General features: G+C 40.3%; 1 protein-coding gene across 2 annotated transcripts; it reads right to left on the reverse strand.

Moving 5' to 3' along the window:
• Positions 1 to 8478: 8478 nt before the first annotated feature.
• On the reverse strand, positions 8479 to 100429 carry efna5b (ephrin-A5b; the record flags this gene model as incomplete). Of its 2 annotated transcripts, XM_083904448.1 has the most annotated exons (5): positions 8479 to 8615; positions 11340 to 11420; positions 11841 to 11906; positions 25965 to 26257; positions 100305 to 100429. In XM_083904448.1, the coding sequence occupies 5 exons, from the start codon at positions 100427 to 100429 to the stop codon at positions 8491 to 8493; spliced, it is 690 nt and encodes a 229-aa protein (XP_083760574.1). The 2 variants fall into 2 exon arrangements, with proteins under 2 accessions (XP_083760574.1, XP_083760575.1); XM_083904449.1 differs by lacking the exon at positions 11340 to 11420 and having other exon boundaries at positions 8491 to 8615.
• Positions 100430 to 144179: the final 43750 nt, after the last annotated feature.

Consider the following 144179-nt stretch of genomic DNA (forward strand, 5'->3'; position numbering starts at 1 on the left):
TCCACCTTAAAAAAAAAGTAAAACTTATGGTTAACTTGACAGCAGTTAGCATTATTTGAAAAAAGTGATAATTTTCAGGCTCTAGCAGGCACATTGCCATCATATATAACATGTATCCACTGGACAGATAAATCCTCTGAGGCTTGAAGTTTATGTAGAACTCTGTGCTGCACTGTGGAGCCAAGAATAGAACTTTTCGCGGACTTCCGGTTTTCGGATTTGCCGTGTGAATTCTCGCGTGTTTTACGGACAAAGCGGAGCTCCGCGAGACAACAATTCCAGAAATTTAGCGCATTGGGACGTCCCAGTGAGCCTGGAAGTCAACATTGCGTGTTTTATCTCCTGTACTTAGACTGAGGAGGACCACAAAAACATGACTGAGTTGTTTTTTTCACACTTTGGTGACCGACAGGGCCTTCAGAGTCCCAAATATAAGCATAAAAATTATTAAAAAGTTGGGACCTTTTAGTTTTGTTTATACTCTTGTAACTTTTTAGGCCACGTCTTTTTTCCTCCCCTCACAGTTTGCTGTGAAATTAGCTGTCACGTCAAATAAGGAAATCTTCATTTGAGCATGTGTGAATCTTTAGTGCAACACATTAGACGTGGTGTGAAACACCGTGTGAAAAAAAAAAACCCTGCTGTTTTAATAGCTCTGCGTAGCATCCGACTGCCTCCGCACAACACTGACAACAATCTATCCGTTTCCCATTTATCAGAATAATCGTTTTTTCTTGAATTATCACACACCTTCTAACACTCCCCGCACTTCAATCTCTTTTCTCATCTGCCTTGAAGTTGCTACTTTGCAGTGGCAACACATCTTCCCATAATCCTCCTCTGGATTGGCTGCAGCCCCCTCATCTCTCAGCCCTGAAGGTCAACATGTGAGAGGCACCGGTAAAAGAAAAAAGACACAGTGGTTACCTCCACCTGAGAGGACGCTGACCTCTCTTGAATTGTGCGGCAGAGGAAACCTTAGTCGTCTGTGGCTGACAATTGTGAATACACCTGAAGCAAAGCATGTTTATAACCCATCACAGACCATTTCCTTGAATGTCTTTTTTAACAAAAGCATCTCATTTTACTGTTTCCAGGATGTTACTGTGGGACCTTTAAGGGGTTTAAGTTTATTTGAACAATTTGCTTAATGGAAAAAATACAATCTGCGACTGATTCACACACACTGAGAAATCAGGAAACTGGGAGTTTGTTTTCTCCGAGGTACTGACTCTGAAAGTCCTATGAATGCAACAAAGACGTTTTATTTTGACGAGTATTGATCAAACACAGCTGAGTGGAAAAATGCGCTTCATCTGCTATGACAGAGATGGTGTGTGTTTCTAATAAATGTGTTTTTTTGCATTTTCTTTCCTCCGTGCTGATGGCTTTGTTCGGAGATATTTTATTTTTTTAAATTTGTTTTCATTTCCTCTCTGTAGTTTTTTCTTTCTATTTGTCTAACGTATTCTTGAAACATCATTCAGAATACATCCTGACCTTGAGTACAATTCCAACTTCCTAATTCAGTAACACCGTGACATTCCACACTGTGACTAAGACTCTAAAATGTATTCAGCTTATCAGTTATTTCTGGCACAGACAGCCACATCCAACTCCTCTCAATAAATATGGGGTTGACTAAGTTGATATGCCTCAAAGGCGTTTTAAATATTCCCTCCAAAAAGATCTATTCATAAAGCGGGGGGGCAACGTAATTGGGTGATTTATGACCTTTTCACACCACTGGAGCGATTAACGGACGACATCATTCAGAGCTGTCAATCATGCTGATTGTTCGCATGGAAACGGAACACCATGCAGCCAATAACGATGCCAGCTGACTAGAGAGCGGTGACTTTTCACTAAAGTGGCCTTTTCAAGAATATCACTCGCGCTGTTGTCGTGTTATGACGCCGCTGCTTCTATCGTAAAAAAGCCATGTAACGGCGTTTGAATCAAAGGCGCATGCAGGTAAATCTGTTCACATTCATGCATTCATCTTAAGAACGACATGGTTTTAGCTGAACGCCATCTCGTCCCCCCGTGCCCTCATCACCGCTGGTCGCAGACCTTGACTCCGCGTCGATCGTTTAATAGCACACCTGGGACACATTGTCACATAAAGCTACCATTACCCCAGATTTAATGATCAGGCACAGTGATTTGTCTTTATTGGTCCTCGCAGACGCGCACGCACCTGCATCTTCAGAGTCTTCCTTTTGGTCGGATCACCACGAGGAACAACTTGACACTAATTGGCTCATCATGTTAAGTGTGTTCATGCATAAAGCATCGCTTTTTCTGATGCTTTAAAAAAAAAAAAAAAAAAAGCACCAGCTTTTTGGAAAAGGATGAGATTGGAAGGGTTTTCATTTTGGATGAGATTTCAGAGTCGACATGTTTTATTCCAGCTTACAGAATCAGTAATGCACAGCTCTGCTGAGAAAGACTTTAATGCAAACCAAGAAGACAAGTTCTTCTTACTATATTCCTCAATACTAAGAGTAATATCAACTAACTATTTCTATATAACCGCCTTTTTGAAAGAAAGCTGTTCATATTATATAAAGCCAGGTTTGGCTGATCTTTTATAATATCGCAAGGGTCCAATTGACTTATCACGGAGCCTCCCCCTCCCTTTGGTCCGTAGGGCTTGCTGGCTCTCAGTCTAATTACCAGAGATAATGGAGGGTGAAGCTAAATGGCGCTGATGGGGTCCAGCAGAAGGTTATTAGGTGTCCTCATTAGAGCCCGACTAAAGTGAAAGGAGGTTTAAGGTCTTATTCTGATCCTGATGGATGGTGTTCCTCTCAGTCTGTCTGTACAGGGTGTGTGTGCGTGTGTGTGTGTGTGTGTCACAGTGTAGGCAGCTAAGCACAGGCCCAGATAGGAACTTGTGTGTGTGTGTGCAGTCAGTGATTCCCATTAATTACTTATACTGTGAAGATCTGTAACAGGCTAATTTTTCCCGCCAGTGTTGTAGTGATCCAAAGTCTTTTTTTTTTTTTTTTTTTCATATAATGATATCAAAGAACTCTTGTAAATGTAAAGCTGAGTGCAAAACTCTTTCCAACTATAGCTACAGTATGTCTAGGTGCACATGATAGTGTACTATGAACACTGCAGTCGCACCCTCCTCCACATAGATTGACATGCATTCTGTCAGAAACACTGTTGTTTGCATTTGGTTGAGTATGTGCGTGGTGATAACAGCCGTCTCCATACAATTACTCTTGAGTCTTGAGACGACTTCTCAAGTTCGTTTTTTGGATTAGTCACAGTTGGTGTTAGGGCTGAACAATTTTGAAGAAATATCTAATTGCGATTATTTAGTTATTTGCGATATGATTCACAATATCAGAGGTAATTTGAAAATCATTATTCTCGCTTTCATTGGAAAAACAGTCCTCTTCAGTCTGTAGAATAAGATGTGTTTAGATCCATGTATATATGTATGTATGCATATGTATACATATATATATGTGTATATGTATCTGTATATGTGTGTGTATGTATATATATATATATGTGTGTGTATATATATATATGTGTGTGTATATATATATATGTGTGTGTATATATATATATATATGTGTGTGTATATATATATATATATATACGTGTGTATATATATATGTATGTGTATATATACGTGTATATATAAAATTTGTACAAAATTTTGACACATTTTGGCTTTAACAAAGGCAATCGCCATGAAAATTGCTGTAGGCTGTATTACACATTTTCGATAACATTTAGACGAATTGTTCAGCCCTACTATGTTTGACATAATAAACTTTTTTTTCTTTTTTTAATTTAAATAAAAAAAATGATTCTGAATAAACATTTCATCACATTGAACTTGCTAAAGAAGAGACACAAGAAGAGGACACTCACCAATGCAATGTATTTCTGTTTTATTGTATTACTCATAGTAGCTCAGACACGTGTATATACAAATACAGATAATTTTTTTTTTTTTTGTCAAAATTTTTTTCCCGTTGTCCATTTTATATACTGTAAAAGAGCAGGTTGAAAATATTTCCCCCCACTGATGTCATCGTGGGAGCGGGGGTTCAACGGTGAGGGAACAAGGACAGCAGGATGTGTGGTCGAGGTTATACAAGCACAAAGAAGAATGGAACGGGACATGTTGCACAAAATGAACACGTGGCCGATCAGCAAGAAAGAGGCTGATCGAGAGAGGGTTTGCACAGAACCTGGATTGATGTTAAGGTTTAACTAAGTTTAGGATTCGGCGGAGGGAGGGAGGGAGGGAGGGGGTTGTGGTAATCCTTGAACTGTACCCAAGAGCAACATATGCCATAAGGACAAGTTATTCTGGGGGTGTCCAAAAGGGAGAGGGAAGTGAAAGGCCCTGCTGTAGTCTCTCCGACGCCAGCACCCATTCCATGTAAAAGCACAATGGCAGAAAGTGTCTTGTACACAGTTGAGGCTGCCAGGGCAGAGGCTGAAGGGCTAAGGCATGGGAAACGCTCTTCTTTGCCAAAGAGGGTTGCCGCTTCCCATTCACTGCGGCAACAGTAAATGACAAACACACACACACACACTCAAAAAGGTCTCACACATTATTTTTTGAACCTGAAAAAAAAATCTGCATGTTGATGTATACACTCGCAAATGCCTCCCTCTTGGGACAGTAAAGGGAGGATGACTAGACTGCAGCTACATGGGATGAATTATTTAAATGAAAGCTGAAAAAATATGAAATGAACTCTAAATATCTGGACTACAAACTGGCCCGACCGCCTGTCACGTCACAACAATGGTTTGAGTTATGTACATTTTGTTATCTGCAACTACAGAGCCCTAATGACATCACTCGAATGGGGGATGCAAAAAAAAACACACGACATGAAAGTGGTCAGAAAATCTAGTACAGCTTAAAGAAAATGAAAAAAAATCAGAGCAAAATTAAAAACGTCTTTTTTGAATTTTTTTTGATTGTTTTTTTTCTTCTGTCTTTTTTTTTTTTTTTTTTAACATGTCATCAAGTCCATGCGCATGCCACATAATGAAACCGGTGAGATCCTGCAGTTACAAAAGCTGACAGTCCACTCCATGTCAGATCATTCAGCTGACCAACATGCTTTCAAACACTGAAGGCAAAAAAAAAAAAAAAGTACAAATATGTTGTCCTTTCAGTCCCCAAGTGTTCCTTTCCATGGCAGGATCCTTACATGAAGATAAGATGGTGAGGGTTGGTGACTGGTTTTGAAACATGTAACAAGTGAGCCACTTGTCGGCTAACGTCCAGCCTCCTGTACACGCACACATGTACAGTTCCCGCAGGTTTCCCCTTCATATATTAGCTCAGGCATTGAGGATCGAAGCCAAAATGCATCGTTTTGAGGACGAGTACGCACTCCGCAAAACCCAGAGATAATACCGTGTTCATTTTTTTTTTTTTAGAAAAGACATAAGAACCAAATTAATACTTTAATATCAAACACTATTTACATCAAGAAGTTTGTCCTAATAATAATAGTCATAATCATCATCATCATAACAATAATAATAATTATACACTTTTAACAATGATGTATCTCACGTTTTTCTTTTTTTTCTTTTGTCCTCCAGAAAGGTACAAAACGGATACTAACCTAACACTATATGTTTTATGGTTGACTACCTCAGGATACACAGTATCCAGTTTATAAGTTGATCCTCATTTCCCAAGATGAAGGTGTGTACAGAATAAACCATGGTAATAATAGCAATAATGACAAATGGTAGTACTGGTAACTAAGAGTACAGTTGAAGCTGGTTTTGGATAAAAACTCTAGTGTTAATCTGCTGACAAGTGTCCGTTCTGAATCTTATGTAGTGCTCATTCCCTGTGGTGTTATCCTGAAAATTAGTACTGCATTAAATGGCCTGGTCTCCTATTACCCCCCCTCCTATAGCTGAGCTGCTATTTCCTCTGTAATAGCATTGTTACTGTTGCACAAAAACAAAAATGGCAAAAGGCAAAGACAGTCTTTCTGGGGTGAAATAAAAACCGGGTAAAAAATTAACACAAAAAAAAACAAAACAGTGCATGGCTTTTAAGACCGAATGGTACTAAACAGTATGTTTGTCATTGAATCGGCTGTTTCTCTCCAGTAGTGGTGTGTGGGTTTTTACTTGTTTCGGTTTTTTTTTTCGTTAGGCACTCTAGTCACACTTCCTTTGGCTACCTCTCCGTGTCTTGTCTTGATATGTGCGTCTGTTTAATCCTTTCTGTCTCCTTCACTCGCCGATTCAATAACCCAAACTGCAAGGTCATTGGTGCTTTAAACCCCCCTCCGCCCCACTGTGGAAATCTACACCAGTCTCACGAGACCCCCCAAGCCTTCCACCATCTATTTTTAATACCAGAAATAACTCCCCTCCTTGCCACAACATGGGGTCCACATGCCTGTCATTTTGAACCTCATTAAGGAGTTACTTAAACCTGTAACACTAGGAGCTGAGGTGGACTTGCAGTTGCGCCTGCGCTGCTTTTCTTGCTCTATTTCTCCCTTTCCATGTCTTTTCCAAACCAACCGGTGCCCTACTTGTCATACAAAAGCAGCCTCTGAAAGTAAGGCAGTTTCAGAGTGTGTCCATATTTCTTTAAAGACAAAGAAACATAACCTAACCTTATTTTTAAAAAAGACACATAATGGCTTACAGGCCACTCAGAGGGGCATGTGGCTAGCACTGTTGCCTCGCAGCTAGAAGATCACATCTGGGTTTGGAGTTTCTTTGTGTTTTTTCCATGTGTGTGTTTGCCAGGCTCTCCGGTTTCCTCCCACAGTCCAAAAACAAATTGGACACTAACAAATTGACTGTAGGTGTGAGCGTGAGAGTGAATGGTTGTTTGTCTCCGTGATGGACTGCTGACCTGGCGGCCCGCGTGTACCCCCCGCTTTTCACCCCTATGTCGGCTAGGATTGGCTCCGATTCCCCTGTGACCCTCGTGTGGAGGATGAAGCGGTGAACAATGAATGATAATAACTTGCATTATGCTGAGTCACCGTGTGCGTCTGTGAAGGCTGCAGGAAGATGAATATGATTGGAACAGTGGATTCCTTTTTGAATTTAAGTGCTAACATAAAACCGGATTAAATAGAGCTGTGTATTGCTGTTTATATAAGTGGCTTCTCTTTTCAAGCGGCATGTTTTCAACGAACTGAGTTGGCCCTGTGAACGCTACAATACAATGTGAGAGGCCCTGGTTATTTAATGACTATGATTCAAAGCAGTACTGAAATTAGAGTAATTGAACAGGTTTCTTTCCGATCACGGCCAAATTCCCATGGCCCCTGTTATTGTTCTTGTATAATTGGACCTCGGGAAGTTAAAGGAAACAAAGTAAAATAACTTAAAAGTTAAAACAATCACTTTCACAATGGGTTGTAAAAGAAAAACAAGCTTCAGATGAAAATGTTTATGGGAATGTTAATATTGACTCCGAAACGGACTATTGTTGCCCAGCTCGGTAAGCGTGACATAAACTGACGGTGGACATTTGTCGTGAAATTGTGCGATCAGCTTACAAAACCCATCTATCCTGAATCCAAATAAATAGTCCACAAAATATCTGCTAAGAAAGTTTCGATTTGTTTTGTGATTGCACACTAAACAAAGGACAAGAAAGTAAAGTTCTAGGTGCTGTACTCTCTCACTGAATCCCTAAGTAGCTTATCCACATATACACACAATTTATAATCCCGATAAATCTGTGCGCAACCTTTGAAACAGGATAGTCTGATGATCAATGGGCTAAGGTGCATGCCGTATACTTAAATTCTCAAGTCTCTGCTTAAAAACCACTGCTCCTCTTTCCTTACGTCTTCATTTTTCAACTTTGCAGAATGAGTGTGGGTGCAAGGACTCTGTTTCTAATGACGCAGCAGAATGTGATAAGAACATATTGTGTAAGGCTTCTTGAGAGGTCACGGGGAAAACAATTTGTTTATGTACAATCACTCCTAAGACCCAGATACTTTACTTCCCCACAGTGTGATGCTGCAAATATTCAAAACATTGTAAAAACCCAACTACTATTGACGGTTAGAGGCAATTTTTTGTATTTGACTGGGTAAGCATTGTACATAAATGTGTATTTGTGTGTGTGTGTGTGTGTGGGGGGAGGTAAATATCAGTGCTGCTGTGGCATAAATGTGATGTAAAGGGATGTCAAGTCACGGGAAAGTAAGAATCACTAAGTGTCAAAAAACGAGATTTGGCATCTTAGTTGAAGGTTTGAGAAAGGGGGAACTGTCTTTCCCCTTTCCAACATCAACTTTTTTCACTCACAGATGGAGAAAGACCACTTAAATATTTCCTTGAAAAAAATAGAGGGTTCCTTGAGAAGCCTGCTCTGACACCCAATCAAGCAAACTTGCTGCACCCAAAGCCTGCCCCCCCTTTTCCCTGCAGCCTTGGGCATACTCAGGCCACACTAGGTGTTAATGCCCTCCAGGACAGGGGGAGCCGCTATAAAGTGAAGAGAGCAGCGAGGCAGACGAGCCACAAAGCCAGGAGTGGACTTGTTTTCTGCAGACGTGGGGCAGCGTTTGTTTCTCTTCGGGAAGGCTCAGCAGGTTCATGACTGGTGTCATCTAAAAGATAGAGGAAGAAATTCTGTTAATTGCTATTTATGGCACACACTTTAACAACATTTCCTTGCAGATAAAACACAACATTGACAAAATCATACATATTGGTCGATGTAAACAGTAAAGCCATAACCTGACAGTAATTCTTAATAGTTAATGGAACATTTTTGTTCAATGACATGACACCAAATCAAAGTCCCGAGCCCTGAGCAGACATGAATTTTACATCAGTCATGCAGAGCGGAACAAATGACATCTTTTGCTTCATTCACAGACTTTTTTTGTAATTGGGGTTTGAGCTCAATACGGACCCTATTGAAAGTGAAGGAGTTATTATACTTATTTTATATCGCAATAAATCACATTTTTGAGGGCCTAAGCATACCCGACAACTTCATTTGTGGTGAAAATTTACGTCTGAAAGTGGTTTGGTGAAAGTTGGACAGTCAAAAACGTTTGTTGTGCGTGTGCACCCTGACTGAATTAGGTGGGAGGAAGAGGGCACGGAAGTTGTACGTCCTGCTAACTTGGTATTAGCTCAACGCTAAAATTTGCAGCAGTGATATTTGAACCATTAACGGTGAAGTCTGAGTTGCCATGTGAACTTAAGTTGCTGTATCATGTTCCTGTTCTCATCCTCAGAAACGTTTGAAATCATCTCTCAGGTGATGTGTGTGTGTGTGTGTGTGTGTGTCTGTTACGTGTGATCAGCCATGTGCTTGATGCACCATGGGAAATAGGCAGGACCATGCACAGCAAAGGACAGAAAAGACAGAAGAGATGATAGGTGGTGGTGACAGGCAACAGCAGGTGATAGATTCACATTTTTAATTTCTCTTGTTGGAAGGGCAGTGCAAATGAGCCACAGGCTTACAAGGTGAGAGGCAGGCGTCGGAAGATGGAGACGCGGAAGCAAAGTGGACAAAAGCGCAGACAGACAATCAGGCGGGAGAAGAGGCAGGTAGGCATCAACTACTGTATGTGTCAAGATCTGGCCTTTTGTATTGGTGCGTTCCAGAGCTCATCCAAACCAGTTGGACGTGGGACTTATCCTACCTCCAACTAGAAAAAGTGCACTGGAATGCCTGTCCAAGTGGGACCTTCTACTAGCGAAGTCGAGGCTGATCGACCGACCCCGACTTCACCAAAATGAAGTCGGAGAATAATGGCGCCGCCCATGGAGTCACATGAATAGGCTATAAACTTTACTTTTCTGCGAGTAGAGTTGTTTTAGACAGAGTTGATTATCTGTTAGAATGAAGATATGTAGGGCTACGGTAAAAGTATACTCAACTCATGGCGTTACATATCGATATGTATCGCGTTAACATATACGGCTCGCTTGTGTATGTAAGTAGACTGAATTGCAGACAGTGAATATGCCCCGTCAAACACAAAGCTAAAGCGCCGCGATCGTCCATGTTTTCTAACATTCGACTTTAATTGTCTGGAAAGCTTTGAAGTAGGAGCTAGTACTATTCTGGTAGGACAAGTCCCACATCCCATTTGTTTGGATGGGCTCTGGAACATGGAATAAGTGTGTGTCTTCCATTTAGCTGACAAAATGTGATCATGATGGTACACGGAGCACTTCTTGAAATGCTGACAATGAGACACTGGAGTAAAAAAGGTCAATTAAAATTCCATGCCTGTATTTCTTATTTGCGGATTGCAAAGCTTTATTGATTATTAATTAATTAATGAATTAATTGCCAGCTATTCCGACAATAGAATCATCGATTTGAGTTGATTTGAAAAAAAAAAAAAAAAAAAAAAGAGTTCAGCTTCATAAATGTGAATATGGTTCTCTTTAGTTGCTCAATATATTTGGTTTCTGGACAGAACGAAAAACATTTGATCTTCATTTCAAAGTTGGGGAAACATGAAACAACATTTGAGACAATTTTCTGCATCTGATGAATGAAACGACAAGTAATTGAGAAAATCGGAAAAAAAACTCTAACAGATCATGAAATATAATCATAAGTTGCAGCTTGTTTCTGGGACTCCGGAGTGGGCTGGTGCTGGGAATGACTCAGCGGCATGTGGGTGATGTGAAGCGTTTCATTTTAGTGACAGTGTTGAGACACGTATGAAGACATGAACATGCTCAGCATAGAGAATCGTGAATGTTGCCCTGCAGAGCCATACAGCAGTTCAGTAAGGATAATACAAAGTTTTGTGTGGATCTATGCACTCTTAAAAATAAAAAGTGCTAAGTAGAACCATATAAGGTTCTTCGTCTTGTCCTTATAGGAGAACCCTTTTGGGGGGTTCCACCAAGAACCCTTTTAAAACTCTTTATTCAGGAAAGGGGTTTTAAAGGGTTCTCTGGATCAAAATGGTTCTTAATGGAACCATTAGTGTCACCAAAAACCCTTGGAAAAACCCTTTCTTCGGGAAAGGGTTTTTCAGAAGCAAATGGTTCCAGGTAGAACCCCAGCCCTTGTAGAAGAACCCTTTACCCTTATCTCTAAGAGTGTCGTGAAAAGGCTTTGGTAACGATGTGAGTGTAAAACACTATAATTACATCAACAGCGATGTATAGCATGTACGTAGCAACGGTAAAGGGACACCACTCTTGTGAGGAATCAGTTCAGGCAAAGGAAAGTGGAAGAGACGGATCAACTTACAGGCGAACAGCATAAAAGGACAGAACAAGAGACACATGTACACGTGTATGCAGGTCATACTGAAGAGAATAAAAAAGCAGGAAGCCATACTAACCTCGTGGTTCTAATGTATTGTCTACTTTGTCGTTTACATCAAAAACACGGTCATGTACGCCTATAGTTTTCACACAGCTGTCTATAACAGAGAATAGGGAGAATGAGAAATCATTAGAGGTAAAAGCCAAATAGTTTAGAGACATTTGAAGCCCCTCCCTGCACCCCCCCGCCCACTCTAAGCCTTGAAATTAAACATCCCAAGCAACAAAGCTCATGGCAACATTCAGATGAGGTATGAAGAGACCTGCATTTCATTTCACATGATCATCTATCATCCCTTTTTCATGTTTTCATTCAAGCACATCCTAGCAAGTTAAGTGTCTGTGATCAATGATAACAGAGAACAGGGACAGTGAAAAGTAAAAATAAAAAAAAGGTTAAGTGGAGCAACCAGAGAAGGAAATTGTTTCATCATAAACGCTTTTGATTTCCAATCCAAACATATAACTTGAGCACTCTTTATTACAAAGCACTTGTGTGCTGCATGCAGAACACTTACTTGATGGTCGGACGAAAACTTTGAGCTTCAGGCATGTTTTCCTCCCGTTCTCAGCGATGGTGGAGGCTGAAAAAGAGGCAACAGACATCGATTAAAAGGACCGTTATAATAATATACGTACAGTACAATAAAAAAACGATGTCTCAGACTGTATGTTCCCCTTGTAATGATCTGCATTAATAGACTTCTAATCATGAATATTTTATGTCATATTCTTTCCTGTGGGCAACTGTTAAAAGTGAGGTAGTTTATTCAGGGGGGGGGCAAAAAAAACCCAGATTGTGAATGTTGACTCTTAAGTGGATTTCACAGGGTTAGTCATGGTTCTTGGGGAATAATAGCAAGAAAGTATTTACAGATGTGCTCGCGAAATATCTCTGGGGAATAGTGGAGTGCTTTGCTTACAGTTTAATTGTTGTATCTTTGATTTTTTTTTTTTTTTTTTTAACAACTGGCAGCAGCTTAGAGGAGGATCAAGGAGTTTGCATCATTTTGACTTGTTTAAGATCAAAACGGAAAGAGTCCGCTGAGAAAAGTTCATATGTCGTTTTTTCACTCCGTAAAAACCTCAACACTTTTCAAGGGAGTCGTGCCACATTTATGGATGCATTGCGGTTGTTGTCAGGAAATGGATCCTTTCCTGTCAAGACTATGGGGGGGTAAATCTTTGAGTATTAGCCACTTCCACTAAAAATATAAGGTGGAGAATGTGTGCCACTAATGGTGTTGTGGTGAGGCACCAGGTGGAGTCTTAGCCGATGACGATAGGGGTCAAAGACGAGGCAGTTGGGCCACAGAGGGGTTGTTACTGCATGCATCCATCCGTCACGGCGGCAGGACAAACCGTTGTTTGCGGAAAATAAATGTTGTTGTCTCGTGTAAGCACCTCAAATCAAAAAAAAGAAGAGTGTAGGGTTTCCCACTCTTGTGACATATTAATGCCATTTACTTTCCCCCTCCAGCTCTGTAGAGAGCGTAATGTCTCCAAAGCTGTCTTTCGGGCATAATTTGATGTCTTCTGTCGATCATTCGGCAGCTGATGCAATAAAGCCAAACATATCCAAAGGGCTACCATTTGGGATCTGTCAACTCCTGTCCAGTGAACCTGTGCCTAACCTCTCTCTTCCCTTCCCTAAATCCCAGCTGTGTCACCTTCTCCTCTCATCCGTCAGTGAAGCCATATCGTTCATCAAAGCATAACTGGCATGCCTTCGTACCCAAAGCACACACTGACAAAATTGTGCTCACACACAGGGTACAACATTTTGTAAATGCCATTTGTCACTTTACTATACTTTTACTTTTCTGCATCCATGTCCCTGTATAAGGATGTGTTCATTAAGAGAATTACTGACTAATAACTATTGAAATATATTCCTGCTCTTGCATTTTGCCTGCTCCCTACTTCTGAATGACCCTGAGATCCAGCGCTAGTTTCTTCATAAAATGCATGCTGCACATTCTCTCGGTCGTTTTTGCAAGGCCCCTTTCTACACCTCATCAAGCTCCCTCTCTCCCTCTCGACGCCATTCCCCCTTCTGACCTCGCTTTTACCATTTTAATGTTGTTGCATCATCAGCTGTTATCTGTTTCTTAGTCATGTGTCAGTTGTGTGAGTGAGGTGACTTGAGATCAGATGCTCTTTTTCACAGCTTAGTTCATATTCAGCAGATGCTGGAGGGATGGAAAGGAGAGCGAGAGAGAGAGAACATGGGGGCCTTATTATTTCAGTGTGGAGGCAGCCGATGACACACTAATGAACCTTAGCCACCGTCGCTCACCCACTCATACACACCAGTGCCCACACAATTTATGTCACTCTTCTTATTGCTCCGCTTCGCTTTTCCACCACTACTTTATGCTCCCACTTTCAGAGTGCGCGCATACACACATGCACCCGTCTCCAGATGTCTTATCTTCATCATTGTCGAGGACAGACTCAGTCACAGCCATCGACACCGGCCACTTAGCGAAGGCAGCTGATCATGAGAGAAGTATAGCCTTGATGAAAACGGCAAAGGACATGTGGGAGTCTGTCATGATGACTGCTTGTGATGTTTGTTGATTTGGCCGCAGCGCGTTAGCCACCTCCTACGTCGAGGAACATGTTGCGCATAAATTGGAACGAGAGATATCACAATTATTCAGTGATTCATCTCTCGTCAATTATACAATGCATACATTTTACCATGTGGTTTACAGTCTTACTGCAGTGAAACCTTGTAAGGAAGTGGGTTTAACTAGAAGCCACATTATACTTCTCCAACTGCGTAATGCGTTATCCAACTGTATAACCATGGAGACCCCTTGAGCACTCATAGATCTCTGTCGTGGTGCCGGATACGCACTGCAATTTTCCACCCGATCAGTAGGGGTCGCTACGCAAGGTTGTTGAGCTTCTGGTTGTTGTTGCAGCGGGATAACATTGAAACCCAGATAGTTTTGATACAAAAATGGAGACGTGAAAGACTGAGGTACGTCCACTAAATGTATCGAGACTGTTGGCAGGCGAATTTAAAGCTGACCTAGACCGGAAGTTCAAATTAACACTGTTTTTTAGTGTGTATCTGCGTTCTTACCTTGTTTAAGAAGCACTGAAGGTTCTAAACAAACAGTTCAGCCGCTGCTGAGAACGCTGTGTTTTATTGTAATCTCGGGCTCAGCGAGATCTCTGAAAAAACCCGGGCGTTGCATAAACAGCGGTTCTCCTGAACAGCAGATCCTCCTGCTCCGGGCACTAGTCCGGGCACATCCGGTTGCGTACATTGAACCGCAGAAGACGAATAATGTTTGTTGTGGAGGTGTTTCACGAGCGACAGTGTCTTCTGACTCCGGGTCAAAGTCATAAAAGGGACTGCGGCGGGGAGTCGTGAAGAAGCTATTTTTAAACATTGTTAAAACAATGTTTTGATAATGAGGAGCAGTGCATCCACCGTTCCAGAAGGGGGAGCTGCGCTTCTGAGAGCGGATGTGCTGAATAGTATTGGCCAATCACAAGACTCTGTCTTCTGGGGGTGAGAGTTCACTCTGATATATCGCAACTCAGGAACAGGATCAGGATTTCAATCGGCTCGTTTACAGCAACTAAGAGGTTTTTGACCATAAAAACAAGTTAATGTAAGTAAGTAGACCTACATAACTAACATATATGTGCAACAGGACCACTCTAGGTCCGCTTTAACAGTCTTATTGGAACGATGAGGGACATGGACGAAGAAACCCATTTCAGGTACTTCCAAATGTCGGCTGGCAAATTTGCTGAACTTCTACGCCATGTGCTACCTCATATTAATCAGCAGGACACCCACCACATGCCTGTTGATGGCGCCCAGAGACTGGTTGAGGTCCAATCGCAGCCCTTGTCACCTCCGTTAGGGAAAATATTTTGTGCAGTCAGAGACAACGGATGGGCTCTCCGGCGACGTAGAGGTCTCTCTGTAACCGACATAGAGCACCGCTCTTCATTCTGTGTTTGGTGAAGATCCCTCTACCTGGGCCCATCTCCCCCACACAAGTGCCTGTTTATTTTGGATTAACATGCTGCACAGGGGCCAGCTTTTTGTTCTTTTAGGCCATAACATCAACACCTGCTGTTCTGTTTTCCATCGGGCCAACAGCCTTACCCATCAATCCTTCCAGCCCGAGCAATTGTCTGCTTTGAAGGACAGAGACCCCGAAAAGAAGTCCCAGGGATGGGGGCTGGGAGAGGAGTTAGGGGGCGAGGTTACTCAGGTTACTTCTCCAGGCCTTGTCCCCTGGCTCTTAATGGCTGGTCCCCTCACTTCACTGCATTATGCATCAGCATTAAGGCAAATGGAATGAAGCAGAATCCAATTACGGGAGAACAAACAGGTGGGCTCAGCGCGGCTTAGGCACAGTATTGTTCAATCACAGCCCAAACCTCATTGCGACTGTTGCATTATCTGGAAAACACATTTTCTTTTTTCCCCCCTCAATGGAAGATTCAACAACATATTCCAGGTGAGAGGATATAAAACCATCAGAAGAGGTTATATTATTTGTTATCCATTAAGGACGTGTAATGTGAAAGCTATGACACATTAAGCTTTATTTGTCTGTTTGGCTGTATAAATAAAAATGACTTGACTTGCAGTCATCTTGGGTCTTCTAAATCAGTGAACCTTGCAAAATTTGGAGCAAACCTTTCCCACTCAAAGGCTTAATACAATTTGCAGACGGCCAAGCAGTAAGGCACAGATGGCTTGGTGATCATTGGTACAATGTAAGTTTCAGGTTTCTACAAGACTCAAAAACAGACCTCTGGCCTTGTCTTTGATGATTGACAATTCTTACGTCCTTACACCGAACAAGCCTTGTCCAAATTTAGATCCAGGAGTCTGAGGCGATGTCCACACGAAAAACAAGTCTTGGGGAAGCCGCCAACGTTTTTTAGCGCATCGTTTTATCATATTTCTTTTGGAAACGGATGTGGGAAAATCTCAAAATGTCACCCATGCATCTTCGTGTAGACAGCCGATATGCTACATTGGGGAAATGATGATGTAATAGTCCCACCTGTCTCTTGCGTTTGGGCTGTCCGCTGAATGATAACTTTTGTTTTCTTTCCTTTCTCTCCTTCCTTTCCCCCTGGCTCGGTTCATTCTGTCTGTTTCTGTGATTGTGTTCATTGTATTGAATACACTTTAACATGCTTTACGTGCATGCTTCTCCACTCTTGGTGTAGCAGCGTTACAGCACCAAGTATAAAAGGCTTGGCGTATGTACTCCAGTGATTTTTGGGCGTTTCATGTGGATGAAACGATGCCGTGTTCATGGAGAACTTTTCCAAAACAACAAAGGGGAAAAAGATAAATGACGTTTTGTTTCGTTCGCGTGAGGATGGAGCCTCAATTACATGAACTGGTGTGAAAAAAACAACAAAAAAAAAAACATGTGCTTTCCCTTTTACTTCCCAGAACCTTTGTGCCATTTTCTACCTCTGTTTATATCTTTGCCGCTAATTAGACAGTTTGCAGCCAGAAGACATGTCTTCTGCTCGGTGTTTACAAAACACTGCGAGTGTTCATTGATGTTGGTTTCGGAGTGTGGAATCAGAGGAGGTACGTTTTTAACAGAACACATATGCACGGACGAAAACCTTGAATTAAAAGGCTCTCGGCACACGGAGAGAGAGTGGCTCAAATAGGTAACATCAGCGGCTCTGCTCTCCAAGAAGATCTCTTTTACTGCCTACTATATATTGCAGACATACAGTAGCGTAGAATGAAAATGACTGAATGTCCTTCACAAAATGTCCATCCCACACTGAACCACTCACGAAGCAGCATACTGTACATTTCTATTATAGTACCTTTTAAGAGACAGAGAGGAAAAAAACAAAGCAACGATTTGAAACTAAGGAGCAACAGACCAAGAAAGTGTGCGAGTGTGTGTTCGCTCGCCTGCACAATATGTGTGGTGTGAACATAAGAAGTAAGAAGATGGAAGATGCCATCCATTGAAGAGGCCCATTAACCAGCTGTTACTACAGTGAACGCACAATAGGAGGGGAATGAGGGAGCTGGGAGGAGCGGTGAAAGACGATGATTTGGATTTCGGGGAGCAGAGGGAACATAAACTTTCCTCCCCGGTGATAGCTGGCCTTTTGCTCCTTCCTAGCGTCTTTCAGCTTCCACCAAAAAGTAAACTAAAGTCATCCGTCATGCTACTTGCACTGAGGAAACAAGGTCACGGGCAAATGTGGGAAAGAGTTTAGAGAGGACGCGGAGTAAAACTGATGAGCTGTAATTATGCACTAAGTGTACGAGAAAACAAGATCACACTTTTGTGCTGTACGCTATGTCGGTGCGAGGGATGCAATTTTGCTATTGTGTTAGTGTACATTAAGCAGCTTAATATTGTGAAAGACAACATAATGATGTCCAAACCAATTATTCAGTATTATAGGAAATAAAAAAGCGAGTGATTCAAAGACAAAAAAAAAAACCCTTGAAAGTCGTCAAATCATTAATGTCTTCATACTTGAGCTACTTTGAACTCTGTGATTTATCAATCCAAGTGGGAGTTCAGCGTTTTAAAGCAGCCATGGAATATTAAATCATTACACATAATAATGTTTCATTACAGCACTTACTGTTTTACTAGGAACCATATTACTATTGTTATAGCTCAAGTATCCGCCCACTGAATTAAGAGGAAAAATGTGTGTGTGTGTATGGGGGGAGGGGTTAAATAAATACCTAATTAAAATAATGACTAATGCACTGGATAAACAATGTACAGTGTATGTTAATGTTTCTAGTGGCCAAGGATACAATGTCCTTGTCTTTGTGATGATGAATCATAAGCAGGTTCTAGAGACGGCTGTTGGACGCATGAATCATGAAAGGCAGAGAGGAACTTTGTACCCTTTGTATCCACAGCACCTGCCTGCTCTACTTTTCTCTGATCTCTAGGCTTTTCAGAGCTTGTGTGTCACGCCAGGCGAAGTGATGACTTCTTTATTGGCGATCATACTGAAATAACTTGATTAGGGACTTTTTCCCTCCATCTCCGCTTGCTTTCTCTGTGCTGTCAACAAGTGTGGCATGGCTTAGCTCATGGTCTGTCCTGTTATTTCCGAAGCCTTAGCTGATGTGCAAGCTCATTCGACTGCTTTCAATTTATTTTCAAAAAACGTTGGATTGCAATGAGTTTTTCATAGCCAGACCTTTACTGGTTTTATTTATCTGTTACTTGATCTTCTCATAAGTTAATACACCCCCGCTTCCCCCACAGTTTTCTCATTTATAAATTCAGTTTTCAGTTCCTTGTAATCCTTGGTGAACCAAGTTTCGTGTGTGATGGTCGTTTATACCGTTTGTTGGCTGTCGGATTGTTGGGAGTGTTCCCATTGGCCGTTTGCGCTTTAGAAATTAATTGGCACATTTTTCCACTATAGCGTCACATGGGGTGTTTACATGCAGTGTTGCCATTTAGTGCATTTGCAGTACATTTACTGACACTTAACACCCACTAGAGAGGAGTTTGGGAGAAAGTTTGGACCTTTCTTCATAACAAACTGTTAGGATAGTGTAATGGTAAATTCAATTTCTTTGTCTCAGAGCTACAACTTCCCATCACCCTATACCTGCTCAACACAGTATACCAGGTCCTTGTGTGTATAGTGCATTGTGTATTGTGTCTAGCCTGAACTGACACCAAATGGTTCCAGGTAGAACTTCAGCCCTTGTAGAAGAACACTTTTGAAACCCTTATTTCTAAGAGTGTATTCACATAATTTGAACTTTACCACTCTTAATTATGAATTATCCTGTAAGATGCCTTAAAAAACTTGGGAAATTTTGTTTTCCTCTTGATGATGGCAACCTGCCGAGGCCCAGAGGCAGCAAAGGACCCTTAAATGAAGATGACGACCACCGTCTTCATACAATTTACCATAATAAACAATAGTTTTTGAGTAAAGTTTTTTGGAGTTTAATGTCGAAGGAAATGGCTGGGAAGTGAGTGCTTCCAACCTGTTCCAAGCCGTGTGCTACAATTGCTGTTTGACAAAACAAACAAGAACACATGTAAATTAGAACAAATCCGTTGGTAATTCCTCCCAGGTTTTTGAACGGCACCTTCCACGATACACACTGATTAAACGGCCAGTCATAACTCGACATAGGTTTGGTTTTTACCAGTATGCAAGGTTAGCTGTGGAGTATTGTCCAAAAACTGTCCAAAAAACGGTCCAAAACTGATGGTTGTAATTGTAAAGAGATGAAAAGGGAGCACAAGAAAGGATCGAATAGCCTTGGAGGGCAGATGTGGAATGTCTATCCATCTATCTTGATTATAATAGCGCATTTTCAAGCGCCTGCGTGTCACTTTTGTCTGCTCATGTATGTGCATGGATATTGTACACAAACATCCCATGTTGTCAGATCGCTGTCCGAATGCAAAAGACCGGGTTGATTTTTCATGTAATTGGATGAAGTTGCAATGGTGTCCATCTGCCAGTTCGCCTCCTTGTACCACAAATAGAACAGCACTGTCTGTTTATCACTATTAGTAACACTACCATAGCTCCAAAAAATATACAGACTACACAGTGCATACACTATCCCCTGCCTCTGTTTCATTTGTCCATTAATACTAGTTTGCTGCTGCTGCTGCTGCTGCCTACTATCTCTACTCCTTGCTCCCCTAGAGAGCAGCTTGAAGGCACATGGTACATCACAGGATTTATGATCCATTACAAGACAGCTATAGCCCATGTTTTAGAGAGTCTGTTTTAGGGTTTATGTGGATGTAGTCATCAGTAAAGTTAGAAAAAAATACCTTATGAGATTGTGTTGGGGTTCATTTTATTAATATATAAAAAAGTTTTCTTGCTTGTTAGCTTGGTTTTAATGATGAAGTCATGCTGCATTTTGCATATTTATTTGCCTACATGCATCTGCTGAGTGATTGAAGTGTCACAAAAATATCTTTTTTTTTTTTTTTTTTTTTAAATGCAACACGTAAAATGATTGCCTACCATCTCCCCCTGGCTGTGTTCATTTGGACACAAACTCACCTTAGGACAGTGCAATCATTATTCCTTACAGTGGAAGACACAGAAATATCTATAAAATAACTCTCGCCACAGGTGACACACAAATATGTTATTGATTTGTCTTTCTGTGAGACGCAGTTCCAGTCTGGATAGGTGAGTTAAGTCAGACGGCGAGAAAACGGCGGATTGTTTCTGCCACCGAAAGTGCTCGTGCAAGATCACGCCAAGTGGTTTCTACAAATCTCACACACACGCACACACCTAAAGCACTATAACTCTGCTCGCTCATCTCTTGCAGTGAGCTGCCACTGATATTGGATTTCTGCCCTTCTCAGATTAAAATCACTCAAATACAAGAGTGTGGCTTGTGTCCATATTAGAAAAATGTGCTCGCATCAGCATTCTGCGAGATGGGTTTCACTTGAACTATGCGTGCACTGCGAACCCTGACCTAAAAAGTGTTTTTCTGTCCTTGCCTATACCTTACTGTCTGTCATTAAGTCACCCAAACGATCACTGCTAATACTGCATATGCTGTATTTCTAGCATTGGATTACTCAATTTTACATCTTCAGCATAATCCTCCGTTAATACTTTCTCTCCCTCTGCCCCTCGTCAGTCTGTCCTGTATTGACCTGTGGAAAAACACAGCAGGGTGGTGTCTACCAACGCATCGGGGCTCCTGACTGATCGTGTTGTCTTTTTGTCTTCAATTACACGCCTCAGACAGAAAGAGGAGGCTGACGCTAACAAAAATGAAGAATTATGACCTCCGTTTGAGTAAATTTCCCTCCTTCCTGCTAACACTGATTAAGCGGGTTTCTGTTGTTGGAGCAGATGACAGCAGAAACCTGTCTCTTCGATCTAATTTTATCAGCGATGCAACAAATCAACCTTCGACCCGCATCAAACTCACAGGGCGAAAAACACCATTAACGGGCGTTTTCTCTGCAGGAATATGATTTGACATCTTAATTTTCATTTACAAACAAGAAAGCTACTCAGCCACATCACTACGGGCGCATTTTTCATCGCCCCGTTCCCTCAGGTCATTTGGCTACAGAAGGTTGACGCTGATGAGAAAAAGATTAATATTTTGATACTGGATATGCTCACATACAGCACAAGTTATTTGTTGTGCTGTGTGTGTAGTTAATCACTGGTTGCACCAAATTTGTAAATCACTGAAAGTTGGAGTGAGAGTCAGTATTTTCGATCAGGACATTTTCATAAATGTTATAAAACAAGATGTTTCGTTATGTCTTAGTCACATTAACCCGTTCAATTCCCTCTTCTACTCATTAATGGTGCCCTCTGCCTCAGGACACATTAACATTTAAGTCTAGTGCGGAAGTCTGGTGTAGCTTAGCTTCGGAAAGGTAATGATGCATAAGGTTTTCTTTGTTATCTGTGCTGCACTGTGCATTCACACAATGTAGGCAAATGTGCTACAAGGGCAACGTCTGACCTGTAAATTTAAGCTGAAATTAAGAAATCATCAAACCTTTTGCAGAAAAAAAACACATGATATCTAGTTGTAGCCACTGTTTCTGTTGATTCGTTCCAAATTAATTGCAAATTATGAGTCATCATTGACCTCATAAGGTATTAAATCTCTCGGATTAAAACAAACAGACTCTAATTACTGTTTGAGATTCATTATTTAGACATTTTAACCTTGGGTACTTCATCATTTCCACTCTGCACAGTAACCGATGAAATGAAATGATCCTTGTGGCAAAAGGTAGTTAATTCACATTGTTGCGAACATTAGGTGAGGCCATTCAGAACTTTTGGCTCCCTAACGTTCATTTATTCGTTAATGACGCTATCGGCGAAATGTCCTCATTACATCACTCTGGTCACATCGCTCAACCACCTGTGATGATGACGAAAGTCTGACATCTACCTAGAATGACCATGTTCCAGTTTGTGTAGAACTACATCATCTTAAGTGTTCCTAAAAGACATCTGTGATTACTAAAACTGGAATTTAATCAACGTGTACTCGCGGCTGCACAACAGCCGACAAGCTTCAGCTGCGACAACAGTCTTTCTTTTCTCATTAATAACAATAACGGAACTCGATATCATCACAGGATGACGGGCAAACCACCGCCATGTTTCACAGTCCAATAGGTATTTACCTCTCAGAAATCCAGCCCGGACATACACTAGTATATAGAGCTAAACAACACCTTCACTTTATGAAACAAGTATGATGTTATCAGACTCTGGCGAACTTACTGGCACCATCCGTCTTACAATGTTCTGCCAAAAGGCTTTAAAGTCCTTTCTGACAACAAACACCAAAGCTGCAACAACTTAACCTGCTTCATAGGATTTCCTTCCAGAATTCTTGTTCCTGGAAAAAGACACCGTTTTTCCCTATCTTGGGTCTGGATGTATTTTGTACAGCTCTGGCTGAGGTTAACCAACATGTTTAACGCTGAAATGTTATTTGTTTCCACAATGGACTATAGCTGCAAACTATACTTTGCTCAAAAATGACAGACATGTTTAAAATTCTGAAATACTCACTCATCATACTCAGGGTCACTGCAGACGGCAGGCGTTTTTAAATGTATGAATTATTTCACATAAGGACAGCTTAATTTTGATTTTTAATACGGCACATGGTCATATAAATATGCAATATTCTTTGCAATTAAGTTTGTAAAATACTATATTATGTGCTGCTGTCTCGTAGCTCACAGGCCAAACCTGCTTTCAAAGAAGAGAGTTATTCTTTTATTTATTATTATGGTGGCCAAATGAACTTAATAAGCTGATAAATGTAAACGCCAGAAGAACTGTGGAAGGATATTGAAAGGAAAATGTGACCAATGTGCTAAGCTGAACTTAGTTTGACGTAAGTCAATAATCATGTGGTACACTCTTAGAAATTAAAGCCTTTTATATATATTATAAAACCTTTTATAGCCTTTTATAAAGGTTCCACCTGGAACTTTTATTACCAAGAACCCTTTTAAAACCCCTTTCTTCAGGAAAAGTTTTTTCAGAAACAAGGTAGAACCTCAGCCCTTGTAGAAGAACACTTTTGGAACCCTTATTTCTAAGAGTGTACACGAGGGAAATAGAACTTGAAGTATGGGCCCGCAAAGTTTACTTCAACTCAAATGACCACACGATGTTGCAGTTGATGCCAGATAGACCTGCTGCTTCTGGTGAGCAAACGAGATTAAGAAACAAGATTAGGGAAGATTTGTAATGTTGTGGCTTCAGTTTTTCCTCCTTTTAAAAAGATTAGCGAGGAAAAATTAGACCTAATCAAGTCAGAGTCGGTCCTTTTAATTTGTTTTTTCTCCATCTTAACTCGTGAATATTTATAATAATATGCTAACACAAAAATATAATCCTAAAAAAAAAAAAAATCATAATTAGGTTATGGTCTTCTGAAAAATGTCCCTGTTGTGATTTAATTCTGCAGTTTGTTTACTTGTTGTTGACTAAGTTCTTAAGTGTATAACGAGAATATAAATGATTGGAAGTCAATGCAACTCTCAAACTTTCAGGTGTTAGGTCATGAGTAAAGCTTCCTTATGGAAATGATGGGGAAGATAATGGAATGGAAACCAATGACTTGGCAAGTACAGATGCACCTTCTCTGTCCTTCTACTTTCCCTTCTTCAGCTTTATGTTCTGTCCACTTAGGAGATTGTCAGCGGCCATCTGCTCCTGCTTCTTGTGGACATTCAGCTTGGACACAGTGGCACTGGGAAATCACATGTCGGATGGCTTCATGGTAGATGACTTTAATATCTGCCAGAGTAGCCAGAGAGGCTATACGCTAGAATCGTTCAATAGCCAATGAAGCCGCAGGCCACTAAACCAATATGGCGTGCTACAGCAGAATGGATGTGTCCCGTGGAAGCCCTGTCGGTTGCAGTGTAATTTAATCTAGCCCTTAGGACAGGCATCTCTCAACAGAAATGGGGGAAAAGAAATGTTAGAACCAGAGACTTGAGGGACAGGATGAATTGTATAACCCTGTGCTAACCCCCATCCATGCTCCCAACTTTAGACACTTCCATTTCTCCCTTGTCTCATTAAGTATGGCTGTCCATGTAAATTGCCCATAAAAGCAAAAGAAAATATGGTTACTTTTTTATGTTACAAATGGGTAAACACCTGGCTATGGATAGACTTGGAGAAAGGATTGTAGGCCATTTGTTATGTGGACAAGCTTGAGATAGAAAACACTTAATTAACATGGGAGACAGCAGCAAACGTTTTTGTCCCCCCCTCAGCTCTAAACTAAAAAGGCAAAGTGTAATAGACGAAATATGGGGAGAGAGAAACTGAATGACGTAGTACAGACAGAGGTGCCGATTTAGAAACAGATCAGCTTCTCTCCTGAGTCTTTCAACGTTGAAACCACAGAGACGCAGAGTTTTGACAGCCACCTAGAGCTCCATTAACACCACTGTCTAAATGTTACAGATAAACAGATACAAATATGCCAGCGCCTGCAGCGTTTTGCACAAGAGTTTTAACTGTCAAGCTGTCATCCCCCCTTCAATAAAGAGGAATTCCTGCAGTTTTTACCTCAAACTATTAGCCCACAGACCTCTACACGCTCAACAGCTGAGGCAACAATGCATTACTGCGTGATACCGAACTAATGCAGCCCATATGAAAACATAACTGTGCTTCCTACTTTGTAATATCAGTGAAATCCCTATGACAAATGCATTTTGAGCGAGCAGCAGTCGCTGAACCCACTGGCAGCGGCTCCTTCATGTGCATACACTCTGTGGTGGGAGGACAAAGTCGACTCTATTCCACTCTATCACCTTGCTTTGATAAAACCTAATTTCCCAAGGGCTTCAACTTCAGATGAACTCAGTTATAGGCTCAGTTCCTTCGCCAAGAAGCAGACAACTCTTAACATCTAACACGCGGCGAATGGGACCATAACATAATGCGGAGAGAGCGTGGCACTCCATTTTTAAAGGATATAGTATTGTGCAGCAGGGGAAGTGAGCTATAACTTTCAAACTGTCTCAGTTTGATATCCCTGTGAATTCCATTGCCATTTTAGGGAATATTTTTTTTTTTTTCTGGAGTGATTAGAGCAGTGCGAGAAGCTTGGCTGAAAGAAGAGAATGAAAGCGCCCACTCGGATCATTGTAATGCCACCCTCAAAGCTCAGCAGTGAACCTGTGAAAACATGGGTGTGCGATTGCATGCATCTCTCTCTCACACTCTCTCTTTTACTACTACTACTAAGTCAGGAAAAGCCTACTTCACAAAGTGTTATTTTTGTTTGATTTTGGCAGTGCTTTTTGTGCAGCTTCTTGGAAAATATTAGATAACACAGTGCTAACACTGATATGCACAAAATATTGGAATTGGCTGCTGTATCACTGTAGCTCCATGATGTGTTACAACGTTAAACTCTGTTGTATTTACTGGACATGATCATTTAAAGGAGCATCTGACAACTGCTGAGATAAAAGTAAAGGCCTCATTTCTGGGTCCATTAAAAATGTAAGTTAGCAATGACAAAAATAATGTGACCCTTGAATATGTGTGTATAGTATGGTTTATGGGATGCAATAATGACCAGGACTCACAGATGTAGTAGTATTCTCTGCCCGGTCTGAACTCAAAGCCCAAAGAGAACGGAGTGAAGAGCTGGAACTTCTCCGAAAACTTGAGCGGCCCGTTCGGGGAGTGCGGCCTGTTGCATTCCCAGCGTTTGAAGCCCTTGGCGGTGTGATCGCACGTGCTGTAGCCATCGTAGTTGACCATGTAGAGGACGTATCGCTCTGTCCGCTCCTCGGGCACTGTGTCTTCGTAGTGCGGACAGTAGACGTCCAGGTAGTCATTTATGCACACGTCGATGTGGTAGTCCCCGCGATGGAACCTGAACGTAAAGAGACAAATGAAGAGGTTAGGGTTTTGCTATTTATTAGGACTGCACTTCTATCTATAAAGCAAGTTGTGTCTTTCTGTCAGTCTGTCTGTTAGACTGTTATTCAGATCACCCTAAGACTTTGGATATGGGTTGAGCACAGCCCGATGTGTGCATCCTTGATTTTCAAATTTTTTGGAGGAATTGTAATTTTCACTGATTAATCACGCTATACCAGGCAGGCAGGGGCTCATCAGCAGCAGCTGTGCTGTCTGGAGCGGGGAGGTGGGGGCGAAGGTGTCCATGCACCAATACGCGTCCACATATTTATTTTGCATTAGCATGCTACTACTTTGCGACTAACTTGGCGAACCTGTTTCCAAAGGTAAGCTAGCGAGGCTACGATTAGCATTAGCGTAAGGCAACGCAAATGTTTTTGGCAGACAGTCACAAAACAGCTAGCTACGCTAATGCTAATCGAACAGGAAAACATTTGCGTTGTGCCTTTAGCACTTTAGCCTGTTAGCATTTGCATTCATAATCATGCATTTACATAACTGAAAAATCTTCTTCAGCTCCCACTATAGGAATACATACTTCCTACGGGCACTGCACTAGTTGAAATTAAAGCAAATGCGATTGTCACTAAGATTGTGTGTTTATGTGTCAACATTGCTTCATGGACAAAAAAATGGCTTGAAATCCATAGGCATTTGTATGAGAATGCTGCTTTGATCTTTTAGTATTCCTCCAGTGTTATGTGGAAATTTACAAGCACCAGCACTCCTGTCCTCTGGCTTCAATAAATTTGGGCGGGTTGGTTTATCCATAAATCTATCTCTGTAACAGATATTTACTCACACATCTGCCTCCTGAATGATAGCATACTGACGTATCCAGTTCAGCGAAAATATGCTTTCAAGAAACTACTTCTTTTTTTTTTCTTGACACTTCACTTAGTGGACCCCAAAAAAAAAAAAAAAAAAAATACAGAAAACACAGAGACAGACAACCTCAGGGCTGAGTGCAAATTTGAAATAATCTCGGTGATACTGGATGGACCAGACAGTAAATGTCATGATAGGGGAAAATACACAGCCTGGCTGTCACTGAGGGCTGTGCACTGAGGCATCTTTACAGCTTCAATGATCTAGAACAGTCCACACAGGGTCAGAGGGCTTTGATACATACAGGCATATTCATCAAAAGGCCACACGCTGTCACGAGCCACACATACAAACACACCATTTAAACTCTCTTGCCCCAAAAATAGGTCTCCTCCCTGAAGAATTTTTATGGCGACTAAAATTAGAGCGATTCCTCTGTAGCGCGTTTATTCTTGGGTGTTTCATGGCGCGACCTTGATCCCTGGGTCACAGGAGGACATCCCGGAGGAAATATTGTGCACCTGTAAACCTCCTAAGGATGCCCTCCATTTGGCACACGCTTGAAACACTGCAGGAGTTGATGATGTTAACCACAAAAATTGCACTAGTTCACACGCACACACACAGCGCGCGCGCACACACACACACACACACACAGCTGGTGCCAGTGTCTCATTTCACCCGGGGGTCCAGGTGGTGTGTGTTTATAATTGACACTTCTTTAATGTTGCAAGAGCACCTGACAAAGAGTTTTGATAATATATTATATATAAACCCACCACTTATTAATTGAAACCCACCACTGCTGCCTGCGCGGAGGTCTCCCCAAGTCACAGAAAGTACAAGGGGCAGAGTGTACGACAAGATGAAATAATTTTATCCTGGGGACTCTGGAGCCTGAGGATAAAAGCAGTGAAGCAGTGCACCTGCAGCATGGTGACCTCTTTATCTCACCAGGAGGTCCTCTCAAATCTTCTATTGCTGCACTGCACTAAATGTCTACTGTGAAGATGTAAAATATGACTCTGTTAGGAGTCACTGTAACAGTTTTTTATTGATTATAATACATTTATATGCAGAAGAAAATCTGGGTAACTCTTTCCACCCACTTAGTCGCTTTTCAAAACAACTCTGCTGCCGTTTTTTGTTTTGTTTTGTTTTCAAGAATGCAACGTTTGATTTAATTCTCCGAAGAGCAGATTTCTGCTTGAATCAAATCATTACATAGGCTGTGAAAAGCCTCATCCTGCTTGGCCGCGTCTACTTCAATCTGCAGCATGTCGTCTCGACAAACTTCACAGAATTACAATAGCAATGAAAACCAGACGGCTTGTTTTTGAGGATCAGAAAACAATTTGAAGAAAATCTGGCTCCGCTGCCTGACCTTGTCACTTAATTCCCGTTGTTATAATCGAATGATTAACAATCAAGCAGCAACTCCAAACAAGAGTCATTTCTCATTACTGTGATCACACACACACAAGTCTTCCAGCTCTGCGCTCGACGTCTATTTATGTGCATCTAATGCGCATGCGAGCATGAGCCAGCATGAAATGTTGTTTTCCTGTGTTTACCCATGTAGGGTAAATACAAAATGCTAGGATGTTTACAACTAAGGCATGGAGTAATTCATCTGTAACATCTTATTTCAAACATGTCTGTGGAGGTCCGAGGACAGCCACGCATCTCCCTCGCTTCTTTAAAATGTCACTGACTTAATGGCCACATCCTCCCATCCGCTTGCCACAGCGTGCGTGCGCGTGTGTGTGTGTGTGTGTGTGTCAGCTGCCCTTCTCTCCTTGCCTCAGCAGCCAGAGTAGTGGCATGTGGCCCTGACTGCAAATGAAGCTGAGGATGTTTGGGTGAGTGAGCGAATAAAAGGGGGAACAGCAGACGCATTTGTAACATATAGCACACACACACACACGCACACACACGTATGGAATAACCACACTCTCGGCACACACCACCACTTGCATACACAGCCATGCACATACAGCAGATTAGGTTTGTGTTATCAGTCGCAGGCACACTGGCAAAGGGACAGAAGTAAGGCAGCCAGAAGCTTGGAGGGGTGAGACCTGGTTGCAAAAATGAGAGAGGAAATACAAAAAAAAGACTGAATGCTGCTGATAGTATTAGAGAAGTGATTCCCAGAAGAGTTGCTTCCCCCCATGGATTTATCGCTAAAGAATATTCGACTAAAAACTGCATGTGCATGACATGACTCCGTGTGCATTTTCTCCAGGTCTGTTTAGACCAGGATTGTCAACAAAGATGTATTGCAGCAAAGAAAAAAAATGTGTGTGTGTTTTCTGAAAAAAAGCTGTGTTTATTGACCTTATAAAAACCTAGTTGTCAAGGGATTAATTTGAGGGTTTTAGAGGCGTTCTGTTTATAGTGATGGCAGACTTAATCGGCTGCATGCTCTTCCATTAACGGTCCGCACTTTTTTTCGGCGGGAAGAGGAAGGCTTTCTTCTTCTTCTCCGCGGATACGAACATGTGTTGTTTAACATACATTAACCTCTGCCGAATGCACGAGCACCGCTGGAATGTAAATCAAGGCTAGAATCCCAAAGAGTGAAAATATAGGCTAGGAGTGACGGAACAATAACACTCGCCTAATAGAAGAGAGTAATTGCAAAGATAACGTAGGATCAGCTAATCCGGCGGGTACAAAAGAAAATGTAAATTAAAGATCCATTAAAACAATTGGCTGTTTTTGTTGTGCGTGTCTGTCAGCAATATGCTGTTCTGTCTAGTGGATGCCAATGGTATAATTAGATTTTCTCAGTGTTTAATTAATAAACTCAGCACTTTTATATATATACTGTAAGTCAGCATAAGTAGCGTAAACAGTTGAATCCGACAATTACAAAAAGCGATTCCTTATTCTTCCTTTATACGCACTGACACTTACGGCACTGTTATTTCGCTTTTCCATTAGCAAAAGTACCTGGTTCCTCGAGCCGATACTGTGCCGTCACAGGAAGAGGCACGAGCAAGATGTCCGACACACAAGAATCAAGCCGAACAATGCCGAACTGTAGATCAGTTAAAAAGACCTAACAATCCTGAAAATGTGGATTAATCGCCAACATTTAGCTTGAAAATGTCTTAAATCTCATGATTTAACAGAGGAGTCTGGTGTATTTAGCGACAGTTCAGTGACCGTGTCAGACATAGTCTGTGCTCCAGTCATGCAGGAAGTACTGAACAAATCTTTTTTTTATGATTCTAATGATTCAGTACTTCAAAAATAAGTGCTTTACAAGTCATTAGTCACTCGTTTGTGTGTGTCGCGTATAAATCAAAGTCACGGCGGTTTCATGCAGCCGTGCTGTGATGACTCCGCCCACTTTGGGGAGGTACTATATTGTAATGGAAAACCAACCAAACTATGACTCTCCAATACAAACAGTGATCGCTTGCATTCCATCCCATTATTCTTCTTAAACACTGAGATAATATCCAGTCAAAACCTTGTTTCCAGTAACACACACACTCTACCAAACCACCACTGTCAGTTCCGTGCACTCGACAAGAATACACTAATGAGTATCAATCCTTTGTTCATCGGGGGGAACAGTGCAGTCACATAGTGTAGCAGTGGTGGCCCCCAGCAATAAATAGGTAATTATGGAGCAAAGTTGGATAGCAGGCTAATTGTCAAACAGTGATAATTGCAGGTCTTTGCTATGCCACAGCTGTCCCAATGAGCTCTGGGTCACAACACAAAGCCGGGGAAATCAGCTGGACGCAGCATGTGGGCGCGCACATGTTTGTGTGTGTGTGTGAGTGAAATAAAGGCAGATAATCCTTGTAACCAACTGATTACATTTTCATAGCAGCTCATCAGGAGAGAAACTGAGGGGGGCAGGTACTGCCAGTACTCACATTCAAACTTGCACACACACACACAGGTGCCGTAGACTCACAAACAGAGAGGGGTGAGTTTGGGAGCGCTTGAATCTCGAAGTGAATGCAGGGTAGGGTAGCACACCATTGCAGTCGCTGATTGGCTCATTTCCATTTCAATTACACAGCCCAGTGACATTGCTGTGCATACGCTCGGGCACACACACGTTCTCACAGGGAGACAAACACACACACACACATACACACACACACACACTGTACCCAGTGAACTCCCATCAACCACTTCTCCGAGCTTTGCACCAGTGGCTGCAGACAGAAAGCAAGGAGAACAGGGAGAGCAGAGCTCAGTTTGCAGGTAAGAGGCAGAGAGCAATCCGGCTCATCTAACCAGTTGAATCAATGAGATTCAACAGAGAGAGGAACTTTATAGTGTGCTGCCATAGTAACGTGATGCTCTACATACCACCGCTCCAAGGAATGACCCAGAAGGGGAGGCAGAGAGTGATCACAAACACGAGACGTCAGGGGAGGAAAGAAAAAAAAAAAAGGTCCCATTTGAAATGTTTTCCTTGTTTAGCTGAGGCACAGCTGCTCCAGAACAGTGATTTCCTGGGTTGGGACCCACATATGAGTTCCCAATCGTGACCTTTTAGTTCCGATTTATGTGCTTTATAACATGCATTAAATTAAGTTGAAAAGTTTTTTTTACAGATAATGGCTGTAAATTAGTTGCTACATGATGCACAAATTTGCTCATATATATATATATGTAGTGATTTGGGTCAAAATAGTTGTAGTTGTAGTCCCTACAGAGAAAGGAAAGGAAAACACTGCTCCAGAAAACCCACACATGTTGCCCGTCGTGACATTAAATGCAACTTGTGTGCGAGCCAGAAAACAGTTTTCGAAGGTACCAAACCTTTAAGCAGCACAACGTTTTGATGTTAAAGAGGCACAAGTGATGAGTATGCAATAGATAATGGTTAAAATAACTGTCAAGACTGTAGTTCTTATGCACAACTGACAGGTGGAGGCATAATATAGTCAAACCTCCATTACCTTAGTATCATTTCTTCATCTTTTCTCACTCCTTTTTTTTCCACTTGGCCCCGTCTTGCTCACGAACCTCAAATCAGATGTGTTTACATTATTCCACTTTTCTCTGTTGGAATTCATACCTAAGATATATTTTGAATTCATAGCCCCCGGGCAATGAAGCATTACAAGATAAATCAAATCACTAGAAACTAGAAATGTATTGGTACCTTAGAAGGCAACTCTGAGATTGTTTTCTCAACTCTTCCTGTTGAGCGTGAGTATGCATATGTGGAAGTGAGTGTGTGTGTGTGTGTGTGTGTGTGTGTGTGTACATAGGTTCCTAAAGTGAAAGATCATTTGTCGGTTTTTGGTCTGGAGGGAAAAATATGTTTACCCGAGAGGACGTGAACTCTGACTGAACCCAGACTTAAAATACACGAGCAAAGGCCCGTTCGAGACCTTTTCAACACGTAATCCACAAATGTTGATCACAATCACTTCTTGACATAGTTTGTGCAGTTGTCTAATTACACATAATTGGTTTGGAGGATGAAAGGCGGTGCAGAAAGAAAGACTTGAAAGACAAAGAGAGGCAGAAGGGGAAAGACGGGAGACCACGGGCATCAGAAAAGTATTTGACTTATCCAAAGAGGTATGGCCAAGGAGTGTAATGGAAAACAGAAAAATGGGTGACTAACACACACACACGACTGAATCCAATATTTACACTTAACCATCATCACTTGACTGTAAAATTAAATCTCCACTAACCCAGGAATTCATCGCCTCTTTCTTCTCAGGTAAATTGAGAGTGAAAATGTTTTTCCCGACTGGCAAGAAATGACAAAACTAACCCTATGGGATGGTCGTATAACAGCTCATCATTAACAACAGACTAGTTCTCAACTGTTACATGGCTTGATCGAATGTCAGAGTCTCACAGTTTCGAGCAAACACAAGGCGTCAGTCAGGCCAGTGTTTTAGTCCGAACCATCTGAAGCCTTGGCAATGATGACACACTGTATGTGTGAATACTATAATTAAGGTGTCTAATGTTGCAGCTCTGTTTTTGGGAGGTTTGTCTCGGCGCTCGCGTTCCTCGGATGCATCAAAGTTGCCACGTTTGTCCGAAAATGCACTTTAATGTGACCGCAGTGTGCAGTTCGGTAACCGATAATAGTAATAGTCAAAGCCAGAAACTCTGCAAAACAAGACACAAGTTCAAACCTCAGCTCGTGTTTCACGTTCTTGCCTCTACACACTGATTCAATTACACACACAAAAAAGAATAAAAGAACAAGGTGCAACCACCACCTACTAGGCTTGAGAACAAGTAAAGAGCGGTGAAGTCAGACGTAGAACATGTGAGAGTGTGTCACTTGATGACATATGAGTTGACAGGCGCATACCTTGCCGGCTAAATGGCCGATAGGCTTACAGCACTCTGAGGGGCTCAAGGGAGAGGACAGTGAAGAGATCAGACCTATAGAGTATCACATTATTACTGATGTTACCTCTGGGACAAAGTAGCAGGCAATGATGTGTGTGTGTGTGTGTGTGAATGTATGCTTATTTTAATGTATTTATACAAGGTATCTGCTATAATAGACACACATACACACACACACATGTACACATACATACAACATAGCTGCAGGCTATGGTGCATTTTACTGTGTCCATCTGCTGTAGTTTTATGGAGGGTGTACTCCAGGCTCAGAGCAGGTGGTCAACCCAGTATAATATACCGACTGTCATCAGTGAGAGACACAGGGAGGTACCCATGCATTCCTTCATTTCTCCCTCTTTCACATTTCATTGGTCCTCCCATCTCCGCTCTTTCCCCTTCACTTCTTCCCACTATTCCTGTCCCCGTCTCTCCATCCCTTCTCCCCTCCATCTCTCTTCTTCTTCTTCTTACTCCACCACCGCCAAACCTTCGACTGTGATCCTACGTTATATTCATTTATGCCGTTTATGCCTGTCGGCACTCACTTCTACCCCCCCACCCCCCCACGGAGACAATGAATTAAGAGTAGTGACAGACAAGTTCTTGTTCTGCTGTTGGTGCTGAGTGATACTGCGAGCTGTCAGAGCTCTGCCGCTTGATCAGCGAGCTGCAGCTCAAACAAAAAGACAGACGTACAGGAAACTTCCTCTGAGCTCATCTACTCATTACTCTGCCAAACAAGCATTTTTATTGGTGTATAACACTGATCTGTGTAGGCTATATATGCGCGTGAATGGCATGGGTGCATGTATGTGAGTGTGTGTTTATCTCTCTGTGTGTAAAAGGGTTTCTTTATGTCTCCACTCGTCGCCAAGGGAGTCGGGGGAAAAAATGACACATCCCCCCCCCCCAACATCCTGTCAGACCCTGAGGCCATTCTCCTGAATCACTGCTGCCCCAAACCTACTTCAATTCCTTTGTAAATACTGTATGCTCTGACATGTTTACAGGAACCACAGTGGGTATGTGCACGACGCGCGTGTGCAGACGCATGCGAGCTTATGCATAGTCACTGTCAATTAATAGCCATAAATTATCGGGTGGCGAGACATGTTTGCCATTAATCATAACTCATTGTTTAATAGTGACAAGGTATTTGTCAGTTGAGACGGAACAGCAGCAGCAGCGAAACGACTCTGAGCCGTGTAGCAGGGTAGTCTTTCTAATGCGAGACACGGACAGAGAGAGAGAGAATCACATCCTACTCAGATAGTTGTTTAGTCCTTTTACCTGTGCTTGGCTCTGAATAGATGGCTTGCAGAGAAAAGCTTCCAGAGGGTTAGATAAAACACAAACACCCCACTGGCTGCTTAAAGCTGCAATGTGTCTACAGCAATTAATGCTTACATGCGAGCAAGTGACATAACGAAAACACTTTTTAATGGATGCAGTGCCATAGATGAGTAAATACAGATGCAAGGAAAGCTTCTGAGGTGTATGTCTGGATTTGCAAATGGTACACTCTTAGAAATAAGGGTTCCAAAAGGGTCCTTCTACAAGGGCTGAGGTTCTACCTGGAACCATTTGCTTCTGAAAAACCCTTTCCCAAAGAAAGGGTTTTTCAAGTGTTCTTGGTTACACTAATGGTTCCAGTCAGAACCATTTTGACCCAGAGAACCCTTTAAAACCCCTTTCCTGAATAACAGGTTTTAAAAGGGTTCTTGGTGGAACCCTCCAAAAGCCAAAAAGGGTTCTCCTATGAGGACAAGCCGAAGAACCGTATTTCGTTCTACTTAGTACTTTTATTTCTAAGAGTGTAGGTGACTTTGCATTATGTCCCTGGTGTAAAAAAGCCTCATGAAAGTAAAGTAAAATATGTTCCATTTTCACTGTCTTTACTCATCACAATACAATCGGCGCACTACGAAAATATCCCCTTAAATTAATAATATTTCCACAACCTTTTTTCCTTATACTAAAATCACCGTACCCAGGAAATGCTTATGTGCAAGAAAAATGATATCAAGAATAGAAGGCTTTGCCTTTTTGAAAGTATTAAGTAGCAGCGAGACATTAATCAGGGCAAACATGCAATGCAGCACTGGCACATTTTGAAAAAAAAAACAAAGAACAAGATGACCTCCCGAGAGTCGAACTACAACTTAAACAATTTCTACACTGACAAAACGGCAACAAACACTAATGAGTCAACACCATGTTCCTTTTTTAGCCTGAGCCTTACATGAAGAAAGACTGGTCTGATTTTATATCACAAATGATCTTGGGGACTTCAACAGTTATAAAACAGTTATAACTGACTCATCTGAAATGATAATAATACACTTAAATCAGCTAATGATGGAAAGAAAGTAATCATCATTTCTTGCTAGTTGATGATATGGTGGTGTTGTTGCATTTCATACCGTGAGTCATGAAAAGATTGTCATATGATTTCTACATTTTGGATCTTTGCCCACTAATAGACTGGTTATTACTCTGCTTTTGAGAGGAGGCACTTTGATGTGTCTAAAAAAAGACATAGAGAGCAGCGAGAGCATGCATGCGTCCATTAGACCGACGTCATATCCCTTGAAAGGACTATTACAAACACATTTCTGACCTCTGCCTCTTCTTTTTCTTCATCCACCACCTGTGTACGAGACATTACGGAAGAATGACAGCCCACTTTTCTTCTGTTGTTCGACGTAAGCCCCATTCGCCCCCTTGTCTCAGTCTCTCCGGACAAATGATCAGCAGATGGATGGAGGAGTGAAATGAGTAGGAAAAATGGCAGAGATAGACTAAAAAAAAAAAAAATAATACAGGAAGCACGCACAATGTGGGAGACACAGGAGGGGTGCAGAGTGGTAGGAGGGAAAAGAAGAAAGGCATTTGTGTGTGTGTGTGTGTGTGTTGAAGCTGCAGAAGATGGAGGGAAACAAGGGGATAACGTGGGTAGAAGAAAGATGAGCAGATGAAAAGAAAAAGGACAAACGTACCTGTTTTCATCTACTGTACGTACTAATCATCGCATCACAACAATGTGCGCTGTGTATGTGGCCCACTCTCACATCCCCATTTATTCTATATGTATATACACACTAATACACACGAGCAAGCACACACTGACCTTCAAGGCAGGTTGCCATGGAGCTGTGTCAGGGTGCTATAATGTCGCCACTTTCATAAAAGCCCCTTTGCCCCTTTCACAGTTCACAAACCACTGACTGAGGGGTTACTGTGTGTGCACGCGTGCACGGCCCTGGGCATTAAGCCTTCTGTGAGCCCGTACTGTAAGTATATATAAAACATAAAGGGTGAGGCGCGGTTGGAGCACCAGCTGGTGAGAGTCGTACATTGTCTGCAGGATGCAATTGCCTCACTGACAGATTGTCGCTGTTGTTATGCCTGTCTGTAAATCCTCTCTTGTCGCGCGAAAGCCGCCGATGCTTGAGGAATCCTCTCAACAAGTGCGAAAACTTAACCCTTTAAAATCCAGTTGTGTGTTTGTTTTCATCCCGCAAACAGAAAGAGTTTGTACTTTACCCAGAATTTGCCAAGATTAAATGGCTGAAAAGTATATTTTGTATATATGTATATGTATGTATATATTTATGTGTATGTATGTGTATGTTTGTATATATGTGTGTATGTATGTATATATATATGTCTATGTATATATAATTGTGTATATGTATGCGTATATGTGTATGTATGTCTATATATATGTGTATATACATATATGTATATACGTATATGTATATATGTATGCGTATATATGTATATGTATCCGTATATATGTGTATATTTGTATATGTGTGTATATTTGTATACGTGTATATATGTATGTATATATGTATATATGTGTATATATGTATACATGTATTTCTTCTCGATTTACATTGCGTTGGGAAACCTTTTTCCCCATCAGCGGCTGGTTACATTTCCATCATGTACTTAAGCTGCCATACTGCATTACTGAACACACACGTAACACAAAAACATTATCATGGAAACAACGAGCTCGGTTCACAAAACAAGACGTTGTCGAGATGGCGTTGATTGGCTATTGACTGCACACACTTCTCGTGATATAATTGCAAAGATCACAGTATTCACAAGGCTGTTACTTCATTTGGAGTTGCATTAAATGCATTAACCTACCGTGTATGAAATTGTATGAAAGAGGTGAGCAATTGCCCAATACTCTCAAGGTCAATTTTCAATTTCACTTTTGCTCACTCCTGGATAGTTTCATTTTACATAGGCTTTCACAACTCTGGCTCAGATAAAAATCATGTTAAGAAATGTTTTGTTTGGCATCAAGTGCCCACCTCATGGAGTCTAAACTATATGACAAAGCTTGTTGGTTTTCCTTCCACAAACGTTTGCCCTTGGCTGATTTTCTCGCTCTATCCATCGCCATCTATATCTTTTCACTGCTCGCTCTCTCATGCCTGTTTGGCTCCCAGAAGGAGATGATGTGTCATGTGACAGCTGGAGATCTAAACTCTACTTTGCTCACTTAAAAAGTCTATTTCCTTTCTTAGATCTTTGTCACGGGATGTGGTTTATTTATTATTTTTTTCCCTCTCCATAATACATATAAGTATATATTTCTTTCCTGTATTGAAGGATTGTTTGAGAAAATACTTCAATGCCAACAGCATGCTTTGTCGCATCATGTCGTGTTTTGCAGCCCTTGTTATCTGCATCTGTCTAGACGGTGTATACATGTCTCAGTCATCACGTAGTCTACACATCAGGAGACAGTGTTGACACAGCTATCAGATAACAGAAAAACAGCAATATTCCCTGATGGCTATCATCTTGGAAACATGACCAAATAATTTAAAAAATAGGCTGGAAAGCCTATTACGCTCACCGGTCAGATAACAACTTTAAAGTTCACTCGTTTACTTTTAAGAAACAATGGAAATCCACCAACATCCTCAGTGTTATGACTTTGCTATTGAACTGGAGATCTGGCAGACGTGAGATGTGGTCGATGTGGCAGCAGAAGCAAAGAGGAGGTAATTTCCAGCACATCTGCTGATTGTAAAAGGCAGAATGTTTTAAGAGCAGCTGGTAATGGGGGAGATGACAGATGTATAACCATTCTCAGAACAAGGCAACATCACCAAACAGGACTGCAGTTTCCAGCTTTTATTCGCTTTTTCTAATATTTTCAGACATATTTTGAAAATGTTTAACTCGGGCTGAGCCGATTAGACGACGATGGGATGAGAGAAATTTGAAATGTTGCAGCAGAAACAAGAGTAGAAACGTTCCCACACGTGTATTAAATGTCTGCTTCTGCACACGTGTCTGTCAGAGGAAGATATACAGAGGCAGAGATATGTGACGAGGTAGCCAGGAGAACAGAGCAGTAGCTGTAACTCCAAAACGATCAACAGCGGGGGGTTGACATATGGGCCTCGCTCCTAATTCTTCATGCCTGTTTAAAAAAAGCTATATGGCCCTTTTGCTCCTCTAGCGCCGTATATGCATGTGCAGAGTTAAAGTCTGTATTACAACCTGTGTGTGTGTGTGTGAGTGTTTGGTATGAGGAAAGCATTTTCCAGGACCTGCAGGGTCAGCTTCCCATGGAGAAGCTGTCAAGGTCTCACGCAGGGGGTTAAGTGGTGTGTCGGGTACTTGGGCCGCGTGTCTTATTGTGGGCAAAGTCTGTGTTATATAAGGGCAAGAAAGGTCGCTGTATAATATAGATATGAGCACACACACACACACACACATCTGAATGCATATATATATATGTGCAAGTGCACTCATAAATCCCTCAAAAATTAAAGTGTGCAGTTCAGGGCCAGTTTGCACTTATCCTTGTATTGACCTCATTACAAATGGTTTACATCACTGAGGCCTTGGTCAAGCTGTGTGTGTGTGTGTGTGCGCGTGCATTTATTGCAGATAGACCATGTTCAATGTTAATGCACAGGAAAATAAAGCTGTAAAGTTTGAAAAGAATAAATGGGGTCTTAGGTAAGAACCTGAATCTGTGGTTCATTAAATTTGTTGCAGATAAAGTGCACGTGGCACAATCTCTGAAAGGTGTGACCTTAATTTTGCCTTTTCGTCCTCTGAAGAGAGTGAGTGTGCTTCCCTTTAGAGAAACTGCAGACGGGACATGCAAAGTCAGTCGAGTCTCGTCCTTGCCTTTGATCCCGAAGCCCACCTTGTTTAACAAGGACTAGTTTGACAGAACCTGAACTCTGTCAGTTCCACGGGGCTTTTTTTTGTCATGTCAAACAAAGGAGGCGCGGAATGACTTTGTTCTGCCGCTCCCTGCAGTGGGAGTGGGCCGTGGGCAATTAGCCATACAAACACAGTGCCTGTGTGGGTGGTGACCTTACTGTATACGAGTGTCAGTGTGTCTGTGGGTGTCTGTTTATAACACACCGTATTTGTTGCTCATTTATGACATAGTCCTAATTCGAACCATGAAAGACATGTAAAAAAGCTCAATATCAACCTTTGTGTGCACACAAGCCAAAACTTTTCATTAATCACACCCACATGCATATACCCAAACCTCTTACCAAATCAGTATTCTTATAATAGAGCTTTTGATCGTTTCTTGCAGAACCAAAACTAGTTCTGCTTTCAAACTAATTGGCCTAGTTGTGTTTATCCCTGCGGAGGGAGATGGAAGCACTAAAACAAGGTCTGTAGGTCGAGTCTTGATGGGCACAAGCTACTTTCTGTTCACACTTCCAACTGTGAGTTCGTGAACTTTTGAACTTGCTTCGCCTAGCAGGAAATTGAAACAATAAGCTTCTGGGAAGAAAATGAAATTTCAACACTAACTTTGTTATACTAACAAATGATTTGGCCCCTTTGTGGCTGTTTGTTTATGTGCTCTTGTTGGTTTTGGGCAAACAGAGGAATATATGCGCCCACACATGAATGCACACACACAAACGGGGGGATTTTATGGAGGCGATGGTGGTGACACATTGTGGACAGGTTTTCGGAGGTTTGCCGACATGTGTGGTCTAAAGTTAGCGCAGTTGAGGGGGAATGCTCTCCATCTTTGCGTCCATTTATCCCCGAATATACACTTCTCGCCCAGCTGTCTCCTTCATCTCATCCTCTGACCTGAGCTGGCTGTCAGGAACCTCCTGCTCCAACACATACTGAGCGTTCACCGCATACCACGGCTGGGTACAGCAAGGCCTCCGTAAAATAAAAATTATCATCAATCTGTGTTATAGTACAGGCCTGGATTATTACTTTACACCAAAAAAATTGAATACCATATGTTTTACTGCATGTGGTGTATCATTACAGTATTTTTCAATAATTTGGCACTGAATTGATTAAATTAAAGTAATGTGAAGCATCTGTTAAAAATGAAACTTTCACACAAGTTTATGATAGCGCTATGCTTATTTCAATAACACAATGATGATTCTGTCCGGCTGCCCCGCTCCACCTGTTGCCCTCTCTCTCCACACACTGTGATTCCAGTGTGTCGAAAGCCTAAACCGTGTGGTATTGATGTCCCCATCAGGACACAGCAGGGGCCCCTTCATCATAGACACACACATGCAGACAGAGATGCCTGGATGAGATGTCCCCGTTGACGCATTAGTCAAGTATGCCCCCCTTGTATATGTGTGCAAGGAGATGGTCCGTACCAATTTGGCAAGCGTGGATGCTCTGAAACCTCCCACAGGTGTTAGGGATCAATTCAAACACAAATCATTTCATACGCTAATCCTCCCACACCCTCACCTGCATGTTTTACAGTTTCTGACATTACACAGCTGTTAACAGATCCGTTCCTCTCTCTCCTACTTGTTTTTTCAACCCGAGGAGTGTGTTTTTCCTCCAACTGTGAGATAAAATCACAACTTCCCATAAATACAGATGACCTTTCGTTTTTTATTACAGGAAAAACACACACATCAGGCAGATTTTTCGGGGAGGGAGAGACGGATCGAGATAATGTAGAGAAGGAAAAAATGACAACGCGATCCAAGACAAACTTTTGATTTATGTCGTGAAGTTAATGTTTCAAAGCGCATCAGAGGCATGTGCCGAACCAGTGTGATTATGAAAGAGAGTATTATAACACGTAACAGACAAAAGGAGAAAGGGGGGATTAAAAAGGTATTAGAATGAAAATCATACGTCGCTATCTGACTGACCATCTTTGCACCTCAGCACGCAGTGTGAGGCGGGGTTAGGGTTTAATATCAGACTCTGGTTTCGTGATATTTGAAATAGGCTAATGTGAAAGACTAACGCGCTGGAGAGAGAGAAAGATAAGAAGAAAGAGCAGGGAATTTGTTAAACGGAGAGCATTTCTACGTCTCATTTAAGCAAATCTGACAGACGACAATGGATCAAAGCGATATAATCAGTGTTTTACAAAATATTAACAAAAGTCGAGGCTGTTGTTTAAACTCGCTGGCTGATTTTACAGATTATCTTTCCCACACTCACACGCACACGTGCAACAACGTCGCAGGCATTTCCATTATTCATCAGCTTCCCCCCCAACTCACTAGATACATATTTCCCGATGAATGGTGGAAATATTTGAAGCGCGTCATGAGTAAACAGCCGAGGAAATGACTGGAAAAGCTTATTTATCGCAAGGATGCGACAAAAGTGTGTGGGGAGATGATGGGAGCGGGAGGGGGGGGGGGCTGTGAACGGAAGGAAACCTGGGATTTTGTGAAATGGGTTGTGTGTAATATCTCCACGTGCTTCCCGGTCACAGTTGGTTGACTCAAAATTAAGGCGGCACATAAGAGGCATAGGAAGGCAATTTTTGAAAAAACGTATGCACACAGCACACTCACATAAGTGCTTAAAGAACAACAGAAATTGTGTTTATGTACGTAGCCGCCTCTGATTTTCATTATGAGCATCTCTAAAAATACAGAATATTCCAAAACAAAACCATGGCCAACCACCAATGAGCATCACGAGGAGAAAAAACATACACTTACGGAATGCTGCGGTATATAGTTGCAGTGCATTTCTGAGGCTGGGGCGTGCTCGTGCATAAAACATCAGGCATCGAGCATTGTAAGTGCTTCTATTGTAATCAGGCCAAAGCCATAACAGCTCCCATAAAGGCCCCCGGTGCAAGTGGCTGAAGGTCCATTTAGGCATTCAGCACAAAGAGCATCACTTGATCAATAGACAACCTCGTTAAGGCAATATGCTGCGGCGGGCAAATTCGGAAGACACGGGAGTTGTGATAGGGTGCGGGTGTGACAACGGGAGGGGCCGACGAGAACGGTCGCAGTGGTGTTGCGTCGTGTACGATTTGAACAGAAGAAGCAACAGCACATACAATTCAAATTTAAAAAAAGAAATAATGCCGAATGAGTGAATGACGGTCCAGAAACCAAGCAACTAAGTGCTCTGTGCTTACAAAAATGTAATGAGGTGTGTGCGTGCGCGTGCGTGCGTGTGCGCGTGCACACGTGTGATCGAAAGCCACTAAAAGCTCTTTAGGGGCACCTCAGGGAGCCATCCTTCATGGCTTATCAACTAGGTAGACAGGCAAAAGTGTGCGTACACAGACACACAGGCCAACACACACTTATGCACACAAAGTGGATCCGAAATGAACTCTTGTCAGTGTGAAGGGAACAAAGGTTAGAGAGGGAGAACACAGGGATGAGGAGTGGAGAGTGGGAGAAAAAATAAGAAAAGATGGTGTGCACACATAGAGAGGAAGGTGGAGGGTGGAGGAGATCCTCCCAGGGCTGTTTGGCCTTGAGATCGATCGCTTATCACTGTCACCTAATCTGTCCATCTCGCCCTCTCTCTCTCTCTTTCTCCCTCCATCCCATTCTGGTGCAGAAAGGTAGAGAGAAAAAAAATGAAGGGCAGAGAGAGATATAGAGAGACAGAATGATGGAGTGTGCAGCTCTCATGAATAGAATTAGCAGGGGGAGAGAGCGAGAGGAAGTCGGCGTGGAGATGGAGTAAAAAACAAAGGCGAATAAAGACCGACAGAAGGTGAAGTGGGATGACAGTAAGCACCAAGTGACAGAGTAACGGCAGGGTAGTGTTTGAAATCTACGATAAACTCAAATGCACAGCGACGCACTTAAGATACGTGAAGAATCACTCATCATCAGGCCTCCTGGTCACTCTACCAATTATGATATGAAGGCACTGGGGGCGGCAAGTTTGTTGTTATTCAAAATCAACTTTTTAATGATTTTAATACTTATATTTGGGACTCTGGATGCCCTACCAGTCGCCAAAGTGTGAAAAAAGATGACTCACTCATGGTTTTGTGGTAGTACACTAGATAAAATACGCGATGATTACTTCCGCGCTCCTTGGGACGTCACAGGATGCTAAATTACTGGAATTGATGTCTAGCGGAGCTCCAATTTATCCGTAAGAAAACACGCGAGAGGCATCTGCAAACGGGAAGTCCGCGAAAAGTTCTATTGTTGGCTCCACAGTGCAGCACAGAGTTCTCCACAAACTTCCAGCCCTCAGAGGATTTATCTGTCCAGTGGATACGTGTTATATATGACAGCAATGTGCCTGCTAGAGCCTGCAAATGATCACTTTTCCAAATGCTAACTGCTGTTAGCTCCCAGTAGCCTCTGTGGCTGATGTCATTTGCTGTCTCTTAAGTTTCGTTTTACTTTTTTTTGTTCAGAGTGTTCTGAACAGGGCTGTTTTGGCAGGGTGATTGAACTGCTGTGGTGCTTCATTCTTATGGTATTTTGACCAAAGCATGTCACAGACATGTTCATTAGGACACCAGGGAACTAGGTTAACTTGGAGAAATATGGTATAATTTAACAAAAAAAAGAAAACCTAACTGATTTGTGCATGTGATTGTGCTGTGCATAAAATAGTAAAAAGCAGTTTACCATAATCCATAAGCCTAATATAAAATAGATCTTTATGATGTTTCCCAGCAGCAACAACTAAAACCCCACATTTTGCTTCCTGAAATGACAGCAGTTGAAAACCATCACTCCGTACTTCTCTCAACTCCCCTCTGTTGCACAATTTTTACACACTGCTTCCCCTTTTCCTCTCCCTTTCTCCCTTTTCCATCCTTCCTTCCTCCCTTTCCTCTCTATTATTATCCCTCCACTATCCACTGCCTCCTGGCTGTCTTTTGGCAGCTCAGGCGGGATGACAGATGAGAGGGCGGAAACGAGAGACAGAGACATCAAGGAGAGAAAGAATGGGCTGTTGTTTGGTGTTGCGCCTTGATCCTCTATGGAGATTTCCGTTGTGTTCCACCGAAAGTACAGTAAACAACAGTAATAAACAACTCCCGATCGTCTGTCGGCTTCTTTGCAGGAATCAGACGGTAAGATAATAAGACGTGAAGTGGACGACTACATTGACAGGGTCATGTGGAAACAAGAACAGGGCAGGTGATGGCATGAGAGAAAGAATAAAGGACATAAAGGATGGTGTGAAATTCCCAGCACAGCAGCAGTGGGGGCTTTACTTAGGGCTGCAATTAACCTGAGCACTTAACCCCCATCAGGGAGCGAGGGAGATGGAGGCAAAGAGAGAGAGAAAGACGATTTAAGAAATGGTAGAAACAAAAGAGTTTCCAATTTTCTCAGATGGCGCAGGATGAATGTGAACTTTGTACAAACTAATCACACATGACACTGAAGGAGAGGGGAAAAACAAGTGCCAGCGAGGGTAAAAAAAAAAAAAAGACATATAAGGAATTAAGTAGCAAAAGTGAGCAAGCACTTGTGCCTCTTGCATGTTTCTCAGCATATGCTTTATTAAAAGCACTGACTGTATACGACAAACTGCCAAGTCCACAGCATGACTCCATTTAACACACTGCAGATTTGCAGCTGAGTGTGTTATGACTCCGACACCGTTTATTAGATTCCCTCCTCTCATGTTTTTTTTTTTTTTTGTCTAACAGAGAGAGGATATGCTACTTTTTTTGTGTTTATATCTTTTTAAGTCTTCGTATTGATTTCGAGGCCCTCATCGGAGAATAAATCCTGCTGGCAGTGTGATGAGCAGCGTAAGTATTGCTCTGACAGCTAGAAAGGAAGCCAATTTAGAGTCTCCTCTCCTTTTGTTTCCCTGCACTCAATTGTGTTCCAGTGAAGCTTTAATGGCAAGACCATTGATTAAAAATGTTGGCAAGATGCACGGCACAGACGGGACAGAGATGTCCGAAAGAAAGGGAAGAGATATGCAGACGGACAGTGAGAGTGATGTTTGATGTCAGGAGGTTTGGGGACGAGGCGTCGCTTTCGCTATAATACTGAGATTGTGCAACGTATATGACAAGCATACATTCTGTTACGCACAGGCAACAGTGACAGGATCACTGATGAGAGCAAGGAATTCTGCGGTGTGAACCTTTAAGGTATCTCTCTCTCTCACACATTATGCTGGATCCTTCAGTCTGTTTCTCCTCTGCTGCTTCGTCCTCCTTGAATTTTTTTTATATTTTTTTGTCCATCTGTGCGCCATATCTGTGCAAAACGGTCTGAATGTGCATCTCCACTTCACACTCTGCCTTTTCTCTTTATCACACTTACACCAAACACCGTCTGCCTACAGTCCTCACAGAGCTGAGACAAACACGCACACACAGAGCAAAGCCCTCCTTAATAGTATTTCTAGTGGCAGGGTTGGATATTAGGAGTATTATTGCACTTAAATTTAGTCCAAAAGTTGAATTCAAACCCTTTCTGTTTACGTGCCTGATATAGACACAGCTGTGTCAGGGCAGACTATCGTGCTTAATTGCTTCCCATGCTCATGATCTCAGCTGGGACATCCCGATCATTAACAAGCATGGCAGACATTTTCATCAGCTGTCCTCTATTGTCAGCAGCCGAGTGAGGGTCATTATCACACAGCCAGCATCGCGATAGGAGGTGCGCTGGGTGATGTGAGGTGAGGTAAAAACATTTCCCACAGTTTCTGAAAGCTTGAAGTTGAAAGAAATTGCGACATCTTATTAGGGTAATTTCACTCACGCTGTTACAGGAAGCCGGAGAATGAGCGTCTTTGTTGCCCGAGAGAAGAGAGTTGGAAAAAAACGGCTATACATAGTTTGCATTTTTGGCCTGTTTTTTGCACATAGAGAGATACAAAGACTGAATTTTTTTTTTTATTGTAAATATGTTTTATATTGTTCAAAATTCAAATTTAACATTGTTCATGTACAACTTCAGTGGGTTTTTTTCTGTTTTTCTTCATTTTAAATTGTTAATATTCCAAGTTATTCTGGAAAAATGGTCAATATCACTTATTTTGAGGACATTTTTCTGGCACTTTTATGGTCAAAATAAGCAAACGATCAAAATGTCCTTCTGGACTTTTTGAGAGTTAGGTTTAAGCTATTCCCACACCTAAGTAATCCTAATGAACTTAAGCATTAACCCGAACCCTCATATGTAAGAATGTGGCCAAAAATGGTTACTCCACTCAAATTCAAAATACCGAGGTCTTTTAGGTGTCATTTTCTCCACCATTATAGCTCAGACGTAACTGGCATCAAATGGTTGCTCGGCAGCTGAGACTCTACTGACTGCACTGATTGGTAGACGGCGGGTAGGTGGGGCCAGATGCCAAAACATGATTTCATAACATAAACGATGATTTGCAGTCTGCAAAAGATTTTTTTTTAAATGCTAATATTTTGGCTGTACTGTTGTTGTTGGTGAGTTCAGTATGCTTTCTGAACATTATTCCTGAGTCTCTGTGACATATTAGGAGGATTTTGTGGCCAGTTGCTTTAGATTTATTACATAATGCACCTTTAAGTATTTATTTCCCTTGAATTAAAATACCAAGAAGGGATTTTTTTTTTTGCTGCAACAGTAACTTTTCCACCATAAATCATTTCGATGGTCACTGACTTGTGATAGGGAGAATGGAGCCTCACTAAAACCCGCGCTGCACTCTGAACCTTTAACGGCCAGATTCAGGCCCAACATGCTCAAGAGTAATGTTAACCTGAGGGGTTGATTTAAAAAAAAAAAAAATAAATAATTCCACTTCCGTCATGTTTGAAACTGTGACAGGACGCTGAAACAACCGGTACATATTCTATAACCTTTATTAATACACAAGAGCCTTGTTGAGATTTAAAAAAATTGCCCTGTGTCCCGGTGAAGTCAGGCAGCAGAACAGGCCTGCAGACATTTCCAGAGACAGAGTGACTAGATATCCACATACAAAATGTACAGCATTAAGTTATTAAGCATGGCAGTATGATTTAATTAAATCATCTACTGCCAGAGTCACTTGACTCCGAGTAATTGAAAGATTATTTTAAAACATTCAGCGAGACGAGCTCTTTAGCGTTCAGCTGTTTTTTTTTGTGAGTTATTTCAGGCCGATGAAGCAGCGAAGTCGAACGCCTTCTTTCCCAATTCAGTGCAGACTTTTGGGACATTTTAATAAAATCAAATCCTCTAAATAGTATTGTAGCTCTTAAGGAGTGTTGTTTAGCTGTCATTTGGACGTTTCAGGTAGAGGTATTAATTTGTTTTGCAGTATGTTGACAAGTATGTCAATTTATTTAATTTAACCATTCATTTTTCTTCTTCACCTAATTCAAATGTTCTTGATTTAAAAAAAAAAAAAAAAAAAAGTGAAGATAACACAAAGAGTATGGTCATCAAAGTGAAAGCTGGAGCTTTTTCTAATCTGGGAAAGATTCATCTTGTAATTAGTAAAAAGTAATCTGAGAAGGTCCATTGCTGTGATGTATTACCAAAAACCATCTGGCAGGGAGGACTACTGTTAAATGTTGACAGTAATGACAATTTAGATCACTGGCCTTATTAAATAAAGAGCTCATTTGTGCAGACATATGGCCAATCAACTCATTGCCTGGCACTTCATCATGCACACACACACCCTCACAGCGAGACAAAAGATAACTGACGTTAAATCTATGCACTCTTGTACAAGGACAACAAAGTATGGAACACTTCATTTTTAAAAAAAACAACAACACATAATTGACACTTTTGTGCCACAGCAATAGATATTATAGAAAATCTGTTCATGCGCACATGCATGTAGGAAAATGCAGATTTTGTCTTCACATGCTTGTGCAGAAAAAAAGTCCTGACAATATTTTGTGGTTTGGACACGATCTTCCCCTATCTCTGTCCTCACCCTGCACATTAATCAAGTGTTAGACATTTTGTTTGAAGCTTGATATTGTTTGCAAAAACAAAACCAAACCTTAGAGGAATATTGTCACAAAGCCCATGAGAAAAAAAATGCATATTTTACAACACATAGACACACATATCATTAATTTTTTGTAGATGTGAGAGTTGTGAGAGTGTTGGTGAGGGGATTAAGAGGGAGACGGGACCGATAAGACAGCTGGGGCGATGTTTATGAGATTCCACATAAACACTCCAAGTGTTTGTGGGAGCATCTGTCTGTTCGTCAGGTGTCGATCTGTGTAAAATGCTCACGACGGAGCTCCTGATTTCCACACTGGCGTTTAACTCTGCGTGCACACACACTTCTTAGGATTTAGGGATTGACTTTTATACATTTGGACAGACTTAAAACCTAAAGTGTTATTCCTAACTTCAAAGGTCCCATATTATACCCTATATTCCCTGGTGTTCTAATGAACATGTCTGTGACATGCTTTGGTCAAAATACCATAAGGATGAAGCACCACAGCAGTTCAATCACCCTGCCAAAACAGCCCTGTTCAGAACGCTCTGTTTAGTAGTATCTCCTTAGGTCCACCTTAAAGGTCCACCTTAAAAAAAAAAAGTAAAACAAAACTTAAGAGACAGGAAATGACATCAGCTACAGAGGCTACTGGGAGCTAACAGCAGTTTGCATTGGAAAAGTGATCATTTGCTCTAGCAGGCACATTGCCGTCATATATAACATGTATCAACTGGACAGATAAATCCTCTGAGGCTGGAAGTTCGTGTAGAACTCTGTGCTGCACTGTGGAGCCAAGAATAGAACTTTTCGCGGACTTCCAGTTTTCGGATACTGTTGCCCTCGCCAGCACTCTCGCGTGTTTTACGGACAACGGTTTTACAGTGGAGCTCCACGAGACAACAATTCCAGGAATTTAGCGCACAAGGATTTAAATGATTGAAAACTTGACTTTGCATAATATGGGACCTTTAACTATAACCAGTTTTTGCCCAACCCTAACCTTAACCGAATCCCAAGTACACACACACACGGCTAAATAGAAAAAAGCATGATAGAGCTAAAAAAAAAAAAAGGGACAAAGTCAATTATACTTTGAGTTCTCCCACCACAACCATTTGCATCATCTGTTTTTTTCCCCTCTCTGCTGTTCTATGCATCCTCTGCTCCTTAGCTCTCACCAGCCTCCAGTAACACAGTGTAATAATCTATCGGCTTGTTGTGTCTGACAGGAGGGAAACAGGTTTGCGCTTAAAGAAAACGCAGAACTCACAGCAGTAAAGCACTAAATACTCATTTAGATCCGGGCTGAAAACGTTGATGATGCTGTCAGTGATGACAATATATGATGACTGTTTTGTCTGAAGCCTTATCATTTCAAACAAAAGGAAATATTACACTTATGAGCTAAAATAGTTAAATTGGCAACAAACAAAAACAACTAACAGTGTTTACCCTTTGTCTTCAATGATCATTTTGCTCACACTGAGGACACACTTTGGCTTTCTGTTAATTAATCAGAAAAAACTTTCACTTTAATTTTCTGAAGGAAAATAATCCATATAAACGATACAAACAAGTCATGATGCACAAATTGAGAAGTTCTGAGTCCATATCCTTGCTTAACAATAGTCCAACAGCCCAACATAGTCACACAAAATACGACAAAATAGGGTTTCCTTTGCTCGCCTGAACAACATGTCACTCCTCTTTCTTCCATATATTCTGTGCAATCTTCATCTAAACCTCTTTTAAATCTAACTTTTCCTACAAGTCTTCTCCTCCACTGTGTGTTCACACCTCTTCCTCCCCTCTCCTCGCCTCCCTTTCTTCTCCTCTTGCCTTTGCTCTCAGGTGTAGTTTAGATAAGGCTCGAGGAGGGGATTAACAAGAGCTCTCTGCCATGTTTGCCTTTGGCACAGAGGACAAAGGGACTGGGACGTTTACACTGCTCTGCCATCTCCATTCACCTGCTTGTGTGTGGAAAACAAGCATGCAAGGACACACACACACATACACACACACACACACACATTTAGACTCACCTATGTGTCACCATGCCCCAGTTATGAACTGAATCAGCATAATCCCTTCACAGTCCATTAATCAAGAAAAGGCAGCGTGACGTCTCACAAAAATGCACAAACACACACAGAGAAATAAGGTGCTGACACCTTTTCTTACCCTGTGTGGTCTGCCTCCTTCAGCTGGTCCCGTGGGCTAATATTACTGGTCTAGTGAGCCAAGTCAGACACAAAAGACTCCACAACAGCTAGTGCTGACTAATGTCGTGCACATGGGTGTGTAAAGGCAGTATTTCCCTCTTTTAAAAAATACGATTCAAGCTGCTGAAGAACTTATTTCCTCCGAGGGGCCTAGAATAGCTTCGCAGGTGGCTCTCAATATTGTTTAGCTTCTCTGTGATTGTCTGTCCTGCAGAGACGATTAGTCTTCTCACACTTTCCGCCTTTAATGAAGACGTTTGACTTTGAGTGAATGCGCGCTCTAAACATCTGATAAACATAGCAACAGCACTCGTGCCATATGAGTACTGCAGGGAAGGCTGCTCATGCACACGGCAGCACAGTGCCAATCCTCTGGAAGTCCCTGTCATCCATGTCATTCACTCATTGTGACTAATACTGTTAACACTCATATAAGAGAGCAGTTGTTTTAAACATTCAGACCATGCTTTTAACGTGATCCGAATGGAGAGTTCGTGTGTTGTTGAATCTCGTGTAAGGTGAAAGATTTACTCGTGTCGTAAAGCTGCTGTCACGATATCTTCTTTTTTGGCTAACTTGCTTTCGTGTGATTCCTCTCCCCATCCTCGTTTATTGCCTCATGAATGGAGAGCAGTTGTTCATGGGCGCACCTAGCCATACCTTATGATCACAGAGCCCCCCACTGTTTGTGGGGTTGTGGTGTGCTCAAATGGTTTCTCAGAGACTTTGGACAGGATTCGTTTTACATGGGGAGGTGGAGTAATGTCATTTCACCCCTGGACATCTGTAATATTATTGGCCAGTTGGCACGGGATAAGAAATCTCAGTAAAACTACCACAATTGGGAGGGATAAATCAGGGTGTATCGCCACCCTGTCTCTCCTAAGAGGGCTCCGTCATGGAGCCACCGCTACGGTCAACCAGTTCCATATGCTTCCACAGTGGGTGACCTCAAGAGCCCTGACACGGGAGGACAAGGGAGGTAGCAAGCCCAGTGATCCCCAAAAAGGCACTGGTGCTGCCCCTTGACCTTACCGCACCGCTAGAAGCCCTAGCCAACGCCTGCTCCATCGGCAGATACGAGCAAACAACTTCAGCCTGACTTCCATGACACCGAGTAGCTCCTGCCGTCATGTGTGTACTACACTGTTCCTTGACATCACAAGTGCAGCCACACATCAAGCGCCTCCATGCTTAAAGATCCACAGACAAACTACTTTGACGGAATATTTACGTATATGTTTACTTCTGGTCTATTTGCACAGGATTGATATTATCTGGGGTAATTTCTCTGCACCTTTTTTAGGTAAAAGTATCCGTAATCTTTACTGACATCGTCCGGTAATGATCGCTGACATGGCACATTCAGACGGGACTAAAATCACTGAGAAGCTCTGGAAATAATTACTTTACCCTACCTCCCCATGTAGAACTAATCCCCTCCGAATAAGGTTTTATTGTCAGACGCCTGAGACAGAGAGGACCATGTCACTGACCAAACAGCTATATCGAGCTATTTGGCACATATTTTTAACAAAAGTCTTTTTTATAAAGCGGTAGAAGATGGATGGATGGATTTTACTGACAGCAGCTTAAAGGCCGTCCATTTGTTGTTCACTAAATCTTGTTCATTTGTAGGTCCTTCCATTCCTTGTCTTACATGTCCTCAACAAAATGACAAACCCACTGCAACATGATTCTCTACAGCAGGCCAGCGATGACTTATCATTTCCCAATGACTCCTTGGAGCAACATGTCTGTTTAGAAGGTCAAGCGAGAGATGAGACTTAGCATCCACATCATCATAGTGCAGATTTTATATTGGGGTGTTTTTCAAGCAAAGTAAAAACCGCCTACATTGTTGACTCCCTGCTGCCCATCTCTGTCTATCCACCGGTCTGTCGGTCCCAGCTGGGCATAGCCTCCAGACTGAACTGGCTGGTGGGCCTGAGCAGACTGTGATATAGAGCTCATATCATTGGGGATTTGCTCGTCTGCCTTTGTGATCAGAAAGACGGAGTGCTTAGCATTTGATCAGCCTGATACCGAGCCCAAAGGGAGCCGAGCCACCGCGGACGGAGAGACACGACAATTGGTGAAATGTATACAACAGGAAATCATACACGTATAAGTCAGACTAATTCAGTGAGTCGGCAGAACAAAAGAAATATTGGTATTAAGAGAGGGATGAAGATGAATATGTGAGTCTGGGGCGTTTGTGACGGAGAAACCTTGTATTTCTTATTTTCTATTAAGTGTGTGTTGTTTTACTGGCAGCCACCTATCAGTCAGGAACAGTAGGTAGAGGTGTCAGCTAATCTGCTATGACTGATGTATATAAGTCCGACGCTGATGAAACTTCACTGTACACTGTAAAGGTCTGTGTAGCATCAAACACAGACAGAGAGAGAGAAAAAAAAGTATATGTCTGTTGCTTAGGGATGCACAAAAACGACGCATGTGTGATAAGTGCGTGTTCTCTCCGATCTAATGGACTAAGAACTCATTTCTAAGCCCCTGTCAACATCCTCCGCAGCCTGAAATGTCCTGCCGCAGCTGAAGTTTCAGTGAGACACGCTCTCCATTTCACCTAATTGACCGTGGAAAATGGATGACAAACATAAACAGAAACAGTGTCATTGTGTGTCTGTGTGCACATGACGTGTGTTTATGCAGCGTATGCGAGGTGGAGGGTTTGTGTTTGTGTTTGTGTGTGTGTGTGTGTGTGTGCACTGGCATTTACACACTGAGACCACAAAGCGTAAACCAAGGATATTTCAATTGTTTTTAAGCCTAACAGCCGAAATATCCGTACTTTGAAACGGCAGCCAGATGTGGCGAGCTGGCCTGACTCTCTGAACACCCACACAGAACTGAGCGAGAGAGAGGGGGATAAACAGAGGAGGAGGAAGAGAACGTGGATTTTCATCTTGTCAGATGATAATTGTCAGAAAACAATCACTCCATATGAACAGGGAAAGATGAGGGAAATAGGGAGATTCGTCATGTTCATCTTTATTCTTCTGTCACGGCCTCAAAATGCCTCAAATATGAGCTACAATTCACATCCATCACACAGGATAACACATAATAAAATAATAAAGAATAAATAATAAAGCACTATCTTATCGACGAACGGGTAAGCAGTGATGTCATCTGCTATGAGAAGTAAGCAAAATGAGCAGTGCAGACGTTTCTTGTTTTGCTTTGTTTGTCCTGATTCATCTGGGTATCTCTCGATCACGGTGTTTATAAAGGAAATATAAACAGTGAAGACGCTAAAGGCTTTGCGCTTTGAAACGAAACAAAAAGCAGCTTTCGACAAGTGACGGAATCCCTTTCAACATAAGCAAATAAGTATTTGCTTATGCTTATTTGCAACATTCTCAGTCTCATTTCTTGTTTTTTATTCTCAAAAATTACCATTGCCGTCCTCTGCGACGCTTCGCATGCCTTGTTAATTCCTCTCTTCACCCGAAAGGCTTTGAATGATAACAAGGCCGCACAGATACTCTGTCCTCTATTCAAACACGGTGTAGGTGTTGCTGTCTGAACTCAATCTGTGTTGGTCAAAGGATGAAGTGTTGTGTAAAGCACAGAAAATATGAGGCTTATGTTTATGAAAGTGTTGTTGTTATTGATGGATAGATTGAACATCCCTTCACAAGAAGCACAAACTAGAGTCTAGACTCTATATTTTTCTTGTGGGTCATTGTAAAACAGATGTTTAATGTAAATGCTCTACACTTTCTGCTCCATATGAAAATTACAAAAATGACTAATGTATTTTGGCAAAGTACACGTTTGGAATTAGAATAAATTATGGTAAAATGGAAATTGTCCGTAGGAGATAATTAACTCTGAGTACGTCTGAGGCTGAGCAGTTATTTATTACTACAGAAAGTTTCTTATGCAAACTTTAGTTAGTTAGTCCTTTAAGGCCTGAGTCTTTCTTTCTGCATCCACGTGTCTGCAGACGTCTGCAAGGTCTGTGTGACGTAAATGTCATTCTCCATCCATATCTGCAAAAGTACATGACCGCTAGCAATTTTTAAGCCACTAAGGCCCATGCAAAACATTCAACTTTCAATCTCATGTCAAACCCAAGTAAAAAGTCTTCCACCTCCTTCCCCATTGGCTGCCTGAAGTGTGTGTGTGAATGATGATGGGCAGAGCTAAACATTATGCAGGAATGTTTTTGTTCTACTCGACCAAATCGAAATTCCCATCACTGCTTACAAACTACTGTCACACACACATCTTAACACATGGGACACACACATCGAAACGGCACAGGTCCTCTCTCTTTGTCTCCCCGATGTAATTAAAACTTAAAAGGTTAGAAGACAAAGCGGGCACAAAACAGCGAGCCAGTTGCAAAGGCCCCGCAAATTTCAAAAGCCAGCAAAACAAATCTTCACTCCGTCCCCAGAGCAAAGGGGGCCTGGGCTCGGATTAGAATCAGAATCAGGAGTGAGGGACATTGACATTCTACACGAGGTTCTGGCGTTGGGGGAACTTTGGCAGCCTTGCCGTGCTGGAATTCCTGAGTTTATCTTATCGGGAAGAGATAGTTAGTGTTCTACATCAATCTATTTGAGTCAAATGGGATTTGGACAAAAAAACAGCGGTTTCGTCCCATCAGAAAGGGAACAATATCGCACACCACATCCAGGACAGCTAACGCTAACACTCACTTATATGCATGTAAGGTCATACCCTTACTGGCCACAGCCAAACTAACTGTGTACACACAGAGAGAGAGAGAGAGCAGTAATGGTGGTCTGTGCTTCAAGACAGGTATGAGCAGAAAGTGTCCTCCCACGGCAGCGAGTCTCTCGAGGGCCAATTAGTCAGGAGGAGCCATGTTACACAACCTTCCTCTTTGCTTTATTTCGTTTGATGGCTCCTTTACTCGCTACTAAAACATGTACAACAAAGCTGTGCAAATTGGAGGAGCCGGTCATTCAGAATTTGGCAAATAAGGATTTTGCACATAATGAAATGTACCAAATATTGTTGTGAGGTAATCTGCATCAGATATCTGCTGGGGAAAATATTCTCCTGAAGAAAAGGAGCGACTTTCGACAACTTTATAACCATATAAAAAACAAAAGTTAGACGACTTTCTTCCGCTCTGAGGATAATTGTGTCAACCTTTCAAACTGTGCATGTTGATAATGTCTCAAGATGCTTTTATCAAAGGTCTAACACCTGACTGGTTGGAGCCGGCTTCCTTCCTCCTCTCCACTGGTATTCTTTTCCGGGTGCAACAAAAGTAATTACCAGAGACCGCTACCTTACCCTGGGGACAAAGATGAGAGCATACGCCACAAGACACACACACACACTTGGCCACAAACCAGCCCTTACATACACACACACAGGTTAGAACTGCCCAATAAATGTTTACCATTCCTTACTCGCGAGCCTCTGAATGACAGCATAGCTAATTAGAAAGTGATTTACTCATTTACTGAAAAAAATAATAATTAGATAGCTAGATAGCCAGGAGACATGTACTTTGTATGCATGTGTGTGCTCAAACCTGTGCTTGTTACCTCTTCAAGACCTTTTTCCAACATAAACACTGACCTTGTCAGGACCAGAACTGAGGAACTGGTCAAATTTAAGGCTAATATTTTGTGGTTAGGTTAAGGTTAGAGGAAGGCAACAACTGGTTATGGTTAAGGGTTAGGGATAACGATTTGGTTCGGCTGTTCAAATGACAGGAAGTTAGTGAGCGTCCTTAAAAGGATAGCAACACAAACCTGTGCGTGTGTGTGTGACCTTAGGGGATAGTTTTGAAATGGGATGCCTGATTGCGTCTCCAATCTCGGCGCTTTCTAAATGAAATTACTGTTCATCAGATACACATGTTTGCACACTCCTATACACACACACATACAAAGATTATGTTTAGAAGGTGCACAGATGAAAGTATGAAAGAACATGTAACCGTTTAATATCACAGAGAAGTTAAACTACTGCATCTGCTTCTGTGCACCACAAACTAGGCGGTGCCACCTTTTATTCTTTATTTTCATATTTGTATGAAGTCGGTGTGTACTTCTGTATCAGATTGGGCTTGGACACAGACTAATTTTTTTGCCACATTAGAAGTTTTATAACAATTTGCAGCTTGATGCGTCTTGGACTGTGAGATACCGACTGTGACGCTTAGAAAACTTAGATAGATAGACAGAGACAGAGATAGACAGATATTCTCTGAAGTGGATGATGTACGGCTTTACTGGAGAGAAGACGATGAGAGGATCATTGTACACAAGGACAATGGGATGAAGGGTCTGTCGATAGTCTAGTGCACTTATAGGCGACATATGAAACATAACTGTCGCTGTGAAGTGTTAATCCTCTGTGAGTGTAAAATCTTATGTGCAGACTTAAGGACATATAACACACTGAGTTTGTAAGTCTGAGTTTCGTCCTCTTTTGAGAAGAGGATGGAATTAAAGAAGCACGTTGAGTTTCTGTGTGTCGCTTGCTTCGCGGAATCATTGTGAGGTCTGCTTTAATATTTACTTCATCGACTTATCTTGAACTGTTTTAAACTTTGCCTTTAAACGGATAAATTCAATGACATTTTATTAGACAAACTAATGAATGCAAAGTATTTAATTACAGAAATCTGCACATGAATGGAGTCAAAGGCGTCTGTCATTTGTCCTTGAGCATAATGCTTAGGTAAATAATTATAATAGGAAGCCTCCAGGTGTGAGAACATGTACCTATCTCATCCCTTTCTCCCCTTGCGACTCCTCTCCTGACCTTTGCATACTAATGAGTGCAACTACCTGCACAAATAAGAGTTTAAATTTAAAATTACATTTTGGACGAGAAGGTCACAACTATCGATGATACTGAATGAGACAAAAACTTATCTTGACCTTCTCCCTCTCAAACTCTCCATATGGTGTAAACAAACGCCATGTGGTGGAAAAAAACAGTCTTGAGAACGTCACAGGGGCTAAACACACAACCTACCACGAGGAGATTATGATTTATTTACATGTAAACATGCGGGCTGAGCGATGATTTGCTCAACAGGCAGCCTCAAAGGAAACATGCTTGTACGCAGATGTAGCTTTGATTAGTGTTGACAGATGTGTGATCTGTTATTAGCGTTGTTTCTGTCTGCTAATTCTAGATAATGTTGTGAACGTTGCATTTTATATTATTTCAGTCGAACATCACCAAAAATGATGAGGAATGCGGTTTCATCAGTGTGTCTGACCTTGTGTTATTCATTTTATGAAATACCTCCAAATATGAAAAGGAATGGGAAAAAAAGGATGCAGCAACATTAACCCATCCACTGAAGTGTCCATAATGTATACAAAGAAAACAGTTAAAGGTGCCATATGTAAGAATGTGGCCAAAAACGGTTACTACATTCAAATTTAAAATACCGAGGTCTTTAAGGTTTCTGGCATAACTGGCAACCCGTGGTTGCTTGGCAGCTGAGGCTCTACTGACTGAAATGATTGGTAGACGGCGGTTGGTGGCGCCACATGCCAAAACATGATTTCAAAACATTAACATGATTTGCAGTCTGCAAAATATTTTTTTTGATGTAAATATTTTGGCTGTACTGTTTTTGTTGGTGAGTTCAGTTTGTTATATGAACATTATTCCTGAGTCTCTGTGACATATTAGGAGGATTTTACGGCCAGTTGCTTTAGATTTATTACATAATGCACCTTTAAAACTCTTAATAACAACAACCATACAATGGCTTTTGTCAGGAATTTCCAGGCGTTGGGTTGTCAATACCATGGTAATAAATGACTAAACTAAATGTTGTATTTTTAACATTATACTTCAGTAACTTGCATCAATTTCTTTGCTGTGAGTTTTTTTTTTTTTACCAGCAATTTCATGGCCTCATTGCTTCCCTGGAGCATTCTTACTTTACCACCATTGTAATGAAAATTGGCCCAAATATCACTTTGCTTCTCCCCCCTCCCCAAAAGCCCTGCTGTTGTCATTGTTAACTACCAATAAGTCACTCTGCTGATTGCAGGAGGAAGGAGGGTAGACTGAACAGGAACAGGTGCAACGCCACCAGCTTTGTTTTTTTTGTTTATCTGTCAAATTCTGTGTTTGCTGGCATTTGGAGTGGAATGATGTCATTGAAAGTCTTATATATTAGTGTGTGGCGCTCATACATACTCATACAATGTTAACACATTTATATTATAGACTGCATTTAACACGTTGTTTCGTTTTATTTACTCTCTTTATTCTCATTCTAAACCAATTCAGAGAATCACCATCTTTCCACGAAGTTTTCGAGTAAGCTGCTCCTAAAGCACAAACACCCGCCCACCCTGAGAGTTGATGGAGCGTTCACCTTATGCCTCATTGAGCTGACTCACTGTAGCATTGCAGAGGATACAGCATATGGGAGGAAATAAATAAACAAATTCCCCCAAGTGTCCTCTCTCCATCTTGGCTCTGTCGGCTCACAGCCGGGGGGTTGTTACCCCTCCCTTCATTCAGCTTTAGTGTGAGCAGCCCTAAGTGGCTACAGGACCCGATGCTGATCCATTATGGTTCATCATTATGCTGGATCAACCACCACCCTGATGCCTTAAGAGCAGCATGCGTCACAGAGGTATCTGTCACACTTGTCGTTTCCCCCTCTTTTCTAACACTGTCAGTCCTCTACACTTTCCTTTGCCGTATTTTGCCGTCTCCCCCCGCCATGAACACACACACACACGGTCAAAGAGCACATTTCGTCTTTGCCATGCATGCCAAAGTGCTAAGACTGCATGCCCATACAATGGGCGTGATAGGCTGGCTGCTAGGTGCATTGGTACTTTGGTGGCAGGAGCGCTGCATTGATGGTTACTGTATTTTCCGGCCTATAAGTCGCACTTCTTTTAGTAGTTTGGCTGGCCATGCAACCTATATTTAGAAGCGACTTATATATCAAAAATATACGCTATGTCATCTATGACCACAAGAGGGCACTGTCCACAAATTACACGACTAATCCATAAAGACAGAGAGAACGCAGATAAAATGCCACCAAAAAGAAAAAGCTATACTGCAAATTATAAAGCATGCAGCCGAAAACGGTAATCGAGCAGCAGAAAGAAAGTTTGGAGTAAGTGGAAAAACTCGTCAGGGACTGGCGAAAAGCAGAGGTAACTCTTAAAGAGGATCAGAACTCGGGGCTGAAATCGCCAAGGCCAGAACTGGTGGAATGAGTCCACAAATGGGCTCTTGAACAGCGTGCTGCTGCACTCTTAGAAATAAGGGTTCCAAAAGTGTTCTTCTACAAGGGCTGAGGTTCTACCTGGAACCATTTGCTTCTGAAAAATCCTTTCCTGAAGAAAGGGTTTTAAAAGGGTTATTGGTGGAACCCTCTAAAAGGGTTCTGCTATGAGGACAAGCCGAAGAATCTTATATGATTCTACTTAGCACTTTTATTTCTAAGAGTTTGGAATGCGACTTATAGACCGATGCAACTTATATATGTTTTTTTTCCCTCTTCATGATGTATTTTTACCTCATGTACCTCATCCTAGCAAGGAGTGGAGGACTAAAGGCCGCGCAAAACGGCGCAATGATGACCCAATTCGCGTCATCCCAGATTTTGGAACCGTGCGCAAAGAGCTTGTTGGGGCGATTGCATGAAACTGAATTTCCCAACTCACCAAGCAGTAAAAACATTTCGACAACTGAAAAGTAGTCGTCATCCAACCCTCGAACCTCTGCCCTACGAGCCCTTCAGCTGTGAGCCGCCTTCTCTTCTTCTTTCATAGCAATGCGTTCTATTCCCACACGTGTACCGACACCCGATGGTGAAGTGCGATACTACAGGACCATGACGCGTGAGTATACCAGGGTCCGCAATATGTGCCGCGCATTTTGGCACGCGCAGCATGTGCGTAAGAAGTATACCAGGGCCTTAAGGTATCAGTGGGACTCTTCAGCTTAACTCAATACTTCAAACGCTTCAAAAACATCCCATCATTACTTAAGTGCAAGAAACAGGATGTGTGTGTATTAGAGGGCGGGTGGGGGAGGGGTGGATGGATGACTAAACACATAGCGTTTATGAAAATGCAAGTGAGATATGCGCTGCCTGCGTCAACAAATGTTTCTGCATGTGAGTGCAAGCTTCAAACCGGAGTCTGAAACTTGCCCCGGGGCAACGCACTAGCTTAGAGTCACACAGTCACAGCACTGAGAGGGAGAATGATTGGCATGGGGGTGTTTACTGTAAACAAGATCAAGGGCTGTCAGGCTGGCTGGTTATTACACAGGAATGCACCCTGTACTCATCTTCATTCTTTTGTGTCTTTTTGTGTGACTTTGACTGGCTTTATCTAACCACCCAATGGCAGAGTACGGATGTCTCAGTGATGACAAAACTCACAACTCACAATATATGTGTATATACTGTATATATATATATATAGTGTATGATTCATTTTGGGAGATGTAAACTAAAAAATAGTATCACACCATCTATCATTGTCATATAGAACATGAATGACGTGTGTGTGGTCAAATTTTACCTTTACTGTTAAATAAACAATCACATTTTATATTTTTTGGCACCTGGATTTGATTGTACTACAGAATTGTATCGTAACACTGCTCCGTCTCGCGTTTCGTTTTTTAATCAAATAATTGCAGTGTCTTTCTTTTTGGATTACGTACTTCAGTCACATTGCGATGCTGATTATTGTGTAATTAATTGTGCGAGACCCTAGTGAGTGCAGTGCTGCTGAGAATTTCTCTCTTAAAAACAAACGTCAGGCAGCCTATCGTTGACACTTACTAATAAACATCCCACTTGTATGTCTCTCTCTCTCTCTGCAGCTGACAAACAGTTGGGGCCACTTTCATTTGTAGTCGGTTGCTCTTCTTTGACAAGTGGCTCTCAATCAAACAAATTCACAAACACTTCCTCGTTTTAATTCGGATTAAAAGTGTACTGTATGTTCACAGGCACACACACACTGTCTTTTATCTGTCTTCTTCATCTGGCAAGACACTTTTTCTCTCTCTCTCTAACTGTCTGTACAGGGATGTTAATTATCTTAAATCAAGGGTGGCACCACTGAGTCAGTTTTGAGATAGAATCTAATCCGTGCTTCTTTGATCTCCCTCCTCTTCTTCCTGTCTGTTCATCGACATATATTTGTTTGACAGACATAAAAATAACAAAGCTGGTGTTGCCCTGACTTTTTGCACAGTACTGTATATTTTTTAGTATAACTATTATTATCCGTTCTTCTTGGATTGTTCCCTTCGCGTCAGATGAGCCGAACACTTACACTCGCACAGCAGTTACAGAGAGTTTACTCGTACATATACACACGGTTCCGCTCTGATCTCCGAGCTTGTGGCATCGCGGACGAGTTCCCTCGCTCACAGTTTGTATTACAGAAACCAACACTGTAACAAAAACCCTAAGTTAACACGTCTGCGTACACACACGTTGCGCTTGCGAAGACATGAAACCAAAACAGAATTGTATGCTAATGCAAACGCGCAGCCTTTCATCCTAATTCTTCTTGCTCGTACCAGTGCTGAGGTTTTGTCAGCATGGCTAAAAACAACAGGAAGACAAATGGAACTTTTTTTTTTTGTATGATTGATTGTGGTTGCGTTTTTTGCGATGATGCCACAGCTGCAAAATCACTGGTTTTCACTTTCACAACTCCTTTTCACTGTAACTACGTCTGAGCGTGATTTGAACGTGGGGTGTGTGTGAATAGGGAACAAAGAGACATTAATAACTCCATCTGAGTTGATTCCCATTTCTCTTTCTTCCCCCTCTCTCCTGCAATCTTTTTTACTGCCTGCCTTCCTTTCATTCCCCATCCACTTTTATGGCCACTAACCCATCCAGCTTTTTTCCCACTCAGCAGCTGTGCTGCGTCTTTCAAGTTAAACTCCTCCACATCTTTTTCGTCATGTGCTACCAGTTGCTTCGCATTGTCTTTGGCAATTTAAGCTTGATTGGATCCCACAAAGATCATCTTATGATGATATTTCTCTCTCTCTTCATCTAACACCATCCTCACATCCACCACGTTTCCGAAAAATGTCTGTTCTGGTAAACCGTGTGGCTTACATTCCTTTGCTGTACCTCAGCCCTCACATCATCTCAAGACAGGTCCAACACCTCTTTCATGACAGGGTGTAGCCCCCTGTCCTGGTATCAGGCCAGCCCTGTTTTGCCCTCCGCCTCCCCCTTTTATCCACTTCCACCCCTCTTTCCCCTGTATTGTATTTGCCCTATGACCCAGCCCAGTAAATCCCTGTTGTTGTGCCTTTGCTGGTCCATAGAGATCAAAACCACAGTACTCTTCGTCTAATCAAAGTCTATTTCCCCTTTCAGTCTTTTAACAGAAACCAAACAGAGAAGAAATGCATAGCTGGTCCTGGTTGCTAGGAAACCCTGTGTCCACGCTTCAAGCAGCTATTCACAAGCTTGTATTTACCCCTCCCTCCCTCTCTCTCTTTTTATTCTACCTCTTTCAATTTTACATAGAATTATTGTATCTGTTTATTGTTCTCTTACTTAATCCCTTAGTAGTCGAGGATGATGAGAGAAGACAGGGTTTCTTCAATAAGAAGAAAAGATGAACTTGGAAATAGATGTATGAATATTGTGGACAAATGAAGTGGGGCTTTTTAGAAAGAGTGTTTGAAGCTAGAAAACAAAAGCAAAACTATGTATTTTTTCCTCCCCATCTCCTGTTTCTGGCACACAAAGACACAGTTGTGAAAATGCCCCCATAGAAATTCTCTTTTACTTTATTTTTCGCCCTTTAGCCTCTTTTTCGTCTTCCCTGTGCCCCCCCGTTTCTCTTCACTATCCAATATCAGTATCCATTTACTATGCCAGGTTCCTGTCCTCATCTGTCTCCACTCCCCTCCCCTCTAGTCACCTACAACCCCTCCTCCCTGTATATTTTTCTGTCTGACAGCAGCGCTGGAGGCGTGGGGCAGTTGAAGCGGGGTGTGGTAGCCAATAGGCAAACAAATCTACGACGGGCTGGGAGGATGAAGGAGGGAAACGAGGAGGATGTAGTGTGGCAGATCCAGGGTGATCTTACTTGCATGTGTCCTACCCCGTTCTGTTCCGTTTCATTTTGTCCAACCCCTGCATGCTTCTAATGGCTTCCTAATGACAGCTTCCAGGCACCACACACCCAGTCATTTATAACCATCAAGAAAGACTTGTGTGTGTGTGTGTGTGTGTGTGTGTCTGTGTGTCTGTGTGTCTGTGGAGTGTTTGGTAGACAAAGAGGGGCATTAAAAAGCAGATGCACCTCATCCACACTGGGTGCACTAACACACACTCACACGCTGTTAACCATCAGCTTGCGCCATCCCCGAGTAAACAACAGTAGCCCAAGGCAGCTCCACATGAACCTGGAGGTGACAGAGAGTTCTAGAATCTTACCAGGAGTTGTTTTAGCCACCTGCGGTGTGAAAACCATTAGTAAAGGCTACTTTGTCTAAATACCTGCAGGCTACTGTTACATGCAATTCCCAATGTGGCTCTGGCTCTCTTTCTTTCTCCACACACGAGTCACACAGAGGTGCGAACAAGCCAACAACTTGGCACCAAATTGTCAGATTCTTCACCGCTGGTTGATAAATGTTAAACATAAAAGCTGACTTGTAATAAACTGAAGCCGAGTTTCTAAAAAGAAAGATATTTAACAGCTCCCTTTGAATGCAAAGTCTATTCAGGAGGACATTGAATGCTTTATGTGACTGCGTTAGTCTAGCAGCATGTTTAAGATGTAAGTCACTGCCCAGAGGTAAGAGGAGACAACATAGCGAATACCTCTTATTGATGTATGGATTACATAACTTCCAGAGACAAGCCTTACCATGGAAAGTATCATGTTTCATTAGAAAATGGACTGGAGGAAGCCCCAGGTGGGGGAGGCAGTATGAGCAACAAACATGTCAAGTTTACGTCAAGTTATTCGTGCGCATGACCTGAGTGCTGTGTTAAATTTGCAATTTCCTCCAAATGAAGGCAGCAGTGAATTTGAGTCTTTAAAGGTCCCATATTATGCAAAATCAACTTTTTAATCATTTAAATCCTTATATTTGGGTCGCCAAAGTGTGAATAAAAGATGACTCACTCATGTTTTTGTGGTCGTCCTCAGTCTAAGTACAGGAGATAAAACACGCGATGTTGACTTCCGTGCTCATTGGGACGTCACAATGCGAGAAAAGTTCTATTCTTGGCTCCACAGTGCAGCAAAGAGTTCTACACAAACTTCCAGCCTCAGAGGATTTATCTGTCCAGTGGATACATTTATGACGGCAATGTGCCTGCTAGAGTCTGCAAATGATCACTTTTCCAAATGCTAACTGCTGTTAGCTCCCAGTAGCCTCTGTGGCTGATGTCATTTCCTGTCCCTTAAGTTTCGTTTTACTTTTTTTTTTTCTTAAAGAGATACTACTAAACAGAGCGTTCTGAACAGGGCTGTTTTGGCAGGGTGATTGAACTGCTGTGGTGCTTTATCCTTATGTTATTTTGACCAAAGCATGTCACAGACATGTTCATTAGGACACCAGGGAACTAGTTTAACTTGGAGAAATAGGATATAATATGGGACCTTTAAATATGCACCAGACCACTGCAAAAACCTACACGTTGCCATTTGTTCATTTCAAAACTAAAATGTACTAAATGCAAACTAGAGGTTGGACTCACACAAAGACACAGAGGGGAGTTTTGTGGTAACATCCTCTTCACATCGGTATTCAGCATGTGAGACAAGAGAGATACTATCAGTGTCTGAAAATCATTAGCTACTTTCCTCTAAGGCTGAAAGGGAAATCCCTCGGCAGATAAACACTGTGTATGCTGGTGTGTGTGTGTGTGTGTGTGTACTGTATGTGTTTATCTAGGGTGTGGATGTGGGATCAAGTCAACACCTCACAGGCCCTGTTGAGCAGCAATGCCACACCAGTAGATGGCCACACACATACAAGACAATGCAGTAACTGGAGAGTATGAGCATTTATTTATATGTATTGATAATGTATGCATGTATTTATTTATTTATCAGTCTGGTGTTATTTGCAGCAAACGCCTTCTCTCAATTTTCCCCTGTGATTGCGACACACAACGTTGCCTTCAGAAGCGCGCCCACAGCTGTTAGCATATGCAGTAGCAGCCATATGATCACAGTGATGACAGCTCTCCATGACCTCATCCGTTTAAGTCCCTTTTTTTCTTAGCTCAGAGGCACAAAAAGAATAAGAAAAAAAACAACCAAGGAGTGAATGAATAGAGAAATGAAGGAAATGGTAGGAAGACAAATGGGGTGACAGAAAAGGTGAGGAGAGTCAGAGAGGTACAAGGAGAGTCGGAAAGAATGCAGAAGACAACAAAAGGGGGAGAGAGAATGAAGGAGGAGGAGAGACAGAAGGTGGGGGAAGAGAGCACCTGGCAAAAAGGCACAATGCAAATACACTTCAAGAATTGCTGCAAGGGGTGGTATCAAATAGAGTATTCTGCAGGGAGATGAGTTCTTGGAAACTTAACCTGCATTTTAAGCTGCAAGCCTTATAGATAATAAAAAAATTAAGAGAAATAATCAAATCTAGAAGGATAGTAAGTGTTCCCATGTGTGCACGATGAGAGTTCAAGCAAGGTCATCCAGTCGGGACGCGTGCACAGATCAATTGTGTTATTGTTATTATATCGTGGATGTTCAATAAACATCATCTTAATGCTCACTTTAAAGTTGTGTCAGCTTCTCACACTGGCTGTCTACTCAGCCCCTCTTCAGTTCTAATTCACTTAACATGGCCGAGATGAGAAAAAAGAGCTGATGGACGAGATAATGGAGCTGACTCACAATCCGTCTACCAGTGACACACACACACTCTCGCAATACCGCGCACATTCATTTGAGGATCAGCACACACTCGTGCATATACATTCATGCGCACAGAAAGGTGCACGCAGCCACAAGACAGAGATCAGGATGGAGTGGATAATGAAACTGCTTCTGACCCTGTCCACTTATGATCCTCTACCCATTACCCAAATGGACAACACTCTCTCCTATTGATCACACCCCTCCTCTCTTTCACTTCTTCGCTGCTCTCGTCGTTTTTCATCCCGTTACCTCTCCGTTCATCTGCATCTGCTCCGCTGATGGTTTCCGTGGCTGTTGATGGGGCTATAAATCACGGGCCACGCCTACCGATTATCACCACGGGGACCAAACCCGAGCACACGCTCCTCGGCCCTGAAAACCCCAAATATTCTCACTGGGAGTGATACACACCTCTTTGGACATTCACAATGGTCTACCATTCTACCATTTATGGGTGGATTGTAGGCTGTGTGTGATTGTGTGTGTGTGTTATGAGTTACGAGTGCAGAAATGGAATCCGTTCCTTGACGCGAGGTACTCGGGCCCCATTCGAAATCCCGTCAGCCGTGAAAATGTCAGCGATGATCGAAAGGGACTGGAGCAGGTTTATGACATCATCAGTGTGCTGCCACTGCAGAGATATGGCACCCGAGAGCCCTGACAGTCTCATCTATCCACAAGGTCTCAAGCCATGCAAACAGTCACAAAATGTTGGAGCGTCTTTTTAAAGTGTTTCGTTCTTTCCCAAAAACAAACACAATAAGACACTTCATGTAAGCGAGGCAGCTTCGACAGTGGTTTGAACGCAGTCGAAAAAGGTACACACTCGAAGCCAAACAGGAAACCTACAAGTGCGTTGTGGGCAAAGCATAAGGACACTGGATACAGGCACTTTAGCCCGGTATTTAGTCTGTGGCAGGGGCTTTTCTACTTGTCTGGCGTTTGTCTGTGCCACTTTTCGGTGCCAATTCAAGCAAACTACTTACGCTGTAATCAAGTGAGGACAATCACAGAGAATTAATACAAACATACACCCGTAACCACAAATGTACATTTAAAACACTTAAAAGTGTGCCTCTACATACACACACACTTGGGCACACACACAAGAGAAGCCACAGTGGGCACTCAGAGTCTCGCTCCTGATTTCTAAACATATGGTATGGTATTATGCCAGACATGCGAGAGGCTTGGCCAGTGGAAATGGTGTTTCACTCACTGTCAGAGGACTAATGTAAATAAATGTCGTCTTAAATAAATGTTAACTAAATGCAAATAAATATGGCTGTGGCCTCACACCCACAGTTAGTTTGAATTTAGAAAAGCATTACCTCACGGTGTCTCTTGGACGGACAGATGATGATGATGGTTGCTATTCAAGGCAACTGCCTCGAGCACTGTTTACCAAATTCCTTGGTAACACCGAGTCCACTCTGCCCTCAGTGCTATAGATCATGGTCATGTCTTTTTTTCCGTGGAGTGAAATGAACACCAGCATTCCTGTTTGTTTGCAGGCATTTGAGTTGCATCATGCACAGTCGGTTTACCTTTCACAGGAAAAAAAACAAAAAAAACTGTGGCCTACGTGGAAAGGCCATTGCAATAATGCAACGTCACAAAGGAACCACCAGTGCAGAAAGGGGGAGACGGAATGTAAAGAGAGAATGGGGGGGGGAGAAAGAAAGGAAAGAGGGAACACAAATGACCAGGAGAGAAATGAGTAAAAAGAGCACTATGTGGATAGTGGTAAATGATAGAGTACAACTAAATGAGGGTATGTAATTTGGGGTGTTTAGTAATTACACTGGTTTGACAGAGCCATGTCAAACCATCCCTTTCTTGATCCCCCACTGCTTGACTGCCTGCTTTCGTGCCAGCATCCTCATGTTTTCTACATTTAGCTCTTCTCACTCTCTTTACTGCGCTCCCTCTCACTTTGCTATGGCTTTAAAATGCTCCATTCCAGCCAGCAAGCATCAGTCAAAAAGATTTTTTACCAGCTGTATATCCCTTCTACGCCCCCTTCATTTGACACACTTGAAATATAGAGGAAAATGTTAATATATGTTTTCTTCTGGCCACTGGTCACTGGCCAGGCCTATGAAATTCATTTTATATTGGCGGATGCTGTGCCAAGGGGTTGACTGCGGGTGTGTGTGATCTTGTGGTGATTTATTTTATCCCAAAAGCATATTATTCTGAGGTGTGAATGTGGTCTGTGTGTGTATACCAGATATTACTCATGTTGTGGGGACCTAAATCGGTTTACACAGTCACATTATAGGGACTTGTCTTCCTCGTGGGGACAAAAAGCAAAAACGCTCATTAGGAGAATTATTACATTTTAAGTTGAAGATTATGTTATATGTATGGTTAGGATGAGGTTAGGGTTAGTTTAAGGTTAGAGTTAAGCCAGAAGTAGTTATGGGGAAATGAATGTAAGGCAATATAATGTCCTCTGGAGTCATGGAAACCAGACTGTGTGTATGGGGGAGGGTTGTATTTATATTACACATGAATTAAGGTCTACATGCATCCAAGGACATATTCCTCAAGCACCCACTGTGTTGTAGAGGGTTAAGTTAGACATTCTTAAAAGGGGAAACTCCACTTGTCCCTCAAACATCTCCATTCACATGCTGAGTTGATAAAATCCACATTAGTGGAGGCAGGAAACCAACAATAAAACCCGACACATGGAAACAGTCAGGCTCCCGTGACTTTGCTGTAGAATATGGGCTCTCCAATAAATACATACTATGATATAGCGATGATGAAAGGCTAAATGGGGAACGAGGTGAGGTAAAGAAGGATAAAGAAATAAAGAAGAAATATTGCCTGAAGGCATGTGTCTAATTATCTTGGACACTCTGACAGCTGACATCACAAAGCACTGGGGTCGTGAAAATACAAAACTGACGGTTTCTTTTGAATCCTTCCAATTCCAATTCATCTTTCCATCCATTGAAACCCAAGTGCAATAATTCCTGAACTCAAGTAACTGCAAATACACACACACACAACGAAGGGGTGTCGAAATAAACATAAAGGCGGCTTTAGTTTAACTACTCTTAAACCCTGGGAGAGCTGTTCTTTTAAACCCACCCCCTTATTATATTACATAACCACAGATTTTTAACAACTGCACGCTGAAGCATATAAACACATATTGCCCCAAAACCAGGTGCAAACACCCATGTGTTCACACACACACAGGAACACATGCACTACGCTGCTTCTTAGTTCTATTTGACTGCCCCCGGGCCCCCGACAGTGTTTGAACCCTGACCTTGTCACATTCGAGTGTGTCCGAGGGGGAAGGGGGAGATTCTAGGGATTCGATTTTACATGGAGGAGGTCGCAGGGAGCTCCATCCTCATACAAAAGCCCTGGTTGTAGCCGGTGTCTGTGGGTCAGTGTGGGTCACGGGTCAGCCCCGCACTCTAACCCTCTTTCTGTCCCTTGCCTTCTTCTCTTCCTCTCCTCCATCCATCTCACTCCTCAATGGAGAGGAAGATCCGAGAGGAACAATGGCCTTCTTCTGCCCCCACTATCATCCCAGCAGTGGGAATGCATACTGAACAGGGGCCACCGCGAGCCAAGGAGTTCCTCTCACTACTTAGCCTATTTTCCCCTCTTATCCTTGCTTTCACCTCCTCTTGTTCCCCATCCTCCACCCCTCCTCCCTCCCACTTTACCCTCATTCTGCCTCTGCTTATAGCAATCTCTAACGAGCAATGTTTTTGTCTTCTAAATGCATAAAAAGTTTGCCCAAGGAAGTAGTTAATCTGGAGTTTTAAGGCCCTTGCCTCTAAATCACTTCCTCGGCCCTACACTCACCACCGCCACCACCATGTCCCTACACCTTTCACTCATTCTCTCCAGCTCCTTCGGAGGTCTGCCTATCAAGTAGGCTTTAACATGCCTGTCTCCAGCTGGCGCTACAAGTTGACCTTTGCCGCAACAAAACAGTTAGGACACTGTCTGGCTACAAAGATACACACATGTGCTACTGCAAATGCAGCAGGAATGCCGGCAGGAGCATGGAAGAGGCCATGGTAGAATACAAAATGACAGCCTTGTTCCTCTTTCAAATGAGGGTTAGACTAAAGGGCTCCCCGCGTTCTTCCCTTCGCCCTCCATTTTGTGCTTGTCTGACCCCGCTAGTCCTCCTAGTTGCACCGTAGCAAGGGGGCTCACACTGAAAAGTGGCAGCCAATCTGGTTCCAAATGTGATTAATTTGCCGCATTCTCCAGGGTTGTCCTCCACATACAATAGAAATGGACTGGCTTGGAGTCCATTAAAAAGCCTCACAAGCCAGAGGGCCTCCCTCTCAGGCACTTGGCAACGACCATGAGGTCACACACACACGGCAGTCAAGAAGTTCTTAAAGGTGTGTGTGTGTGTGTGAGAGAGAGAGAGAGTACATAACGTTGCATGTGTGTACTTGAAAGTCTTTTTTTTTTTAACAGGAGGAAATAATGTTTTGATAGCCTGGCACTTCACAATGTCTGACGATAATTCAGCGTAACAAGAGGTGCTTCTTCAACTGTGTGATGGGAACCCATTAAAAGGAATTCGTGAGGTAATCAATCATGAAAGTCATTTAATGTGAGGGCCATTAAAATTATCCACCATATTTGAGAGAAACCCCACAGTAAGCACCTGCTTAGCTGCTTTTTAATACACGTCCGTGCTTTGCATTTTGTTATGCTTTTGGACCTCCTACTAACTTTGGAGATTATGATTAGATCATTTCAGTTTAGCAGTGGGAAGGAAAGACACAGTAAAGGGTGCAGTTCAATATTATACAGAATATTACACTGCACATTTGTATTTGTGTTCTTATGAAGCGTTGTGTTTTTGTGTCTATCCCCCTCCTTCACTCCTTTTGGTTGCACTCGCTGAAACAACACTGAGTGATTAACAATGTCATAATTAGTCCTGACTGATGTTGCATATTAAGCAGCAAACAATTAGCATACAGTATATTGGTACTCTGCTTCATAAGCTGCTTCACACAATGAAGCACAATCAGGTTCAAACAAAAAAATGTTTCCCTTATTTTAAAGGTCACATATTATACCCTATTTCTCCAAGTGAAACTAGTTCCCTGTTGTCCTAAACTTAAGGGACAGGAAATGAAATCATCCACAGAGGCTACTGGGAGCTAACAGCAGTTAGCATTTGGAAAAGTGATCATTTGCAGGCTCTAGCAGGCACATTGCCGTCATATATAACACGTATCCACTGGACAGATAAATCCTCTGAGGCTGGAAGTTTGTGTAGGACTCTGTGCTGCACTGTGGAGCCAAGAATAGAACTTTTCGCGGACTTCCAGCTTTCGGATACCGTTGCCCTCGCCTGCACTCTCGCGTTTTTAGGGACGAAGCGGAGCTCCGCAAGACAACAATTCCAGGAATTTAGCGTCTTGTGTCCCAATGAGCACGGAAGTCAACATCGCATGTTTTATCTCCTGTACTTAGACTGAGGAGGACCACAAAAACATGAACGAGTCATCTTTGTTCACACTTTGCCGACTGATAGAACCTCCAGAGTCCCAAATATAAGGATTTAAATGATTAAAAAGTAGATTTTGTACAATATGGGACCTTTAACAAACACATTTAATGTGTAAGATACAAGGTTGAAAGCTCTCATTAGTACTTTTTCACATTATATTGAATTGAGCTTCCCACCTATCACTATGCCAGGTAGGTTTTATCAGATCTTTCCTTTCTCCAGATGACTAGAGGGGGAAAAAAATGTTTCACATTTCAAGCATGAAAGCAACACACATTCACATTTCATTATGTACTTACACTAGTACACAGAGAGTGAATCAAAAAAAAAAACACAGATCAAGAGATTATGAGCAACAAAGTATATTTCAACTCCAGCCAAGCATGTGTAATATTACTCATTGTTCCCACACAATAATAATGGTCTATCATTAATCTCAAAGAATACTCCATTCACTCAGAAGGAATGGGGAAAAGCCTGTCTATTGTAAAGTTGTCCATCACAGCTGAAAGTTTACACCTAGGCTGTGTAACAAAGCAGAGAAGATTACAGGGTGTATATGCTCTGCTACTGAAAGGCACTCAGAGAAAATGCACCATGTAGGCAAAGGGACAGAAATAACACACGGCTCACATTCGCTCGCACACTGTTTTTGTTCAATCAAACCGAAACCAGCATGTAACGGTGTGGGACATTGTTTGACTGCTTGTGATTGAGCATGATTATGCTTGTCAGTGCGTTCTCGCGTACACGCATGTGTGTACACAGGAACACGCCACTGTCCAACCGGCCACATGAGCTATGTCAGCACCACTAAAGGCGGGGAGGGGTAAATTATCTAGCTTTGTCATTAGTATAGGATATAATCTTATCCCTGTGCAAATCAGAGACCCAATACAGGGCCGGTGAAACCGCTGTGCCCAATTCTGTCCTCGCTGTCAGACAAATGGGAGTTTACATGTAGGTGGGGTTTTACAGCAACAACATTCACCTACTTAATTTTCCTTTCGCTCAACACATGCCCTTGTGTAACTACTACAAGGTCTCTAGGGTTTGCAAATCCCAGCGAGAGAGCTCCCGCGGCAGCTTCAAGCCCAGCCTGCGGCGTCCTACCTGGGGCTCAGTACTTTGGATGCTTCCTTGGGGACCTGGGGGACATGGGGGAGGCGGACTAGAAGGATAAACACAGTACTTATTTAATACTACTGGGACTATTTAAGGGGTAAGAATAAGGGAGAGTGCATACATAAGGTTACCAAAGCAGATGAAGTCAGAGAAGGGGACAAGACCGTGAAAAGTAAAGTAGAGGATAAGTGAAGTACATGCTTGTAAAGTAGTGAAGGGTTTGCAGCTGTTTTCCCAAAGCACAGGCAGGTATGACTGGGCAGCTTTCCCAAAATGTTAATGAAGCAACAACTGGTGACGTTGAGTGAATAAGGTGTCTTTCTTTCACAGAACAATGACTTGCATTGAACACCCATATTTGTTCCCTTACTTTTGACGTTTAAAGAGCCGTCCAGCCTGTTTTTTAGTTTCACTTGCAAGTTTCATTATTGCACATTATTCAGCTCAAGGAATTAGCCCTGCATGTAGGTGTGAGTAGATTAAATTCCTGGCCATACCTACACATTTGTAAGTAGTGTGTATGTGTGTGAAAGAATGCAGAAATAATGCCACAGGGAATGGAGAGCACTCTCCATCTCCCGCCAAACGAAAAGGTCAAACTCCTCAATATTAACTCTGGCTCAGGTCACCACGTTGATTACGCTACAATAACCATTTTATGTCCTCCACCAACGCGCACGCACACCACATGCGCGCACACTTTTTTGCTACGCGCGTCCAGTCGGAACCAAACCCCGACCCAAGAGAGATCCCAAACGCGGACATACATAAACACATTCTCACACAAATCGCCTGGAATCACGATTCCGTATGAATCTTGGAGACCTGTGTTGCCCCTATGCCACACAAAGGAAATATAAGTTGATATGGTAGAAGTGTGAAAATGTGCACAGACACACCACACACACAGATCACAGCGGCCATGATTGCAATACACCATTAGAGCTTGAGGAATGCTGCGGGTTTTCATCGGGGACTTGACCTAACCTCCAACCGCTGCCTGCACTCAGCATTTCTTCACACAGCACCAGACTGGAGGTAGATTAAGCTAAGACCCAAACCCCTTCACCCCTCTCAGTGCCTGCCATCCCTTCATTCCCCCCCCCCAAGTCCCAGACCACAAAAATTAGTTTTTCCTCCACAAATTTCGACAGAGAAGAGAGCGGGGGTAAGGGAAACTGTGTTTTCTGTCATGCTGACAGTCTGCAGCGTGATGAATTGTGGCATGCTTTAAAATGGTGGGGAGGGAAGATGCAAAACCATTTCTGAATCCATCACTCTTCGCGTTAGCCGAGTTCCTCTGCACACCCTACAGTCTCTCCAGTCGCGTAATGTGGTCACAGTTTCGCTGCATGTGTATGCAAACTATTTGACGTCAACCGTCTGCATGATTATAAATCATGTCACACTTTCTTGGCAAACCTGTTGACGGAGCAAGCCTCTGCAGGCTTCAAAGAAACCAGTAATGGGCAAGTGTGAGTGTTTCAAACACACCTCCTCACTCCCATCGTGTCAATAATTACAGAGATAAACTCAGCAGATTTCCTTGCAAATTGGTCGCACGTCTGATTGCCGCCACGTCGGAAGAAAAGACGGCGATTACATTAATGCATTAAAACTGTCTGGGGGTGAAATGGAGCAAAGAGGAGAAGCACGAGTGAGCGAAAGGAATAATAAATAGAGTAAAATAGAAAATAAAAGTCATCGTGAGTGGATTATTTCTTTTCAGCAGGAGCGGTATTAAATGACACCTGGTTAAACCTGTCGCTGAAGCTGTCATCTCTGTTGTCTCCTTTCTCCAGTGAATCATCCTAATCCTATTTAATACTCAACTGCTAAATGTCTGTCTTTGCCACCGACAGTGTCTAATTATGGCCTAGTATTGTGTTATATTGCGTGGCTGAGCTTTTTTCCCAAATTATTTTACTGGAGAAAAGGAATGTAATAAGCTATGTTTCTAACCTCTAATCCAAATGTTCTGATTTTTCAATTGCTTCAGTCAAAACTAAAATAATTATTAGCTGACCAGTAACGGTTCATTTGTTTTTTTTCCTCTGAAATCGCATTAAATAGATACTTTAACACTAACAGCGGCGCTACACTTCGACCAGGAGCATCTTCATTATCGTCACTGCTGATTCAGAGTCTAACAGTTGATGATAAATCAGTGTTAATTGTTGAGTCGGGCGCTGCTCCTGTAGCCACACTGAATACGCCGAGCAACAGCTTACGGGATAAATCACATTTACCGCTAAGAGATGCAACAGCCTCGCCGATCCGAGAGCTGAAAAATGAGTCCCGGCTACAAAGGGGGGGACTCGTGACGGATCTCTTCCCTGGTCTCATATCTGCTCCTACTGTGATGTAGGTCACCCGTGGGTGAGAGATGAGACTCTGGGAGCACGGAAGAAACGCTTTGTCATCTCTGACAATGAGAAGGGGTAACTGTCAGGTATTATCAGCAGGGAGCAAGGGTTGAAGCAGAGAGGGGGCACAAGTTGAGGATGTATGAAAAGAGGGTGGCATCGCTCTCATTAACACAAAGTATTAATCCTGCCCTGTTGGCAGCGGAATTTAGAGTAAAACTAGAGGAAAAAGTAAGACAATAATTTGTCCGTCACAATCCCTTCTGGGTGTATTTTAATAGACTGAACCATGTATGTGCCGACACAGTTTCTCCACACTGCCGACTTTATTAGTGTGACCTTTCCTTGTTTATATAAAGTAAAAACGTAGTAAGATTCTGTTCACAATCGCCAGCGTCAAGACCACATTACACAAAACGGAGAATAAGAGAATATATGCGCGAATAATGCGCGAATAACAATGAGCTTTGTTTTCCTCTCAAATCCACGGCTGTACAGAAACATATTTGCTCACAAAATTCACGAAGAAACGTACAGTGAGACACGATGCACTTCATACCAAACATAGTTTAGAAACATCGATGTTGCAAGATGTTGCTGTTGACATGACATAAAACAGCAGACCTTATTTTCCCACGGAGTAATCGAGGTAAAGGCTCAGGTAAAACTCCCTAATTTATTTTTCTCAAGGTTTCGACTTACCATCAGGAGCTGAATGTGTGGCACAAAGATATTATTTGATTATCTGAAATTTAATTGAGTGAAACTGATCTGTGTGTAGAGCTGAAACAATTAATCAGTTTGAAGCTTTTTTTTTTTTCATGATAAAAACAAGATTTCTGATTGTTTTAGCTTCTTAAAATGTGAATAATTGCTGGTTTCTTTGCTTTTTATAAACAAAGAAATCATTAAAAACTGAGTCATTTTGGTTTGAGGAAAAATTCAAAGTAATTTCCAGGTTTGCCAAACACTGATCAGCGTTTTTCTTGATTAATCGTGAAAATAATCGACAGATTAATCAGTTGCAGCTCTAACTGTGTGAATGAATTAGGGAGCAGAATAAAATTCTGTTTAAAATGTGTTGCAATACACTTTCAAACCAATGTGTTCACTCTCACATTAGTTTTTTTTCCGATTCAAATGTTCACTGCGATTATTTAAATTCTTCAATTCAGGTTCAAATAGAGTGATTCACATTCCGATATGAAGAGTTCGAATTTCACTTCCTACTGGCACGGAATTCTTCCCATATGCTTTAGCCACATTGTGCAGTGAACAAAGCAAAGGAAAATCAATCATTTTTTAAACTATCAATTTATCAATTACCCCGTCCTCAACTGTAACACAGACAGTCTGAGCCAGAAAGCCCCAGAGCAAACCGCAATATGATTCATAACGGCACAAAAACATGGAATCAACACTATCGAATAGCGACGGGGGGAAAAAATGAAATGAGGAAAAAACGGTGACAGTGCTGAGTCAGTAAAACACAATGGGTCGTAATAATCACGTCGTAAATAAGATTGCATAGATGCAGCTTTTACAGTCTTCAATATGTGTTAAATAACACAGTCTGAATTCTTCTTTCATCCTCCAAGTATTCAAACGCACACACACACACACACACACACACACACACACACACACACACACACACACTCTCACAAAACAGAAACCTGATGTTCTGACCACAAGGGAAATAGTCCTCTATCGCAGTAGATAAGGAGCGAATGAAACACTCCCATTAACTTATAAACAGCTGTAATGCTGTAATTGCTCTATACTTATCTTCCCCAGAAATAAATAAAAAAGACGCGCACAAGTGTGTGCATGTGTGCACATATGCTGCCCGTGCCTTGTCGTATAAAAAAAAAAAAAGTATTTGCATTTGCAGATCGAGATGTGTTCGCCCTTTCAGTGAAGTTCAGGATATAATTTTTTGCAAAGCATTATTTTTTTTTTGCTGTATCAAAGAGCATTTATGAATTTCTGTTGATTGAATCAATTGCAAAGATATTTTTTTTTTTATCTGCCACGGCCTTGGTTTAATATGTGAAAGGAGAAAGACACAGAGAGAGAGATGTCTTTTTTATCTCTTTTCCACTCTCTGACCTTCAGCGAGAATCAGGGGGGGCTGTCATGAAGTACAGTGCCCAAAGAGGGCACAGGTTCTCGGGCTGCCTTTTCGCCACGAGGACCCTAAGACCAGAGTCCCTTCACTGGAATGAAAAAGGGAAAGACAGATGAAAGCAGCAAAGAGGGGATGACTCCCTGATCCCCTACTGTCTTCTCCGTCACCCACCCGCAGAAAAATTTAATAAAGTCCACATACCAAGACCCACAGAGGACAGAGATGAGAATACATGAAAGGGAAGATGGGAGAGATGGAGAGAGAGAGAGAGAGAGAGGAGGAAACGGAGAGATGGACAGAGGAGAGGATGGAGAGGGCTGGCAGTGATGACTGACCCCTCTCCTATGGTGTCATCTCTGACCTTCAGAATAGTCGGAGAGCATTGAATCTGAGGATGAAACAGTGATGCCGTACACATGACACACAGAACACAAACAATGCTGCCACGGAAATAGAGCTTGTGCACGGACTTGTTGACACACACACACACACACACACACACACACACACACACACACAGGCACATTTATATGAGTTCACCACCAATTCCTGTTAAATTGCAAATTGCTCTGCGGATTCCAGTCGTTTAGGATTAAAAAAATGTGTCTACATATCCTCATTCAGCGGAGAATGAGCCCTATTCATCAAGGTATAAGAATGCAAGAGTCACTGGATCAGCAACAGACTGGGACACACACACACACACACAGTCTGGTCCAAGTGACTGTGTCCTTGAGGGAGGATTTAGTGAGTGTTTGAGGAGGGAGTGGAGTGCTGGGTGAAACAAAGTGGGCCATGTTGGCATCATGGGCCACTCTGAAAACACCCAGAGAGAGAGAGCGCCAACAGTGTTAGTTGTGGTAACATTAATGTGTTCCCTTTCATAGATGATTACTCCCAGCAGGAGAGGGGGGCATCTCTTTAATGATAGTCTTTTACACCCAAAGACTCCCACTGGACAGACGGGAGGGAAGGGGTGATATTTGAGGAGGGGGAAAGCAATGCAGGAGTTGAGGATAAAGGAGCCATGGAGAGATCGGTAAGGGACAAGGGTAAAGAGGAGGAAGAAGGGCAAATCAAATATGTGGGGGGGAAATAGAGGGGAGAGAAGAAACGTAAAAAGTGAGGGAAGATGAAAAGAAAAATGTGTATGAAGAAGTTTTGTTTCTTCCCCATTATCTAAAGCCATCGTCATTTGAGGGAATAAAACCTATGAGGCAAATCTCTGCAGAGATGTAGGGTGTTAATTTAGGACAGGTTAAGATTATGTGTGTGTGTGTGTGTGTGTGTGTGTGTGTGTGTGTGTGTGTGTGTGTGTGTGTGTGTGTGTGTGTGTGTGTGTGTGTGTGTGTGTGTGTGTGTGTGTGTGTGTGTGTGTGTGTGTGTGTGTGTGTGTGTGTGTGTGTGTGTGTGTGTGTGTGTGTGTGACAGCCAACAGATGGTGTCTAATCTATGGAGGGCACACCCCTGCTTCAGACACAGCGGTAACTAAGGACCCCCAAGTGGTGCTTATAGGCCTACACGTGAAACGCCGACAGACTTGCTCTCTAAATAGAGCGGCAAACGCACGCGAGTCAAATATTCCAACACAGATTTATACATATGTATATATATATATATATTTATATATATATATATACACATATATATAAATATATATACAAACACATCAATATAGAATATGCTTTTATAGAAATACAAATTAAAGGGTCTGTTCTTCCAAAGTGCAAAACAGAATCATCATTTTCCTCTCATGTACTGTATGTAGCCATACAGCCAGTTTTAGTTTTATTTGACCATATACTTTAAATATGCCTGAAATTCCTGCCTGTGACCAAACACAATGCAAAGTTAATAGATTTCCAACATGGTTTCTTAACAGCACTGAAAATGTAATCTTTAAAAAAAAATTGAACAGCAGCATTTTTTTTCCCCTCTGGATAATCCACAGTATCAATTATACAATGATTTATTTATTTATTTATTTATTTCCCAGCAAGCGTCTTCTACCGGGGAAATTGTTCCCGCGTGAAAGACTGCAATTTCATTTACCTCCTTTGTAATCGAGTGAAATTCGAATTTGGGTGAAGTGACCCTTAAAGTTTGGGGTTAACTCAATTCCCCAATAAGTTAATGCCAGAGGTGAGTCTTCTTAGCTGATGCTTTTATCCTAAGCAAATTACAGTGAATGAGCAGGTGAGGGTAGAGAATCAAGAGCACTCATCACTTAACACTGGCTGTCAGGTCTGCAACTTCTCCATCTGGCACCGTCTCTCTAACCACAAGGCCACCCTGTCTGCCCTTATGAAATAACAGAGAATGCCATTAAAGTATGCATTTTGCCTGAATACGGCATTAAGTGAATTAACCTAAACCGCCAATGCGCGCTCTGACACATACCATATGCGCTCTCCCCCTCAGACATTATGGTGAGCATGTGTCTGTGTGGCTTTTGCATGGTGTCTGTCTGGCATGGACCCCAGTGCTGATGCTGCTGTGACAGCTGTCTGAATCAGCAACGCTGCATCATTGACTGACTGGGAAAGGTACAGCCAAGCAGGAGCCGGGAGGGGGGGGGGGGGGGGACTTGTGTATGCATGTAGATGTGTGACTTTGCCTTTGTTTGTACATGATTTCCTCTCAGGCGTTTGGGCGTGTGTAGATATAAGCCGTGATGTGTACAACTGCATGTGGTGCTGCAAGTCTTGTGAGTCCTGTTGCAGAAAATGGATATACGCTGTCCTCAAATGGGTTGTGTTACTCCGCTTACAAGAAGAGTCAATGTGCACTCCTGTGGCATTCATGAGCTCGACATTTTCCAAAGGCTCCTAAATAGTTTAATGTTTTCAGAAATGGTGCAAACCATGGAAATTAATCGTTTTGCTGGATGTTATCTACTGTATATAGTAAATTTGTGTCGGTAGGAAATGATTTCTATTCCCAGCGGCCTTATCTTTCCATTCTGTCAGTTGCACTTTACAATATTAAATCCCTGTGAGCATGCTAGATCGCTAGCCTTGGTGGCTTTTATACACTTACAGTAACATTAATATTAGCACCATTTCCCACGCAGTGGTGTTCTCATCACACAACTGCTTCAATGCCAAGTGTTTTGTGTACACAACATCCCACGTCGCGACCACAACCTCATGGGTTCAGTTTGGCAGCCAGAAATAAAATGTAATTCTATGACGATGACTTTGCCATCATTATGCATTATTTCCATAACAACAGTGACTTTTGACCTTAGATCGGGCGAAACTTGGTCAAATAGAAAAAAAATAATAATCATATTTTAAGAGCGTAAGCGAACATTTGTACAAAATCTAAAGAAATGTCCTCAAGGCATCCCTGAGGTATTACCGTCTCGAGAAGGGCACAGACAGATAACACAAAACCAAACCACAGCCACAACCAAGAGATGCAGAAAAATGTAAGAAAATGAGTCGAAGCCCATATGGGATAAATTAGGCATTTCTGTTGAGTAAAAATTGAGGTCTCGAAGGCCTGATTGAAAACCTTGGCTTGAACAAAGACGAACTGTTAGTCCCACAGACCCCCCCCCCCCCCCCCCCCTTGGGCTGCTCCATCTTGTGACAAGCAGTGATCAGAGGCCATAAACCTACATGGAAATAATAGTGACTCCGATCAGCAACAATTCTAATAGGACTCAATTACCCCGTAATGCCACCCTGTCAATTTCAAGTCATTTTTCCTTGAGCTGAACATTTGACAGGGACCTATTGTGTTCTTTGCTGTGAATGGACTCCAAACCGTAGCAGCTTCATTGTGTATTAAATTGTTGCGTTATTATAAATGTTTGCTTCACTAAGGATATATCCAATGATTTATAATACAAAGTAAAGGTGACTCAGTGAAGGTAAAGGCGAACAAGTCACAAATATGGGTCATTCTACCGCTCTGTATCTCACCTTTTTTTTCTTAACGGCCTTCCACTGGTACCTATTTAAAATTCAGTCCATATAACTGGGCACTTTACACTATTAAACCCTCCCTCAACCCGCCACCAACAGCAGCTCCCAGTGTCTGATCTAGACACACAGGTCATTTGTCATCAGAGAGGGGGGAGCTCGAGGAAACAGCAAGCCCAGCATGGGTGCTCCAAACTGGGCCTGACAGCTCTCACTGCTGCTCCACAGAACTGCTGAATATAGTCAGGCGAGTCGAGTAGTACCGGACTGACAAAGCAGTGTCAGTGTGTTTGCGGCTGCACGTCGGTCCACATCGCTAAAGCCTCTTTCACACAAAACATTTGCAGGTATATACCTTGAAATGAACACTACTCCCGTTGCCGGTGGCTGTTCTGCCCTGTGGTGTTTTCTTTCCAATCCTGCGTCATCCATGCCTGAATTGTGACGTCACTATTTTTGCCACACATAAAACAACTCAGGGGTAAAAAAAAAAAAAGAAGAAAAAACCCACCATCACTATAGCTGTCAGTGATAATGTTATGGTGGTTACTAGTAGAAAAATGAGACATTAATGTGTCCACCCAGGATTTAACCCTTCAACATGTACGTCTGGACTTTTAGACACTTTTCATTTTAACCATAAAAGGGCCAGAAAATGCCAATTTTTCCAGAATAACTTTCAATATCTGACAGTTATTTACAATTAACTGCATGTTAAAATGGTGTATTACCAATTTAAAATGAAAAAAACACACAGATTTTGCATGTTAAAGGTGCCATATGTAAGAATGTGGCCAAAAACGGTTACTACATTCAAATTCAAAATACCGAGGTCTTTTAGGTTTGGTTTTCAGACGTAACTGGCAGGTGGCGCCACATGCCAAAACATAATTTCAAAACATACATGATTTGCAGTCTGCAAAATATTTTTTTTAATGCAAATATTTTGGCTGTACTGTTGTTGTTGGTGAGTTCAGTTTGTTATATGAACATTATTACTGAGTCTCTGTGAAATATTAGGAGGATTTTATGGCCAGTTGCTTTAGATTTATTACATAATGCACCTTTAAATTTGAAATTTTAAAGGTATAAAACATATTTCGAATATCATTTGTTTGAGTTTTTGCCTCAAAGTCCAACATTTTTTAATTTATGTACAGACATTTTTCCAACCTCTCTCCTCTCTGGTGACAAAGACACTGATTCCCCGGGTTCCTGCAACAGCGAGAGTGAAATTACCAAAATAGCTACTACACGTTGGCTTTGATGTGCAACTTCTCCTCTTTCAGAAACCTAGCTGGAATTTTTCCCCGATAACACAAACCGCTGCGTAATTGCGGCAATGCAAACGTGTCGTCTGCGATACGCTCGGTGCTAAAGGGTTAAGATCAATGATGCCGATAAAGCCGACAAAAGCCTGCGTGCATTTGCAGAGTCAGAGTTAGACCCAAGAGTGAATCTACAACACATTATTCCCACTGGCAAAAAAATCTATTGGAACCCCTGTCCTCACATCTGTTGGAGTGTTTTAAAAGGTATAAGCTGTGGATTTAGGGTAATGAGCTCAGAAATGCATTACTGCGTGTACTCACAACTCAAGTGTGTGTTTTTAGCCTGTCTCTGTTTTCTCTCTCGACAAAGCTCCAGACAAAGAGCGGGGTTTAAGCGGTAGAAAACTGCAGATAAGAGTCAGCTCTGCATATATAGCCTAGTTTAACCTACACGGACACATTCACATGCACCGCCTGCGCATCAGGGTAGAGTTTATAATGGCAGTGCACGCTCGCTGACCCAGTAAGAACCAATACGACTCTCATTACTTACACATATAACGCACCCACATACAGTACATGCATTCAGACTCTCATTACAATACATCCTGAGGAGGAGGAAGAGGTGCACATGAGAATGCATTTCCAATCTCTGAACTTTCTCACCTTTCTGCATTCCACCCTAGCTGTGATATGAGGACACTGGCAAGGAAAGGAGGGAGAGGAGGGACATATACAGAATTAAATTATCACTAAGGTGGGGAGAGAATAGTGGACTAGAGGAGGGAGTGGACAAAAGGACACAGGACACACGAGAGTGCATGATACTCAGAGAAAACAAGCAAATGGATGAACCAACAATAGGTCGGCTTAAGAATAGCCAACCCCCTCTGTGACACTTTTATAGTGTGTGCTTGTATTTTCTTCCAGTGTACATGCAGATACTGTATCGATTCAGACTCTGGAGGGGTAGGCGGTGTCAGAAGGGTATTAAATAAAAGGAGGGAGGGGAGGAAGAATGAGAAAATCAATTTTCACCGGTTTAATGGCAGGCGACCCCCTCTGAAAACGGGAGAAAAAGAAACAGACGGAGGAGAGATAGAGGAGGAAATAAAACAAAGGAGTGTTGGTCAGTAAGCCAAGCCATTGGCAATTCATCTGAACGCGGATGTGCACGGTGTATCTACTGTCTCTCTCTGCACCTTTGCCTCAGCCCACTCTTCTCTCTTCTTCTTTTTTTTTTTCTGTTGCTGAATGCACTGCTCAGCACATTCTGCCTCTTTGTCTGCAGAACCTTCACCTTTTCCTTTTGTGGTCAATAACTGTGTTGCTACCAGGAGTGGGTGGAAAAGCACTGAGCCACACTTGGGTGCACACACGCGTGTGCATGGATAGAGACAGGTGCACAGTACACACACACAACACTGGTCACACATGCCCGCTGCAATGGGTTTGGAAGCCCAAAAAAATGACTGGTTTCCCAAGTTACCACATGTGAAATGTGTGTGTGTGTGTGAATGCACAACAAAAATCTGTGCACAAGCTTTGTGTGCATGCAGAGTTCAAAACATTGCGTGACAAGAATCGCCCAGGGAGATTCTTTTTTGTGGGTCCACCACATGACCCAACCTACATCGAGAGCGCAAGCCAGACATCTACTACTTATCTAGCGGCTGCCATCCTTCCTCCTGCTCCTCCTCCTCCTCCTCCTCCAACTCCCCCTGCCATGCCCTCCTCACGACACCCTGCACCCAGACCCCATCAACAACACTGGACCAGGCAAGTGTGAGAGAAGGGCTGGCGACTGACACGAGATGTGGCACGAAATGCAGAAATGGAGCCCCTTAGACACACACACAGAGTGGAGCACACAGACATCTCAGCCTTCCAGTCAAGCCCACAGTGTGGTTAACTCCTGGCATGTCATGCAGGACCCAGAGGCAGCTGTTCCTAAAAGAGACGCCATGACTGGATGGAAAAAACACTCTCTGGTGTCAAAGCACCCAAGACAACAATTTTTCTTATGACCAATTTCTTTTTCTTGTTTTTTTTGGGTTTTTTTTTCAGAATAGCACAAAATCTATCAAACTAAAACACCCCTTTCACATGACATGACTCCTACATCATGTATCAAGTAATTGCGTTTAGCACAATTTATGGAACCGAATTTGAATATTAGCAGGTTTATTCACATGATTTGATTTCTTACGCCTTGACGCTTTTTTAAAATACAATTTAGAAAATCAATTTGTCATACAATATCTTCTATCCAGATGGCTAATATAATAACAGTAAAATTACATCTTTAAGTCGGCGGGTGAGTTTGGATAACCTTTAAATCTGCAAAACGCGGGTGATCTCCTGCTCCTCTGAAACACGTCCCCCTGACCTTCCAATTAGAGCTCACTACCCAGCAGCGGGAAACACACTAAATCTTTCCCAGGCTGCAGGTTTGGACACTGGCATAAAACAGCCTGCTATAAAATCATTACTAGGCTGTAAAACATTGGGAAAATTCACAATTAAAAGACCAGCAGAGACACAGAGAAAACAAAGCCAGAAGGAGAGGAATTATTGTGGGTCCAGATATGTGGAAGTAAAACATTTGCGCAACAGACACAATAACATAAAATTCCACCAGGAGACCAGTAGGTACAAAAGTAATGTTTTTCTCTGTGTGTTTCTCAAAGGAGAGGGGAAAAAAAATGTAATTACCACTGATATATAAACCGCTCCTGTTCTAACAATGGAAGTGTTTCTATATAAATCCATATAAGTCATGACAAGCAAATAACAACACATCAACTGTAAATCAGTTACCTTTTCTCCAACGCTCGTAAATCACTATATACACACAGCGAGCTAAAACACATATGGCTAATCCCAGCTCTGCTGTGACATTTAATTAATTGGACATTTACATAAAAGGTGCACATAAATAACAAAGGCTCAGAAAAATGCATCAAAAAAAGACAGTCGCCTGCTCCTCCATTTAAACTAAATGTCATCCTCCATTTTCCAGTTTCCTTGATAATTCACTAATAAGTAGAATGTAATGTCCGTTTCAATATAGATCGGAGAAATCTATGTGTACGTATGAACGTATACAGAGTAATTGCACATTCACATGTAAATATGTAAATGTAAACCATTTAGTGAGGTAATTAATGGGAGGGCAGAACAATAACACATCTCACTGCTAGCGCAATCTAATTAGTGACACCGTAATAAGCTATTATATCATATTAATGACATTAAATTAGAGGTGATGGTGTTGGGGGGGGGGGGGTCTGGTGGTGTGATGAGGAGGGGGCGCTTTTTTAAACGAAGTGTGTAAAAGGTCACAGCGAAGCGATTTATCCGACGCGGGGCCTCATCAGCACCGGAGTCAGAAATCGTCAGCCGAAAATAAAAAGCGAGATCGTAAGCGTGTGTCGCGGACCGAGTGCACGTGCACGCAGATCTGAGACACGGTCCCAGTCCACTGTGGGAGGAGGATTCCCTCAATTAACTTCACTGTTAGACAGACAGGGGTCTAATCCATACCTGCTACAGCTGATTGCATTCCGGTACTGGCATGCTGAGCCAAGCTGTAAATAAATAAGCATATGAGCTTAACTAGGCATATGGCCTAGTCCCATATCCTGCTGCTGGATGGCCAAGAATGTACTCACTCCATTTCACACGGGGCTGGCATTATGCTCCCATATTTTCTTTATGTAATATTACTCAAATCTCATTTGGAATATCCCAAATAAGCCATTTCCACATTAAAAAAAAAAAAAAGCCTCATGGTAATGAAAAGCATTGCGCTACATGGAGTTTCTCTTTTTAATGAGATAAAGGCAAGAGTTTCTTAAGAATTTAAAGACTGCAACAGATAAAACACATCCATTGTGAAGGAACGCTGCAAAAACAGTTCAATGCTGCATTTAGCCGGTAGGAAGAAAACAATAAAATAAATCAATGGTAAGCTTGTAAATGCGGCAATTTTGGTTTGAAAAGAGTGTCTGAATTGGAAATAACTGGGTAAATCCGGGATTAACAGGCCCTCTATCGCTTATCGATCCACATTTATTACTTTTAAATGTGGGTAATTGGAGAGAGTTTGGTGCAATCTCTGTCTGCATCTTTATAGAATGGCTCCAGTAGGTGTACGGGGCCTTAAGTGCACTCGTAAATAGGTTTTATGAGTTTCCGAGACATATCGCTGCTAATGTTCCCACTCGAAGGTTTTATTGCCACATTGTCGTGACTCCAACGAAAGATACTTTCTGATATATTGCAAACGTGGTGTTGACAATATTATGATATCGTGATAGATATAGATAAATTGGTAGTTAAAGAAACTTAAGTAATTGAACAAATTATTCAACTTTATTGTAGACTGAAATACACTAAATTAAAAATAATGGCAAAGTATCCTAAATAGGGAAGTTCTAGAGCTATAATATAGGTTTGCACACTGTGTTCACCTGCATTGTTCCCCTCCATGTTCTCTTTCACCGCTTATTAAAAGACGACCAGCATTCAGCCGCCTTTCTCTTTTTCCCCTCATCTCCTTTTCTCCCGCTCACACCATCCGATCCCTTCATCAAAGCAGGCCACTTTGCCAAACATGATCCCTGCCTGTTGTGTATTGGTTTGGTTTCAAGAAGGGGATTAAATAGTTCCCACCAACTCTCTGATGTGGACCTTATCTCAGGTTTCTCTTCACACTGCCACTGCTGTGGTGTTATTAGAAGCTAAAGGGCTTTGTTATGAAACACAAAAGGTAGAGCTAGGCAGCAGTTAGTCAGGCTTTGTTGAGGGTCGGAGAGGTGTTAAAAAGACTACACCTGGGGCTGTGTTAACACCTTCACCTGAGACATTTGAACTTCCATTCAATAAAACTGAGAATACTGGACGGGACGAGATAATGAGATAAGCAAACAGAATCATAATTTAGCTTTAGAAAATAATCTAACGAACAGGAAATATTTGACCGGCTGCCAACAATGTAATATTGTCTTCTTGAGAGATTTTCAAGAAGTCGGTTTCTCAACATCTGGCCTCTCATTACGTCACTGACTGTGTGTGTCGTAGTTTAACTACCTGAGCAGGTAGTGAAGAGAAGTGCTGGATCCAGCCCAAACGAAAGTGACACTGTGACACAGAACAGTCGTAATTAGTCCTCCCAAGTAATAGAGAGGACGATATCAAACTCCCTCTTTTTTTTTCAGCCTGTAATCAAATTCTATTCAATTTCAAAACTATATGTGTCCACAGTGGAGCCCCCAGAGTAACTGGGGGAAAACAGACCGCATTCTAGGCCGGCTCAGTGTCAGGCCTTGTTACTCTGGATCCCCATCTCTTCTCCCTCCCACCTCTTTTCATCCCTCTCTTATCCCCCTCTCCGCTCCCCCCAGACTAGTCTGGCTGGCCTACACACGCGATCTTCACGATAGCTGGACCTAAGCCCCGTAAAGGCTAACACAGGCTCAGTGTAAAAACTCCTATAGAGGCCCACCTCCATCCGTCTATCCCCCTCTCGCTACCCACCGATCCCCCTCTTCGCTTCTTATGCTGCCTGACTACACTTTCGCTTCGCATTACTTCTGCTATTTTAACTTTTCCACTTCTGAGCGCTATCAATTATGCACTAGAATAACAGGGAGGCCAGGTTTGGCAGCGGGACATAAAGGCCGATTATGAGTGTGAATAATTCAGCCATCTTCGTGCCATGTTCCTCTTACCAGTGATACAGCCAGGAAGGCTTTGCTGCTAATGTACAACAGCAGACACAAGCTGGCCCGGTCTTAATGTAAGGGCAGCTCTCGACATCCCAGAGAAAAGAGGGGATGGAGAGTGGAGGATAACATGAGGAAAGTGTGGCTGTGCTGCATTATTAAAGCAGCTGTGAAACTCGGTGTCACACGGACTGACAAGGCTGTCGCTGTCTCAGAATCGGCGAATGACACCTGTCAGGATTTTACAAGAAAACGATGTGAATTCCCGTGCCAGTCTTCAAGCAAATCCATCTTAATCTATTCAAACAATTTCTCAGCGGTATGTTTTAAACAAAAGAAATGTGGTTTTGATCCAAATGTGGCCAGAGAACATTAACTCTCTAATGTTTGCAGTCGCACCAGACATCATAGCTGTTTTCGGTTAAGGTCGTACGAGCCAGACGAGCAAACAGCCTTCCATCACCTTCACGTCTCAAAAAAAAACGTGTCTACCTAGACTTCATTTTTCACCAGTTGCGTGCAAAGGTTTGCAAGTGCTATACTCTTCTTCGAGATCACAAACAGTAATGAATATTTCATCACTCCACCCAAAGCACACACACACACACACACACACACTCTTTGCAAATGTGAGAAATATGATGCATTTCTTTTCCCACAGGCTCGGGATCTACTTCAACGCTGTACCTCATAAAAGATAATACCACTCAAATGTGTGCAAATTGTCAGGGCTTTTCCATTAAACACATAATGATCGGCGCGGGCGAGTTTTGCATTTTCTGCAGACTTGGAGTGAAACTTGAGCAATGGAAACTTAAATATACACCGAGATTGAAAGGATATAAATATGCTGTCTACTGATGAAGAAAATACATATAATTATAAACCTGAAACTAAATATAAATTTAGTAATTTAGTCGTAAATTCTATTTGTAGATTTCTTTAACTGAAACGTGTTGAATATTTTCAAGTATGTTGCAGCTACTGGTGTGTATCGCAAATTGTGAAGCAGGAGTAGTGTTGCTACTCGTTGAGAATAGTCAAAAACATTCAGACCCAAAAAAAAAAAAAAAAAAAAAGCTCCTTCACTCCCTCTTATTTGTCCTTCCGTTTGTCATGCACGCTCTAATCCTGGCTGGAATGTCTCCGGTCGCGGAGTCCTGCGGTCCAGAGGAACTGAACAGCAGGTGAAACTGAACTCTGCGGAACTTGTCCCGCCTCACGGCTTCTCCGATAGTTCAGACTGTATGAGTTCAGCCAGACTCTCTGATAAACAAGAGGCCAAAAAAGAAAAAATGTGGTTGGAAAATTGAATTATGAGAGGATTCATACAGATTATTTAATTTGTCCAACATCTTTAGCCTTGTTAAGTAGCTTTAATCACAGTTGCCTTGATTAATCCTATTTCCAAATCTCTAATTCTTTCAATTCTTAACACATCTGTTGTGAAGCTAGTGAGTAGAAATAGGAGGATGGATACGGTTGTGTATGTTTTTTTTTTTTAAGGACAGACAGAACAGCGGAGGAGAACAGATAAGAGATGGTGCCTGTCAGTCAAGTGTTGCAGCCACAACACTGAGCCTAATGCTGACAGTGGGCATGCTGGGTCATCTCAGCAGGCCTCCTAGACCCATGGACATAAGAGGAACAGTCTTCTATCTCAGGGAAGAATAAAGGAGGGAGGGCAGAAAAGGGGAAAAGAGGACAATATAGTGTAAAAAAAAAAAAAAGCGGGAAGAAACTCAACGCCCTATATTCCAGGGATACTCGGCGGGATAAGAAACAGAGGGCACAGGCTGGCTGGGGGGGATTAGGACAAAGGAGGGGAGTTATCGACGTTAAGATCTGATGGTGGTCAAATTCAACAGTTTCCCAAGCCCTTCATAGTCCCAGAACCAAACCAAAAAAAAAATCCTCCGACCATTTCATCGCGTATTATACATTTTGTATTTTCATTAAGTGCCGCGATGTTTTGGTTCTCAAAAGATTAAGAACCCTTTAAACACGACTCTATGCATAACACTGGGGGAAAACACACACTCCTGAGGATGTAGCCATAGGCAGTGCTCATCACCTCTGTTTATCCGGGGGGCTTAGGCCACTTTGGAGACTCCCCTTAAGTCTCACTTATCTCATTAGACCCTTAAAACTGATTAATATGAATGCCAGCAGAGGCCAGCTCAAGGCATTCTTAAGAAAGGAGGGAAGGAGGGAAAGAGAAGAGAGGGATGGGGGGATTTTAGAGGAAGGGGTTTTTTGTGTCTCTGGACAATGAGCTGATGGCTTTTTAAGCCTCTCAGTGGCTCTGGGTTAATACCCAGGGCTGCAGTCATGGGATATTCCGCGGTTCAAAGGCTGCTGCACTCCAAGGCTCGCTGCCCGCTGATTTAGGAGGAAGGAAATAAATAAGCAGAATAAATAGCACATCTCCTGCAACTTGAATCTCGCTTAAGAAATAATGAACTGTCCTTCCAAACGAGAGCCTGCGTATAATAATGTTCTTTAGGGGTGTCATACTTGGTTATGTGGGATAATGCTCAAAGTAAACCAGGCCTCGTCAAGGCTGTGCGCTCAGATGAAGAGGAGAGGTTGAAGATGGCATTTATCACATGTTCTGGGGATCAATCTTTTTTTTTCCTCCAGGGGAAAAACACACTTACAGTAGAGTTTCGCACAGGAATACCGACCACGACGCACACATTGTAACTCGACAAAATGGGAAAACTATCAAGCAGCTCTCAAAGGAGCGGGCTCAGAGAATTGGGTCAAGAATATTGCTGTGCTCTGCTTTAGTGAAGAATGTGCATTTTCTGCTGCTTCATTATCGCGGGGCCTCCAAGTAGAGTTCGACTTGGGATAACCACACTCGCACACATTTAACACGTGCACACAAATTACTACGCAGACGTACGCGGGTTGCCAGCAAACACATGGACATGCCCACATATATAGGCGCAGGAGTGTGGGCGCCCGCAAATGCAGTGCTCGTCCATCTTGACATCAAACCCAGATTGAGTTGTGTTCTTCCTTTTTTTTTTTTTAAACGTAATTTATGATCTACTTGGTTACAGATTCTTCTTAGAGCTCAGATCTGACGAGCATCTGTTGTCTAATAAAAGACTCGGGAGCCTGGAGCTTAAATCTGAGAGAGCTTTTCATGCCAAAGTAGTAGTCGCCGAAATCAAATGTAGCCGATTTAAAATTTTTGACATGGGGCATTTTCAATATACAATATAAAAAGACCAAAAAAGTAATAATTTTGCTTTGGAATTTTGAGTCTAAATCGTACTTATTAAACCCCCCCACGCCTTCAAATGGCTGCAGCAGTAGAGACATGCAGAGTCGGAGACAAATACAAAGAGATTTGTTTCTAAATGAGATATTCACTCATTTGAACCACAACCGTGCACAATTATCCACATTATTCTTCCCTGCAAAGGGGAAATGCCTCTTTTTATGACCATCCCTTGGAAAGTAGACGCACTTCTGAGGACAACAAGAGCGGCTCATTTTATTGTACCAATTTGTCCTCAAGGCAGATACACAGCATTTTGAAAAAGCCTGTATATTACACACACACACACACACACACACACACAGCCTGCTTTTCCAACTGTGACACATGCATTTCCAGTGGAAAATTCACCTTCAAGGGCACCGCGTGTGACGGGGGTCACTGCAGTTAAGACCGAGATGCAACTTTGTACCGCATCGTCGCCTCCCAAGTCAACACGGCGCAGTGTGAGTCTTTGGTGTCAGTGGAAAACGAAGCTGGGGTCTAAAAACCTGAGCAGCCTTAATCCCAATCTCTGTTGAAAAAATAGCCCCAGTGTCACTAAACCCAGACTGCAAAGACAACAACACCTCTTTAGGGTGAAGACCCGGAGTCTGTCCCCTGGAGGACGCGCACTTACCATCCAGCCACTGTCACTGTCAGAGAGAAAGCGAGCTACATGCATCTTTCAACCTTGGCAAGGACAGACAGACAAGGAATGGGGGGGGGCGATGAGTGTGATGGTGTGGAAGGAGGCAGACGAGAGAGAGATGGATAAGGCTAGTTGGAAATGAGCGAAACGGCCACCTCTTCTTTTGCACACCCTACGTCACCCCTCGCTACGACATGCCTCTCTCCGCTTGTGTCGGGCACTTGCACTGTACTCCTCCTCTCCTCCCTTTTTCAGCCTGAAAGTGTACTACAACTTCAGCCGTGCACACTCTCCCTTTCCCCTCCACCATTCACACTATTCTCCCTCGCTCCTGCTCCTTTGCCCTGCCCTTTTTTCTCCCCGCGTTTAAAGCGCATGCATTACTCTCAGCCCTGGCTACGGACTGGCCAGAGGACAGCAGAACAATGGCCGCCTTTCAGTCTCATGGCCCAGCGTTTGGATGGGGGGGGTATAAGCTGCAAGTATTTTTCTCTACAGTCAATTCAAAGAGGCTAATGCAGATAGCTTATTATTAGCACGTCTCGCCACACCAGTAGACTGAACTGAGTGAAAGCAGCATTGTCTGATTGTTTGTTTGTTTGTATTTGTTGCTGGGGAACCTTAAAACAAATGTAATGTTCATATAAAAAAAAATAAAAAATATGGGATCAATTTGTCCTTTCACCCTCGTTCACAAATTGATTTGGTTACTGGAATTCAAGTGCATTCACCACATACTGGTAAGGAGATGACAATACGCCCTCCAGCTAAATGTAGCAATTCATGACTTCCACCGAAATTTCAAATTGTTTCAAATGGGAAGCAGCCTGCGTCCGTCACAATGCTTTACCTCATGAGTCACTTACAACAGGCTACGGATCCGTGAATTAGGTCTTTATTCACAAGTTGGGAGATGTGTTCTCTTCTGGGGATCTTAGTCTCCACACTGCTGCCCAGCTAGAAAAACATCCAGTCACTCCCCCGCAGCCCCTCCAAGTTAAATAAGGAAAACGGCAGTGTGTAAGGTCCGAGGCCAGCCGGCCATGAAAGGAATTATCTGTGGAAAATGTGTCCGGCAAAAACCAAACAGTCTCAATCGTTGCTGTCACATTTTCCACTTGAATTGCGAAACAGCGACAGAGAAAAAGCAAAAAAAAAAGAAAAAAAGAAACAACTTAAACCATCAGTCGTTTTGGCTTTAACGCGCTGTAGTGTGGTTCCTGTAAATCCAATATGACTTTGACAGTAAATGAGTTTCACAAGGTCAAATCAACCAAAACAGAGAGAGCTGGTTTAAAATCAAGCAAATGTATTCAGCTTTGCTCTCCCAAACTCTGCACTTGAAAATGCTTTAGGTTGAGAGCAGGGGGGGGGGGCACAAGAAGCTATCAGACAGAGTCTTCTCAGTAGCGCCCCTCTCTGGTGAGGGATGATGGATAAACCAAGCGTTACTACAGTAACAGCTGCCTCTATGCCTCCATCTTACAGAGCGGAGGAGCTGAAGACTGATATGGTGGCGCCATTTTCAGCCACGGACGAGAGCGCATGATACACAAACTGCTCCAAGATATCGGACCTGCAGCAATTTCTGTGATCCTGTTCGTGGCTCCTGTTGTGGGGTTTTAACAAAAGGAGATTTTGGTGGGAGTCACATTAACCTGAGAGCAAAAAAAACAAAAACTTTTTTTTTCTTTTTTTTCTCCTTCTTTTTCCATTAACAATGTTCACAATAACCACAAATCTACCCGAGCGATCACAGCAAAAAAATGCGGCTTTGGACTGAAAGCTCCCACAGCTGCTCTGGGGTGGCACAAAGTAACATAAGGAAAAATAAAGAAACAGTTCGGAGAGGAAAAAAAAAAAAAAAGTTTCCACAACTTTCAAAAATAAGGCCGTCAAAAGTTGGGACAGAGAGAAAAAAAAAAAAAAACTCTGAATAAACATATGCATTTAGTAGAAAAGCAACCAGCGAGTGAGTTAGGGGGAAAATATCTTTATCATTCTCATGGTCGAATATATACGAGCATTAAGGTTTGCACATGTGGAGGTTGCATAAGCTGTTTAATACTTTATTTTTCCAAAGTAAGAGCTATAACGGAGAGAGTTCCCCCCCGAAAGCCACGGGCTGAACGAGAGCTAAAAGACAGATCGCTCGACTGATAGCAGCATTTCAGCACTCCGTCTGACCTTGGAGTGATTACTCTGAAAACAAAAACCTGGACATTAAAATTTTTGGTTCCCCAGGCGAGAGAGGGAAACGTGTCATTTTTCGGGGGGAAATTTTGAAATATCATTTTTATTAATAACTTGGTAAGGGTAATATGTTTCTAAAAAAAATAAAAATAATTGTTTGACTATATAATTTACAAAAGCAAACTAATATCTACTAACAAAATATAGACATTTAAATAAATCTGTTTTAAATGTCCCAAGAAGTAGTCGGAGAAGTTCTCAAAACTCAACAAACCATGAATGAGCGACAAAGATTATCACCCAAAATTTTTTTTAAATACTCCTTTAATTGTTAGTAATAAACTAACTTAGTGATTCTCAAGTTTATTTAAATATTAATTTGTTCCATATTTTTTCCTCAGTCAGTAGCTTTGATTTTTGTTAATTCTGAAATTACATTCCAGGACATAATCCTAAGTAGTGCGTCCCAGGATTTATTTGTCTCTTTACTTCACTTGAACGAGCGTGTCCATAACTGGAGCCCGCTGCCCTAACCCTGACGACAGGACTGCTTCTGTCCGCGCACATAGAACCTCCACAAGGGTCACGGCCAAGAGTTTCTCCCCCCCCCCCGTCTCCCACCGTACGCTACAGAACAGCTGCTCTGCTAAGCACATTGACTAAGCATTGACTACTGCCTGCTGGGCTCATTCTCTAGTTAACAGGGAAGGAAAATAAAAAAAAAAATTCTCATTTAAATTTAAAGTGCATTTACAGGTCTGGTGAGAAAACGCAGCGCCGTTTCCACCTAATAAAAGTATCACATTGCTGTTATTATTCTTATACTTATTATTATTACGGTTTTCTTATTAATTTTCCCCGTCAGGTTGTGCATTTATTTTCCTTTGTATCCGTGTGTCTCTCTGTGTTCCAGCAGCTTCTGGCTGGCACTTGTGTCAGTGCTACAGGCATCAGAGAACGACAGAGCAAAAGGGTCATTAACAAAAACTAATCAGACGCAGAGAGAAGGAGCGAGAGAGAGGGAGAGAGAGAGAGAGAGAGAGAGAGAGAGAGAGAGAGAGAGAAGACGAGGGCCCGAGCAGGGGAGGGGAGTCAAACTCGATATGGACAAAAGTCCCCACTTCAGCAACTGTAAGTACATTTTAATATATAAATCTGACTGAATTTTATAAAAGAAAAAAAAAATGTACACATCTGTTTAAGTCAGAGACGTGACTGGACTAACGCACACACACACACACACACACACACAAACACACACACATAAAAGCACAGAATGACAGGACGTTTATTCTTGTTCTACTGGTCTGTTACAGATAATAAGAAGTCCAAAGGAGAAAGATGTAATTATTCTGCTATATGAGTCTGAGGGAGAGGAAACGAGCCCTATATGACCTCATGGCTCATTTGGTTCTTTCAAGCTCATGCACACACACACACACACACACACACACACACACACACACACACACACACACACAAGAACATGTACAAACAAAGAAACGGCTGCAACAAAGCAACGTTGTCTGCGATGCCAGCGAGAGACGACTGCTCTATAAAAGGCCTCCAGTTACAAAAGTGGGAAATCACACAAACACGGCGCACTCCTCGGCTGTTTGCTTATGCACCCAAATACTTATCACCTTGAGCGGTTTTTGCATGATCACAACAACAAGCCAATATGTTCACGTATAATCAGAGATTAAAACCAGAGACTCTGGAACAAGTTTGGCATTTCACGACGAAAGACAACCTTTCTGCACGTGACCCCTCTCTCTCTCTCTTCTCCCTATAACCTCAGAGTGCTGTAGTAGCGTCTGACCTCTGCAAAGTATTCTTGCACCATTAACTGTGGAGGGACTCTCAAAATGTCTAATTGTTTTCTGAGCCCAGCAGGGAGAAGCAGAGAGAGAGATAGAGAGAGAGAGAAGGAAGACGGGAAAGAAATAAAGGAGGAGAAGTGGAGCACTGAGAGGAGGGATATGGGGAAAAGGAAAAGGCCAGGAGGAAGACAAGAGAGTGAAGGAAGGGAAACTCTTCAGCATCCAAGCTGAGACATCATCAGAGCAAAATATTTCAAGTTAAAGGAACTCTAACAAATTAGATAAAATTCCAATCTAATCTACAAATTTCAGCCGAATGTCCTTGTATTCACGTACAATGATACAGTGCAGTAATGCTAAATCTCAATTCTTGCATGTTATTCTGACAAAACATGTTTTGCCCGTTTCAAACACAAAGTCTTGAGTTCCCTCTTTTGAATGATTTCTAATTGTCTGCAGTTATGAAAGTCTCTCAAACTCCTCAAAGAGAAGAAGTGGCCTTGTTAAGTTTTTTCTTTTCTTCACAAATCAATATCCACGTTCTTTTAGTCACTTTTAAACACTGATTGTTGTTTTATTCTTAAACTTATAACTATTCAAAGTTGGACTCTTTTTATTTATTTTCAGTGGATTTCACAGTGAATCAGCAGAGCAGGGCATAGTTCAAAAAAAAAAGTTGAGCTCAACAAACCAAACAATTCTTTTTGAGAGAAAATCAACCAACAGTTGGAAGGATTTTCTAGTTTGGATGATTTTTTTTTTTTTGTATGAAGCTGCAGTTTCATACGGTGAGAAAATGAACGGCGACAAGCGGCTGCTCCTGAAGGGAAGGTAGTAAAACAAGCTCTGCGTGAGTGACTTTTGTTCACACGAGAACCAAAGAAAGAGAGTGAGACGAAACAAAACTCATTTCAATTACCCTCTGACCATTTTTATGACAACTAAAACAAATTAGTTTTAGGTTAACACGTGACTCAGTTGCAGGAGCTGGTGTCGAAACATTCCCTGAAACCGTCTCTGGCACAAAGGCAGATCCAGTTTTGTCTCTACAGTAATGCACGGAGAAAGGGACTCAATATTTATTAACTGAATCATCAATAGACACGTTTGCCATCTCTCTCTCTCTGTGTGTGTGTCATCGCTGCTGCTGTTTTGTTACCTCTCTGGCTTCCTGCCTCAGCCCCTGCAGGGGTGAGAGTCAAACAAACTCTATTTGGAGTAAGTAGAACGGAGTGACTGTTGTTAGCCGCGTTACAGCTCTCTGTGGAAACCTATTTCCTCTCCTCAGAGCGTCAGAGAGAGAGAGAGAGACGAGGCTCGGGGAACTGTGTGTTTCTCACAGGTTTACTGCGGACGCAAAGGAGTGCAGTGTGGGTGCGAGGCGAAAAAGTTGTTTCTCTTCCAGTGTTAGTGTGTCAAATCTCAGATTAAGAGTAGATTTACATGAATTTCCTTTTTCTCTCCTAAGTACACTTTTTTTTTTTTTTAACCCCCTTCACGGAAACTAGAAAAACTTGTCAGCACATCTGGAACATATCAAGTAAAAACCGAGCAGTCGGTCAAGTCAAAACTATTTTTTTTTTTTTCCTCAAAAGTACAGTCTAATTAGAGCGAGTCTATCAATGGCAAAAATCAAGATTTCACTCCAAATTGTGTGTTTTTCCTCCAGTGAAGAAAGTGGCCCATAAATAAACAGGCAGGGTAAGCAGGAGCAGAGAGCACGACCACAGCAGTCACGGTCTACGTGTATATCACGCCGAGGATCTGCGCACCCTGTGAGACCCGGCCCTGACTTCAGGAGAGCCCCCTTCGTTTGTGCCCCTGACCGCTAATCGCTTCAGGCAATAAATCATCGTTTCCCCCCCCAAAAAAACTCAAACTTCAAACTGAATATAAATAGTTGTACAACAAATTCAGCGTTGTGCTATTAACGGGTTCTGTGCACACTTGAGCGGTAAGCTGAGGATTTGATTCAACAAATACTAAGTGCCATTGGCAGTTGAGTGAAAGATCTCTGTGCTCTGCACCTAGCGGCGGTTAGACTTAATAAGTCGGGGACAAAGCTGTGCAGTCTGAACTCGGTAAAGGAACTTTTTTTTTAGAAGGAAAACGCTGCCTCGACAAACGTGTAACACCGAACACTGAGTGACTCAAGGTTGGGGCTTTGACTGTAAAGAAACCTTTATTTTAACTTTGCTCGCACGTCCTCCGAGTTAACGGCACATAAAACCTTCACCTCGCTACTTATCGACTTTATCTCGGTGTAATATCAATTTTACATTGACAGATGGAGAGTGCACTTTTCTTTAAATAAGGCAATGTTCAAATTACGGATTTAGAAAAACATTTATATCAGGAGGCACTCTTTTATTTAAGGAAACTTTTTAGTGAACACAAAGTGGAACTTTTTAAAGGATTAGTCACTGTTTTTCTTTTCTCTTACTTGAAACCTTTTCACTTTTTTCTCATTTAGTTTTTTACATATATATTATGATAGCTTTATGTCACATTTATATTCGTACGGATTTATTTAAGCACATAAATTAAGGCCTGTTCTTGACTAAATGCCACTGGATTCCTTTTACTTCACAAATGCCACATATCTATTCAAATACTGTACATTATAATGCTGTAGTGCACACTCAAGAAAATATGTAGCTTAAGTATTATTTTGGCAGCAAAATGTGTAAATATCATTTTTCTCAAGTAATTTCTGTGACTTCTAATATTTAAGAAACACTCTTTTTAATATATATATTTTTTAAATCTCAGACCTGCATGGCCCTGTGGGTAATATCTTAATAACTCTATTGACATTTGTAAAGGAAATGTTTGACACAGAGACAAATATTAAGCTCTTAATTGCTGCATTTAGTTCCCAGTATGATGAAACTGAAAGTGCAAACAAAAGAAAGGAAAAGCTCTAAAAGACTAAAGAAGTTTCTCAAATCAAGACACTACAGTGATGTGAGGTAAATGTGGATTTGTGCTAATGTGGATCTGTTTGATGTTTATCTCAGTTGAGACTATAGTTCGATACTGGTGTTCCTGAGGCCCGCTGAGGTTGCGTAAATACCCAGAGTTTCAGCCAGAGTTTGCCGGACAATGCAACAAAACAACAATAAAGCTCCAGGTTTTATTGACTTTAACAGCTCCCAGTCTCTGTAAGCTACAGCTGAGTCATTCACTGGCGAATTTCTTTTGTGTCCAACACCAGGTGATGGATGTTATGGATGTTCATACCTTATTACGCACGGGTTTTAATCTATAGTCCCTCCAGGGGCGCGCTGTTCATAAACAGCCACGCATTAAGAAAGAAAATAGTCAAAGTCGCCCTTTACACATCCTCAGCTACACCCTGTATGTACAGCTACTGGCAAACTGCCCTCACTGCGGAGAATAAACACCGATCCAGTTAAAAAACCTGCGTGATTCACGCCATGCGTGGAGCGATGGCCGGGGCCACTTACTTGGTGTTGGTCCGGTTCCAGAAGACAGCGTAGCGGTCTGCCACCACTTTGGAGCTGGGCTCCTGGCTGAAAACACACATCAACAGCAGCAGGCAGACAAACAGGACCATTTCCACATGCAGCATCACTACGGCGAAACTTCGGGGGGCACGTATCCCTTCTTCGGCGTGGAATCAGTCAGTCGAGTTGTTGCGAGCGCTTCAACCGGGGAAAGGGGGGGGGACGAGTCTCATTCACATGTGGCCGCGTTGCGTTTCACGCGCAAATGGCGAAGAAATGCGCACAGCAACGGGAACGACAGCGAGGGCGAGGGAGAAAAAAAAATGTGACCATTCAAGTGGACACTTGTGATGACACTTGTTCGGGTTTGACAGGGGCAGCAACGAAAACCCGAACGCGTCACTGCGTTTTCACTCCGATGCGGGGCGCGGGTCCGGGTGATTCATAGGCTTTTATTTCACGCAGTGGTGTCACTTCTGACAAATCCGTGGTGGTCAGGAAGAAGAAGAAGAAAAAAAAACAATATAAAGCCACTGCTGCACAGACAGAGAGAGATCAGCACACAGCACAACAGGCAGTGTCCTTTTTCTGTTGGTGAGATCCTCGCTCCGCTTCTGCAGGTACTGGATGCAGCCTGTGTGTCAGGGTAAATGACAACTGCTCAACACTTCTTCTTTACTCCAAAGCCCAAAAGCGCTGGGGATTAAACCAGTCTGAAGAAGTGATGGAGAGCAAACGGAGAGATCTGTAAAAGAGAGAGGCCCCAATGTGTCCAATGACGCCGTGTGGCGCACGTCAGATGTCCATGTTCTCCAGGCAACTTTTTAAACCCATACAATCGCTCTGTGGCATCTGAATGACAGCCTCAGTCTTTCGTCTCCAGCGTGTGGAAGAAATAATAATAATAATAATAAAAAAATGTTTCGCTTTTCTCAGCGATTTAGCGGAGGTGTCACAGCCGAGGTGGGGAGGAGTCCTTCTCGGTGTCAGCGGCGTGGATGTGTGTCTAGTGCGGTTCTCTCATGCGCTTCCCTCCGCGGAGACACTCGTATATGTCCACATCCCAAAGTGTCCTACTCATATATGAGCCATCGTGCGACGCGCAGGGGTGTGAGGGCGAGAGAAAAAAAAAGCTTGCGCTCTTCCATGTGCGTAACGCGCAGTCTTCCTCTCCGTCTATAATGTTTGGGGTTTAAAACGCCGGGACGCGCAGGGAGGTGAGGGCACAGGCAGGCAGCTCCAAACGCCGACTGAGAGAGTGGGTTTGGTTACGGGGGAGCGGGGGATAGTCCCATTGGTTTGAAACGATTTGAATGGGCGTCGCTCGAACAAAGCCAAACCCCCCTCCCCCCACACCCAAACCGAGCTAATTCAATTACAGAGAGGTAGCGGAAAGAAGGAAACGTTTGGAAGAGGTACACAGGACAGGGACGGCTCCCGGATCCTCCACTGTCAGATTCCGCCGCAGATATGTGCGCACAGGCGCTATTTAATTATATACAAACGGACGCAGCGGACCAAAGAAGACCGTGGCTCCTGTTTCTCTCATGCGCCATTCAGTTTGACTCGATTCCTGTGCGTTTTTGTTTAAAAACAAGAAGGAGAGAGAGATACAGGTCTGTTTTCAGGGGGAATATCAACATACAGTAATTATCCAAGGAGTTAATATAAAGGAAATAAATACATGAATAATTTGGCTTTTAAAAAAAAAAAAAAACAATAATTAAATAATTGTTTTATATTAATGATTTTTTTTCCCCCTCCTTATTTTTGAGGAATTCTACTCCAGAAAGGTCACATCTGTCCCACAGGTTCAGACCAACCGAGGAGGAGGAGGAGGGTGTTGGTGCTGAGAGATGGTGGCCATGCAGGCTGCGGGTTTCATATGGAACAGCGCATCCTGTTGCGGAGAGAGCGGACATGGTGAAGGACTGCAAGGCGCCGCTCCAGCGCCCAGACGCCCCGCAGTGGCAAGCAGGCGGGACAGCTGACTCATCAGCCAGAGGAGGGGGGGGACGGGGACAAATCCAAGTTCGAGTGCGCCGGGGGAGCCGCGTCTGTCGTCGCCTTAAATCAGACAAGTGCTCACAAGGAGGATTTATGAAACTTAAGAAAATGAGCAGCAGGCCCAAATTCAGGTGGGAAATGCTTAACGAAAATAACTGTAACATGAGTTCATACACATGAGTGTCTGGCTCTGTATGAAGGATTGTGATATTTCTCCAGATGTAGTCCTCATGCATGTCCTTTGTATGTGTGTGTGTGCGTGTGTGTTTAAATATGAAAAATTGGTTTTCATAAAAGTATGAACTTCATTTTCTCTAAAAGGCACAAGAGAATACAAGCACAGAGTAATGTGGCTTGAAATAATAGTCAAAGTTCATATGTAATATAGATTTATAAAGCTGTTTGGCCTTGAAAGAAAAAGCAGATTTTTTCTTTAAAGAGACACATACATATGTTCTTAAATGCAGTTATTCCAACAGGTGCTGCTACGGGAGGGGGGAGACAGAAAAAGGGAGGAAGAAAGAAGCGGGGAGGAACGGGTGAAAGGGCAGCTAATATTTTAAGATAATCCTCTTGACCTCCTCCCTTGGTCTGGTGTAAACTAAGAGCCGTTCACTTGCAGCTATCATCGCACAAGGGCACTCACACACACACACACACACACACACACACACACACACACACACACACACACACACACACACACACACACACACACACACACACACACACACACACGTACACCCCTGCAACCGTCACACAACAAACTCAAGGCAAGTTTATATCACGTAAACACATTTTCTCAAGCTTCTTTTTTTGGCACAACACACACACACACACACACACACACACACACACACACACACACACACACACACACACACACACACACACACACACACACACAGACACAGACAGAGAAGACACTACCAACTACCGGATGAGGAGGGGTGGGAAGGTCAGCTCAGAGGTCAGTCAACATGGCTGTTTTCACACTCACTTTTACAGCCGTGACTGCATTCCTCTCCTGCTGTGTCCATCTCTTTCCCCCTCTTGCGCTCACACACACACACACACACACACACACGATAACAAGCATATTTAACTGACGAGTGCGCCGAGCACGTACCCCCAGCTGCTTTCATTTTCTCCGGGCATAGAAACAGAGCTTTTCCCTCGCCATTGCCTTCTTAACCTGCTGTCACTATCATATTGTGCTGCGTTGATTACTTCTCATGCGGGGTCTATTTTCTCCCCTTGTCCGTTATCCACGCGTTACAGAAGAGTGGTGCAAAACAAATGGCTTGAACTCAATCCCACCCCCCCCCCCCCCAAAAAAAGGTTTATTTTTCTGTTTGATAGATTAGTGCAAAAGAAAAACAATACCAACACGGACTCAAATGATGTGGTTGATGAGAGGGGATGTAAATGTGAGGGATTGTCCTGCACATGCACTTATTTTCCTCCTCTTTCACAGTCTCTGGTGTGCATTCTCATGACTGTTTTTCCCCCCTTTCTGTGAAACTATTTAACTTTGACGTTTTATTGTCCAATTCAGTTTAGGGCTCATAATTCTAGTAATTCCTTTTTGATGCATAACTGGTTTCATCAGGGCCTTCAATTTGGGTAAAAGTGTCTGGCCTCAAGCCTAAGAATTTCCTCATATCACACTTCTTTGTGTATGCTCACTTTGCCAGGTCACGGCAGGGTGAAATGAGGAGGGGGGGGGGGGGGGGAATCATATCTACTTCTTTTTTCTTTCTTTTTTTCTTTTTAAAATGTTATTGTTCTTTTGCCAACAGGACAATTATGGACTGCATCACCACACAGACTTAAAAAAATGTCTGTCTGGTGTCAATATGGCAGACCGGGCTTGCCAACAAGCAATTATGGACATCAAAACACAACGAGATCCAAGAGAAGAGATTCGCTCTGTATTTGTCAATTAGGTGTGTGACACCTGCAAAAAAAAACAAAAACAAAAACAAAAACATGCACACTGTTTGGCAAAATATCAATCTAAACTGTCCCAAATATGTGCCATATCTAATTTTCTTTTTCTTTGGGTCTGTTGGAAGTGGATTTCTGCGGAGAGCCCCCGAAAGTGACATGAGAAAAAAAACTCGAGATCTCTACTTTGAAACTTGAGATTTAAAAAAAAAAAAAAAAATCTCATGTCACTTCAGGGGCTCCGTAGATTTCATTTGCTGGTTATGAGATGCCCTCACATTGGAACATAGATGTAAAGCTATAGCACAGACAAAGTGGCACCTTGCAGGTATTATGGATGCCTTTAATATCATAAACCATAAAAAAGGAATCATTAAAGCTGCTCTCAAGACACGTATTAAAGCTTTCCTCATTTTCATATTTCTATAAAGTGTGCCTGTACACGTTTACAAGATATGGCCTTCCCTTAATGTTAAGTCTGTTTACAGTGATGCAGAGCGGCACCGGGATACAGTAGATCGAGTACAGTAAGGTATCTGGGTAATGATCTATTCAGACGGTGTAGTTCCAAATGTCATTGATATACAGCTCACACGTCCATAAATATGATGCTCTTTCACAATAGCAGTGCAGTGGGATCCTTGTCAGTTAGAATAATTGAGAGCATTGTCCATGCGTTTTTGCCCGGTAACCCCATTCACACTATCATATGCTCCAAACTGCAACTGCAGATTAGGTTGGATTACATATGAGTAGAAAATAGGATTCCACCTCTTTGGGCCTCAGATGAGATTTCTTTTAAAAAAAAATTTCATAGCTATTTCAGAAGATAATAATCATATTTCTCCTTTATACACAGGTTCCACCATGTGTTAAAAGAAAGGCACAGTATGTAAAGTTATCATCTGGCAACCAAAAAGACCACATCTTACACTCGAAGGCGCCCATTTATCTGTCGGAATTTAAATTAAACAAAAGCAAGCGTAGTATGCAAAACGTAACTGTCTGTATCCTGTATATTCATAAACCTGACACAAACCTTTCTCATTACATCTGAGCTCATCAAGAGCATTACCTCCCTACTACGTCTCGCTCTGTATTCCCCGCCACCTCCCTCCTTAGGATGCATATTAGATTAAAGATTTTATTGTCACACTCAATGCACTTAGAGCATTGGCAAACTAAATCACAGGGAGACAGCATGTCATAGAAGAGACACCTTGGGTTGACTAAGTCATGACGAGCCAGCGCAAATCGATGAGGGGGACTAATCGGATGTATCTGCTGGGACGGGGACCTGCCCAGAATTCAAATGATGGACGCCAGATGGGGGGGACTGATGTTGCCATTAGCGCGCCGCGAGTGCGGTAGACGTAGAGATGTAAGGACAAGGACTTTCTATTCAAAACGGGAATCAAGTTTTCAATAGTGACAGCCAAGGTCTTTGTATTCGTGGAGTGAAAGCAGAACCCTGCAGTAGAGATGGCGATGTTGGTGTGAAGAAAGAGCCTGTGTGAATTTTTGTTCTCGCGACGGCCACTACAAGGACAGAAGCATTTGGAAACCCTCACTACCTGATTCGTACCTTCGAAACAGGATCATCCAGACCAGGGTTTCGCAGTGACCCACTGCCCTGCATGTTTTTCGCTGTTAGGGAACTTGTAAAACATGCACGGCACAGTGGGTCACCAGAAACCCTGATCTAGACAACATGTGAGTGATTTAAAAATGGACAAAGTTATGGAAAAACTGCAGTCTGAGGGGGGGGGGGGAAACACAACCTACATTGACAGGATGCAAACTGCAGTGTCTGGTGTCCAAAGCATACACTTTGCACAAATGCAGATTTTGTTACAGACCCAGGATAGCTGTGTTTGTGCCGGGCCAAGCCAAGCAGCTGCTGGCATATTTACTGTACGAGCATGTGAGTGATATTGATCCTCTCGTTTAAAAAGTGTCTTTTCCCCAAAATGTCTCACTACCTCAGTGTTGGATTCTCTCTCAAACCCCCCCCAAATTTAACTTCATTAAAGGAGTGTTTCTTAAGATCAAAAAGAGTGCATTCGTAATGGACTGCATGTGGGAGTCGCGCGCATAACTCATAATCTGCATATTTAGACTCAGTCATACATGTGTCGACGAGACTTCTGCCTTTAATGCGTGGACTCGTATCTCCTATCTTTAAAATAAATATTCCAGAGAGCAGATTTACTTCCTTGGATGAATGGGGTATGTCCACGCAGGCTCGTTCCTCCAGGGGTTTGAGACGTACCATCAGCTGATAAAGAATTAATAAGAGCATTCTTCATTCTTTAGCTGGATGTTATCAGCCAACACTGGTGTGAAAACAGCTGTTTTATGTCTGACCTGCACCCAGTTTCTCAGCAGCTTTACAGTTTTTTTTTTGTTTTTTTTACTGTCAGATTTTTTTGTTTTGTTTTCCCTGCCTCCCGTTTTATCCACAGTGAAATGAATGAAGGCTCGCACACACACACACACATACACAGAGAGCGGGCAGAAAACCACACAAACAGCCCACTGGCTCGGTAAATGTTTATTTGGTCTGCAACAAAGCAGTCGGTTTCTTTATGCCTGGTTGTGATGCATTGTGTTGTGTGATATTTTATCACACTGCACGCTAATGGCGTCAGCTCCAGCTGTTTGTGCTCCTAACTTTGCTGCAACAAAGTCCATATATCTGTGCTCACATGCATGAGGCACACACACACACACACCTCGTACTGTATGTGTGTACTTTCTCTCTAAATGCGTTGGCTACAACGATATTGAGTTACTTTTTTCTTGCTGCCGCTTTTAAACCAAACACTCCCCCCCATTTATTACCCTGAAGTGTATTATTTCCAGTGGGCAAATACTGGGTTAATGATCAAGAACACATAGCGCTCTTTCACATTTTATCCTTAGATCTCATTCAGAGATAAGTCTTAACTTATCCTCATTACAACAGGGGCCTGTGGAGGAGCAGATGACAAATCACAGTGTGTGATAATAAAGGTGACACTGTGAAAATCCCTTGGCTGGGCTCCATCTCATCATTATGAGAGCATTATGAATGGTTGTAATAAAAGTGAATTAAGACAGGACACGGCTGATATTGATATTATGAGCGTATTGTCCCTTCCCTAATGCGAACGGTGCTTCTGCAATAAGGCCCCGCAATTCAGAGACGCTGTGCTCCAACTCTGAGTGATGCTTACATACAATCATGACCTAAAAACTGGGAGGAGAGAGTGAGGGCAACTATTGAGTCCTCTTTTGTACTCTTTCATTACAGCTACGAATGTTTTTTTGATGTTGTTTGATATCCCTGACTACAGTGTGCAATGCAGCAGTCAAACAGCTCTATGGGCCTCACGTGTCTTTGAAGTCCCAGGAGGAAATTGATGTTCCACTGTCCCTTTATGGCTCTTCAGACTAAAGAAAATATAGATTCATAGGCCAGGACAAAGCTAATAGCCAAGTCTGTTCAAAGCAAAGGAAACGGAATAATAGCGCAGAGTGTCAGTGTCAAGCCAAAGCACATTAATCTCTCATTAATACCAGTTGATTCTCTTTTCAAACTGTACTTTCCCTGCTTCTGTCTTTCCCTCGTTCGCACTCATTCTCCGACGGGTGTTGGGTCTGTGGAAAAAAAGCCGCCGCTGAAGAGCTCAGCTATACATCATTGATGAGGGTACAATAGCATTAGTGTATGCTTAGCCTGCTAATTCTCGCTGCCGTTATGGAAAGTTTTCTAATCGGGGCTATTTGTAATTCTGCACATAAAAGGATAAGCTGAGATTCAAGCTGGCAAGAGGGCTTATGACACTGATCAAATTAAGATCATTCTCTCCCAACAGGAATACCTGATAATGAGAAATACAATTGCCACAGGGCGTATTGCTGACACGCTATTGACAAAGAGATTTTCCCAGCAGTATTTATGAGTAGGCATTTGTTATGCACATTGCATATGCAAAGATTTTCTCCAGCTACAGGCCATCCATTTTCATATGCTCTGCATTTTCATTCCAGGAGTGTTATTATGAACATCAAACTTCTACAAAATAACGCGATTTAATGTGTATTTGTTTGTCAACGTTGGCCCCATTGTGTCAGTCATACATTCCTGTGCCGTCTGTACAATGTGAGAATGTTTTATATCCCCTTGACGCCACGGTAATCCTCTCTCTCTCCAGATATCACTCAGTCGTTGAGGGAGACCGTTTTCCTTCTCATGTTCTTAATTTGTCTTTCTTTTTTTTTTAATGGAAGGAATGAAGGACACGTAAGAGAGAGCTTGGGGTAAACTCCCATCTGATTTGCTGTCAGTTGTGTTTGCACGCGTTTGCACACAACTGGCACAGAACATGTGCACGCAAGTGCCGCATATATTCGCGTTTCAAAAAACCTCGAAACACACCTAAACACATGTAGACGCAGACGCGCTGACACTCTCGCATACATAATCATAGATACGGCAAAGTGAAAACACAGCCTCGGAAAAAATTACGGGGCGGAAAACCCTCAGGGTGTGTTTTCTCCTCTCGGAAAATATTTGGTATAATCCTATCTGATAGTGAAAGAGAGAGGGGAAGCACACAAAGAGAGTGAATAGGAAATGTTCTTTTTTGTCTTCGTTGTTGTTGTTGCTCTTGTTGTGACTTATAAACACATGGAAAAGACTTTTAAAAAGTGACACCCATCACACCTGTGTTGTCATCAATTTTCTTCTCATCCCCTAATGAAATATGATGTGAGTGTATGGTCCGCTGATAAAACCCAGGAAAGTGTGAGGTCACTCCGGTATTCCCAAATGTAACATCAATCACGGTGACTTACAGAGAACTAAAGCACAAAGTCCGAGGCAGTGTGGATCAGCACCTCCAAAATAGGTGGGATCAGGGAAATAATGTCACTGGCATTTTGCTTTAATCGCAGCGTAGACCCTATATTACTGAAGTGTGACACTTTAATTACAGTGATTAGAACTAGCGGGAACATACGTATTTGTTGTCCTCAAGATTTGTGGCAGCAAAAAACGAACGTTGGTGAACGCAATCATCATCATCATCATCACCATCAAAAATGTGAAGGATAAATAGGTTCACAAAATACATTTTTGACGTATCCTACAGCAAGGTCTGCGGATTATCCAGAGTACGCTTGTTGTTTCTGGAAAAGATCAGTTGATTTTTGAACACACTTTTTCAATTTCGTGGCAATCTGGACTGGGTGTTGACATACAGTCTCAAGGACAGATTTCTGAAAATCTGGACCAAGAAAACAACTCTTTGCATGGGTAGACCTCATGAGAGACAGTTGGGGGGGATTAAAGTTTTATATAATATATATATATATATATTTTTTTTTTTTACAAGATTCTCTCCACTGCTCACTGTTAAAACAGAACCTGATTAGCTCTGTGTGATACGTACCAGTGTTACCCACCAAACTCCCACACCTGCAGGCGAGTACAACACAGAGCTGCCCTCTGAACTGCCATGTTTGACTAATACCGTCTTGTCAGCACTATATATCCCTGCAGCTCAGGATATTGGAGCAATTACCTTCATGCAGCACCCCCTTGGAGCACGGAGGTCATCGGAGCCCAATTCATTTGTAGGACCCAGTCAAACACACCCTAACAGCGCCGACGCTGACTTGTTAGGGAACAACGAGGGTCGTCATAATTAGCTGTGACATTTGCTGAAAGAGAGGCCAAGTAGGCCCCGGCCTCCACTGAGATTTCGGCATCGAGAAAGAGAGATCTATCAGAGAGAGAGAGAGAGAGAGCAGTCTTTCACCCTCCTCTCAAATGGATGTCATTGCCTAAAGGGCCTTTCTGCCAATCAGCAACTTCCCAACCGAATCATTTGCATCATAACAAGCCTCTCATGATGCACTTTGAATACATTTGTTGTTCACTTAATCACTGGAATGAAAACAAAGTTTTGTTGCAACAATGATTCAATCAGATTTTTTGTGTTGTAATTACAGAGGTGTTAGATTTTTTTTTTTTTTTTTGCACACAGAACACACATTACATCTCTTTCCTCTAAAAACAACTTAACGGTTTTTATTTATTTAAACCCATACACAAAAGAACGTCCAGTTGTGTTGTCTGCTAATAATTAACGCCTGCATGAAGAATTTGGGATGATAACAACTTCTCCCTGCCTCTCCTCAAACACTATAATTCCACGGGTGGATGAGTGTTTGAGTGTGGGACAGGAACTTTAATACCTCGGAGCAACAGTGTTGGCTGGAGATGCCACATAAGTCAGTGTATCATGAGTGAAACTTATTGCCATCGGTGAAGGCCTATAGTGGGCCAGAAGCCATCAGCTGAGTGGGTGGTTTATCCGCGTTTGCCCTGGTATTCACTCTGAGAAAAGGATGCAAAGCCATGTGCGACCTTCTGATGTGGTGAGTGATCCTGGGTGCATTCATACCCTTTTTCTTCGAGTTACCCTCTTGTGATCAGATCACCTGAGATGGACTGAATAGGGCCTTCGTCTCCTTTATGCGTCTCCTGCGAAATATGCTGCATGTACACTATGACTAAACGTGCTTCGATGCAGACACATCTGGTGTCCATTAGAGACACATTCTTAGGTCAGGAGCTACAGGATATTTAACATTTCCATCAAAGACCCCAGATGACAAGGTAATGTCTTGGACAGAGACACGGCCTCATTAAGTGACTTGCATTACTCTTATGATCCGAAAAAGAAAAATGACAGTAATAATTTTAAGATCGTTAAAGAAAAACACTTGTCAAAGGCCCAGATGATGAATTTCAGCAAGTTTACAAGTTCATGCAAGACACACACAAAAAAAATGATGAACATTTGTTGTGTCTTGCCGTGGTTTTCCCCTCGAGGTACGGAAATGTAACGCGCATGTCTGAGGAGCAGTAAAACAAAAAATGTGATGTCAATCAGTCCCATGTCTTGGGAATGAAAAGAGACAGATGGATCACTTTCAAAAGATAAATGAGCATACGAACGTAATGATTTGCTCACTGCCACCCATGAAGTGTGTTAACTTGTTCACCTGTAGCAATATCTCACTCTCTCTCTCTCTCTGTGTGTGTGTGTCTCCCCCTCTTTCTCTCTCTCTCACTTCCTTGCCCTAGGCAGGACATGGGGCCACCTGCCACTGTGAAGCAGTAACATGGGCAGCAATGACAGCGCTCCGATGGATTTGAACACCACTGCAGGCCTGGAGGCAGAGAGAGAGAGAGAGAGAGAGAGAGAGAGAGATCTATTGCCTACCACAGGAACAAGCCAATTAATTATGCAAATCACACACGGACTCTACCATTTGTGGCGGAAGTACATGCTGCATGGTAATTGGCCATTTACAGCAACGTATATAATACAGCGGGCGAGGTCACTGTTCCTTTCAAACCTGTCAAATACTGATGTATATTAATTGCTGCCATCACAATAACCATCAAATTGTCTTTTGAGGCATTCTGTTAATGCTGTGAAAGTAATAGACTGTCCTCGCCAGAAATTAAAGGGGGGCCTGACGTGACTGTTTCTGACACAGGGAGGAAGGAAACAGAAAAAAACAGCAACTGTCTCTGTTTGGGCTCTTGCTTCGATTCGCACTTTTGTGAGCGAACCAAACCGACTGGACAACGTCCACGATGTTGCAACAGCTGCTCGCCCGAAATGAGCACATGAAACTGCCCAACGTGAGCAGCAGGTGAGGCGGCGAGCTGTCCGGCGCGTCGCTCGGTCCATGAGACGAACGCAGCGGTACCGGAAGAAGACGGCGGAGAGCGAGAGACGTGCCGCTGTGGTTTACACGGACGCCGAGCGAGGATTTAAACGTTTTCAGATCACGTTATAATTATGTCCATAAAGTCATTTTCAGGCGGAGCAGAGTTGGGATGGGCTTTCACACCTGCCCAAACGAAGCAGATGTCCGAAGGAAAGGACCTCTGGTCTGTTTAACCTGAAACACCTGGAAAAAAATGCCTGTAAAACCTAGACCTATTTCAGAAAGGACCTCTAAAACCTGAGGTTCAAATTCAGCAATTGTGTCAATGCCTACTAAATGATTGATTTCTCAGCCTCTGTAGCAGATAGGAACACAATTCAAAATTGCAAAATGCATTTGGAGCATACACCTGTGGCTTTCCTGGGAAATTGAGTTTATTTAGATATACCTCCATAAAAAAAAAGTAAAAGTAAAGTGAACAGCAATATTTTCAATTAAAAAACAGTAAGAAAATAAAGTAATATCAACTTGTGTCGGCGATCTCAACTTGTGTCAGTGCCTTGATTTTGCCCTGATGGACAGGGAAGAAGAACAGCATGTAATGACTGTAACAGTCTGCTTCACATGTCATGCCATAGTGCAGGGGTCTGCAACCTTTAGAATGAAAAGAGCCATTTTTGTCCCCTCTTCACTCAAATAAATTAATCTGGAGCCACAAAACCTATTTGATCCTAAAAATGAAGATAAAATCGCATGTAAAGTTGTCTTTTTTCACACATATATACTCTATTTAAAGAACCACAGTTTGTCGCAAGTTGATACCCAACCTTTAAAGTGTAGAAAAATGACGAATAAAAATATTTTTTATAGTATTTTATTAGCTTTTGGGGGAGGTTTTTCAACTGGATGTGAAGGATAAAACATCAAAACGCCATTTATGCCTTTATCTTGACAAAAAAAGTGTGAAAATTCTTCAACGCAAGAAGGAGCCGCTACAGAGAGGCTGAAGAGCTACATGAGGCTCCAGAGCCGCAGGTTGCAGACCCCTGCCTGGTATGCGGTTGAAAACCAGTCACTTTCATAAACCAGAGGTGGAAAGTAACGAAATACATTTACTCAAGTCACTGTATTGAATACTTTTTTTGTGTGTATTTTGTATTTTTTTTTATTAAGTACAATTTAAAATCAGGATTTTGTATTTTACTTGAGTACGTATTGACTCAAGTTTTGTACTCAGTTATTTTATAAATCCTATCCATTACTGAGTAAAAATTCAGCACAATGAAGACCTACATGGGGAAAATATACACCAGAACCAGACGAATGATGATGTGATTAGCACCAGCACTGGTGTGAGCTCCAAAATAGTTTTGTATTTTCTGACCCCTTGTCATATTTCTACTACCTTCACACCCCACGCAAAGTAACTAAGTAACTTTTACTTAAAGTACATTTCAAATGAACTACTTTTTACTTCTACTTGAGTACATTTTCAGATGACTACTTTTACTTGTACTTGAGTAATATTTCATCAAAGTATTGGTACTATTTTTGTACTTTTTCCACCTCCGCTCATAACCTTCAAAGTCTTCGTCGTTATCGTCGACCTCGTCGTCTTCAAACATAATTATGTCGTAACCATAAATCCCGGTCGATTTGGTTCAGTGCGTTCGATGTCATCGAAGCTGTGAAACTCCTCAAAATCACTGCCTTCAGAAATCTCTTCATCCTCCATGTTTACCTGACGTATCCGCTTTCCCGGCGTCAATGGTAGAATTACGCAACAGCGCCCCCGGCTTTAATGGTAGAAATGTGGCAATGCTTTCCCAGCCTCAATGGGTGAAGGCACACAAACAGCTGTGGTGTCAAAGCACCCTAGTTAGGTCAACTATTGGTTCTATTATTTAATGTGCTCTAATGGTTTTCTTCACTTTCTTCTCTGCATTACAGCTGCAATAACACAGGTGACCGAAAACAATTATTGCTGAGTCCTAATCTCCATGATTCAATATTTCCATCGCGTGTTGCAATTTCTTATACTTTTACTTTTACACGTGGTCAGCTTTTGTCTGTCCGGACCCTCGCAGACTAATCACAGGCTCACAAGCCTGAAAGAGATTTATCGCCGGTTCCCTTTCAGAGTTGACGCAGGATGAACTTCAGATAGCCTCTTTGTGCTCGTGAAACAATGACACATCAGACGCGGCAAGTCTAATGTTGTTTTTCTGGTATTAACTGGAATCAGCTGGGGATTTTCTTCTTTTTTTTGCTCAGAAAATGCTTGCCTTACAGTTTGTGTCGGCGTCCACTTGAGGGTCTACGACGCGGACATGACGGAAGCGAGGAAGAACGAAGAGGATAAGAAAACGAGGAGACGCAGAGAATGAGGCAATATATATGGAAGATATGGACAGAGCTTGATTCTGAGACAACAGATCCCCTTCAAAAGTCTCTGATCATAAATTAAACATGTGCGTCTTAATAATACGACATGGGGGGAAAAGGAATCCCATCCCAAATGGGCCCTCCAGTGCTTTCTGTAGTCACAGTGTATCAAGGGTAGAATGCACGAAAAACCCCAACATGAGCTGCATCCGCATAGCAAGGCCATGGATGAATAGGAGAAGACAGACTGAGGAGGGTTTGATGGCGACGGGGGAACCAAAGGGTCGAGATGTGATTGTTGTTGGCAGGCCATCAAATTATCGCAAAAACTTAAAACAATGCTGGAGGGTCATTAAAAGGAAAAGCCATTAAGTCCAAAGGAAGGATGTGATGCAAGTCCGGAAAAATGCAATTAAAGTCAGATCCTTTACAAACCTATTTTGCAATTCTCTCAAACAGTTCCTTGATGTACTGAGGGTTACTTAAGCGTCTGGATCGCAATTTGGTGCACACAAACAGCTAAAGTTTCCAATTTTATGAAGAAATATATGCTAAACATGGTTTAGGATACTGACAAGTTTCCTTTGGCATACATACTATAGTCTTGTTTTTATAGTTTTGTCAAATTTAAGACGACATGCTATAGTATGACTTTTTGGTCAAAAATTGGACGACATACTATAATATCACTTTTTGGTCAAATTTTGGACGACATGCTATTGTATGACTTTTTGGTCAAATTTAGGACGACATACTATAATATGACTTTTTGGTCAAATTTAGGACGACATACTATAATATGACTTTTTGGTCAAATTTAGGACGACATACTATAATATGACTTTTTGGACAAATTTTGGACCACATACTATAGTATGACTTTTTGGTCAAATTTTGGACGACATACTATAATATGACTTTTTGGTCAAATTTAGGACGACATACTATAATATGACTTTTTGGTCAAATTTTGGACCACATACTATAGTATGACTTTTTGGTCAAATTTAGGACGACATACTATAATATGACTTTAAGTCAAATTTTGGACGACATGCTATTGTATGACTTTTTGGTCAAATTTTATGCTAAACATGGTTTAGGATACTGACAAGTTTCCTATGGCCTCTGTTTTTGGATGTTGTTTTTTTTCCCTGCAGTGAGCATGAACGCCAGAGCGAGAGGAGCATTCCTGTTGTTTGTTCCCTTCTTGTCCTCCTACAAGTAGCTATATGCACCTGTTAGGGTGTGCGTGGATGTCGGAGGGAAACGTTGTTTGTGTGTGCACACAGGGGAAGTGAGCGCGAAAGCTGCAGGAGCAGACAGATCGGAGCTCTCTGCACAGTGGTGCTAGAGGCAAACCATTAATTAAGCAAAGAGATAGAAATTGACCCAGCTGGTGGTACAACCCACATGCCCACGTTCTATGCACAAATATATGCACGCATACACATAACACTGAGCACTCTCTTGTAAGGAAAAAGAAAACAATGTCAGCAGATACATACAGTATACATACCTGCATGTGCACTGCAGTATTCAGAGATGAGTCTTCCCTCAGGCAAGAGACAATTAGTCAGTGAGCAAGGAAACGCTTTCATTTAATGATTTTTACGTCATCGTCTGGCTGGCTGTTTTTGTTTGTGTGACCGGTTTAGCTGCTTGTAGCAAAATGTTTAACAAGAGAAACACGCCCACCCAACCTCATGGTGCATTGTAGGTACACATGTATGAAGTCGACGACTGGTTATAAGAAAAGAAGAGACTTTTATGGTTTGGCTGTGGGGCTCCCAGGGAGCCACTGGGGCTTTGCTTTATCTCCGACTTTACGTCTTTGTCCCATTCATCATGTTGAATGCTGATAGTAAAAAAAACTTGACTCGCATACACAGGAGCCGCTCTGCTGCATTCCCTGCATCTGCCTACCTACAGCTACCTCTCGGTGTCTGTTTCCCTTATGCACACACACAGTCATGCTGAGGAAAAGAAGTTAAATCAGGTTGTTTAGATTGGCTGTCTCAGAGTAAATCCTCAGTGCTGGACCCTCTGGAGTGAGGTCATGGAAGAGCAGTCAATATGGATTAAGGCAAATTGCTGGGTTGTCCATGGGAGGAGAGGAGAGGAGAGGAGAGGAGAGGAGAGGAGAGGAAAGGAGAGGAGAGGAGAGGAGAGGAGAGGAGAGGAGAGGAGAGGAGAGGAGAGGAGAAGAGAGGAGAGGAGAGGAGAGGAGAGGAGAGGAGAAGAGAGGAGAGGAGAGGAGAGGACATTTTGGACGACATACTAATGTATGACTTTTTTGGTCAAATTCTGAACAATATACTATACTATGACTTTTTGGTAAAATTTTGGATGATATACTATAATATGACTTTTTGGTCAAATGTTGGACGACATAATAATGTATGACTTTTTGGTGAAAATTTGGACGACATACTATAATATGACTTTTTGGTCAAATTTTGGACGACATACTAATGTATGACTTTTTGGTCAAATTTTGGACGACATGCTAATGTATGAATTTTTTGGTCAAATTTTGGATAACATACTATAATATGACTTTTTGGTCAAATTTTGGACGACATACTAATATATGACTTTTTGGTCAAATTTTGGATGACATGCTATAATATCACTTTTTGGTCAAATTTTGGACATCATACTAATGTATGACTTTTTGGTCAAATTTTGGACGACATGCTAATGTATGACTTTTTGGTCAAATTATGGACGACATACTATAATATGACTTTTTGGTCAAATTTTGGACGACATACTATAATATGACTTTTTGGTCAAATTTTGGATGACATACTATAATATGACTTTTTGGTCAAATTTTGGACGACATGCAAATGTAGGACATTTTGGTGAAAATTTGGACGACATACTAATGTATGACTTTTTGGTAAAATTTTGGACGACATGCAAATGTAGGACTTTTTGGTCAAAATTTGGACGACATACTAATATATGACTTTTTGGTCAAATTTTGGATGACATGCTATAATATCACTTTTTGGTCAAATTTTGGACATCATACTAATGTATGACTTTTTGGTCAAATTTTGGATGACATGCTAATGTATGACTTTTTGGTCAAATTATGGACGACATACTATAATATGACTTTTTGGTCAAATTTTGGACGACATACTATAATATGACTTTTTGGTCAAATTTTGGATGACATACTATAATATGACTTTTTGGTCAAATTTTGGACGACATGCAAATGTAGGACATTTTGGTGAAAATTTGGACGACATACTAATGTATGACTTTTTGGTCACATTTTGGACGACATACTGTTGTACATACTATTTTTGGTCAGGAGAGGAGAGGGGAGGAATTTGATTGCTAGATTCCTGCAGCGATCTCTCTCCAGAGCACACCGATGCAGTTTTTGGAGCTTTGATTTCCAGTGTGATAATGTGGAGCAGGAACACAACACAGACACAACCGCACACACACAAAAAAAGCAGCATCAAAATACTCATATCAAACATAAACAGCATTATATAAACAAACACAAAGACTTTTCCACACTTGATACGCAGCACCTGCGTTTATAATAGAAAAGTATAGGACTCAACACGCTCACTTAGTCACACTAAACGTTTCACCTTCAAACACCCTCATACACGGTGCAGACGCCCGCACATACACAGACGCGACCAACGAGCCTGCACGCACAAGCGTCATCAAAACAATTGGCACGCATTAAACAAGTCTCCACACAGTCACTTACGCTATCTCTGTCACACATATGCACAAAGACAGAGGCGAGCACGTCGGCTCTCTGTTTCTTATTATCGGAGCATCCTGAGATGTGCTTTTGGGTGACATTTCCAAAAAGCTGTCACTGTTTCCTCTTTCAGATGTCCTTCTTGAATGTGGAGTTTTCTCGATATATATATATATAAAAAAAGAAAAGATGTTAATAATAATAATAATGGTGCCCCTGCTGTCTTTCGTTCACACATTCACAAAGCTCCATAATGGTAATTACTCTTCACATCGTGATTAGAACATATGCAGCCAGTGAATGGCCAACAGATGTGGCCTGATAATCCTGTGATTTGGGGATGAAGATAATTCTAAACCTGCCTTGAATACACAATCACCCTCCTTTTGAGAAACCTCTGCGGCTCCGTTTTCACTGTCCCGTTGTGGTTGAATGGATTTGGATTCCACTTGCAGAAAGATGCACCCAAAGGTTTATTTGCACATTTAATAAAATGGATTCAGGGAGATGTCGCTCATACTTTTTTACAAATCGAGTTTTTGGAAACAAACATTACTTTGGTTTCAAGAAGCAAAGACAAATAAATCTGCTTGAGCTTATCTTGTCCACATCTGCTCGTTTCGCCCATTTATCCAAGTATTTTTAAGCGCTGATCTAGTTTGTTTGTTATGACCAGTGCTGTTATTTCCGTATGGTTCCTGTTATTGTTGCAGTTTCCCCATCTCTTACCCAAATTTAACCCACTGCACTTAAAAAAAACTGCATTTAAAGCAGGGCTGGAAATTCAGGTTTACCCAGTGTGACCCGCTTGTTTCCCCACATTCACGTTTCCAGTTTACATGACAACAATAAATGACACACACTCCCAGACGTGAAGCTACGTTTTCAACTAAATGGAGTCATCAACAATTGGCTAAAAAGCTAAATACGTGAAGAAGAAGATGAATTGTTTTTGTATAAACAGCCACAGGTTGTCTGTGCAGGTGGCCACTTTGTCCCCCTGGGACACATAAGGAGGATCAAATTACCTGAACAATTGAAGGATCACACACTGACCTGCCCCACCGTCAACATGTGACTGACGTGCCACAGTTCTCAGGAAAGGCCTTGGGCTCCATTGAGTAATATCCATTACCCATCAAGCACCATGGCAGCCCTGGGCTGCCCATCACAAATGAAACCATCTGCCTCTTCCATCTGCACTCATTTTGCTCATTTTTCTTGGGCCAGACCAAATCCTCCCCCCCTCACCCCAATCTTGTCCCTCATGTGCCACAAGTTTCTTCCACCCTTGCTTTTTAAAGTCTGCCTCTTCATTCGCAGTCTTACCAAGTTGTCTTTGCCCTTTAAAAATTGTCCTCATTTTGGTATTTGTGTGTGGTCATGTTTTACGAAGCAAATTCCCCGCGTCGGGCCCGGTACTGTATGTGTGATCCAGAGTGTGTGTGTGTGTGTGTGTGTGTGTGGCTTAACGTCTTGTGTCTTTCAACATCTTAATAAAAATGGAGATTGCATCGCATCGCAACTTATTAATCAGCTCTCCCTGCTGCATCACTCAGCACGACTGCATGTGAACACGTGTGTCCCCATATATTAAACTTCATAAAGCACAGAGTCTTATCTGATTAAGCGATTAACATCTGTTTAAACTATAAGTAGCCTTAGGTGGTTCATATTCATTAAAACCGGCATGCTGGGAATACTATGGTATTTTTCCTTGCCTCCAAATCCCCTCTTTTGTTTTAATTATTTATACGTTTTCCTTTATTTCACCAAAACTTCACAGATAACCATCAAACCCTATACTTCAGCGTCAGCCTCAACACCTTCCGTGCTTATTTCGGGTATCTTTTCACTCATGGGTTTTCAATGTGTGAGTGCTAAGTTGACTTGATGTTTGTGTTTTTAAGTCTTATCAGACTAACGTTTAAGATAATGTTTTTTCAGCTTCCGTTTGCGGAGTTGTCTTAAACCCCGATCACGTGGTTGCCACGTAGCGCGTCATCGTTTATTGAGAACAAACACGACTGTTTGTAAGAGTTCAGGTTGATTCAGGAAACCACGTAACTTCGTGTGATGAAATGTTCCAAACCACTGAACCACGATGCCATCCATGGATGTACAAATATTAAATGAATAATTTTGGAGAGCTGGTTTAGTATTGAATCTTCATTATGACTGGGAGGATTCACTTTTTGCTAAATTGTAAAACACATTTAAAGCACTTAATTTCCCTCTCGTCCTCATTCTTCCCTTATCTATACATTCTCGTTATTTAAAACCTCCTCTTAAAAGTCCGTCTCTGTCAACCTTTTTATTTCCTCCCTCTCTTGACTTTTTAAAAAATCTTTCCCACCCTCTATACTAGTTTATCAAACCTCTTGAAAAAAACAACTCAAACTTTTACACTTTGTCTGTCCACCCTTCTCGAGAGTTGCACATCCTAAAATCCACACATCCAGGAATAGCCCTTGGGTGAACTATGATATTTAGACATGCAGGAGAACAGAAAGAAAGTGGGGAACCAAGCAAAGTAAAAGTGCACTATCAATCATTAAAAGATCTATTCCAACATTACAATGAGTTGTGAAAAGAGAAAAGCGAACAAGGCTTGAGGCCAGTACTTTTCACAGTTAATTTCTGCAAACCAGCATAATCCTTGCTTTTTATTCAAAGCTATTAATAACCTTGTCAATTCCCGACAAAATAAATCCACATATGTAGCTACTCACTTTCTTCATAAATAATATAAATAATGTCAGAGCACAATCCTGCAAGATTTCTGGATATCCCCAAACCAACTTGGAATCATTGGTAAAAATAAAAAAAATTCAATAATTGTTGCAGGGGATCTTTTGACATAAGTCACACGTAAAAATACGAGCATTCTGATAATTTCACCGCGACATTCTTGGAAGGGGAAATGGATGCCGGATGCCATTGCACATCATCTGCTTGCCATTATAAACAGCTCCCTCTCCTCTGGATGAGCGCCCAACCTCTATAAGATGGCACATGTTTAGTTGCTTCTGCAAGGGGCCCACGCTGTATCCGGCTGACATTCCTGTAACAGATTTAACAGATATTACTTTGGTGCATTTTTGACATTGACACACTAACCTATGACTTTTTTTGTCCAATTTTAGACGATATACTAACCTATGATTTTTTTGGTCAAATTTTGGACGACATACTAAAGTATGAGTTTTTGGTCAAATTTTGGATGACATAGTATACTACGACTTTTTAATTAAAAAAATGTCACATTTGGACGACATACTAATGTTTGACTATTTTGTCAAATTTTGGAAACATACTATAGTATGAACTTTTGGTCAAATTTTGGACGACAAATTATACTATGATGTTTTTGACTGTTTGTGGACAACATACTATTCTATGACGTTTTTTGACCATTTTTGAACATCATACTTTATTATGATGTTTTTTTTACCATTTTTGGACGACATGCTATAGTATGAAGTTTTTTGACTATTTTTGGACGACATATTATACTATGACGTTTTGCCAATTTTTCGATGACATACTACATACTATGACGTTTTTAACCATTTTTCGATGACATACTATACTATGACGTGTTTGACCATATTTGGACTTCATACTATACTATTACCTTTTTGACGGTTTTTTGGACGACATACTTTAGTATAGACCAAATAGTGTAGTATGACATTGAGGTCGATGATATAGTATAGTATGACGTTTTTGTGAAATTTTGGAGTAAAATAGTTTTTTTCTAAAATATTGTCAGATTTTGGACAAAGTAGTGTAGTTTGACATTGAAGTTAAAAACATAGCATAGTATGACGTTTTGGTCACATTTTGGACTAAAAAAATATTTTCAAAAAAATTGTCTGATTTTGGACGACATAGTCTCGTATAACATTGAGGTCAACGACATGGTATCGAATGACGTTTTGGTCACATTTTGGGCTAAAAAAATTAAATGTTTTTTAAAGACATGCTCAGATTTTGGACTAAATAGTCTAGTATGACATTGAGGTCGCGATACAGTATAGTATGACATTTTGGTCCAAATACTACTGTATGACTTTTTAGTCAAATTTTGGGCACCATGTCCAACAGGGGTTCAAACCCATGTAGCTGTATCATCTTGCGTCAAAGACCGAATCGCAAACCACTACACCAACCTAAGACTGACTTTGGAAAACATAGTATAGTATGATGTTTTTGTGAAATTTTTGACCAAAATTTTTTTCTCCAAAAATGGTCACATTTTGGAGACATAGTATTGTATGACGTACTACATAGTATAGTATGACGTTTTTGTCAAGTTTTGGACCAAAAAAATGATTTTCAAAAAAATTGTCAGATTTTGGACGACATAGTATAGTATGTCGTTTTTTGTCAAATTTTTGACTAAATTTTTTTTCAACAAATGGTCAGATTTGTACGAAATAGTCTCGTATGACATTGAGTTCGACGACATAGTATAGTATGACGTTTTGGTCACATTTTTGGCAGAAAAAAAAAAGCCTACAATTTTTTCCAATTTTGGACGACACAGTATAGTATGACGTTTTGTCATAATTTGGACCAAATTATTATTATTTTTTTAAAAAAGGTCAGATTTTTGTACGAAATAGTCTAGTATGACATTGAGGTCGACGACATAGTATAGTATGATGTTTTGTTCACATTTTGGGCTAAAAAAAGAAATTCAAAAAAATTCTCTGATTTTGGACGACAGTATAGTATGACATTTTTGTCAAATTTTTGACCAACATTTTTTCTCCAAAAATGGTCACATTTTGGAGACATAGTATAGTATGACGTAATACATAGTATAGTATGACGTTTTTGTTGTTTTGGACCAAAAGAATGGTTTTCATTATTTTTTTCAGATTTTGGACGACATAGTATAGTGTGTTGTTTTTGTCAAATTTTGGACCAAAATTTTTTTCTCCAAAAATGGTCACATTTTGGAGACATAGTATAGTATGACGTACTACATAGTACAGTATGACTTTTTTGTCAAGTTCTGGATCAAGAAAATGATTTTCCAAAAAATTGTTAGATTTTGGACGACAGTATAGTATGTCGTTTTTGTCAAATTTTGGACCAAATTCTTTTCTCTAAAAATTGTCACATTTTGGAGATATAGTATAGTATGACGTACTACATAGTATAGTATGGCGTTTTCGTCAAGTTTTGCACCAAAAAAATGATTTTCAAAAAAATTGTCAGATTTTGGACGACATAGTATAGTATGTCGTTTTTGTCAAATTTTGGACCAAATTTATTTTCTCCAAAAATGGTCACATATTGGAGATACAGTATAGTATGACGTACTACATAGTATAGTATGACGTTTTTGTCAAGTTTTGGACCAAAAAAACGTTTTTCAAAAAAATGGTCAGATCTTGGACGACATAGTATAGTATGTCGTTTTTGTCCAATTTTGGACCAAATTTATTTTCTCCAAAAATGGTCACATTACGGAGATATAGTATAGTATGACGTACTACATAGTATAGTATGACGTTTTATCAAGTTTTGGACCAAAAAAACGTTTTTCAAAAAAATTGTCAGACCTTGGACGACATAGTATAGTATGTCGTTTTTGTCAAATTTTGGGCCAAATTTTTTTTCTCCAAAAATGGTCCCATTTTGGATATATAGTATAGTATGACGTACTACATAGTATAGTATGACGTTTTTGTCAAGTTTTGGACCAAAAAAATGTTTTTCAAAAAAATTGGCAGATTTTGGACGACATAGTATATAGTATGTCGTTTTTGTCAAATTTTGGACCAAATTTTTTCTTTCTAAAAATGGTCACATTTTGGAGACAAAGTATTGTATGACGTACTACATAGTATAGTATGACGTTTGTGTCAAGTTTTGGACCAAAAAAACGTTTTTCAAAAAAATTGTCAGATCTTGGACGACATAGTATAGTATGTCGTTTTTGTCAAATTTTGGACCAATTTTTTTTTCTCCAAAAATGGTCACATATTGGAGATATAGTATAGTACGACGTACTACATAGTATAGTATGACGTTTTTGTCAAGTTTTGGACCAAAAAAACGTTTTTCAAAAAAATTGTCAGATCTTGGACGACATAGTATAGTATGTCGTTTTTGTCAAATTTTGGACCAAATTTATTTTCTCCAAAAATGGTCACATATTGGAGATATAGTATAGTATGACATACTACATAGTATAGTATGACGTTTTTGTCAAGTTTTGGACCAAAAAAAGTTTTTCAAAAAAATTGTCAGATCTTGGACGACATAGTATAGTATGTCGTTTTTGTCCAATTTTGGAACAATTTTTTTTTCTCCAAAAATGGCTACATATTGGAGATATAGTATAGTATGACGTACTACATAGTATAGTGTGACGTTTTTGTCAAGTTTTAGACCAAAAAAACGTTTTTCAAAAAAATTGTCAGATCTTGGACGACATAGTATAGTACGTCGTTTTTGTCAAATTTTGGACCAAATTGTTTTTTCTCCAAAAATGGTCACATTTTGGAGATATAGTATAGTATGACGTACTACATAGTATAGTATGACGTTTTTGTCAAGTTTTGGACCAAAAAAACGTTTTTCAAAAAAATTGTCAGATCTTGGACGACATAGTATAGTATGTCGTTTTTGTCAAATTTTGGACCAAATTTATTTTCTCCAAAAATGGTCACATATTGGAGATATAGTATAGTATGACGTACTACATAGTATAGTATGTCGTTTTTGTCCAGTTTTGGACCAAATTTATTTTCTCCAAAAATGGTCACATTACGGAGATATAGTATAGTATGACGTACTACATAGTATAGTATGACGTTTTTGTCAAGTTTTGGACCAAAAAAACGTTTTTCAAAAAAATTGTCAGATCTTGGACGACATAGTATAGTATGTCGTTTTTGTCCAGTTTTGGACCAAATTCATTTTCTCCAAAAATGGTCACATTACGGAGATATAGTATAGTATGACGTACTACATAGTATAGTATGACGTTTTTGTCAAGTTTTGGACCAAAAAAACGTTTTTCAAAAAAATTGTCAGATCTTGGACGACATAGTATAGTATGTCGTTTTTATCAAATTTTGGGCCAAATACTTTTTTTCTCCAAAAATGGTCACATTTTGGAGATTTAGTATAGTATGACGTACTACATAGTAAAGTATGACGTTTTTGTCAAGTTTTGGACCAAAAAAACGTTTTTCAAAAAAATTGTCAGAATCAAAAACGTCATAGTATAGTATGTCGTTTTTGTCCAATTTTGGACCAAATTTTTTTTCTCCAAAAATGGTCACATTTTAGAGACATAGTATAGTATAACGTACTGCATGGTATAGTGTGACGTTTTTGTCAAGTTTTGGACCAAAAAAACGTTTTTCAAAAAAATTGTCAGAATCAAAAACGACATAGTATAGTATGTCGTTTTTGTCCAACTTTTGACCAAATTTTTTTTCTCCAAAAATGGTCAAATTTTAGAGACATAGTATAGTATGAGGTACTGCATAGTTTCGTGTGACGTTTTTGTCAAGTTTTGGACCAAAAAAACGTTTTTCAAAAAAATTGTCAGAATCAAAAACGACATAGTATAGTATGTCGTTTTTGTCCAATTTTAGACCAAATTTTTTTTCTCCAAAAATGGTCACATTTTAGAGACATAGTATAGTATGACGTACTACATAGTATAGTATGACGTTTTTGTCAAGTTTTGGACCAAAAAAACGTTTTTCAAAAAAATTGTCAGAATCAAAAACGTCATAGTATAGTATGTCGTTTTTATCAAATTTTGGGCCAAATACTTTTTTTCTCCAAAAATGGTCACATTTTGGAGATTTAGTATAGTATGACGTACTACATAGTAAAGTATGACGTTTTTGTCAAGTTTTGGACCAAAAAAACGTTTTTCAAAAAAATTGTCAGAATCAAAAACGTCATAGTATAGTATGTCGTTTTTGTCCAATTTTGGACCAAATTTTTTTTCTCCAAAAATGGTCACATTTTAGAGACATAGTATAGTATAACGTACTGCATGGTATAGTGTGACGTTTTTGTCAAGTTTTGGACCAAAAAAACGTTTTTCAAAAAAATTGTCAGAATCAAAAACGACATAGTATAGTATGTCGTTTTTGTCCAACTTTTGACCAAATTTTTTTTCTCCAAAAATGGTCAAATTTTAGAGACATAGTATAGTATGAGGTACTGCATAGTTTCGTGTGACGTTTTTGTCAAGTTTTGGACCAAAAAAACGTTTTTCAAAAAAATTGTCAGAATCAAAAACGACATAGTATAGTATGTCGTTTTTGTCCAATTTTAGACCAAATTTTTTTTCTCCAAAAATGGTCACATTTTAGAGACATAGTATAGTATGAGGTACTGCATAGTATAGTGTGACGTTTTTGTCAAGTTTTGGACCAAAAAAACGTTTTTCAAAAAAATTGTCAGAATCAAAAACGTCATAGTATAGTATGTCGTTTTTGTCCAATTTTGGACCACACTTTTTTTTCTCCAAAAATGGTCACATTTTAGAGACATAGTATAGTATGAGGTACTGCATAGTATAGTGTGACGTTTTTGTCAAGTTTTGGACCAAAAAACGACATAGTATAGTATGTCGTTTTTGTCCAATTTTGGACCAAATTTTTTTTCTCCAAAAATGGTCACATTTTAGAGACATAGTATAGTATGAGGTACTGCATAGTATAGTGTGACGTTTTTGTCAAGGTTTGGACCAAAAAACGACATAGTATAGTATGTCGTTTTTGTCCAAATTTGGACCAAATTTTTTTTCTCCAAAAATGGTCACATTTTAGAGACATAGTATAGTATGAGGTACTGCATAGTATAGTGTGACGTTTTTGTCAAGGTTTGGACCAAAAAACGACATAGTATAGTATGTCGTTTTTGTCCAATTTTAGACCAAATTTTTTTTCTCCAAAAACGGTCACATTTTAGAGACATAGTATAGTATGAGGTACTGCATAGTATAGTGTGACGTTTTTGTCAAGTTTTGGACCAAAAAAACGTTTTTCAAAAAAATTGTCAGAATCAAAAACGTCATAGTATAGTATGTCGTTTTTGTCCAATTTTGGACCACACTTTTTTTTCTCCAAAAATGGTCACATTTTAGAGACATAGTATAGTATGAGGTACTGCATAGTATAGTGTGACGTTTTTGTCAAGGTTTGGACCAAAAAACGACATAGTATAGTATGTCGTTTTTGTCAAATTTTGGACCAAATTTTTTTTCTCCAAAAATGGTCACATTTTAGAGACATAGTATAGTATGAGGTACTGCATAGTATAGTGTGACGTTTTTGTCAAGTTTTGGACCAAAAAAACGTTTTTCAAAAAAATTGTCAGAATCAAAAACGACATAGTATAGTATGTCGTTTTTGTCCAATTTTGGACCAAATTTTTTTTCTCCAAAAATGGTCACATTTTAGAGACATAGTATAGTATGAGGTACTGCATAGTATAGTGTGACGTTTTTGTCAAGCTTTGGACCAAAAAAACGTTTTTCAAAAAAATTGTCAGAATCAAAAACGTCATAGTATAGTATGTCGTTTTTGTCCAACTTTGGACCAAATTTTTTTTCTCCAAAAATGGTCACATTTTAGAGACATAGTATAGTATAACGTACTGCATAGTATAGTGTGACGTTTTTGTCAAGTTTTGGACCAAAAAAACGTTTTTCAAAAAAATTGTCAGAATCAAAAACGACATAGTATAGTATGTCGTTTTTGTCCAATTTTGGACCAAATTTTTTTTCTCCAAAAATGGTCACATTTTAAAGACATAGTATAGTATGAGGTACTGCATAGTTTCGTGTGACGTTTTTGTCAAGGTTTGGACCAAAAAACAACATAGTATAGTATGTCGTTTTTGTCCAATTTTGGACCAAATTTTTTTTCTCCAAAAATGGTCACATTTTAGAGACATAGTATAGTATGAGGTACTGCATAGTATAGTGTGACGTTTTTGTCAAGTTTTGGACCAAAAAAACGTTTTTCAAAAAAATTGTCAGAATCAAAAACGACATAGTATAGTATGTCGTTTTTGTCCAATCTTGGACCAAATTTTTTTTCTCCAAAAATGGTCACATTTTAGAGACATAGTATAGTATGAGGTACTGCATAGTATAGTGTGACGTTTTTGTCAAGTTTTGGACCAAAAAAACGTTTTTCAAAAAAATTGTCAGAATCAAAAACGACATAGTATAGTATGTCGTTTTTGTCCAATTTTGGACCAAATTTTTTTTCTCCAAAAATGGTCACATTTTAGAGACATAGTATAGTATGAGGTACTGCATAGTATAGTGTGACGTTTTTGTCAAGTTTTGGACCAAAAAAACGTTTTTCAAAAAAATTGTCAGAATCAAAAACGTCATAGTATGTCGTTTTTGTCCAATTTTGGACCAAATTTTTTTTCTCCAAAAATGGTCACATTTTAGAGACATAGTATAGTATGAGGTACTGCATAGTATAGTGTGACGTTTTTGTCAAGTTTTGGACCAAAAAAACGTTTTTCCAAAAAATTGTCAGAATCAAAAACGACATAGTATAGTATGTCGTTTTTGTCCAGTTTTGGACCAAAAAAACGTTTTTCCAAAAAATTGTCAGAATCAAAAACGACATAGTATAGTATGTCGTTTTTGTCCAATTTTGGACCAAATTTTTTTCCTCCAAAAATGGTCACATTTTTAAGACATAGTATAGTATGAGGTACTGCATAGTACAGTGTGACGTTTTTGTCAAGTTTTGGACCAAAAAAACGTTTTTCAAAAAAATTGTCAGAATCAAAAACGTCATAGTATAGTATGTCGATTTTGTCCAATTTTGGACCAAATTTTTTTTCTCCAAAAATGGTCACATTTTAGAGACATAGTATAGTATGAGGTACTGCATAGTATAGTGTGACGTTTTTGTCAAGTTTTGGACCAAAAAAACGTTTTTCAAAAAAATTGTCAGAATCAAAAACGTCATAGTATGTCGTTTTTGTCCAATTTTGGACCAAATTTTTTTTCTCCAAAAATGATCACATTTTAAAGACATAGTATAGTATGAGGTACTGCATAGTATAGTGTGACGTTTTTGTCAAGTTTTGGACCAAAAAAACGTTTTTCAAAAAAATTGTCAGAATCAAAAACGACATAGTATAGTATGTCGTCTTTGTCCAATTTTGGACCAAATTTTTTTTCTCCAAAAATGGTCACATTTTAGAGACATAGTATAGTATGAGGTACTGCATAGTATAGTGTGACGTTTTTGTCAAGTTTTGGACCAAAAAAACGTTTTTCAAAAAAATTGTCAGAATCAAAAACGACATAGTATAGTATGTCGTTTTTGTCCAATTTTGGACCAAATTTTTTTTCTCCAAAAATGGTCACATTTTAGAGACATAGTATAGTATGAGGTACTGCATAGTATAGTGTGACGTTTTTGTCAATTTTTGGACCAAAAAAACGTTTTTCAAAAAAATTGTCAGAATCAAAAACAACATAGTATAGTATGTCGTTTTTGTCCAATTTTGGACCAAATTTTTTTTCTCCAAAAATGGTCACATTTTAGAGACATAGTATAGTATGAGGTACTGCATAGTATAGTGTGACGTTTTTGTCAAGCTTTGGACCAAAAAAACGTTTTTCAAAAAAATTGTCAGAATCAAAAACGTCATAGTATAGTATGTCGTTTTTGTCCAACTTTGGACCAAATTTTTTTTCTCCAAAAATGGTCACATTTTAGAGACATAGTATAGTATAACGTACTGCATAGTATAGTGTGACGTTTTTGTCAAGTTTTGGACCAAAAAAACGTTTTTCAAAAAAATTGTCAGAATCAAAAACGACATAGTATAGTATGTCGTTTTTGTCCAATTTTGGACCAAATTTTTTTTCTCCAAAAATGGTCACATTTTAAAGACATAGTATAGTATGAGGTACTGCATAGTTTCGTGTGACGTTTTTGTCAAGGTTTGGACCAAAAAACAACATAGTATAGTATGTCGTTTTTGTCCAATTTTGGACCAAATTTTTTTTCTCCAAAAATGGTCACATTTTAGAGACATAGTATAGTATGAGGTACTGCATAGTATAGTGTGACGTTTTTGTCAAGTTTTGGACCAAAAAAACGTTTTTCAAAAAAATTGTCAGAATCAAAAACGACATAGTATAGTATGTCGTTTTTGTCCAATCTTGGACCAAATTTTTTTTCTCCAAAAATGGTCACATTTTAGAGACATAGTATAGTATGAGGTACTGCATAGTATAGTGTGACGTTTTTGTCAAGTTTTGGACCAAAAAAACGTTTTTCAAAAAAATTGTCAGAATCAAAAACGACATAGTATAGTATGTCGTTTTTGTCCAATTTTGGACCAAATTTTTTTTCTCCAAAAATGGTCACATTTTAGAGACATAGTATAGTATGAGGTACTGCATAGTATAGTGTGACGTTTTTGTCAAGTTTTGGACCAAAAAAACGTTTTTCAAAAAAATTGTCAGAATCAAAAACGTCATAGTATGTCGTTTTTGTCCAATTTTGGACCAAATTTTTTTTCTCCAAAAATGGTCACATTTTAGAGACATAGTATAGTATGAGGTACTGCATAGTATAGTGTGACGTTTTTGTCAAGTTTTGGACCAAAAAAACGTTTTTCCAAAAAATTGTCAGAATCAAAAACGACATAGTATAGTATGTCGTTTTTGTCCAATTTTGGACCAAATTTTTTTCCTCCAAAAATGGTCACATTTTTAAGACATAGTATAGTATGAGGTACTGCATAGTACAGTGTGACGTTTTTGTCAAGTTTTGGACCAAAAAAACGTTTTTCAAAAAAATTGTCAGAATCAAAAACGTCATAGTATAGTATGTCGATTTTGTCCAATTTTGGACCAAATTTTTTTTCTCCAAAAATGGTCACATTTTAGAGACATAGTATAGTATGAGGTACTGCATAGTATAGTGTGACGTTTTTGTCAAGTTTTGGACCAAAAAAACGTTTTTCAAAAAAATTGTCAGAATCAAAAACGTCATAGTATGTCGTTTTTGTCCAATTTTGGACCAAATTTTTTTTCTCCAAAAATGATCACATTTTAAAGACATAGTATAGTATGAGGTACTGCATAGTATAGTGTGACGTTTTTGTCAAGTTTTGGACCAAAAAAACGTTTTTCCAAAAAATTGTCAGAATCAAAAACGACATAGTATAGTATGTCGTCTTTGTCCAATTTTGGACCAAATTTTTTTTCTCCAAAAATGGTCACATTTTAGAGACATAGTATAGTATGAGGTACTGCATAGTATAGTGTGACGTTTTTGTCAAGTTTTGGACCAAAAAAACGTTTTTCAAAAAAATTGTCAGAATCAAAAACGACATAGTATAGTATGTCGTTTTTGTCCAATTTTGGACCAAATTTTTTTTCTCCAAAAATGGTCACATTTTAGAGACATAGTATAGTATGAGGTACTGCATAGTATAGTGTGACGTTTTTGTCAATTTTTGGACCAAAAAAACGTTTTTCAAAAAAATTGTCAGAATCAAAAACAACATAGTATAGTATGTCGTTTTTGTCCAATTTTGGACCAAATTTTTTTTCTCCAAAAATGGTCACATTTTAGAGACATAGTATAGTATGAGGTACTGCATAGTATAGTGTGACGTTTTTGTCAAGTTTTGGACCAAAAAAACGTTTTTCAAAAAAATTGTCAGAATCAAAAACGACATAGTATAGTATGTCGTTTTTGTCCAATTTTGGACCAAATTTTTTTCCTCCAAAAATTGTCACATTTTTAAGACATAGTATAGTATGAGGTACTGCATAGTACAGTGTGACGTTTTTGTCAAGTTTTGGACCAAAAAAACGTTTTTCAAAAAAATTGTCAGAATCAAAAACGTCATAGTATAGTATGTCGATTTTGTCCAATTTTGGACCAAATTTTTTTTCTCCAAAAATGGTCACATTTTAGAGACATAGTATAGTATGAGGTACTGCATAGTATAGTGTGACGTTTTTGTCAAGTTTTGGACCAAAAAAACGTTTTTCAAAAAAATTGTCAGAATCAAAAACGTCATAGTATGTCGTTTTTGTCCAATTTTGGACCAAATTTTTTTTCTCCAAAAATGATCACATTTTAAAGACATAGTATAGTATGAGGTACTGCATAGTATAGTGTGACGTTTTTGTCAAGTTTTGGACCAAAAAAACGTTTTTCAAAAAAATTGTCAGAATCAAAAACGACATAGTATAGTATGTCGTCTTTGTCCAATTTTGGACCAAATTTTTTTTCTCCAAAAATGGTCACATTTTAGAGACATAGTATAGTATGAGGTACTGCATAGTATAGTGTGACGTTTTTGTCAAGTTTTGGACCAAAAAAACGTTTTTCAAAAAAATTGTCAGAATCAAAAACGACATAGTATAGTATGTCGTTTTTGTCCAATTTTGGACCAAATTTTTTTTCTCCAAAAATGGTCACATTTTAGAGACATAGTATAGTATGAGGTACTGCATAGTATAGTGTGACGTTTTTGTCAATTTTTGGACCAAAAAAACGTTTTTCAAAAAAATTGTCAGAATCAAAAACAACATAGTATAGTATGTCGTTTTTGTCCAATTTTGGACCAAATTTTTTTTCTCCAAAAATGGTCACATTTTAGAGACATAGTATAGTATGAGGTACTGCATAGTATAGTGTGACGTTTTTGTCAAGTTTTGGACCAAAAAAACGTTTTTCCAAAAAATTGTCAGAATCAAAAACGACATAGTATAGTATGTCGTTTTTGTCCAATTTTGGACCAAATTTTTTTCCTCCAAAAATGGTCACATTTTAAAGACATAGTATAGTATGAGGTACTGCATAGTACAGTGTGACGTTTTTGTCAAGTTTTGGACCAAAAAAACGTTTTTCAAAAAAATTGTCAGAATCAAAAACGTCATAGTATAGTATGTCGATTTTGTCCAATTTTGGACCAAATTTTTTTTCTCCAAAAATGGTCACATTTTAGAGACATTGTTTAGTATGAGGTACTGCATAGTATAGTGTGACGTTTTTGTCAAGTTTTTGGACCAAAAAAACGTTTTTCAAAAAAATTGTCAGAATCAAAAACGACATAGTATAGTATGTCGTTTTTGTCCAATTTTGGACCAAATTTTTTTTCTCCAAAAATGGTCACATTTTAGAGACATAGTATAGTATGAGGTACTGCATAGTATAGTGTGACGTTTTTGTCAATTTTTGGACCAAAAAAACGTTTTTCAAAAAAATTGTCAGAATCAAAAACGACATAGTATAGTATGTCGTTTTTGTCCAATTTTGGACCAAATTTTTTTTCTCCAAAAATGGTCACATTTTAGAGACATAGTATAGTATGAGGTACTGCATAGTATAGTGTGACGTTTTGTCAAGTTTTGGACCAAAAAAACGTTTTTCAAAAAAATTGTCAGAATCAAAAACGTCATAGTATAGTGTGTCGTTTTTGTCAAATTTTGGACCAAATTTTTTTTCTCCAAAAATGGTCACATTTTAGAGACATAGTATAGTATAACGTACTGCATAGTATAGTGTGACGTTTATGTCAAGTTTTGGACCAAAAAACGTTTTTCAAAAAAATTGTCAGAATCAAAAACGACATAGTATAGTATGTCGTTTTTGTCCAATTTTGGACCAAATTTTTTTCCTCCAAAAATGGTCACATTTTAAAGACATAGTATAGTATGAGGTACTGCATAGTATAGTGTGACGTTTTTGTCAAGTTTTGGACCAAAAAAACGTTTTTCAAAAAAATTGTCAGAATCAAAAACGTCATAGTATAGTATGTCGATTTTGTCCAATTTTGGACCAAATTTTTTTTCTCCAAAAACGGTCACATTTTAGAGACATTGTTTAGTATGAGGTACTGCATAGTATAGTGTGACGTTTTTGTCAAGTTTTTGGACCAAAAAAACGTTTTTCAAAAAAATTGTCAGAATCAAAAACGACATAGTATAGTATGTCGTTTTTGTCCAATTTTGGACCAAATTTTTTTTCTCCAAAAATGGTCACATTTTAGAGACATAGTATAGTATGAGGTACTGCATAGTATAGTGTGACGTTTTTGTCAATTTTTGGACCAAAAAAACGTTTTTCAAAAAAATTGTCAGAATCAAAAACGACATAGTATAGTATGTCGTTTTTGTCCAATTTTGGACCAAATTTTTTTTCTCCAAAAATGGTCACATTTTAGAGACATAGTATAGTATGAGGTACTGCATAGTATAGTGTGACGTTTTGTCAAGTTTTGGACCAAAAAAACGTTTTTCAAAAAAATTGTCAGAATCAAAAACGTCATAGTATAGTGTGTCGTTTTTGTCAAATTTTGGACCAAATTTTTTTTCTCCAAAAATGGTCACATTTTAGAGACATAGTATAGTATAACGTACTGCATAGTATAGTGTGACGTTTATGTCAAGTTTTGGACCAAAAAACGTTTTTCAAAAAAATTGTCAGAATCAAAAACGACATAGTATAGTATGTCGTTTTTGTCCAATTTTGGACCAAATTTTTTTCCTCCAAAAATGGTCACATTTTAAAGACATAGTATAGTATGAGGTACTGCATAGTATAGTGTGACGTTTTTGTCAAGTTTTGGACCAAAAAAACGTTTTTCAAAAAAATTGTCAGAATCAAAAACGTCATAGTATAGTATGTCGATTTTGTCCAATTTTGGACCAAATTTTTTTTCTCCAAAAACGGTCACATTTTAGAGACATAGTATAGTATGAGGTACTGCATAGTATAGTGTGACGTTTTTGTCAATTTTTGGACCAAAAAAACGTTTTTCAAAAAAATTGTCAGAATCAAAAACGACATAGTATAGTATGTCGTTTTTGTCCAATTTTGGACCAAATTTTTTTTCTCCAAAAATGGTCACATTTTAGAGACATAGTATAGTATGAGGTACTGCATAGTATAGTGTGACGTTTTGTCAAGTTTTGGACCAAAAAAACGTTTTTCAAAAAAATTGTCAGAATCAAAAACGTCATAGTATAGTGTGTCGTTTTTGTCAAATTTTGGACCAAATTTTTTTTCTCCAAAAATGGTCACATTTTAGAGACATAGTATAGTATAACGTACTGCATAGTATAGTGTGACGTTTATGTCAAGTTTTGGACCAAAAAACGTTTTTCAAAAAAATTGTCAGAATCAAAAACGACATAGTATAGTATGTCGTTTTTGTCCAATTTTGGACCAAATTTTTTTCCTCCAAAAATGGTCACATTTTAAAGACATAGTATAGTATGAGGTACTGCATAGTATAGTGTGACGTTTTTGTCAAGTTTTGGACCAAAAAAACGTTTTTCAAAAAAATTGTCAGAATCAAAAACGTCATAGTATAGTATGTCGATTTTGTCCAATTTTGGACCAAATTTTTTTTCTCCAAAAACGGTCACATTTTAGAGACATAGTATAGTATGAGGTACTGCATAGTATAGTGTGACGTTTTTGTCAATTTTTGGACCAAAAAAACGTTTTTCAAAAAAATTGTCAGAATCAAAAACGACATAGTATAGTATGTCGTTTTTGTCCAATTTTGGACCAAATTTTTTTTCTCCAAAAATGGTCACATTTTAGAGACATAGTATAGTATGAGGTACTGCATAGTATAGTGTGACGTTTTTGTCAAGTTTTGGACCAAAAAACGACATAGTATAGTATGTCGTTTTTGTCCAATTTTGGACCAAATTTTTTTTCTCCAAAAATGGTCACATTTTAGAGACATAGTATAGTATGAGGTACTGCATAGTATAGTGTGACGTTTTTGTCAATTTTTGGACCAAAAAAACGTTTTTCAAAAAAATTGTCAGAATCAAAAACGACATGGTATAGTATGTCGTTTTTGTCCAATTTTGGACCAAATTTTTTTTCTCCAAAAATGGTCACATTTTAGAGACAAAGTATAGTATGAGGTACTGCATATTATAGTGTGACGTTTTTGTCAAGTTTTGGACCCAAAAAACGTTTTTCAAAAAAATTGTCAGAATCAAAAACGACATAGTATAGTATGTCGTTTTTGTCCAATTTTGGACCAAATTTTTTTTCTCCAAAAATGGTCACATTTTAGAGACATAGTATAGTATGAGGTACTGCATAGTATAGTGTGACGTTTTTGTCAAGTTTTGGACCAAAAAAACGTTTTTCAAAAAAATTGTCAGAATCAAAAACGACAGTATAGTATGTCGTTTTTGTCCAATTTTGGACCAAATTTTTTTTCTCCAAAAATGGTCACATTTTAGAGACATAGTATAGTATGAGGTACTGCATAGTATAGTGTGACGTTTTTGTCAAGTTTTGGACCAAAAAAACGTTTTTCAAAAAAATTGTCAGAATCAAAAACGACATAGTATAGTATAACATACTGCATAGTACAGTGTGACGTTTTTGTCAAGTTTTGGACCAAAAAAACCTTTTTTAAAAAAATTGTCAGAATCAAAAACGACATAGTATAGTATGTCGTTTTTGTCCAATTTTGGACCAATTTTTTTTTCTCCGAAAATGGTCACATTTTAGAGACATAGTATAGTATGAGGTACTGCATAGTATAGTGTGACGTTTTTGTCAAGTTTTGGACCAAAAAACGACATAGTATAGTATGTCCTTTTTGTCCAATTTTGGACCAGATTTTTTTTCTCCAAAAATGGTCACATTTTAGAGACATAGTATAGTATGAGGTACTGCATAGTATAGTGTGACGTTTTTGTCAAGTTTTGGACCAAAAAAACGTTTTTCAAAAAAATTGTCAGAATCAAAAACGACATAGTATAGTATGTCGTTTTTGTCCAATTTTGGACCAAATTTTTTTTGTCCAAAAATGGTCACATTTTAGAGACATAGTATAGTATGAGGTACTGCATAGTATAGTGTGACGTTTTTGTCAAGTTTTGGACCAAAAAAACGTTTTTCAAAAAAATTGTCAGAATCAAAAACGTCATAGTATAGTATGTCGTTTTTGTCCAATTTTGGACCAAATTTTTTTTCTCCAAAAATGGTCACATTTTAGAGACATAGTATAGTATGAGGTACTGCATAGTATAGTGTGACGTTTTTGTCAAGTTTTGGACCAAAAAAAGTTTTTCAAAAAAATTGTCAGAATCAAAAACGACATAGTATAGTATGTCGTTTTTGTCCAATTTTGGACCAAATTTTTTTCCTCCAAAAATGGTCACATTTTAAAGACATAGTATAGTATGAGGTAATGCATAGTATAGTGTGATGTTTTTGTCAAGCTTTGGACCAAAAAAACGTATTTCAAAAAAAGTTGTCAGAATCAAAAACGACATAGTATAGTATGTCGTTTTTGTCCAATTTTGGACCAAATTTTTTTTCTCCAAAAATGGTCACATTTTAGAGACATAGTATAGTATGAGGTACTGCATAGTATAGTGTGACGTTTTTGTCAAGTTTTGGACCAAAAAAAACGTTTTTCAAAAAATTGTCAGAATCAAAAACGACATAGTATAGTATAACATACTGCATAGTACAGTGTGACGTTTTTGTCAAGTTTTGGACCAAAAAAAACCTTTTTTAAAAAAATTGTCAGAATCAAAAACGACATAGTATAGTATGTCGTTTTTGTCCAATTTTGGACCAATTTTTTTTTCTCCGAAAATGGTCACATTTTAGAGACATAGTATAGTATGAGGTACTGCATAGTATAGTGTGACGTTTTTGTCAAGTTTTGGACCAAAAAACGACATAGTATAGTATGTCCTTTTTGTCCAATTTTGGACCAGATTTTTTTTCTCCAAAAATGGTCACATTTTAGAGACATAGTATAGTATGAGGTACTGCATAGTATAGTGTGACGTTTTTGTCAAGTTTTGGACCAAAAAAAACGTTTTTCAAAAAAATTGTCAGAATCAAAAACGACATAGTATAGTATGTCGTTTTTGTCCAATTTTGGACCAAATTTTTTTTGTCCAAAAATGGTCACATTTTAGAGACATAGTATAGTATGAGGTACTGCATAGTATAGTGTGACGTTTTTGTCAAGTTTTGGACCAAAAAAACGTTTTTCAAAAAAATTGTCAGAATCAAAAACGTCATAGTATAGTATGTCGTTTTTGTCCAATTTTGGACCAAATTTTTTTTCTCCAAAAATGGTCACATTTTAGAGACATAGTATAGTATGAGGTACTGCATAGTATAGTGTGACGTTTTTGTCAAGTTTTGGACCAAAAAAACGTTTTTCAAAAAAATTGTCAGAATCAAAAACGACATAGTATAGTATGTCGTTTTTGTCCAATTTTGGACCAAATTTTTTTCTCCAAAAATGGTCACATTTTGGAGACATAGTATAGTATGAGGTACTGCATAGTATAGTGTGACGTTTTTGTCAAGTTTTGGACCAAAAAAAACGTTTTTCAAAAAAATTGTCAGAATCAAAAACGACATAGTATAGTATGTCGTTTTTGTCCAATTTTGGACCAAATTTTTTTTCTCCAAAATGGTCACATTTTAGAGACATAGTATAGTATGAGGTACTGCATAGTATAGTGTGACGTTTTTGTCAAGTTTTGGACCAAAAAAACGTTTTTCAAAAAAATTGTCAGAATCAAAAACGACATAGTATAGTATGTCGTTTTTGTCCAATTTTGGACCAAATTTTTTTTCTCCAAAAATGGTCACATATTAGAGACATAGTATAGTATGAGGTACTGCATAGTATAGTGTGACGTTTTTGTCAAGTTTTGGACCAAAAAAACGCTTTTCAAAAAAATTGTCAGAATCAAAAACGACATAGTATAGTATAACATACTGCATAGTACAGTGTGACGTTTTTGTCAAGTTTTGGACCAAAAAAACGTTTTTCAAAAAAATTGTCAGAATCAAAAACGACATAGTATAGTATGTCGTTTTTGTCCAATTTTGGACCAATTTTTTTTTCTCCGAAAATGGTCACATTTTAGAGACATAGTATAGTATGAGGTACTGCATAGTATAGTATGTCGTTTTTGTCCAATTTTGGACCAAATTTTTTTTCTCCAAAAATGGTCACATTTTAGAGACATAGTATAGTATGAGGTACTGCATAGTATAGTGTGACGTTTTTGTCAAGTTTTGGACCAAAAAAACGTTTTTCAAAAAAATTGTCAGAATCAAAAACGACATAGTATAGTATGTCGTTTTTGTCCAATTTTGGACCAAATTTTTTTTCTCCAAAAATGGTCACATATTAGAGACATAGTATAGTATGAGGTACTGCATAGTATAGTGTGACGTTTTTGTCAAGTTTTGGACCAAAAAAACGCTTTTCAAAAAAATTGTCAGAATCAAAAACGACATAGTATAGTATAACATACTGCATAGTACAGTGTGACGTTTTTGTCAAGTTTTGGACCAAAAAAACGTTTTTCAAAAAAATTGTCAGAATCAAAAACGACATAGTATAGTATGTCGTTTTTGTCCAATTTTGGACCAATTTTTTTTTCTCCGAAAATGGTCACATTTTAGAGACATAGTATAGTATGAGGTACTGCATAGTATAGTGTGACGTTTTTGTCAAGTTTTGGACCAAAAAAACGTTTTTCAAAAAAATTGTCAGAATCAAAAACGACATAGTATAGTATGTCGTTTTTGTCAAATTTTGGCCCAAATTTTTTTTGTCCAAAAATGGTCACATTTTAGAGACATAGTATAGTATGAGGTACTGCATAGTATAGTGTGACGTTTTTGTCAAGTTTTGGACCAAAAAAACGTTTTTCAAAAAAATTGTCAGAATCAAAAACGTCATAGTATAGTATGTCGTTTTTGTCCAATTTTGGACCAAATTTTTTTTGTCCAAAAATGGTCACATTTTAGAGACATAGTATAGTATGAGGTACTGCATAGTATAGTGTGACGTTTTTGTCAAGTTTTGGACCAAAAAAACGTTTTTCAAAAAAATTGTCAGAATCAAAAACGACATAGTATAGTATGTCGTTTTTGTCCAATTTTGGACCAAATTTGTTTTCTCCAAAAATGGTCACATTTTAGAGACATAGTATAGTATGAGGTACTGCATAGTATAGTGTGACGTTTTTGTCAAGTTTTGGACCAAAAAACGACATAGTATAGTATTTCCTTTTTGTCCAATTTTGGACCAGATTTTTTTTGTCCAAAAATGGTCACATTTTAGAGACATAGTATAGTATGAGGTACTGCATAGTATAGTGTGACGTTTTTGTCAAGTTTTGGACCAAAAAAACGTTTTTCAAAAAAATTGTCAGAATCAAAAACGTCATAGTATAGTATGTCGTTTTTGTCCAATTTTGGACCAAATTTTTTTTCTCCAAAAATGGTCACATTTTAGAGACATAGTATAGTATGAGGTACTGCATAGTATAGTGTGACGTTTTTGTCAAGTTTTGGACCAAAAAACGACATAGTATAGTATGTCCTTTTTGTCCAATTTTGGAACAGATTTTTTTTGTCCAAAAATGGTCACATTTTAGAGACATAGTATAGTATGAGGTACTGCATAGTATAGTGTGACGTTTTTGTCAAGTTTTGGACCAAAAAAAACGTTTTTCAAAAAAATTGTCAGAATCAAAAACGTCATAGTATAGTATGTCGTTTTTGTCCAATTTTGGACCAAATTTTTTTTCTCCAAAAATGGTCACATTTTAGAGACATAGTATAGTATGAGGTACTGCATAGTATAGTGTGACGTTTTTGTCAAGTTTTGGACCAAAAAACGACATAGTATAGTATGTCGTTTTTGTCCAATTTTGGACCAAATTTTTTTCTCCAAAAATGGTCACATTTTAGAGACATAGTATAGTATGAGGTACTGCATAGTATAGTGTGACGTTTTTGTCAAGTTTTGGACCAAAAAAAACGTTTTTCAAAAAAATTGTCAGAATCAAAAACGACATAGTATAGTATGTCGTTTTTGTCCAATTTTGGACCAAATTTTTTCCTCCAAAAATGGTCACATTTTAAAGACATAGTATAGTATGAGGTAATGCATAGTATAGTGTGATGTTTTTGTCAAGCTTTGGACCAAAAAAACGTATTTCAAAAAAAGTTGTCAGAATCAAAAACGACATAGTATAGTATGTCGTTTTTGTCCAATTTTGGACCAAATTTGTTTTCTCCAAAAATGGTCACATTTTAGAGACATAGTATAGTATGAGGTACTGCATAGTATAGTGTGACGTTTTGTCAATTTTTGGACCAAAAAAAACGTTTTTCAAAAAAATTGTCAGAATCAAAAACGACATAGTATAGTATGTCGTTTTTGTCCAATTTTGGACCAAATTTTTTTTCTCCAAAAATGGTCACATTTTAGAGACATAGTATAGTATGAGGTACTGCATAGTATAGTGTGACGTTTTTGTCAAGTTTTGGACCAAAAAAACGTTTTTCAAAAAAATTGTCAGAATCAAAAACGACATAGTATAGTATGTCGTTTTTGTCCAATTTTGGACCAAATTTTTTTTCTCCAAAAATGGTCACATTTTGGAGACATAGTATAGTATGAGGTACTGCATAGTATAGTGTGACGTTTTTGTCAAGTTTTGGACCAAAAAAACGTTTTTCAAAAAAATTGTCAGAATCAAAAACGACATAGTATAGTATGTCGTTTTTGTCCAATTTTGGACCAAATTTTTTTTCTCCAAAAATGGTCACATTTTAGAGACATAGTATAGTATGAGGTACTGCATAGTATAGTGTGACGTTTTTGTCAAGTTTTGGACCAAAAAAACGCTTTTCAAAAAAATTGTCAGAATCAAAAACGACATAGTATAGTATAACATACTGCATAGTACAGTGTGACGTTTTTGTCAAGTTTTGGACCAAAAAAACGTTTTTCAAAAAAATTGTCAGAATCAAAAACGACATAGTATAGTATGTCGTTTTTGTCCAATTTTGGACCAATTTTTTTTTTTCTCCGAAAATGGTCACATTTTAGAGACATAGTATAGTATGAGGTACTGCATAGTATAGTGTGACGTTTTTGTCAAGTTTTGGACCAAAAAAACGTTTTTCAAAAAAATTGTCAGAATCAAAAACGTCATAGTATAGTATGTCGTTTTTGTCAAATTTTGGACCAAATTTTTTTTCTCCAAAAATGGTCACATTTTAGAGACATAGTATAGTATAACGTACTGCATAGTATAGTGTGACGTTTTTGTCAAGTTTTGGACCAAAAAAACGTATTTCAAAAAAATTGTCACAATCAAAAACGACATAGTATAGTATAACATACTGCATAGTACAGTGTGACGTTTTTGTCAAGTTTTGGACCAAAAAAACGTTTTTCAAAAAAATTGTCAGAATCAAAAACGACATAGTATAGTATGTCGTTTTTGTCCAATTTTGGACCAATTTTTTTTTCTCCGAAAATGGTCACATTTTAGAGACATAGTATAGTATGAGGTACTGCATAGTATAGTGTGACGTTTTTGTCAAGTTTTGGACCAAAAAACGACATAGTATAGTATGTCGTTTTTGTCCAATTTTGGACCAAATTTTTTTTCTCCAAAAATGGTCACATTTTAGAGACATAGTATAGTATGAGGTACTGCATAGTATAGTGTGACGTTTTTGTCAAGTTTTGGACCAAAAAAACGTTTTTCAAAAAAATTGTCAGAATCAAAAACGACATAGTATAGTATGTCGTTTTTGTCCAATTTTGGACCAAATTTTTTTTCTCCAAAAATGGTCACATTTTAGAGACATAGTATAGTATGAGGTACTGCATAGTATAGTGTGACGTTTTTGTCAAGTTTTGGACCAAAAAAACGTTTTTCAAAAAAATTGTCAGAATCAAAAACGACATAGTATAGTATGTCGTTTTTGTCCAATTTTGGACCAAATTTTTTTCCTCCAAAAATGGTCACATTTTAAAGACATAGTATAGTATGAGGTAATGCATAGTATAGTGTGATGTTTTTGTCAAGCTTTGGACCAAAAAAACGTATTTCAAAAAAAGTTGTCAGAATCAAAAACGACATAGTATAGTATGTTGTTTTTGTCCAATTTTGGACCAAATTTTTTTTCTCCAAAAATGGTCATATTTTAGAGCCATAGTATAGTATGAGGTACTGCATAGTATAGTGTGACGTTTTTGTCAAGTTTTGGACGAAAAAAACGTTTTTCAAAAAAATTGTCAGAATCAAAAACGTCATAGTATAGTATGTCGTTTTTGTCAAATTTTGGCCCAAATTTTTTTTCTCCAAAAATGGTCACATTTAGAGACATAGTATAGTATGAGGTACTGCATAGTATAGTGTGACGTTTTTGTCAAGTTTTGGACCAAAAAAACGTTTTCAAAAAATTGTCAGAATCAAAAACGACATAGTATAGTATGTCGTTTTTGTCCAATTTTGGACCAAATTTTTTTCTCCAAAAAATGGTCACATTTTAGAGACATAGTATAGTATGAGGTACTGCATAGTATAGTATGACGTTTTTGTCAAGTTTTGGACCAAAAAAACGTTTTTCAAAAAAATTGTCAGAATCAAAAACGACATAGTATAGTATGTCGTTTTTGTCCAATTTTGGACCAAATTTTTTTTTCTCCAAAAATGGTCACATTTTAGAGACATAGTATAGTATGAGGTACTGCATAGTATAGTGTGACGTTTTTGTCAAGTTTTGGACCAAAAAAACGTTTTTCAAAAAAATTGTCAGAATCAAAAACGACATAGTATAGTATGTCGTTTTTGTCCAATTTTGGACCAAAAAAACGTTTTTCAAAAAAATTGTCAGAATCAAAACGTCATAGTATAGTATGTCGTTTTTGTCCAATTTTGGACCAAATTTTTTTTCTCCAAAAATGGTCACATTTTAGAGACATAGTATAGTATGAGGTACTGCATAGTATAGTGTGACGTTTTTGTCAAGTTTTGGACCAAAAAAACGTTTTTCAAAAAAATTGTCAGAATCAAAAACGACATAGTATAGTATGTCGTTTTTGTCCAATTTTGGACCAAATTTTTTTTGTCCAAAAATGGTCACATTTTAGAGACATAGTATAGTATGAGGTACTGCATAGTATAGTGTGACGTTTTTGTC

Source organism: Microchirus variegatus (genome assembly GCF_963457635.1).
Source record: "Microchirus variegatus genome assembly, chromosome: 18".
Taxonomy (NCBI): Eukaryota; Metazoa; Chordata; class Actinopteri; order Pleuronectiformes; family Soleidae; genus Microchirus; species Microchirus variegatus.